Genomic DNA, 121,896 nt, shown 5'->3' on the forward strand with positions numbered 1-121,896 from the left:
ATTATCCAGAGAATTATTCTAGTTGTACTTGCTATTGAATAGATATGCCATTGAAGCATTTCATGTGGGGTATGGATTATCTGGACAACACCTCAAACTCACTGCTGGGCTAAATTAAGTTCCTGATAAATGATAAGCTAATGATAAAACATTTTATCAGAAGTAAGTTAATCACACAGAGAAATGACAGATGCAATCTATATCATAAAAGTTTTATTTGACAAATAGTATTTCTAAAGGAATCACCCAGTCAACAATGCCACTGTGCATGCAAAATCAGTCTGTCTATAGCTTGTGGAAACTCACTTCTTGGTACAGCCAAACCTTTTTATAGGTTTGTGTCTGCCATCTTTTGAGAAGACCTTACACCATAACTTGTCATGTTCATTTCTGTGGCTTTATAATATTTGGCACTTTCCAAGTCTTGAAACATACATAGTGTCAACAAATTCATTTCTTCATTTAGGGAAAAAAAGAAGTTGCCCAGATATTGCTGGTGAGCAGTGCTCTGTTTTCAGTTTTTCAGTGTCCTTGTATTCCTACTTTACTTTGGGAGCTAAGACACGTAGGTTTAATCTCAAGATCATTCTTAACCCTGTATCTCTTGGTTCCCCATTGCTTATGAGTGAAGATTAAAAGCTGCTTTTTATCTGAACCTCTTGTTTAAAGTAAATAGTATTGTGATATTCCATGGACACATTGAGTACAATGGAGCCATGTCTGACTCAGCAACTTGAGTTTAAAGTCAGCACTTAGGGTGAAATCCATGCCTAGGAGAAATTATACTTAGAAATCCATTAAGTTGGACATAAAGTACAGTGTAAATAGATTTATGTACAACTCTCTGCATTAAAATATGTATGTGAAAAAATTCTTATCTTTAAACTAGAATCTGCACATACTGCAAGATGGTCTCACTGAAAGAGGTTCCCAGGAACTGATACCCATTTTAGTCACAGTTAATTTGTGTCTCCCTATTCATGACTCTCCTGGTTGTATTCAGTGTATGGGAGGACAAGCCAACTCAATCAGACTACTTCAATTCTTATTTCACTCCTTCTGTTTGTGTCCCCAAGTGTGTACCAAATGGTGAAGCTTCTGTATAACTTTGGTTAGTTCTATATCCACAGAGGGACAAGATGAGTCAAAAGATGTTTCACTGATAAGATGCTGCAGAGAATCAGTTTAAATTACTTTTTGACACATCAGAACATTTACTGAGTACCTAATGGACTGAATGTGTCTCCCTCCAAATTCATCTATTGAAATCCAAATCCCCATTGTGATGGTTTTTCAAGGTGGGACTTTTGGGAAATAATTAGGTTTGGAGGAATTCATGAGGGTGATGCCCTCATGAAGGGATTAGTGCCTTAGAAGAAAAAGAAGAGGGGAGTTTTCTTCTCTCCACATACAGAGCACACACCAAGAAAAGACCCATGTAAGCACACAGTAAGTGTGCCATCCACAGACCAGGAAGCAGTTTTCACCAGCACCTTTATCTTAGATTTCTTGACCTTCAGAGGTGTGAGAAATAAATCTTGTTTCAGCCACCCGATCTGTGACATTTTGTTACGGCACTCTGAGCTGACTAAAATAAGTTACTATCTGCTTGGTCTACCATTTTTTAAACCAGGAAAAGAATGTTGTTGCCTACATGTGAATGTAAACACGATACAGAGTTGGGATGGCATTACAAATCAGTGAAGAAGAAATGACTAGAAAATAAATAATCTGGAGGCATTCTGTTATAAATATAGGAAAAAATTAAATCCATACCTTTCAAATACACAAAAGGTCAATTTCATGTAGGTTAAATATCTAATTATGTAAAGCAAATGTTAATATGTTAAAAAAATAAAATGGAGGATAATTTTTTACAAACTAAAAATTGGTAAGGGTTTCTTTAATTAGATAAAAATTACAAGCTTTGAATAAAAGAGTTTATATATTGGTCTATATTAAAACTTAAAAAAAATTCCTGTTTAACAAAAATACTATAAACAATCAAGTCACAAACTGAGAATAGATATGTGCAATGTGTATCAACAACACAGAATCAGTATTTCAAATTTATGCAGAGTTCTTACAAATTAGCCTTAAAAAAAAGGGATAATAACTAGTAGGAAGATGGGCAGAGGATTCAAGCAGGTAATTCCAGAAGTGAACAGATTGGACTGACCAATAAATAATTGACAAGATTCTCAACTTCACTAGACATTGATGGAATGTATGTGAAATGACAAGAAAATGTTTCATACTTATCAGATTATTAAAACATTTAAAATTTTTAATATACCAAATGTTGGTAAAGTTGTCTAGAAAAGGAAATTCTTAGGTCCTATTGTCTGTATAGCTTGCTAAATCCAATTTGCAGAACATTTGTGTAGTATCTAGTATGTAAAATTTTACACATTTTCAGCCAACCAGTTCTAGCTATGATTCAATAAAAACTCCCAAGTATATGAGCAAAGAAACATGTGCAGACTTAACTGTGGAGTTATTTACATTTTAAAAAGTTAAATGCAGTATATATGCTTATTAGAAGGTTTTTCTTTTATTCTGTATGTATGTATGTATTTTTTATTCATTCATTTATTTGGATTATGTAGTCTGCATATTTCGTAAGACCAATAACATTATTTCATGATTGTTAAGTACAACCAACACTGCTGGTCCTATTTAAATTACAAGAAAAAAAATCACTCCACACCAACCCAGTATTTTGCAAAACCAGTAAACAGGCAATATAGATGACCACAATAGGGAGTGGTCATGGGGGTTCTACCCTGGAGGTATGGCTGGGATGCCAGAAATTGCTGAGGAGAGAGAAAGAAAAAGGTGATTCCAGATAGGAGGGGCTTGATTGGCTTTGTGCCATACTTATATGGTAAAGCCCAATAGTAGAGCTAAAGTGATTTAATCAGAACTACATGTATCAGTATTATAAATTTCAAATGCATTATCAGGAGAAAAGAAAGCATGTGGCATGGTAAAATAAAAATTGGTACTTACTCTGTGCTAGGCATATTGTATGTTACGTTTATATGAAGTTTAAAAGGCAAAATGTTGCTACATATCATTTAGGGAAAATATTTTTATAAAAAAATCAGATATACATGCGAATGATAAGCTCAAAATTGAGGAGGTACGCACGTGGGATAGGGTTGGTGGGGCTGGGGGAGAGATGTGTGATTGGGCAATAGTTCATGGGAAAGCTTCAGCTAGATCTGTAAAAACTAGTCCTAAAAAAAAAAAAATACAAAAAAACAAAAAAACATTGAAGCAAGGAGTGAAGCTATGATGTGTTAAGGATATGAATATACATTTCTTACTTTTTTCCCCTAGATTACTTTTGGTATATTTGGAATATTCCAAATGTTTAGAAATTTAAAAATTGCCACTGCATTTAGTTTTGCAATATATTAACTTAGCAGCTCTATGAAATGTATGATTACAGATATCTCAAGTGGTAACAATGAATAATTTAAAAATTTCACCCAGAATTTACATCCATAAACTCTGTAGTAGCCACATAGTTTGTTCAGGATTTTTATATTGATCAGCTTACTTTTAATGTAATCAATTATTAATGCTAGAGGAAAACATCTCTGGGAAGGCTAAATAAAATGAAAGGACTCAGATCATTTTTGGATTCACTGCATATTTACACTGTTACATGTTTACAGTAAAAAAATTAAGCTACACAATAGAAGCATTAAGAAATACGCTTAAAACTTCCTTTTCAACAAAATGCACTATAAACAAATCGATTTTAAAAATCAATAAAGCTGAAGACATTATCTCCATTTTCTTGAATTTGGTGAAGAAAATCCTGCTTCATATGAATTTCCAAATTTAAAATGGAATAAAGAACTAATGGAGACTGTACAAAAAATTAATATGTATGTACATATTTTACTTTTCTGTTATTTTTCTGTGGTTACATTTAGGTACCATCTTATGCAAAAAAGAAAAAAAAGAAATATGTAGAATGAAAAACAAAGATTTTTCAAATGAGAGAACTCACAACTTTATTATCAAATAAATATTCACTCAAGCAATAGTTCGTTTACTGAGGATCTGCTTTGTGCCAGGTATAGATCAAAATGCTGAGAAAGGAACAGTGAACAAAATAAAATAGACAAGATCCTGCCTTTATAGACTTTATATAGGGGAAGGGAGGAACTTACTTTCTTATAATCTAGTGCCCATATAGTAGGATTACTTTCTAAAAGGTATTTGTGAGTCTTTGTGGCCTTTGGAAGAAAAGGGAAGTCCACTGAGGGACTCTTTGATAACTTTAATATAAGTTAAAATTTTTAGAAAGAAAACACTAACTGGCTTTTCATATTATATAAATAAAAATGTTTATAGTAATTTTACTGGGAACAGCAGCCTCAAGAGTTTCAAATGTAGAAGAAAAATGGTGGTGTCTACTTTTCAGCTGTGCTGAAACTGCCTGTTTACTGTTTTTCTTTGCGAGGTCTATTGAGCTTTTTACTTAATTGATGGGTTTTTATCTTAATTCCAAAAGAGCAGATTATTAATGTGCTTATTCAGTATGGAATCGAAATAAAACTTAAAGCACTCTTTTATTTAAGCGATGGTTTACCTTTTTATTAAAACCTACCTGTGTCAGGCCTGGCCCTGGGATCTGTGTATTTAGAAGTGCATAACTGTGCCTCCAGGGAGTCTAGGTTCTAGAAGAGCCATCTGCCAAGGCCAGTTGTCATGTAATGGGGTAGGTTCTCTTAAAGAGATGTAGACACAGTTCTGAGTAAGCAATTCCTTTTTACCTAGAATTAGAGAAGTTAGAAGATTTTTTTTGGCAGTGGGCGGCGAACTTCAAAAATAAGTAGGTTTTTGCCATATGATGAAGTGTGAGGCAGGCATCTCAAGTAGCTGTTAACAACCTATGGTTTATATCAGTCACCCAATATATCTGTTGCCTGTATGTGCTGTAACTTCTGCATGCCTTTCATTCATTTGGTCACTCATTTATCTATTAATTTATGGATCATTAGAATTATTGTATTTATTACATACCCTGTGTTAGCATTTTGCTAAGCAATGCTAGAAAGAGTAAGCAAGGCAGATGCTGTACTTACCTTCATTTTAGATGTCAGCATCAATGGCTAGACTTACACATAACTGTTTCAATCCAGAGGCTACTGAATTGCAAAATATTTGAGTTATTATATTTGAATGGGTAACATGACTTGGTTTGAACAAAAGTACTTAGTCCTATTTTAAAGTGTTATGCTAGGTGAAATAAGTCATACAGAGAAAGACAGATACCATATGTTTTCACTCTTATGTGGATCCTGAGAAACTTAACAGAAGACCATGGGGGAGGGGAAGAAAAAAAAAAAAAAGGTTAGAGAGGGAGGGAGCCAAAACATAAGAGACTCTTAAAAACTGAGAACAAACTGAGGGTTGATGGGGGGTGGGAGGGAGGGGAAGGTAGGTGATGGGTATTGAGGAGGGCACCTGTTGGGATGAGCACTGGGTGTTGTATGGAAACCAATTTGACAATAAATTTCATATTAAAAAAAATAAAGTGGTCGGGAGCACTTGGAGGTTATTTAAGTCATTGGATCATGATATATATAAAACCTGGTTAGAAAAATAAAGCAAAATTCTTTTGGAGCTTGATTTACATACTTGTTTCCACACCATCTAAATAATTCTCTTTAACTACAATTTTGGATGAGCATAACACTATAAAAAACACTTTTATATATAGTATCTTGTTTGATCCCAAGAGCATTCCTGTGAATCATGAATATACACTCCATGACTTTCCTAAAACACAGCAATAGTATGTGGTAGAATCTCACATTCATTGCACCATGCCCTAATGCACCTTGAGAAAGCTCTGGAATTCCTGGATGCCTCCCAGACTTTTTTTTTTTTTTTTATTTTTAATTTTTTTGTTGTTCTGATAAATGTTTTTATTATTTTAAAACAACCTTTTCTTATTTGGCTTTTCTTTAACTAGAAGGCAAAGGTTTTCTTTCTTTTTTTTCAGTAATATAAGTAAAACAGTGGAATAATGTCACTATCAAAATAAAAAGGTTATGCAGGGCACCTGGGTGGCTCGGTTGAGCATCTAACTCTTGATTTTGGTTCATGTCATGATCCCGGGGTCATAGGATTAAGTACTGTGTTAGGCTCTGAGCTGAGTATGGAGCCTGCTTTAAGATTCTCTTTCTTTGCCTGTCTTTAACTCTCCCCTGCTTGCACTTGCTCACTCTTTCTCTCTCTTTCTCTCTCTCTCTCTCTCTCTCTCAAAAAAAAAAAAAAATTATGCCTCCTAAATAAGTTAGATTTAGGCAATTCTAAGTGTAGCCTTTTTTTGGGGGGGGGTGGGGGGTGGGTGGCCCTGGACACATAGCTTCAATAAATAAGATGTAGTAACAAATGTAAAATTATATTTTTAAAAATTGATATTTCACTTCACCATATGATATGAACAGGTTTTGAAAATGAAAACAAACTTGGGATTTTAAAGACTTACAAAACTATAATCAATCAGTGGTGTGAATGAAGCATTCTTCTTGACGAATCCCCCCTTTTAGGATATGTGCTTTTGCTAAAATGCCTGGACTTAAGACATGTCAATGCAAAGCATAAGTGAAGAATTTAGAGAAACTTACTTTCACCAGTGGAAGAGATGAGGAATGGAGATTAAGGAAGCAAGGAAGTCTTTGACAAAGTTAGGCAGAGCTAGGGAGGGGCTTAATGTAGGTTGAGGGTGATGGGCTTTTAAGAAAGGTCTGAGGTTTCCCTTTCTCCGCATCTTTGCCAACATCTCTTGTTTCCTGCGTTGTTAATGTCAGCTATTCTGACAGGTGTGAGGTGGTATCTCATCATGGTTTTGATTTGTATTTCCCTGATGATGAGCGATGTTGAGCATTTTTTTCATGTGTCTTTTAGCCATCTGTCTTCTTTAGAAAAATGTCTCCTCATGGCTGCTGCCCATTTCTTTGCTGGATGATGTGTTTTTTGGGTGTTGAGTTTGATAAGTTCTTTATAGATTTTGGATACTAACCCTTTATCAGATATGCTATTTGCAAATATCTTCTCCCATCCCTTCAGTTGCCTTTTGGTTTTGTTCATTATGTCCTTTGCTGTGCAGCAGGCTTTGATCTTGATGAACTTTGATGAGTGGAAACAAAACATTATCAAGAACTGTGAGGAAGGGTCAGCCATTACTTATTAAACTGTGTTCTTGCAAGACCCAGTGCTTGGTCTCATTAACTAGTAGAGGGAGTTCTCAGGAATCTTGAGGTTTGGAAGAACATGATTGCATTGTATAGGGAGATATGATAAGCTAGGAGGTAGGAAAGAGACCCTGACAGGTGGGGTAGAAACTTGAGATTCAGAACTGTTACTGTTAATGTCAGATTATGGGCAACCTTGTGAGGCTTATTAGGGCAAAAATAAACTTTTTAGCTTTTTAATAAGAATTACTATAAAGGAAAAAATAACTGACCGTAAACTGAGACCCAAGCGTAACTCTTGGTGTGCTATCCTCTTATCAGAACATAGATTGCAGAGAGGGGAGAGCAATGAAGCTACTCTTGTCAACTTCAAAATGCCACAGAGCTGGCAATCAGTGATAGTGCCATGTATCAATATTTTAAGAAAACCATCTTAACTGTTTTACCAGTATAATCCCAGGATTTTCACTTTAAGGCAGTGTTAATTCTTTGCCCTAGCAGGAGATCACACAAAGCGTTTATTTCTTCTTGATTTAAAAACAGTTGATTTTTTTTTCAGGTAGATTTAGTTGAACATGTACTAAGTGAAAAAACAATATCTGGTCTGTCAATCCTAGAATTCTCCACACCGTAACCACTAGAGGCTGCTGTTTCAGTGCACCAACTAAGGCAATCAATCTTGAGTAGCAAAATAATCCAGGGCAAAATGAATTAGTAAAAGATTTCTGGGACTAAGTTATTATTTTTTTTTATTGCTGTATAATTTGTACCCGATGAAATGTACCATTGAGTACCCTCTTTATGAGTTTTTTTTTTTTCCCTTGAATTCCATGAAACCATATGTTGCTGGTCTTCCTTCTACATCTCTGATCTTCCTTCTACATCTCTGTTGTTACTCCTATGTCATCTGCCTGGTAATTTCTTCTCTTTTCAGGTTGTATGTTCTCTTTGTATTATGTTGGCCTTCAGTTAGCATTTGTATGCTTATCACTGCTTCCACATATCTAGACTCTTTCTCCCATCTGCCTCATTTGTACATATCCAATAAGCAATGGGACATTTTCACTTAGTGCTCCTATAAGAACTTTACATTTATCATGTGTACAACTGAACTTAATTGTCTTTTGCTACAAATATGCTTTTAATTATGTTTTCATTATTTTCACTAGTACAAGCTATTCACAACAATTCAAGCAATTGAGCACCTTCATGTGACTAGAGATGTGCCAAACATTACAGATTGGGTGACCCTGCTTTTAAGGAACTAATAGATTAGCCATATATTCAAGACAAGCATGCACATCATTCTGGAGTTTTGTTTTTTCCTCATTGCACCCATCCCAAATCTCCCCAAAATGCTACCTCCCTCCAAATCATCATGGACCCTTTATTCTTCCTCTGGAATTTCCTGGTGCTGTGCTTTTCTTCAATCACTATGTTGTAAAAATCTTTTTCCTTTATTTCCAGGATTCCTGTGCAGATAGTAGTGTTATAATAGATTCAGACTCTGTACTTTGGCCATAGAGGTAAGGAAAATATGAATTCTGATTGGAGGATCTTAGACTTTACTCATCAACCATGTATTGCTTTTTTACTAGGCATAAAGTAAATCTAATAAAGTAGCAGAACACAAATATAATTGAACAATAAAGTAGACAACTCATTATGGGAAAATCTTCTAAAATAATGCCTATTTTTAATCCTTAGATTTTCCTTTTATCAGTTAATTCTCTGCTAATCTTCTAAATAGATTACTGTTTGAATACTCACTTCTGATTCACCTTGAATCCTGTCTCAGGCTTAGATTCTCCTGAGACTATTATTTTCTTGGTTTTAGGCTATTTTGGCAGAGACATTTTCTGGGCTGCCTTTTCCAGCTGCTATTGTCTTATCTCTGTCTTTCTGTCATGGTGCCTGCCTGCCCACAGGCCTAAATTGCTACACTTGAAAATCTGTTCACCCTATTTAGTTTAAATTAAAGGGATTGCTTTATTTATTGCTTTTCAAGCCCACTGCATCACAAAAATCTTAGTTAAAAGAAGGTTTGAGGACATCTAGTTAAATTTTCCAATCAGCACTGGAAATGCTCTGAGCTCTGAGTTGCTATCTTTCTGCTCGCATGGCAAAAGAGGCAAAAATAGCTGAATGATACAGCTGAGAAACATGTGTACATCACCTAGCTATAAAAGGCACTCAGAATAAGCCTTATGTTTTCTCTGGCATTCTCTTTCTCTCTTTGTTCATTTCTGTTTCTCATCTCATATCACTGTGGGCAGTGATATGCCCAGAGCATCCATCCATGCATTTTCATGGAAAGGATAGAATTTTCACTCTTTCCCATTGGAGAGAAGACATCTGTCTCATCCCTGAATTCTACTCCTCATAATTCTTTCCCTGTTGAAAGAGGAATGGATAATACTGCTACAGAACCATTCAGTGGTCTCTCTGAAGATACTTTCATTGGTTTCCTGTCTCTTGCCTTCACTCGTCTTGGTAACAAAGTACCTAAAGGTAGACTTGATTCAGCCTCATGTCTGTCTTCTAGCAGCCTTTAGATCCACTCCTCCACAAAAGAATACCAGGATTCTGGGTTTGAGGGTAAAGAAAAAGGATCAAGTTCAATTTAAATGCTCCAAGGATTCTCAAATCCAGCTTTACAAGTAATGAAGTTCCTGTTTTGGCAATGGGGCACTCTCTCTCCATTACTCATTGTTTCACTAGTTTGGGATTTCATAAGCAAGTCAGCAAATGGGAGAGAAAGAGAGAAAGAGAGAAGCAATTAATCAAGGTAAACATCCCTACATGCAACATCCAATCAAACACATTAACCAATTCCCAGTTTGGAGCCATGGATGACCTGTCGTCAATGGTTTATATTGATTTAGTATGCATTTACCTGAGCCATAACTCTATGACAAGCATTGTGCTAGGCACCAGAGTTTCAACAGTGAACACAGGAATACATTCCTTAGTTTCATGGGACTTACACATTTACAATCTAAAAGGAAATACAAATATAAAGCTTATTCCATATTACTTAAACGTCCAGACCTGAAATCAAATTCTGATTGTATAAAGTATTAACTGTGATAAAATACCTTTGGTTGGTTATTTTCTTAACTATTTATTATAATAGGTAGCCATGGGTATTTTGTAAGTATCATTTCCTATTAGAGAGTCAGACAAGAAGTCGTAAGAAGAGAACTGGATTAGGACTCAAAAGACATGAGTGTTGGTGCACTTGGCTAGTTGGTAGAGTGTGGGACTCTTGATCTCAGGGTCATAAGGTTGAACCTCATGTTGGGTGTAGAAATCATTTAAAAATAAAATCTTTAAAAAAATCCTTAAAAAAATATTTGAGTGCCAATTCAGGCCCATGAACTACTTGTCTTTGCCTCTGCAAAAGTCATTAATTTTTCTGAAGCTCTCTTCCTTTGCATTGTAGAGAAATTCACAGTATTCTGCTGAAAATTACAGGAGATTGTGAAGTTAAGAACGAAACTGTGGTATACCCTAGGTGTGTAGTAATTGTCAGCTCCAGCTTGTTGTACTGTTTAGGCATCTCCATTCTTACACAACTAGCCCTGGGACTTTTCAGGAGGTAGCATTCAGCATAGAGATGTGATGCTTTGAAGTTTTATTATTTATTTTATTTTATTTTATTTTATTTTTATTGTATTAAAAAAAAATTAATGTTTATTTATTTTTGAGAGACAGAGAGAGACAGAGCTTAAAGAGGAGAGGGAGGTACAAAATCCAAAGCAGGCTCTAGGCTCCAAGCTGTCAGCAGAGAGCCTGACGGGGGGCTTGAACTTAGAAATTGTGAGGTCATGACCTGAACCAAAGTTGGTCACCCAACTGACTGAGCCACCTGGGCACCCCAGATGTTTTTTTAATTTTTAAATTTTTAATGTCTTTATATAAATTGCCACTAGAGAGGAAAATGAAACCATTCTTCCAGAGAGAAATGGATCTCATGACATCTTCTACTTGTATCCATATGCCTGACCATGTTTCCACATACACAGCTTCTACGGTTGAAAATATAAGCTTTCCCTAGATTATTTGGGTACTTTGCAAACTGTAATTTATATTTAAACTAAATATACCAAGTCTTTGTAGAATGTGGGGACTATAATTTCATAACCAAACTATTTGATATTCTAAATAAGAGAAGATATTTCTAACATGCAAATTGCTGGCATTTGCCAATATATTTGCAAAATACCAGGGTAGCCAGAGGGAATTTGTCTATAAATGTTCCACATGCTGTTCAAGTAATGAATTCCTTGTTTTAAGCAAGTCTAAAACATAGTTAGTTTCTAGTTCTAGGATCCCAACGTTTTGCCTATCTGTTTTAACAAATACTTCTTGATCCCCAATGTGGAAAGAGGAAAGAATCTATTTCAGTTGGAATTAATCATGATGTTTACCCAATTCATAATTCCAAAAACCTATTGAGAAGCCTAAACTTTTGGATATAATAGAACATTATCCTAAGGTGTTTCATAGATTAAGTTATAAAGATATATATTTGTTCAGATCATCCCTAGAACTCTTAAAATCATACTCACTGAGAATATATTCCAGACCTTGTTGTAGGGTCTGTAACATAATTTAGTCCTTCCAAAAATCATATGTGTATAAAATAGCAAGCTCTTTCTGCCCACCATATCTTGTTGTTAGGTATTTACGGTAATGGACCCCTGAGGTAAGTCAGTCCTAGAGGGCGGTTTAAGTGTAAAATTTCAATTTACCGAAACTATATATTATTATAATGGTCTCTTCTCTCCACTTTCCAGATGCTCACTGATATATTCTGAGAATTCTGTCAGTGCCCACTATGTGCCAGGGAGACAAAGAGTCCGCTTGAGACAGAGGTAAGTAATACTCTGTGTGATCTTCAGCATTCATCATTCTTGTTCAAATTATTGGATGAACAAATATTCCAACAACACATCATATAGTATTAGTAAAAATAAGGAGACTGTATCTTTTGTTGTTTTAAATCACATTTTTGTTGATTTCAGAGGGTTACTTTAGGAAAATTTCTTATAGTGAAGAATATTTACAATGCAGCAATTACTTCCTCCTTTCTTCAACATCCTCTTCATCTGTCAAATGCAAGCAATAGTAAATTTATTCTGAAACCTCCAAAATCATGTGGAATGACCCCATTTTTTTCTGATTATCTGTTTTTGTCTTCCTTTTCTTCATCTGTCCATCACACATTTATCCACTTACCACTTATCCATACATAAATACATGTAATACATACATAGGTTTATTTACAAATGTCCCTGACTTAAAACAGTTAAACTTGGGATTTTTCAACTTTATGGTGGTGTGAAAGTAAATGTGTTTAGTAGAACCAGAATTTGAATTTTTGACCTTTTCCTAGCCTAGTGATATACAACAGGATCCTCTCTCCTAATGCTGGACAGTGGCAATGAGCCACAGTTCCATCAGCCCTGCAGTCACTAGGGTAAACAACTGATGTACTTAGAACTATTATATACCCCCAGAACATTATTTTCACTTTCAGTACAAGCAGTCAATAAATTACATGAGATATTCAACACTTTATTATAATATAGGTTTGTTAGATGATTTTTCCCAACTGTAGGCTAAAAAGAACATGTTTAAGGTAGCATAGGCTAAGCTATGGTGTTTCATAAGTTAAGTGTATTAAATGCATTTTCACCTTAGGGCATTTTCATCTTACGATGGGTTTATTGAGATGTAACCCCATTGTAAGTCAAGGAAGATCTGTATTTTCTTATTTGCATAAGCAAGGTCTGAAATGTATGAACAATATTAGTAATTTTTTAAATAGAGGGGTTTTCTTTTTACTTTTTTGTATTTTTGTGATTATGATTTTTTCCTTTAGTATTTTTACAAAATAAGTTTTTTGAAAAATACATAAAAATAAAGCTATTATTTAAAAAAAAGTAACGGTTCCAAAGTACATAGATGAACACTTCACAGATAAAAAAAAAATCAATTTAAGGGCTCCATGCTAAAAATCAACTTAAGAGCCCACGCTGATAGCACGGAGCCTGCTTGTGATCCTCTCTCTCCCTCCCTCTCTCCCCTTCCCCACTCATTCTCTCTCTTTCTCTTTCTCAGAATAAATAAATAATCTTAAAAAATCAACTTAAAATGATTTTGAATCATTTAAAACTTTTAAAATTTAAAACTTTTTTGAATTAATGAAATGTATAGAATATGCATTTCAGATATAAGAAAAAAAAATTCTCAAGACCTGAATGGATTACAAACCAGACTACATATAGATAGCATGTGTACAATAAGAACAAATAAATGCAAAATATACAGTATAACTCATCCCAAGTAACACTACAGCTTTAGAATTTCTGTGTTGAGACACTATATGTTATAATGAGAAAGTATGTACCTAGTGGATCAAAATGAGGTTTTAATAAGTTATCAAAACTAATCCAGTACTCTATTAATGAGCAAGGCTTTTGCTTAAGAAAGAAATCCTAAATAATTCCAGACGACATTTTCCTCACTCAGAGCAACACATTATATAGATGTCAAAATGGTTATTATCAAGTAGAAAGATGTCTACATATTTGTTCTTAATAATTTCTACTATTTATTGAGCATTTACTATTAGGCACAATGGCTCACTCTTCATAAGAACTTTTTCAGGTAATCTGTTCATCAACTGTTGCCATTTTCACTGGAGGAAAACAAGTTTTAAAAGTTGCAAGAAATTGATTCAAGTTTATACAAACTTGAAAATTGAAGAAGAGTGGTCTGAAGCCAGTGTTTGTCCTGTCTCTAATCTATTCCTGTTTCAAAAAATTATAATACCATCCTAAGGATATGTGTTGGTTACATTTTATGTGTCAACTTGCCTAGGCTATAGTGCTCAGTTGTTTGGTCAAACAAGAGTCTAGATGTTGTCAAGATATTTTGTACATTTGATTGACATCTACAGTCATTTGTCTTTAAGTAAACAGATTACCTTTTAGAATGTGAGTGGGCCTCATTCAATCAGTCAAAGGCCATAGGAACAAAAACTGAGGTTTCCAGAGAAAAAATCGTGTTTTAAGATTGTAACAGAAATCCTCACTGAATATCTTGCCAGCCAGCCCTACAGCCTTCAAATTCAAGACTATAATAGCAACTTCTCTCTGAGTATCTAGCCTGTTGGCTTGCCCTATGTATTTTAGACTTGCCAGCTCCCGCAATTGAATGAGCCAATTCCTTAAACTTTATAGTGTACACACACACACAAACACACACACACACCCTATTTGTTCTGTTTCTCTGGGAACCCCTAACTGTCATAGAGTCTATACAGTATCTTTTTATTAGGATAGCTTACTTTAACTTCCTCAAGGTATTATTTTACTAATTATTATTTATTTATTGATTTATTACAAAATTAATTATAACGTTACTTTTACTTTATGTTATAATGTTATAACATATGTTATAATTAAATGTTATAATTACTTTTATAATAAGTACATATAATCACTTGTAATTAACAAATAGAAGTATAAGAAACCTTACTCTCCCTCATCCAAAATATAAATATCCTGTTTATTTTGGGTGTATAGTTGAAGCTAGCTTCTGAACAGTTTTTCACTTCTATTTTGTTGCTAACTGACTTGTGTTACATATTATTTACATTGGAAATTGTTAAGACTGGGGCCAATAGAAATGTTTCTTACCCGTCCCCAAAACCTGTAGAATACTATACTACACTTGGAGCTATTTGATTTCAGAATAAGCTAATCTACTTATAATCTACTTCAACATTTTCCAAACTTCACTATTTGAACACTACTTTATATTTTTTCTATAACTGTTGCCACTATACTCTCATTTACTTAATATTTTTAAGTCATTTCACATTTTATGCACATAAACTTATTTAAACAGTAAACTTTATATCCTATCATAAGTGAAAATTTAAAATGATTTCCATAAATAAAAGGTAATGATGAAAATGAATATGAAGGTAACAAAACAACAAACAGGTACACCTTGTTTTGTTGTGCTTTGTAGAATATAGTGTTTTTTACAAATGGAAGCTTTGTGGCAACACTGTATCAAGCAAGTATATTGGTGCCATTTTTCTAACAGCATTTACTCACTTCATATTTCTGTGTCACATTTTGGTAATTCTTGCAATATTTCAAACTGTTTTCATTATTATTATGGTCTGTTCTGTGTTCATTGATATGACTTGCTGAAAGCTCAGATGATTATCAGCATTTTTAGCAGTATTTTTAAATTAAGGTATGTACATTACTTTTTAGACCTAATGCTTTGGCACACTTAACGGACGACCATATAGAGTAAACATAAGTTTTATATGCACTAAGAAATCAAAATATTTATTTGTCTCACTTTATTGCAATATTTGCTTTCTTGCAGTAGTCTAGAACCGAACCGTAGTAACTCTGAAGTATGCCTGTAATTATGTCCTAGTGAATTATAATTATCCCTTAAATACTCTGAGTCTGAGGCCTGCATTCTTCCAGTTAAAAATATTATGAATTATTGGAGTCATGCTAGCCCTGAATGGAATTTTTCTCTCCTTGGGACCTAGGAAGAGTGAAGAATAACTTCGTTATATAGTTAAAGTTCTTAATGCTACCAACTAAAATTATCTCATATTGTCTTCCCCATTGCTGACTTTCACTTGAACATACTTGATAAGTGGCTACCTATTCTAAGAACTTGATATTCCCAGAGTCAAAGGTTTCATGAGACATCACATTCCCTTTTACTAAGTTAGTTGTGAGAACACTTCTGCTAGTGAACTAACATCTTTTCCTTTATCTATCAGTCTTAGATCAGCCATCTGTATCCAGAGCAAAGAGACTAATCTCTTATTCATAAAAGATTTTTTTTCTTCATTATCACCTCCATTTTCTACCTTATAATTTCTCACATGCCGTGATGTCCCTCTTACTGAACTCATATGCACATGTACCACAGCATTCAAAATGGGTAAGAGGGCAGCTTCCTTGGCAAAGAGAAATTCTTTCAGGAGGTAAAAGTTAAAGAAGTTTCGTTGTTGTTGTTGTTGTTGTTGTTGTTGTTGTTGTTACTTTCCCCTAGAAGAGATACCATGTTTACTGTTTCATAGCATTATTTTTAAGGTTTTAATTTTAAGAAGATGCAAAATAATAAACACAAAAAGGTAAAAAATACATACTTATGCTACAAGTAAAGGTAAGATAGGCCAGCAGGTGATATGATGGTATTTGTTACTCTGGAGTAGACATATCTTTGCTGTGGTGAGTAAATTAGGCAAGATTTAGTGTTTAATCCTTGCCACATTGCCTAGTATAGAAAACATGCTCAGTAAATTATGCTCTAAAACACTCATCAAATGAGTTTTTTTTAAATTTTTTTTAACGTTTATTTATTTTTGAGACAGAGAGAGGCAGAGCATGAACGGGGAGGGGCAGAGAGAAAGGGAGACACAGAATCTGAAACAGGCTCCAGGCTCTGAGCGTTCAGCACAGAGCCCGACGTGGGGCTCGAACTCACGGACCGTGAGATGATGACCCGAGCCGAAGTCGGACACTTAACCGACCGAGCCACCCAGGCGCCCCTAAATGAGTTTTGTTTTATTTAATGAAGAATTTTACAATTTCCTTGTGTGAGATACTCTTAAATTTATCCTGTTAAACCCAAAGTCTAAGGTAAGTCATATATAGTTTTTTACTGTAGAAAACATGGCAACAGTGGACAGGTTTTTTCATGGATATAAGAAAAAAAAATTCACTGTGGAATCATTAGTCAAGAATTCTTGTAGTCTTATTAAGAAAGGAAGGGAAGAATGAAGGAACAGCCTTAATATTAGTGGACACTAGGGAGTTGATACAGACGAACTTGAATATCTATTTGAAGATAATTACTGAAACAAATCTCTAAGGTACAATTTGTTTATGTTTTCAAATGCCCTTGTCAAAATATGTAACTAACATAATTAGAATTATGGTGATGATTTTTAGATACAACACCAAAGGTGCAGTACAAAAAAGAAATAATTGATGAGCTAGACTTCATTAAAAAACAAAAACAAGGACACCTTGGTGGCTCAGTGGGTTAAGCTTCTGACTTTGCTCAGGTCATGATGTGGTTTGTGGGTTCAGCCCCATGTTGGGCTCTGTGCGACAGCTCAGAGCCTGGAGTCTGCTTTGGATTCTGTGTTTCCCTCTCTCTCTGCCCCTCCCCCACTCACGCTCTGTCTCTTCTCTCTCTCTCTCAAAAATAAACTTAAAAGAAACAAAAACAATAACACCAAACTTCTGCTCTGCAAAAGACAATGTCAAGGAAGGAGAAGCCACTTATTAACAGGAGAGAATGTTTGCAAAAGACACAAAAAGGTCCTCCTATCATATGTCATCAGGGAAATGCAAATTAAAACAATAGTGAGATACTACTATACATCTGTTACAATGGCCAAAATCCAGAACACTGAAAACACAAAATGCTGATTAAGATGTGGAGCAATAAGAATTTTCATTCAGTGCTGGTGGGAATAAAAATATCCTTCAGTAGGTGAATATGTAAGCTGTGGTTAATCTAGACAATGGAATATAATTCAGTGCTAAAAAGAAATAAACTATCAAGCCATGAAAAGACATGGAAGAACCTAAAATGCATATTACTAAATTACTAAATGAAAGAAGCCAATCTGAAAGGCTACACATTTTATGATATTCTGGAAAGTTTAAAATAGTCAAAAGAGACACTGAAATGATCAGTGGGTGCCAAGGGTGAGGGTGGGGAGAGGGATGAACAATTGGAGCACAGAGATTTTTAGGGCAGTGGATATACTCTTTATGACCCTATAATGATGATGCATGTCAGTGTATATTTCTTCAAACCTAAAGAAATTACAACACCCAAGTGAACTGTAATGTGGACGTGGAGGTGACAATGATATGGTATGGGTTCATCAGTTCCAACAATTGTACTACCCTATGAGAGGTTATTAATGGAGGATGCTGTGCCTTTGTGGAGGCAGATGTCAAAAGGATAATAAATTTTTCTCTCAATTTTTCTGTGAACCTAAGAATGCTCTAAATTTTTTTTCTTTAAAAAAATATAAGGGACCCTTACAAGTTGAGTTACAACCTAATATTTTTGTCTTGGTTTCACGCTAATTATTTGGGTCAAATAAAAACTTGGTTTGTTGATCTATTTGTACCTCGTGAATACAGCAGTACTGACTTGAAGCAAAGTGTTTTGTGCTGGAATAGAGGATGTTAATCACTTACTCTGTGATCCCTTTGGGTCCTACAAGTGTGAAATCAACAAAAGGAGTCTTGAAAAGTGCAGTTGGTAGATGTAGCTTAAACAAGGCCTCTTACAACTCTTTTTGAGTTGAAGATGTCCAGGGCCCCAGGGAGCTCTCTGTACCACTCTATACAGGCACAAATAGTGACTAGCTGTGCTTTAAGACAGTCTCTAACACAGACCACTTTACTTCCCATTGGACAGGGGGCTCTTTCAATTGGACATGAGACCTCTTGTCTTAGTTTTAGTTAGTAACATTTCTAATGTCATGAAACCCCTCTTTTTTTTTTTTTTAATTTTTTTTTTCAACGTTTATTTATTTTTGGGACAGAGAGAGACAGAGCATGAACGGGGAAGGGGCAGAGAGAGAGGGAGACACAGAATCGGAAACAGGCTCCAGGCTCTGAGCCATCAGCCCAGAGCCCGACGCGGGGCTCGAACTCACGGACCGCGAGATCGTGACCTGGCTGAAGTCGGACGCTTAACCGACTGCGCCACCCAGGCGCCCCGAAACCCCTCTTGTTTAATACCTATGCTCATGCACTATCACCCTGTCTTTGAAATGAAATACAAACCCTGACCATAATAATTTACATAGTGTTTATCTGTGATGCAGACATACAGGGAAAAAGTAGTGTTCTTAATAGCAAGGCTGGTTTCTTTCAAGGATACAAATTTTCCTTGATCAATGCCAAAGATTTTTCTAAAGGGTTTCTTATTTCTGTGACACCTTTAAAGAATCTTAGTAGGGCTTCACACGGGGGAGGTCAGCAGCAAATTTTGAAGGTTTTGATGTCTAGGTGCAAATAGTATAACACAAGTGTTTTAAGGTGGGAAACTAATTAGGACAGGACAAAGTTCCTAATATAGTAGTTTATCATGGGTGATCACAGCAAAGTAAGAGCCTTGAAGTGAATTTGACAAATGAGCTGTTTGCCCACATGAGCAGTCTAATGTCCCAATAGGAAGTCTATTTGCCCAGGTGAGCGAAGTGTTTGTTCAAGTATATTGGTTTATAGGAATTTACAGAAGCAAACAAGGAAGGTATCTCTTGATTTACAATCTTATCTTTCTGGGCAAGATTGCCCTGGAACAAATAGTTATGCTGATGGAGGTCTCCTCATTTCTCAGGTTTGTTTGGTTAACCTGAACTAAACTATGTAGATGCAGGTGGCCCCAGTTCTGTTACCTCTGCAATTTCTTCTCTGTCACTGCTCCCCATTCCAACAAAACATTTCTGCTGTTGGGCAGTGACTTTTTTTGTTTTTTAGTAACAAGTTTCTTATCTTCTCTTACAGTTTACTTATGTGTCAAGCATTAGGTACACTTAGATTGTGTCTTCTTAGAGGATAGGGATAATGATTATTATTATTTTTTTGATCTACACCTTTTAGATCAAAGTTCAACCTAATTCACAGAAGATTCTTCAAAAGTTTCCTATTGTATTTAAACTTGGTTACTTTTTTACTTCCTTATCAGTCCTTATCTTATGGTTGTCTCATATTCTTAAGCTAGGCTTTCGTTCATACAACAAATGCTTCTTGAGCATCTGTTTTATGCCAAATATTAGGTGAAGTCAGATTTTTTTTCAACCTTGAATTCCATTTGAAATGTGCTAAAAGCTTTACAAATAAAATACTAAGAAACTTTAAGTAAAAACAAAAACAAAAACAACTGATAGCCAGATCAGCACTCCGGGTTTCTGATTTATTTAATCCTGGGGCATGGCCCAGACACCAGGATTTTAAAAGTCTCTCCAGGTTATTTTAATTCGTAGCCAAGAGTAAGTACCATGTGATGAAAAACACACATGTGGGTTCAGGGAACTTGATGGAGGAAGAAACACATCACACAGATATTCACAGTTATAACTTTGAATAAAATTGTGGTAAGTGAGACGAAAGAAAACTTCAGAGTGCTATGAGAGCTTATAACATGGCTACCTGACTTGTTAGGGAAGTCAGAAGAGGATGCCCTGGAACAGAGACGTGTAGGGTAGACTTGAGGATGAGCTGGAATTAACTGGAAGACAAAGAAAAGGAAGGAACAACATGCTTTGAGACTGAAAAGATCTTATGAGTTAAAGGATCACTATGAGTGAATACAGAGCTGGTTGTAGTATAATGATCATGATAAGATAAATCTTTCAGGGGATTGCAGTGCAGTGAATGATTTTTGACTTTATTCTAAGAGAAATGGGAAGCTGAAGGTGGATAGTTGATTCAGAATATACTTTATAAAACTCCCATAATCAATGAACGATATTAAGTGGTAGGTTTCATTGAGGGGAGATGGAACAGGAGGGGCTATGGAGCTAGAATTTGAAGATTGGAGGCTATTGCGGACTATGTGGAAACTGCCAGATTTGGGTAGGAGTGGCAGAAGTGGTTATTGAGACAAATGGAAAGATTTGAGCTATTCTTTGGTGATGTAATCATTAGGACTTTTCAATGTCTTGGATATGGCTTTTGTTAATATTTGTGTTGATAATGTGAACACCACTAATTCTAGCACTCCTTTCTATAATTACATCATTTTAATTTAGTCAAAAAAATTTTGAGTCCAGCATACTAAGGCATGTTGAGCTAGGTATTTAGAAGTTCTTGAGGGGTGCCTGGGTGTCTCAGTCCGTTAAGCCTCCATCACTTGATTTCAGCTCAGGTCATGATCTTGCCCTTTGTGAGTTCAAGCCCTGCGCTGGGCTCTGTGCTGACAGTATGGAGCCTGCTTAGGATTCTTTATCTCTCTTTCTCTGTCTCTGTCTCGAAATAAATAAATGAACTTAAAAAAATTAAAACAAAAAGTTCTTGAGCATTCCATATATTCCAAGCACTGGGTGAGTAAGTCAGGACAATTTTTTAGATGTATTGGGAAAAAAAGGAGCTTGAGAAATTAAAACTCCTTATAAATATCTGATAAAATTCTAAACTGTTCTTTTTAAAGCAAGCCAGTATCAAGAAAGTTGTCTCTTTTGGTACATTCATATATTCAAAGTGAGCTCACCAGTGTGAGCTAGATTGCTTAGGTGCATAAGTGGCCTAGCACAAGAGATTTTAAAATAATAAAGATCATTTTGCTACAAATTAATCTCCTTAGTTGAATAATAAGAATGAAAAGGTCATTCTTCCATTTGGAGTAAATACAAAATTTGATCTTTACCTTGCTACATTAATGTTCATAGGTCTGTAGTAAACAAGGTAATAATTACAAAAAAAAATTAAAACTTAGCATAGAAACAATAGAAACAATTTAGACTCACTCTGGACTCCCATGAAAAATTCATTATTTGTATGTTTAAGTATGTGTACTTAATACTGGAACATCATATACATTTCCTGAAGCAGATTTTAAGACAGTATTTAGAAATGTTGTGAAGGTTGTCAAAGCTACACTGTTGCCTAGTACCTACTGCTCTTATGCCTTTTTATGAATTCCTACTCAAACATTTCATTAACTGTATGGTGGCCCAAGATTTCTATAGCATGTGAAGATGCTTTGTTTTCTAAGACAAACTCTAGTTTGATTTGCAATTGCTATCGAAATCTGACTCCGAGTCAGATTTGTAATTGCTAACTCAGAATCTAGATGCAGGCAGTAACTATAATGATAGATATGTGCCATTATATATTTGTGAAAAGTCACAAAAATATATAATAACAGTGAACTCTAATGCAAACTATGGACTTTGGGTGATAATGATGCGTCACTGTTGGCCCATCAGTCATAACATATGTACCATTCTGGTGGGGGATAGTAGGGGTGGCCGTGGGGGTGATAGGTTGGGTATACAGAAAATCTCTATACTCTCTGCTCAGTTTTGTCATGAACCTAAAACTTCTCTAAAAAGTAAAATCTATTAAAAATGCAGGAAATATTCAAATTCAAGTGCTCTATTGAAAAGAACAAACTGTATACAATGTATGTTCCCTAACTTGATAATAAATTATATTAACAAAAAAAAAGAAAAGAAAAATTTGCTTAATGAAGCAGAAGTCAAGACTAGAAAACACATAACAGAATGCAGGTATCCCAATCAAGAAGTTACAGGCTAACCTTGGTGTTATTTTATGGTATTGAAGCCTCATATAAATCTGTGTGATAATGGTGCTCCTAGCCTATCTCTAGTTGTTTATTTTTTGTCTTTGCACTGGATTTGTATCTCAAACTCTGCAAATTTATAAAAAAGATGAGTCTTGCCATTTGCAACATGGATGGGCTAGAGAGTATAACAGTAAGCGAAATAAGCTAGTCGCAAAAAGACAAATACCATATGATTTAAATGCAGAACTTAAGAAACAAAACAAACAAGGAAAAAAGAGCGAAACAAATAAACAGACTCTTAACTATAGAGAAAAAACTGATGGTTACCAGAAGGGAGGTGAGTGGTGGGAATGTGTGAAATAGGTGAAGGAGATTAAGAGCACACTTTTGATCAGAACTGAGTAATGTATAGAATTGTTGAATCACTGTATTGGACACCTTTCATGCTGTTACAGAACCAGACTGGAACGCTGGTGGAAAAACCAAGCGGCACTCGGAGATCTTGGTGGATTGGAGATTTATTTAACACCTGTGGGCTCAGAGGAGACCATTTCTCCAAATATCTGGGCCCCGAATGAAGGGGGGGAGGGTAATTTATAGTTGTCAGCTTCCATATCTGTGGCAGGTTTTCGTGCACGCAGCAAACAGGGCAAGAAGAACCTGGAGGAGGGGTCTCTAAGCTAGAGACCAGAGCTTGTTTTAGTCCTCTACTAAAACATCTTTGGTACAGTACTTTATTCATTTTTCCAACATTCCCCCCTTTGATGCCTTTAAAAAAACCTTTTAGTAGGCATCACCTTTCAATTTTACAGGTTGGTACTCTCGGAGGGCTAATATATGTGCTGTAGTTTGGTGAGCAACAGTGTTTTCAATACAACGTACCAGGGTATTTAGTATACAGGGGCCAATGGTCACAAGTAAAATTATGGAAAGGAGGGGCCCTGCCAGGTCAGGGAGCCAGGATGCCCAGTCTGTGAGATCCCATCCTTTCCATTGACTGATATTTTCCTGTTGTCTACGTTGAATTCTTTCCTTGAGTTCCTTAACCTTAGTCCTGACTATTCCTGGTTGGTTTACAAAATAGTAACATTCCTCCCCCAGAAAGATACAAGTCCCTCCTTTTTCTGAAGTGAGGAGGTTGAGAGCTTGCCTATTTTGGAGGGACACTGCTGCCAGGGAGTTTATTTGGCTTTGTCAGGTTAACAGGGAGTCTGCCATCCATTCCATGTCCTAGTTTGTTGGTGCAGTCTCTATTAGCCCAACAGCAAGAAGTGAGATCAGGGCTATGACACCAGTAAGGGGTAAGGGCTGGCAGAGTTGCATCTGAACCTCTGACCGAAGTTGATTCTTCATGTTGATTCCTCAAGCTTCTGCCATGCCTAGGCCAGCCAACTTCCAGGTTCTGGCTGGAGCAGGTCTGGAGATCTCAGGGGCTACTGTGTTTTTGAGGGTCAGTTTAAGTGGTTGATTGGATCTGGGTCACTTCGCCAGGTTGAGGGTTCCTCTGAGTTGGCCTTCTTAACTCTGGAGTGATGGACCCATAGGGTGATACCTGAAACTGAGTCCTCTATTTGGTTGTATATCTGTAAAGTCTACCTCTAAGTCTTCAAAAGGGGTGGGTTTCTGGTAACTGTCAGATTAGGTTTAGAGAAGACATGGTTTGCATATACAGAGATCCATCCTATTTTCCAGTTGTTTAAATAACCATATGCCCATGGGGTCTTAATATTATCCCCACAGAATAACAAGCACAGAAGATTGTCTATACATGAAATACTGTGACAATTTTTCTGAAGTTTGCCTCAAGTTGTCTAGTTGAGGTAAACAACAAACATTTAAAGACAATCATAACTAGAATTTAACATCCATCATGGTGGATTGTTGAAACATAGTTTTTTTTTCCTCTAAAAACCCCCCTTTCTTGAGATAGCCAAATTGAGACCAGTGCATTTGTAGAACAAGTCCAGTGTTAATAAACCTTGCCTAATTTACATAAGCTCAGCAAGAATCCTGATTGATCATGAGGATCTTTTAAAGTTTGCTTTGCTGGAACCTTTTATAAGGGATCTCCGGGTTGAACTTATAGTAGCCTTTCCAGGCCAGAAGCCAAGCCAAATACTTGCCATCAGACAGGCCTGCAATACCTGTAGAATTGGGCAAATTCCTCTTCATGAGGTCCCCAAGATATCCTGAGGTTCCTGCACCTGCCAGGAAGTGACCTTGTTTACTCACCTGGTGAGGCTGCTGGGAACTCTGTAAGCAAGACATCGGGCCAACATTTCCAAGGGGCTTTATGACTCCACATTTTATAAAGCCAACCCTAGTTCCTTAAAGCTGTCTGGTCATATCTGAGTCTATGAATATCACTCTCACATATGACATTCCAGTCAAAGCCTTGGTATAATAACCAGTATTTCCAACAGGTGACCTGTTACAAGATGAACAGATTCTTATTGAACTTATGCAAACAATTATAATTGCCATGAAAGAAAGAATACTCACTGAGAGTTTTGGAATTTCAAGGGAGTTATGTAGAGAAAAAAGATAAGTGCTTCAGTTTACAAATGAATACTTTATGACATTTCTGTATATCATAGATGTCTTAAGAGAGTTTCCTTAATTTGGAAGAGCAAACATTAGAGAGCCAGCAATAGTTTCCATAAGAATCACAAAACTATAATCTTCCTCGGTTCATTTAATCCCATGTTCCTAATTCTTGTTCAATTTGAATGCAGCTTTTTAGTACCAGAAATTCTTACCCATTTTAGTATTAATTTTAAAGATGTCGAATACCTGTATTTGTCCCCAAAGTCCTTTTTATAAATCTTCTTGAAGAAGAAACATGTTTTGTGAGAGAATAAGAACAATTATAAATGACAAAATCTCACAAATAGACATTGTTAAAGATCTGATGAAAGTTCATTATGATGCAATTGACAAAGAAATTCAGTTATTTCTGTGACACATAACACTTCAAGTAATCAGAATACTAAGTGATGACCTTATACCAAAACATTAAAACTTTAGGAATTGCATATATATTTGGGCAGTTACAGCATTTACCTTTGCAGTACAACCTAAGGTTTACCACTGTACAACAATGCTTTTCTAAGTAACTTAGCATCCCAAATAAAAGGGCCTAATTGGTCAAAAAGACTTCATTTACCATTTAAATCCTGGGAAGTTTGTTAAAACCTGAGGAAGTTATAAGTACATCCTAAATAGGATTACAGATCATTACAAATCTTAAAACTTTATTTATTCAACCAAGGTGGCAATGAAAAATCCTAAAGGTGAATGTATAGTATTATATAGTTGTTACCAAAACCTAGCTCCTTTAACATTGAGAAGTTTTAACTAAGTAATCAAAGACCTGATAAAGATGAAACCTAAGACTTTGGTTTTCCCAGAAGACAAACCTTTGTTTGCATTGTTTTATCAAGAGCAGATCAACAGTCCAAGAAAACTTTGTCATTTGAGCGGGAAAAGCAGAATTTCAACCTTATACCAGTGTACTTTAAAATTCCATTCATCTCAACCTTAGTCCGTCCTGAGCACACATAAAATTCCTTTCCAAGATTTCCCTTCATGAACCTTTTACAACTTTACTTTGCCTTCAAACTTTGTCCCAAAGCCATTTCTCTCTAAATAACCAGTCTCATTTAGTATAAAATTACTTTCTTCTACCCTCAACAAAAATGTATTTCCATTCCTTCTATCCTTCTATCTTTCTTACATACCTCCTATTTTCCTACATACAGGGTTGCTTTCCTTAATTTCCATCAGTCTTAAGTACACTTAACAGAATTTTAACTCTTAGGAAACCTTAGTCTCCAATTGAGGACCTAGTGACCAACTGAGAGGTGTTTACACCAGAATTTTTTAGATGGTAAATTCATGAACCAATTAAGTACAAATCATGTTTTCCAGTAGGTCCATATTGCCTTAATTTCTCTGCAATAAGAAGTTAAAAACACAAACTTATGTTCAGTAATCAAAGCTTTAGCAATTTATTCTATTTGGAAAAGACCTAGATGTCCAAGGGGGTGTACTTTACTCCTTGACCTTGAGGATGGGAGGAGGAGCCAATGGTGCCTGAGGCACTGAGGAAGGTAGAGGAACCAGTTATATAGACCACACCCAAGTTGGTGCAGAAACAGTAGGGGGAAGGGAAGGCAGAATAGGCAAGGTGCCAGGAGAAGGCAGAGAAGGAAAACCTAATTCAAAACCTTAACTCAGACAGAAGAACAGACACCATGTTTTTTTCCTGCAAAGTGGAAATACGGAGTCCACATTATGCCAGAGAAGACCGGTAATTTCCCCAAAACAGATGAGTTTCAGCAACTGCTTGGGAGCATACCTTAAAGTCCCCATCCTGAGGTAGACTAACCACAGTTGGCTCCAATTATAGCTGTTAACCTGGGAAATGAGGGGAGAATCCCTCACATCTATTAGGCAGAGGAACAGGGAGAGATAGTGTCCCCTTCAGTCTGATTCTATCTCGGCCAGACCAATAAGGTCCCCTTCTCGAGGTTCCTCCTGATATCAGCTGGGTTTCTGGGACTTGCCCTGGTTGGGATATTTATTCTTTTAATGTCCTTTTTCCTTGCAGTAGGCTCATTGACCCCTTGCTAAGGAGGTTCTGGGCCTCCCCCCTTTTGGTGGCTAGATCTTCCCTGTCCTTTTGTCATGGCTCTCTTTTACCTCTGGAGCAAACAGGGTATAAGCCTTGCATCTCATAATAATCATTGGGGTTATCCCCTTGCTGCTGGTCGTATTCATGGAGAGCCTCTTGGTATGGGCGGATGTGGACCGGCATCTGGAGAGTACCTGCGTCTGGCCGAGGGTGCAATCTGGCTGCTGGTTCTTGTGGGGGAGGGTTCTCCGGGTCCAAGAGGGGAGGAGAGATGGCAGTGGTGTTGGCAGTAGTGGTGGAGGAGAAACAGACGGGGGAGCAGTTTCAAGCTCAGGGGCAGGGGTGAGGGAGCTCCGTGAGTCATAAAGTGGTAGAAAGAAGGGATCTTCCTCTGGGTCTGCTGCAAACACTAGGGGAGCGGTGGGTTGCTTCTTTGGCTCCCTGGGTGAGTCTCTGGATAAAGTGGCTAAAACCTTTGCCTGGCTCTGCTTGCTATGGATGAATTGCACCCAAGTCAGTGGATTTTGGGCAATTTCAAGCCAGGAGTCGATGTATGAAAATTGATCAGGGTGACCTGGGTCTCTGGAGACAACATGCCAGATGCAGCAGACCATTGGGACATCCACGGTTCCCTCAGCTCTCCTACACCAAAAGTGGGTCATTCTGACTCACATAGGGTCTTTAACGTGCTGGGGGTTATCTTAATTCCATAGTCTCCCCCAAAACCCTTCTTTGAGACCCCATAATGTTCCCATGAGGCAGAGTTGCAAAGACAGACAGAAGGATAGGGATGCCCCCTCTCGTGAGGAGACCAGTCAGATGCCCATCTGGCCGTGTCCCAAAGGAATATTGGTGATGCTTAGCCGTAGCAGTCTCAGCTTTGTGACTTACGATTGGAAACTATTCCAATGCCACAATAGACTGTGTGCCATTCACCTTGGAATCACAGACGGGCCCACTCAGACTCTGTAGGCTTTTGGGGACCTGTAGGCCTGACTAGATTGTGCCCTAGCCTTACTGGTTCCGATGTCAGGTCCAGGTCCTCACCTGCCAAGTCTTCTCGAGTCCAGCAGGAACAGTGGAGCAGGGCTGGCCCAAGGTAACCGAGAGGGAGACTTCCAAAATTCAGTCAGGGCACACCTTCTCCCTTGCGATTCCTTGTTCTGTCACTGCCTTGCAATTCTCCCAAGCTGGTGGCAACAATGGGCCAGCGTAGTTGGGTTTCCCAGTCAGGGAACCAAATATGTTACGGAACTAGGCTGGAATGCTGGTGGAAAAATAAAGTGCTCGGAGATATTGGTGAGTCTGAGATTTATTTAACACTGGGGGGCTCAGAGGAGACCGTTTCTCCAAAGATCTGAGCCCCGAATGAAGGGTGGGAGGGTAATTTATAGTTGTCAGCTTCCATATCTGTGGCGGGTTTTCGCGTTTGTGAAACAGGGCAAGAAGAACCCGGAGGAGGGGTCTCCAAGCTACAGACCAGACCTTGTTTTAGTCCCATCAGCCATCTTTGGGACAGTACTTTATTCATTTCTCCAACAATACTGGAATTAAAATTTAAAAGCTTAAAAAAAATAATGCTCAACTGAAAAGAAATCCATAGTTCTTTTAACCCCTTCAGTGATACATTATGTAGTAGAACTATGTTATGTTCATGGAGAGTTTGATATCGGGTGTGTGTGTGGCATATGCATGTGTACATGCATGCACATGTGTGCATATGTTTGTGTGTATGGTATGTGTATGCATGTATGTGTGTGTATGTGTAAGACAGAGAGATTTTGAAAAAAATTAAGAGAGAATGGACTCAGAATTCAGAGAGTTTCATTTCAAATCATACCTCTGCTATTTTCTACTCTGCTTCCTCAAGCAAAATTAGTTCACTTCACTTAGACACTTCTCTTACATATAAGATTGTGATAATAACATGACCTGTAGGGGTTGTGTTGAGGAATTAGTGATAAGTGCTTTTATTTGACTAAGCACAGTGGGTGGTGCAGAATCAGTGTCATTCACTGTGTGACTTTTGATAAGCCCCCTAACTACTTGGGGTCTCCATTTCTACATCTGAAAAGAAGGTCATTGTATGAAATTATGGTTTGATCCCTTTCAGATGTAAAATGTCATGATTCTTTTCATTGCTAACTGGACCTTCAGGGAAACAATCCCGTGACCTACTTTCTCATTAATATCATTTGGTGAACAACAGGACTAAATATTCTACTAGGCTGGAAAAATCAAAACATCATTATTTTACAGTTAGGTTTTCATTCTCCTTCTGAAAGTCTGGCAGATATTGGAATACTTGGAATATAGAGAAGGCAATTTCTGTTACATTTCCTGTGTGGTAGTAGGAGAGCTTATTTTACTCTCAGATAATTGTGCAGGTATAGCTTCCCAAATCCCAAAACCAGACATGGTCCAAGACTTGGACTTCTGGATTAAATTCAGTATGCTCAGTTAAATTTGAATTTCAGATAAACAACACATCATTTTTTAGTACAAATACTTTCCACATAGTGCATGGGATATAAATTAAATTTATAATTTGCTTATCTGAAATGAAAATATAACTAGGAATTCTTATTTTTATTTGCTAAATCTGACAGCCTTATAACAAGAAAATTCACATGACTATTTTATTAAACTTCTGCCAGAAGTAAAAAATTTACAACTACCCTCAAATCTGTCCCCTTCTCAGTATCCCTACTATGCCTCCTGGTTGAGACTTTTTGGATTGAATGTTTGTACTCCACTCCCATTCATGTGTTGAAGCAATATCTGCCCCCACAGTTGTGATGGTATTTAGAGATGGGGCCTTTTAGAGATAATTAGGGTTAGATTAGGTCATGAAGTTGGGCTCTTCAGATGAAATTAGTACTTTAGAAAAAGAGTCCAAAGAGCTAGCTCTCTCTCTTTCCTGTTTGTGAAGCTCCAAGAAAGGAGGTTATCTGCAAAACAGAAGGAGGGTACTCACCAGGAACTTAATCAACTGGCATACTGATCTTGGACTTCCAGCTTTCAGAACCATGAAAAATAAATGTTGTTGAAGCCACACAGTTATGGTATTTTGTTATAGCAGCCTGAGCAGACTAAAGCTCACAGTATCATCTCTGAGGCTAAAATAGCCAGTGGCTTCCTAATCTCTTTGCTTTCATTTTGTCTTCTGTTTGCTTTGATGGAAGTTTCTAATAAAAAAATGCTAAGAGGATGAATTTTTTCACACCTCAGTAAAGTCATAGTTTTTGCGGTTTTGTATCCTCCAGTTCTTCATTGTCCTCCAAATTCATTAACATAGCATAAAGGCAGTAAATGGTTATAGGAGACAATCACATTTTGCAGTTTTATAAGATAGTCTCTGAAATGACAAGGTTTTTTTCCAGGGTCTGCCACTTCCTACCTCTGGGGACTCTTTAATTCTTCTGAGCCTCAGTTTCCTTATTTGTAAAATAAAAACAACTGATACTGTCTGACATATATTCCTGTTACAGTGGTTGAATACATGAAATACATTGGTAGGTTGGAAATACTGAACACAGGGCTTGATAGAGAGTGAAGTGTTAGAAAATATTAGCTGTGATGTCATTTTCTTGATGCCCCTGCCTTTTCTCCCACCACATTACTGTACTCTCCAAGTTTATCTGTCATCTTATCTCCACTCCTGGAACAATTATACTTCTGCTATTCCTCTCATCCTTTTCACATGTTCTTCTTTCTGTCTGACATGCTCCTTCTTGTAGAATTCACTTTTCTAGGCTGGTAAAATATCATTTATTTGGGAGATCTTTCCTTGACCTTAATGAATATTAGTCTCTGTCTAGAAGTACACTACTCAAAATGTCTTATTGATCTCTAAAATCATACATGAGAGGAATAATTTGTTAAGTCTTTCCTCTAAAATGCTCATTCTGGCAAATCATCAGCAAGGTATAGCATCCTCATTTGAGTTCCTTAGGAACAGAGCTAGAGGCAGCCAGAGGCTGAGATTTGGGTGCATTATTACTATTGAGGAAGTGCTTTCCAGGAAGTGAGGAGTGAAGGAAGCAGGACAGGGAAGAAGTAAATCCAAAAAATTATGTGGACTCAAAGTGTGGGTTTAGTGTGATACTGTGGGAGTGAGGGGGTATACTGGGACATAATTTGTACCAGAGTTGTCCCTCCATCTGGTAAGAGGCTAGCTTGTTGTGTGCGACCATCACAGGCCGCCTCAATAGGTGAGGATCAGGAAATGGGACTTGTATAATCTCTCAAGGAGTGTCTCCCTTTCTTGGCCAGGGGTGATTTTCCAAAGAAGTTCACAGAATTACCTGCAGGTCATCTGGAGGATGAGTACACTGGTCTGAAAAGAGGATGTGGGCAAGGCACCAGACATCTACTAGAGTCTTTTAACTGGAGAGAACTTAAGACCCTCCAATTTAATACCTTTATTTTACTACCAAAGAAATGAAAAACTAGAAAATGATTTGTCTAGGTCCATTGTATATTAAATCTGAGCTGGGACTAGAATTTGGGTCCTCTGTTTTCTAAATCAGAGTTCTTTCCACTACAAAAAAAGAACATTTATTTCTACAGTATTTTCTATTAATGAACGGGATTTCATATCCACTTACTTATTGCCATACTTTTACCCAGACTCTAGGTCCCCAAGGCATGCTAGCTGACCTATTTGAAAGGTACAACCTTTGATCAAGGCAAGGAAACTAACCTGCCTGCCTTGAATGAGTCAAGTTCACAATGCTCATGGAGGATAGTTTCAACTTGTTGTTATTCCAAGGTTAATACCAACCAGGTTAATGAGGTCAAAATTGCATTTGTTGGGTCAGAGAATGAAGTGGTGTTTAGATGAAAAGAAAATTGTTAAAACTGACAAAGAGAGCTAGTGATAATGAGATGCTTAATGGTGTGATAGAGGAGAGAGACAGCTGTAACACTCTCCTAATGGAAGTTCAACTGATTTTTGCTGAACTTTCTCTTAATTCCTTTGCTCTTGCATAATGTATGATTTATCACAACTAAAACTGAGCAAGTGGATAAGTCAGGATTTTGAGATATGCCTTCAGACAGTCTTTAATCAGTTTCAAGGTTTTGTGATGTATAAGCTCCCTTTCCTCTTGAAAATAAACTTAGGTAGTACTTATAAGCAAGTACTGAGGAAATGTATTTGTGGAAAATATAGTGGAAAATGACCAATCCTGATTGTGATTATTAGGTTCATTGAAAAAAATTACTTTTCTAAATTATTGCATTGGTGGGCAGAAATATCCAAAGCCAAACAATATAATATTTATTGGGAATTAATTTGTCTTACAGTGTCTCCTTTCTTCATAAAATGGCACAACCTGTCACTTATTTCCATTCATTACCACCTCAGTCTTATAAATTTATTCTTCTGTGTGCTTTCTAGAAAGCCAGCATCTTAATGCATTTAAGTACTCCAGAATTAAAGGTAGGCTATATTCATGGCTCTGCCACATTGCTGCTTAATAGCTCTTTGACCTTATAGCAGGTACTTACCTTCTCTGACCCTCAATTTCCATTTTTACAATGAACATATATATATTCTGCACCTTGGTATTGTAGTGAGGACTAAATGGGTTGTTCACATACAGTTCTTTGTACATAGTAAATTTGCATTATCATGCAAGAACATAATTGTTAGTATTGGTTTAAATGTGAAATATAAAATAATACTAGTATTAGGAAAAATGGGTAAATTCTACTATAATCTTGGAGGGGGAAAATTGTCTAACCGTGACCCAAAATCAAAAATAAGAAAAAGGAGGGGCACCTGGGTTGCTTAGTTGGTTAGGCATCTGACTCTTCATCTCAGCCCAGGTCTTGGTCTCAGGTTGTGAGTTCAAGTTCTGTGTAGGATTCTGTGCTGAGCATGTAGCCCACTTAAACAAAACAACACCGACAAAAACAACAACAAAACAAAAACAACAAGAAGAGACAAGTTGAACTTAAAACAAACAAACTGGGGTGCCTGGGTGGCTCAGTCAGTTAAGCATCTGACTGGGTCTGATGATCTGGCTCGGTCAGATGAAAGCATCTGATAATTTCAGCTGTGGTCATGGTCTCACACTTCATGAGTTCGAGCCCCTTGTAAGGCTCTTTGCTGACAATGCAGAGCCTGCTTGGGATTCTTTCTCTTTCCCTCTCTCTCTCCTTCTCTCTCTGCCCCTCTCTTCCTTATACTCTCTTTCTCTCTCTCTCTAAAAATAAATAAATAAGCTCAAAAACAAACAAAACAAGCCAGCCTTTGCTTTGCTTAGCAATAATCAGCATAACTAAAGTTAAAACAAACAAACACCAATATCCCTGATGAGTATGGATGCACAAATTCTCAATAAGATACTAGCAAATCAAATTCAACAGCATATAAAAAGAACTATTCACCATGATCAAGTGGGATTCATTCCTGGGCTGCAGGGCTGGTTCAATATTCACAAATCAATCAATGTGATACATTACATTAATAAAAGAAAAGATAAGAACCTGATATGATCCTGTCAATCGATGCAGAAAAAGCATTTGACAAAATTCAGCATCCTTAATAAAAACCCTCGAGAAAGTTGGGATAGAAGGAACATACTTAAACATCCTAAAAGCCATTTATGAAAAGCCCACAGCTAACATCATCCTCAATGGGGAAAAACTGAGAGCTTTTTCCCTGAGATCAGGAACACGACAGGGATGTCCACTCTTACCGCTGTTGTTTAACATAGTGTTGGAAGTTCTAGCATCAACAATCAGACAGCAAAAGGAAATCAAAAGCATCGAAATTGGCAAAGATGAAGTCAAGCTTTCACTTTTTGCAGATGACATGATATTATACATGGAAAACCCGACAGACTCCACTAAAAGTCTGCTAGAACTGATACATGAATTCAGCAAAGTCGCAGGATACAAAATCAATGTACAGAAATCAGTTGCATTCTTACACACTAACAATGAAGCAACAGAAAGACAAAGAAACTGATCCCATTTACAATTGCACCAAGAAGCATAAAATACCTAGGGATAAATCTAACCAAAGATGTACAAGATCTGTATGCTGAAAACTATAGAAAGCTTATGAAGGTAATTGAAGGAGATACAAAGAAATGGAAAAACATTCCGTGCCCATGGATTGGAAGGATAAATATTGTTAAAATGTCAGTACTACCCAAACCAATCTAAACATTCAATGCAATCCCAATCAAAATTGTACCAACATTCTTCTCGAAGCTAGAACAAGCAATCCTAAAGTTTGTATGGAACCACAAAAGACCCCGAATAGTCAAAGTAATTTTGAGGAAGAAGACCAAAGCAGGAGGCATCACTGTCCCAGACTTTAGCCTCTACTACAAAGCTGTACTCATCAAGACAGCATGGTATTGGCACAAAAAGAGACACATAGACCAATGGAATAGAATAGAAACCCCAGAATTAGACCCACAAAAGTATGGCCAACTAATCCTTGACAAAGCAGCAAAGAATATCCAATGGAAAAAAGACAGTCTCTTTAACAAATGGTGCCAGGAGAGCTGGACCACAACATGCAGAAGAATGAAACTAGACCACTTTCTTATACCATTCACAAAAATAAACTCAAAATGGATAAAGGACCTGAATGTGAGACAGGAAACCATCAAAACCCTAGAGGAGAAAGCAGGAAAAAACCTCTCTGACCTCAGCCGCAGCAGTTTCTTACTTGACACATCCTCAAAGGCAAGGGAGTTAAAAGCAAAAATGAACTATTGGGACCTCATGGAGATAAAAAGCTTCTGCACTGTAAAGGAAACAGTCAACAAAACTAAAAGGCAATCAATGGAAAGGGAAAAGATATTTGCAAATGACATATTGGAACAAGGGCTAGTATCCAAAATCTATAAAGAACTCACCAAACTCCACACCCAAAAAACAAATAATGCAGTGAAGAAATGGGCAGAAGACATGAATAGACACTTTTCCAAAGAAGACATCCACATGGCCAACAGACACATGAAAAGATGCTCAACGTCACTCGTCATCAGGGACATGCAAATCAAAACCACACTGAGATATTCCCTCACATCAGTCAGAGTGGCTAAAATGAACAAATTAGGAGACTATAGATGCTGGCGAGGATGTGGAGAAATGGGAACTCTCTTGCACTGTTGGTGGGAATGCAAATTGGTGCAACCACTCTGGAAAGCAATGTGGAGGTTCCTCAAAAAATTAAAAATAGATCTACCCTATGACCCAGCAATAGCACTGCTAGGAATTGACCCAAGGGATACAGGAATGCTGATGCATAGGGGCACTTGTACCCCAATGTTTATAGCAGCACTTTCAACAATAGCCAAATTATGGAAAGAGCCTAAATGTCCATCCACTGATGAATGGATAAAGAAATTGTGGTTTATATACACAATGGAATACTACGTGGCAATGAGAAAGAATGAAATATGGCCTTTTGTAGGAACGTCGATGGAACTGGAGAGTGTTATGCTAAGTGAAATAAGCCATACAGAGAAAGACAGATACCATATGTTTCACTCCTGTGTGTATTCTGAGAAACTTAACAGAAGACCAGGGGGGAGGGGAAGGAGAAAAAAAAACGTTAGAGGGAGGAAGCCAAACCATAAGAGACTCTTAAAAACTGAAAATAAACTGAGGGTTGTTGGGGGGTGGGAGGGAGGGTAGGGTGGGTGATGGGTATTGAGGAGGGTACCTGTTGGGATGAGCACTGGGTGTTGTATGGAAACCAATTTGACAATAAATTTCATATTAAAAAAACAAACAAACAAATGAAAAACTGTCAAACTAGAAAAAAATTGAGTTCTGCTGAGGGAATACCTCTAGGTAGGCACATGCTTCACTTCCCTCTACTTCAGGCTTCTTCCTAACATCTGCATGATTCCCTCTTTCTTGTTCTGTCTACCTAGAACAGTCCTGTACATTATATCCTTCTCTTTCTAGAAGATACTTGTATCCACCCCTGCTTTTTCTCTTTCTAAACCTCACCAGAATGCATCCCCCAGCTCCCCAAAAAAGAAAAACCTAAATGGGAGGTATGTATTTTATAAATAGCATACACTTTGTCCTTGGCTGAGTAAATTTCCAAGAATATGACCACTCTGTGTTAGAACCTATTATCAGGGGTTGTGTGTCTTTCTTCTCATCCTGAGAATATTTACAGAGAAGTAAGAAAATGGTTAGAGGAAACGGGAGATAGATCCTAAGAATCCTCCTCCTTCCAGAAGTGGAATTTCCTGAAATGAAAGAGTAGTGAGTTCCCTGGGTAGATTCTAGCAACTATCTCCTTAATCTCAGTTGCTCATGGGTTGTCTTTCTGACTCACAGGATAATAAAAATTGGGCGCTCAGCTTAAATACTGATCAGATAGCATTTGTATCTATCCCATTTTAACTTTTTTTTTAAGTTGACCTCCCCATTTAACACTTGCATTTACATTCATATTCCAGCATGACTATCCTGTGAAGTAATCATGTGCTGGCTATTTCCAAGAACTAGTACCTACCCTTCACCCAGTCATGTGGGATTTTGTTTGCCCAAACACCAAAGATGGACAGTGGTTTTAAATCAGTTAGGTACATTCTCCATGTCACATGGCAAGAAAGTAGAAAGATTGGAATTTAAATAAAAATTTCTTGACTCCCTAAAGGAAGCTCTTTCTACAAAGTTGAATCTTAAATATAATGTTACTCTTTTGTCAAGGAATTTGTTGATTCTAGGTTTGTGTTTGAGTGGGAAAAAGATGGAAATACTCTCACCAGACTGAACCTACCTTCAGATTCCTTTTATCTTGCTGCCACCCTCTCCTTTTCTCTGGCTTGATTCAAAGACAGGGCCATTGATATCTCTGGAGTTGCTTCTAAATGGATATAAAATTACACTGTAAGTGAGATCTTGAGTTCAATTATCTTAGTCTTTTCCATTTCAGTCTGTGCTTTGGATGCCTATCAAAAACTTCCCAACCTGGCTGTATGTAATTACGTTTTATATTCAAGTATTGAACTTTCTATCAATTCAATTGATTTTGTAGAACCAAATCCATAGATCATTCCCAATGAGAGAAAAGTGGTCTGACTGGTATCAGGGTCACTTCCTTTGCTCTTATCCTTAGTGTTATGAAATAATTTAAAGAGAAATGTAAATGAAGCTCAGAGGAAAACATGGAACGTTTCAGCAGAACATCTCTACTTAAAGCATTAATTGTAATGAAGCTTTGACTCAATTCTACTATAGCTTAGATGTGGGAGTTTGCTAATAGGATATATTCAGTAGAGGAATTCACAGAACTCACAGGTGGTTAACATAGTATATGGTTCTTAACCTCCTTGGTGACTCATGGGCCCATGGACCACAAATTAAGAACCAGTTCTAGGAGATCAGTCATGGAGAGATCATAAATGTCCTGTGAAGTTTGTTTATTACCTCCTTGAAATTATTTGAAAATTGCATACATGTGTATAGTCAGTATTTGGGGGGATAAGGTCCAAGGATTTTATCAGTTTCTTGACCTCGAAGCAAGTATCACAGATCAAATAGTTTCCTTAAACTCACAGTTTTATGAAAAATAGTATTTTAGATTTTGCAGTTTACAGTTTATTATTTACAAAATAAATAAAGAGATATATTTATTTACCTCAGTGTTCAAAGAACCCTTTTCAGACACCATATGCATATTGTTTTGGAGTGGGACAAATTATGAGTAGTAGAGGAAAGCCATGCAACACATGGCTACTTAGAGGTTTTCTTGAGACTGAAATGTTTGTTACTATGCTTAGGCTTCCCAAAATAGAAAACCAGACTCAAAGTAGTTTTAAAAATGTAGAGAATTCGTTCATACAACTGAAAAGTACAGGGATAAGGTTTCACTGAGGTATAACGTTATCCAAAAGTTTATTTTGTGATTAGGGCTTTAGCTCAGCCACAATTAGTGGATCAGCTTTGTCCTCAAGCTGGCTTCTGTGTATGGACACAAATGGACATGGCAGGTCTATGTATCATGTTGTGTCAGCACAGTGAAGAGAAAGAGACCTCTTGATTGTAGCATTCCTTGGATAGTCCCAAGACTGTCTCTTTTGGGCTAGCTCATTAGTTCACATCCCAACTACAGAACTCACTCATTATGGACAGAGGTACCAAATATGCTCATTGTTTTAGCTTAGTCATTGACTGTTCTGGAGGAGCTGAGAGTAGAGTCATCCTCCCTGGGGCCTCCTGGACATCAAAATGGAAAACTGGCGGTCTTAGAAGAGGAAGGGAAATGTATGAATGGTAGAGAAGCAGGAAGGTGATCATGACACTGAGACCATAGGCACATGGAAGAGACAAAGGCGTTGACAACAAGAACAAGGAAAAAAATCTGGTGACATAAGTCGTAACAAGGCTATTTAAAATGAAGATGCAGAGGCTGAGAGTATTGGAATAGTAGCCAAAATGCATGCAGCTGGTCAGTGGAGGATCTGGGGCTCAAACCCAGAACTTCTAACTCCAAATCTATTGTACTCTCTACCATATACTGTTACTTTTACAGAGAACCTTTGAGTAATAATTTGCGAAGCCACTTTGGCTGTACCCCTGGCAATAAGGTGTGGAGTAATGTATTGTATAGACCAATGGCAGCTGCTAATTTTAGTTTCAGTTCCAAATCCAGAGAGTTCGGGGAGTGGCATGATTTTCACTTGCAGGGCACAGTAATGCTTTGCACTTCTCAGAGGCTTTTCAGCTGAGACTGTCAAAGGTCTCTGTAGAGATGAATCATCTCCTACTCGGTAATTGAGGAGCCAGAGGCAAAGGGTGGTGAATTAGCCAAGCCACCCCTCGAGCTACCCAGATGGCCTTGGTCTCCAATGAACGGTTTATGGTTGTTTTCTACTATAAATAAGTACACGCACTCAGGAGCCTTGAGAGTCCAAAGACCAAGGGTGACCCAGAGAACCTGTGATTAACTTTTCCCTGGCTGGAGAGAGAAAATGGAAAAATTAAGTAGGAAAGTATATCTTTGCTAACATGAAAGTGCCATGACTCAAGACAGCAGATTGAATTCTGCTCCTGGCTCAGGAAGAACATGACCTTGGGCATATTACTATTCCCCTCACTTTAAAATGAGGTGGCTGGGTAGACCACCAGGGAGGCCCATTTTAGCTTTAATAACCTCTGTTCTTCATTTTGGATCTCTTTTCCTATCTCAGCAGCTGGGGTATGGAACAAAATATCATTCAAAGCAAAGCAGACAGTGCTTAGATCAGTGCTGCTCATACCTAATGTGAAAATGGATCATTCAGAAATCTTGTAAAAATGCAGACTCTGATTGATCAGGGTGCAGGGGGAGCCCAAGAATCTGCATTCCTAAGAAACTTCTGGTTGATACCACTGTGGCCCATTCTCAGCCCATATTTTGTACACTAGGAATAAAAAGGCTTTAGAGTTTAGTATGCTTACAGCATATCCATCCAGAGAAGAAAACAGAAGATGAGAAAGGGGATAGAAGAAGTGGTGACTATCAACACAAAATTAAAGCATGTATAAGTCAAATAAGAGTTTGAGACCTACAGATGAAAAAACAAAACTATACTTTGATAAAAGTATTAATCCAAACCAAAAAACTCCATTGGAAGAAGTTAAATGAATTATTAATGTCTTCAGGGTTGCTTGTAGTGATAGCTGATGAGGAGAACTGCATTTGGTTCTCTCTTCTTTAATTGGCATGATACTGAGAAATATGAAATAGGTTTTATTTTTTTTATTTTTAAAAAATTTTTTCAATGTTTATTTTTGAGACAGAGAGAGACAGAGCATGAATGGGGGAGGGTCAGAGAGAGAGGGAGACACAGAATCTGAAGAAGGCTCCAGGCTCCGAGCTGTCAGCAAAGAGCCTGACACGGGGCTCGAACTTACAGACTGTGAGATCGTGACCTGAGCCGAAGTCGGAAGCTCAACCGACTGAGCTACCCAGGTGCCCCTGAAATAGGTTTTAAAGGCTGCCTGCACTGAGCAGATGAGGGCATTCCCTATTATAGAGGTTTTATTTTATTTCTTAAGTGGCCTGGGGTTGTACTGCCAGGTAGACATGTATGGAAACTCCTACCAGGATCTCTAATTCCTGGTCCAGGATGATTCCTATTACATGGCACTGTTCCACAAGCCGAGTCATTTCCTCTATGCCCTACATTCTTTTTTTCTTTTTGTGTTAATGGAATTATTATATCCCTGCAATGAAATGCAAATCATTTTTTTTAAGTAATGACCCTGGTGATCTTGAAGCTTTTTATGTGGACACCCTTCATTTATCTTTCACTGTAATTTCACTAATGAGCAGAAAAGGATCTGGACAAAAATTTGTGTGAAAATACCCAACATAAGATCTCGCAGTGACTCATTTCACAAGCTATCTTTTATTTCTCCTATTCTTGCTTCCTGGGTCATTGATGATCTCACAATGAGCCTAGTTGCAGGCCTTGCTTCATATGCTCCCTCTTGCATGTCTTTCAATAATAATAATTAGAGCTTCAAATAAATGCATATCCTAGAATGAATGGACTGTCCTTTATTCACCAAACCAAATGTAATTCAAGATTCTCAATTTTTTCATCACCATTTTTATTCTGCACATCCTCTTTGTTCTCTGCAGTGCTTTATCGACCCCTGTCAGGTTGAAAAGAAGCAGATAAGACAGGCAGCCAATCAGGATTTGGGAAGCATGTGCTGTGTGAATGCCACCTGGCTCTGAAGGAGCAGTAGGCTGCAAGCCTGGGCATTGCTTTCTCCCTGGTTTCAGTAGATTGCACAAGTACATTAGGTTATGTATTTACTGATAATAATATCACACTCACGCCCTTAATTTAGAAGGACACTGGGAAGAACATCATTCTGTTGGCCATTTTCGGGTATCCTGGTTACCTATTTCAAGTAAGTTTGATTCCAGGAGAATATTTTTGGTTATTAAAACCATAACATTTATAAGTCATAGGAAGATGGTTGGTAGTTCTCAAATACAACTCAACTCCTTAAGCATACACATGTTACTAAATCCAGTCCCTAAAAATAAAAGTATTACCTCATTTAGTATTCTTGGTGAAAGTATAAAGCAGTTACTAATCATTCATCATCATATAATAATAGCAATATTAATTATTATTATTGTTAGTATTATCAGCAGCAACAACAGCATCCCTTGTCTATAGGTGAAAAATTTATAGCCTGAGGAAGAGTAAGTAACACATCAAAAAGTCAGGCACTTATTGGTTCTAAAGCCAGTATTGAAACTCAGCTCCAGAAATTTTGCTCTTAACTCCTATAGTTGGGCTTCCCTGGCTAAAGCCTAGTATTGCTTGTTCTGTTAAACGTTCTTCCTCATTAGAGGGACTCCCTGAGAACAGAGGTCCTGACTATCCTATTCCTGTAGTGATACCAGCACTTAGAATTGTGCTTACCACATAGCAAGGACTTAATGACTAACTGGAGAGACTGAGTTAAGAGGGTGAGATGAAGAGGAGGAGAAGGAAGGGGAAGAAGAAGAAACCAAACAAGAAAACATGTGAAGCCTTGAAAGACTTCACTGTTTTCTGTTTAATCTGCATCTCTCAGGAAGCCACTGAAGGAAGGGCAGAAAGAGGACATGATAATGATGTTTGAGGAAAATTAAATCAACCTGGCAATACCGTAGGTAAAACTTTCTGCAATATTGGGTTTAATGCAAAATAGTATTTTTATAAAATATTCATTTAAAATCTGTCACACTCAGTCAGTTGAGCGTCTGACTTGGGCTCAGGTCATGATCTCGCGGTCCGTGAGTTTGAGCCCTGCATGGGGCTCTGTGCTGACAGCTCAGAGCCTGGAGCCTGCTTCAGATTCTGTCTCCTTCTCTCTGTGCCCCTCCCTGCTTGCCTTTCTCTCTCTCTCTCTCTCTCTCTCTCTCTCTCTCTTTCTCTAACATAAATAAACCTCAAAAAAAAAATAAAATCTGTCACAAAAATTGGGAAGATACCTCAAAATGCTTTATGTGGTATAAATATATTTATAAGTAGTATAAATATATTTGCAGATATATGTATATACACACACACAGATAGATATATATAGATTATATACATATATATACAGATATATATGTATATATATGCATATATATATATATTATATATATATATAATATATATATATCTCACCAAGAAATTTTGATTAATTGATATTTTAGAAGGGCAGATGAATCAGTTTATGTCATCAGTAGTTGTAGTTGTTCTTTTAAAAATATAATTAAGGGGCACCTGGGTGGCTCAGTTGGTTAAAGCATCCTATTTCAGCTCAGGTCATGAGCTCACTGGTTGTTAGCTCGAGCATCGCGTCGCGCTCTGTGCTGACAGCTCAGAGCCTGGAGCCTGCTTCGGGTTCTGTGTCTCCCTCTCTGTCCCCTCTCCCCTGCTCATGCTCTGTCTCTCTCTCTCTCTCAAAAATAAAATAAACATTAAAAAATTTAAAAATAAAGATGGTAACTAAATAAAGTTATTTTATGTGACATAAAAGTACTTTTATTATTTGATTATAATGGTTTATACAAATGCTTTTTTTTAACTTATTTTCTCTCCCTCTCTTAGTAAATTTTAGTGTCAATATAAAAGATGCTGAAGAAAATATACCATTTGACAATACATATTGTATTTCATTAAGTTATAATTGCTTCTCACCTCCCTGTTCCTCTTCCCCTTTACCTCTAAAATTCCAATAACCAGTGTTGGCATAAAGATTTGGATTTATCATCACCTAAAGCAAAGTGCAGTGAGATTGCTTACAATGATCCAGGAGCTTGGAAAAAGGAAAGGGGGAGAAGCATGCATATTTATATATTAAACCCTTCCCTTCTTTATGCCATTAAAATGTAATCTTTTATGTTTGTAAATTCACCAGAGAGGGTGATATTAACTTAGCTCCTCTCCCTGGGAATGTGATATCCAGCTGTGTTTTCATGATGAACTTCCATCACAGTAAACACTCCAGATGCCCTAAAGGTTTAGATGTAATGGGATTTGATCCATATCAATTTTTCATAATGTATTCCATGTTGAATTTTTAATCCTTCCCTCTTCAAAAACATTGGGATGTACTCCACCCTATATGGCTCCCTTCTGAGCCACTCTTTTGATAATTATAGAAAAAATTACTCATCATGTTTTCATTAACATAAATCTATCTCTGTTTTCATTACCACAACCAAGTGAAATTTGTCAGCAGTAAGAATATAGGTAAATAGAAACTTTTAAAGTCCTCCCAAAACCATATGCATTGTAATTTTGAGTTAAAGCCACATACAAAGTCAGTTTGTGATAATTTGATATAAAAAATAAAGAACTAGATTTAGCTGGAGAGCTTGAACTCAAAAGACACCTAGTCCTGCTAACTCAGAATGAATATAATAGTCTGTATTTTTGTTCAATTTAACCTTTCATTGTTCAACAAATATTCATTGTTCCAAGTGCTGGGAACCTAGAAGTGAACAAGAAAAAAAAAAAAAAAAAGACAACTGTGCCTGCATAGAACTTATGTTAATATTTGATATTATCTAAGAAGGGTGTGTGTGCATATAGATGGTCAGTAATGTTTGCACTCACTCTGCACATGCACACACACACAAATCCATTTGATATAAAAATCTCCTTTGTATCTTCAGAGGATATTTAAAGTATAATTCATAGTAGAAATATGGTTTCCAGAATTAACTCCAGAAAATATATTTTTGTCCCTCATATTTGTCAGGCAGAAAAGCAATAGGTTTATAAGAAAGGGAATGAAAAGGAAGTTTTGATAAAATTGTATAAGTGAACATAATTTGAGGAAAACTTATTTGGAGGCTTTATTAGTTTTTTTATTAGTGCTACAACAAATTACCACAAATTTAGGGCTTGAAACAAGATAAATCTAGTAACTTAACATTTCTGGAGGTCAGATGTTTTAAAATCAAGGTGTTGGCAAGGCTGTGTTCCTCCTAGGGACTGTAGGGGAAAATCTATTTCTTTGCCTTTCCAGCTTCTAGAGGCTGTCTGCTTTCCTTCGCTTGTGATCTCTCCCTCATATAACACCAGTCCTACTTCTGTCATTATCTTTTGTGACCCTGCCCGAGAAGCTAGGCTAATTTCTATATTTTAAGATCTTTAACATAATAATGTGTACAAAGTCCCTTTTGCCATAAAATAATATACAGATTTGTGGGTGAGGATACAGACATCTTTTGGGACCCATCATTCAACCTGGTACAGAGTCTGATGCATTCTATGAAATATTCAGGTTCTGACTTGAATATTTGTTCCTATGGTGCAAGTTTCTGGGGTCATAGATGCCACCTCTGAATCCTCAGGCTCCCTGGGTGTTATATATCACCTTTTAAACCACCTTCTGTTTGCATTGCTGCAGATAACATGACAATCAGAATTTCCTTGTTTCATCATTAGCAGGAATGCCATAACATTCATCAGTTAAAATCAACAGATGCCTGCTATTCCTTTAAATTTACCATTAGGAGTTGTATCTCTATAAACACACACATGCACATGCACACATTTTATGTTCTTAAATTTTTTTTCTATATAGTCCTTTCTGGTAGTGCTCTCAAATGAAATTTCTTAGGTTGCTTAGCTATGGCTATCTTTTAGAGTTAGAATTGTCAGTAATATAGGAATTAGTTGTATTTTATTTTGTATGTCACATTAACTTGTTACACACATTCATGTGTTTTCTTCTTTTATCTGAATTATTCCTTTAGCATCACTCATCTGAGACAATGCAATGCATATAGAGTTACATAATGACAGCGTTAAGTGCTTTTTGTAAAGAACTTAAAGATTCTGAATTGTGAAGTTAATTAAATAAATGGCCCTTTCTCTTGACAGCCCTAAATTATGATGGAAATGACTGAGAAAAATGATGCTATATAGTTTTTCCTATCCAACTTACATATCATGTTTATTGACATTCAATTTTAAATACTGAGAACAGTTTTCAGACTGGAAAAAGTAGTTTTGAAAAACATATAGATTTGTTAAGGTCAGGACAAGATGGTATAGAACCATGTCTTCCAGCTCATCCCCTAAATTAAAGAAAAAATAGGTGCAACTAAATATAATTATCAACCCTGAATGCAGCACAAGGGACAACCATCAAAGACCTCTGAAATGTGGTAAGAAGGTAAACTAAAATTAGGGACCTTAGGACTAGAGAATAAACACAGCTGCAGAGTATTTTATGACCCCCATTCAACACGAAGAAGGGTACTTAGATTGAATGTTTCCTGACACCCAAACCAGGAACAGAAAGTAGCCCAGATAGCCCTATCCCCCATTCAAACTGAGCCAGAACCCCATGGAAAATACAGAACTTGCAGGATTGGAAAGAGGATCAATTTGGAGCTCCACTAACAATAAGCCAGAGAAACACTCTCCTTTTCATCAGACCCGAGGTGAGACTTACTCTTCCAAAGAGAGATGCTAAAGCTGCTGTTGGGATTATGAGGAAGATGGCGGCGTAGGAGGACGCTGGGCTCACCGCGCGTCCTGCTGATCACTTAGATTCCACCTACACCTGCCTAAATAACCCAGAAAACCGCCAGAGGATTAGCAGAACGGACTCACCGGACCCAAGTGCAGACGAGAGGCCCACGGAAGAGGGTAGGAAGGGCGGCGAGGCGGTGCGCGCTCCACGAACTGGCGGGAGGGAGCCGGGGCGGAGGGGCGGCTCGCCGGCCAAGCAGAGCCCCCGAGTCCGGCTGGCAAAAGCGGAGGGGCCTGACGGACTGTGTTCCAACAGCAAGCGCGACTTAGCGTCTGGGAGGTCATAAGTTAACAGCTCTGCTCGGAAAGCGGGAAGGCTGGAGGACAAAGGGAGGGTGAGCTGCGGAGCCCCCGGACGACAGAGCTCAGTTTGGCGGGGAACAAAGGCGCTCGCCAGCGCCATCTCCCCCGCCCATCCCCCAGCCAAAATCCCAAAGGGAACCGGTTCCGGCCAGGGAAATTGCTCGCTCCGCGCAAACACCCAACTCTGTGCTTCTGCGGAGCCAAACCTCCGGCAGCGGATCTGACTCCCTCCGGCTGCCACAGGGCCCCTCCTGAAGTGGATCACCTAAGGAGAAGCGAGCTAAGCCTGCCCCCCCCCCCCGCCGCCGTGCACCTTGCCTTCCCACCCCAGCTAATACGCCAGATCCCCAGCATCACAAGCCTGGCAGTGTGCAAGTAGCCCAGACGGGCCACGCCACCCCACAGTGAATCCCGCCCCTAGGAGAGGGGAAGAGAAGGCACACACCAGTCTGACTGTGGCCCCAGCGGTGGGCTGGGGGCAGACATCAGGACGGACTGCGGCCCCGCCCACCAACTCCAGTTATACACCACAGCACAGGGGAAGTGCCCTGCAGGTCCTCACCACACCAGGGACTATCCAAAATGACCAAGCGGAAGAATTCCCCTCAGAAGGATCTCCAGGAAATAACAACAGCTAATGAGCTGATCAAAAAGGATTTAAATAATATAACAGAAAGTGAATTTAGAATAATAGTCATAAAATTAATCGCTGGGCTGGAAAACAGTATACAGGACAGCAGAGAATCTCTTGCTACAGAGATCAAGGGACTAAGAAACAGTCACGAGGAGCTGAAAAATGCTTTAAAGGAAATGCAAAACAAAATGCAAACCACCACAGCTCGGATGGAAGAGGCAGAGGAGAGAATAGGTGAACTAGAAGATAAAGTTATGGAAAAAGAGGAAGCTGAGAAAAAGAGAGATAAAAAAATCCAGGAGTATGAGGGGAAAATTAGAGAACTAAGTGATACACTAAAAAGAAATAATATACGCATAATTGGTATCCCAGAGGAGGAAGAGAGAGGGAAAGGTGCTGAAGGGGTACTTGAAGAAATTATAGCTGAGAACTTCCCTGAACTGGGGAAGGAAAAAGGCATTGAAATCCAAGAGGCACAGAGAACTCCCTTCAGACGTAACTTGAATCGATCTTCTGCACGACATATCATAGTGAAACTGGCAAAATACAAGGATAAAGAGAAAATTCTGAAAGCAGCAAGGGGTAAACGTGCCCTCACATATAAAGGGAGACCTATAAGACTCGTGACTGATCTCTCTTTTGAAACTTGGCAGGCCAGAAAGAATTGGCACGAGATTTTCAGGGTGCTAGACAGCAAAAATATGCAGCCGAGAATCCTTTATCCAGCAAGTCTGTCATTTAGAATAGAAGGAGAGATAAAGGTCTTCCCAAACAAACAAAAACTGAAGGAATTTGTCACCACTAAACCAGCCCTACAAGAGATCCTAAGGGGGACCCTGTGAGACAAAGTACCAGAGACATCACTACAAGCATAAAACATACAGACATCACAATGACTCTAAACCCGTATCTTTCTATAATAACACTGAATGTAAATGGATTAAATGCGCCAACCAAAAGACACAGGGTATCAGAATGGATAAAAAAACAAGACCCATCTATTTGCTGTCTACAAGAGACTCATTTTAGACCTGAGGACACCTTTAGATTGAGAGTGAGGGGATGGAGAACTATTTATCATGCTACTGGAAGCCAAAAGAAAGCTGGAGTAGCCATACTTATATCAGACAAACTAGACTTTAAATTAAAGGCTGTAACAAGAGATGAAGAAGGACATTATATAATAGTTACAGGGTCTATCCATCAGGAAGAGCTAACAATTATAAATGTCTATGTGCCGAATACCGGAGCCCCCAAATATATAAAACAATTACTCATAAACAGAAGCAACCTTATTGATAAGAATGTGGTAATTGCTGGGGACTTTAACACCCCACTTACAGAAATGGATAGATCATCTAGACACACGGTCAATAAAGAAACAAGGGCCCTGAATGAGACATTGCATCAGATGGACTTGACAGATATATTTAGAACTCTGCATCCCAAAGCAACAGAATATACTTTCTTCTCGAGTGCACATGGAACATTCTCCAAGATAGATCATATACTGGGTCATAAAACAGCCCTTCATAAGTTTACAAGAATTGAAATTATACCATGCATACTTTCAGACCACAATGCTATGAAGCTTGAAATCAACCACAGGAAAAAGTCTGGAAAACCTCCAAAAGCATGGAGGTTAAAGAACACCCTACTAACGAATGAGTGGGTCAACCAGGCAATTAGAGAAGAAATCAAAAAATATATGGAAACAAACGAAAATGAAAATACAACAATCCAAACGCTTTGGGACGCAGCGAAGGCAGTCCTGAGAGGAAAATACATTGCAATCCAGGCCTATCTCAAGAAACAAGAAAAATCCCAAATACAAAATCTAACAGCACACCTAAAGGAAATAGAAGCAGAACAGCAAAGGCAGCCTAAACCCAGCAGAAGAAGAGAAATAATAAAGATCAGAGCAGAAATAAACAATATAGAATCTAAAAAAACTGTAGAGCAGATCAACGAAACCAAGAGTTGGTTTTTTGAAAAAATAAACAAAATTGACAAACCTCTAGCCAGGCTTCTCAAAAAGAAAAGGGAGATGACCCAAATAGATAAAATCATGAATGAAAATGGAATTATTACAACCAATCCCTCAGAGATACAAACAATTATCAGGGAATACTATGAAAAATTATATGCCAACAAATTGGACAACCTGGAAGAAATGGACACATTCCTGAACACCCACACTCTTCCAAAACTCAATCAGGAGGAAATAGAAAGCTTGAACAGACCCATAACCAGCGAAGAAATTGAATCGGTTATCAAAAATCTCCCAACAAATAAGAGTCCAGGACCAGATGGCTTCCCAGGGGAGTTCTACCAGACATTTAAAGCAGAGATAATACCTATCCTTCTCAAGCTATTCCAAGAAATAGAAAGGGAAGGAAAACTTCCAGACTCCTTCTATGAAGCCAGTATTACTTTGATTCCTAAACCAGACAGAGACCCAGTAAAAAAAGAGAACTACAGGCCAATATCCCTGATGAATATGGATGCAAAAATTCTCAATAAGATACTAGCAAATCGAATTCAACAGCATATAAAAAGAATTATTCACCATGATCAAGTGGGATTCATTCCTGGGATGCAGGGCTGGTTCAACATTCGCAAATCAATCAACGTGATACATCACATTAACAAAAAAAAAAGAGAAGAACCATATGATCCTGTAAATCGATGCAGAAAAGGCCTTTGACAAAATCCAGCACCCTTTCTTAATAAAAACCCTTGAGAAAGTCGGGATAGAAGGAACATATTTAAAGATCATAAAAGCCATTTATGAAAAGCCCACAGCTAACATCATCCTCAACGGGGAAAAACTGAGAGCTTTTTCCCTGAGATCAGGAACACGACAGGGATGCCCACTCTCACCGCTGTTGTTTAACATAGTGCTGGAAGTTCTAGCATCAGCAATCAGACAACAAAAGGAAATCAAAGGCATCAAAATTGGCAAAGATGAAGTCAAGCTTTCGCTTTTTGCAGATGACATGATATTATACATGGAAAATCCGATAGACTCCACCAAAAGTCTGCTAGAACTGATACATGAATTCAGCAAAGTTGCAGGATACAAAATCAATGTCCAGAAATCAGTTGCATTCTTATACACTAACAATGAAGCAACAGAAAGACAAATAAAGAAACTGATCCCATTCACAATTGCACCAAGAAGCATAAAATACCTAGGAATAAATCTAACCAAAGATGTAAAGGATCTGTATGCTGAAAACTATAGAAAGCTTATGAAGGTAATTGAAGAAGACTTAAAGAAATGGAAAGACATTCCCTGCTCATGGATTGGAAAAATAAATATTGTCAAAATGTCAATACTACCCAAAGCTATCTACACATTCAATGCAATCCCAATCAAAATTGCACCAGCATTCTTCTCGAAATTAGAACAAGCAATCCTAAAATTCATATGGAACCACAAAAGGCCCCGAATAGCCAAAGGAATTTTGAAGAAGAAGACCAAAGCAGGAGGCATCACAATCCCAGACTTTAGCCTCTACTACAAAGCTGTCATCATCAAGACAGCATGGTATTGGCACAAAAACAGACACACAGACCAATGGAATAGAATAGAAACCCCAGAACTAGACCCACAAACGTACGGCCAACTCATCTTTGACAAAGCAGGAAAGAACATCCAATGGAAAAAAGACAGCCTCTTTAACAAATGGTGCTGGGAGAACTGGACAGCAACATGCAGAAGGTTGAAACTAGACCACTTTCTCACACCATTTACAAAAATAAACTCAAAATGGATAAAGGACCTAAATGTGAGACAGGAAACCATCAAAACCTTAGAGGAGAAAGCAGGAAAAGACCTCTCTGACCTCAGCCGTAGCAATCTCTTACTCGACACATCCCCAAAAGCAAGGGAATTAAAAGCAAAAGTGAATTACTGGGACCTTATGAAGATAAAAAGCTTCTGCACAGCAAAGGAAACAACCAACAAAACTAAAAGGCAACCAACGGAATGGGAAAAGATATTTGCAAATGACATATCAGACAAAGGGCTAGTATCTAAAATCTATAAAGAGCTCACCAAACTCCACACCCGAAAAACAAATAACCCAGTGAAGAAATGGGCAGAAAACATGAATAGACACTTCTCTAAAGAAGACATCCAGATGGCCAACAGGCACATGAAAAGATGTTCAGCGTCGCTCCTTATCAGGGAAATACAAATCAAAACCACACTCAGGTATCACCTCACGCCAGTCAGAGTGGGCAAAATGAACAAATCAGGAGACTATAGATGTTGGAGAGGATGTGGAGAAACGGGAACCCTCTTGCACTGTTGGTGGGAATGCAAATTGGTGCAGCCGCTCTGGAAAGCAGTGTGGAGGTTCCTCAGAAAATTAAAAATAGACCTACCCTATGACCCAGCAATAGCACTGCTAGGAATTTATCCAAGGGATACAGGAGTACTGATGCATAGGGGCACTTGTACCCCAATGTTCATAGCAGCACTCTCAACAATAGCCAAATTATGGAAAGAGCCTAAATGTCCATCAACTGATGAATGGATAAAGAAATTGTGGTATATATACACAATGGAGTACTATGTGGCAATGAGAAAAAATGAAATATGGCCTTTTGTAGCAACGTGGATGGAACTGGAGAGTGTAATGCTAAGTGAAATAAGCCATACAGAGAAAGACAGATACCACATGGTTTCACTCTTATGTGGATCCTGAGAAACTTAACAGGAACCCATGGGGGAGGGGAAGGAAAAAAAAAAAAAAGAGGTTAGAGTGGGAGAGAGCCAAAGCATAAGAGACTCTTAAAAACTGAGAACAAACTGAGGGTTGATGGGGGGTGGGAGGGAGGGGAGGGTGGGTGATGGGTATTGAGGAGGGCACCTTTTGGGATGAGCACTGGGTGTTGTATGGAAACCAATTTGTCAATAAATTTCATATATATATAAAAAAAAGCTGCTGTTGGCATTTGAAAGAGAAACATAAGAGATTTTACTCGGAGAGGGACCAACATGGCAGAGAAGTAGGGGTATCTGTACTTCCTGCATCTCTCAAACAAAGAAGGGCTAAAGCCAAAGGACTTTGAACCCCAAGAGTCTGGAAGGAAAAGAGAAAGAGTCTATCAGGGAGAAACTGGGACAACCTTAAGGGGCGTAGGGTTACTTCAAGGAACAAATCAAAGCACACCTGGTGGAGGGTCCAAAACATCACTAGGAGTAGGGAAGTAAAATAACCAAAGTCACAACAACAGAGAGCAAGTAACACTCTCCAAAAAACACCTCCTGAAGGTGCAGGCCTTAGACAGTGTATGATCCCCCCTTTAATATAGCAGTGCTAGCAGTTTCAGAGTATACAACAAGTTTTTAAAACTCATAAAGGACAGAAAACTAGCCAAAATGACAAATGGAAGAATTCTGCTCAAAAGAAATTCCAGGAAGAAGTGACAGCTAAAATATTGATCAAAACAGATATAGGCAACATAACTGAACAAGAATTTAGAATAATAGTCACAAAATTAATCACTGGGCTTGAAAAAAGCATAGAAGACAGCAGATAATCAATTGCTACAGAGATCAAGGGGCTAAAAAATAGTCATGATGAATTAAAAAATTCTATAAATGACGTGCAACATAAAATGGAGGTGGCCACAGTGCAGATTGAAGAAGCAGAAGGGAGAGTAGGTGAATTAAAAGATAAAGTAATGGAAAAAGAGGAAGCTGAGAAAAATAAAGATAAAAAAATTCCAGGATCACGAGGGGAGAATTAGCGAACTAAGTAATTCAATCAAATGGAACAATGTCTGTATCATAGAAATTCCAGAAGAAGAGAGAGAGAAACGGGCTGAAGGTGTACTTGAACAAATCATAGCTGAGAACTTCCTCAATGTGGGGAAGGAAACAGGCATTGAAATCGAAGAGGCAGAGAGAACTCCTGCAGACATAACTTGAATTGATCTTATGCACAACATATCATAGTGAAACTGGCAAATACAAGGATAAGCAGAGAATTCTGAAAGCAACTAGGGATAAACAAGCATTAACACACAAAGGTAGACACATAAGGGTAGTACAGACCTATCTACGGAAACTTGGCAGGCCAGAAAGGAATGGCAGGAAATCTTTGATGTGATGAACAGGAAAAGTATGCAGCCAAGAATCCTTCATCCAACAAGCCTGTCATTCAGAATAGAAGGAGAGAGAAAGGTTTTCCCAAACAAAGAAAAACCGAAGGAATTCATCACCACTAAACCACCCCTACGAGAGATCCTAAGGGGGAGTCTGTGAGTGAAACATTGCAAGGACCGCAAAGGACCAGAGACATCACTATAAGCATGAAACCTACAGACATCACAATGACTCTAAACCCTTATCTTTCAGTAATAACACTGAATGTAATGGACTAAACGCTCCAATCAGAGGATGTAGGGTATCAGAATGGATTAAAAAAAAACAAGACCCATCTATTTGCTGTCTATAAGAGACTCATTTTAGACCTGAGGACACCTTCAGATTGAAAGTGAGGGGATGGAGAACTATCTATCATGCTACTGGAAGTTAAAAGAAAGCTGGACAAACTTAAATCAGACAAACTAGACTTTAAAAACTGTAACAAGAAATGAAGAAGGGAATTATATAATAATTACAGGGTCTATTCATCATGAAGAGCTAACAATTATAAATGTCTATGCACCGAATTCGGGGCACCCAAATATATAAAACAATCACAAACATAAGCAGTCTTATTGATACGAATGTGGTGATTGCAGGGGACTTTAATACTCCACGTACAACAATGGACAGATCATCTAGACAGAGAATCTGCAAAGAAACAATGGCCCTGAACTATACATTGGACCAGATGAACTTGACAGATATATTTAGAACTCTACATCCCAAAGCAGCAGAATATACCTTCTTCTTGAGTACACACAGAACATTCTTCAAGATAGATCACATACGGGGCCACAAAACAGCCCTCAATAAATATAAAAGAATTGAGATCATACCATGCACACTTTCAGATCACAGTGCTATGAAACTTGAAATCAACCACAGAAAAAGTCTGGAAAACCTCCAAAAGCATGGAGGTTAAAGAAAATCCTGCTAAGGAATGAACAGGTCAACCAAGCAATTAGAGAAGAAATTAAAAAAAAATACGGAAACATACAGAAATGAAAATACAACAATCCAGACCCTTTGAGATGCAGCAAAGGCAGTCTTAAGAGGAAAATACATTGCAATCCAAGCCTATCTCAAAAAACAAGAAAAATCCAAAATGCAAAATCTAACAGTACATGTAAAGGAACTAGAAGCAGAACAGCAAAGACACCCCAAACCCAGCAGAAGAAGAGACATAATAATGATCAGAGCACTAATAAACAACATAGAATCCAAAAACAAAACAAAACAAAACAGTAGAACAGATCAATGAGACCAAGAATTGTTTTTTTTGAAAAAATAAACAAAATTGATAAACCTCTAGCCAGGCTTCTTGAAAAGAAAAGAGAGAGGACCCACACAGATAAAATCATGAATTAAAATTGATTTATTACAACAAATCCCTCAGAAATACAAGCAATTATCAGGGAATCCTATGAAAAATTATATGCCGACAAACTGGACAACCTCAAAGAAATGGACATATTCCTAAACCCACACAGTACCAAAACTCAAATGGGAAGAAATAGAAAAATTGAACATTCAGACCCATAACTAATGAAGAAATTGAATCAGTTATCAAAAATTTCCCCAAAAATAAGAGTCTTGGCCAGACCAGATGGCTTCCCTGGGGAATTCTACCAGACATTTAAAGCAGAGTTAATACCTATCCTTCTCATGCTGTTCCAAGAAATAGAAATGGAAGGAAAACTCCGGGACTTATTCTTTGAATCCAGCATTACTTTGATTCCCAAACCAGACAGAGGCCCGGCAAAAAAAGAGAGCTACAGGCCAATATCCTGGATGAATATGCATGCAAAAATTCTGAACAAGATACTAGCAAATCGAATTCAACATCATATAAAAAGAATTATTCACCATGATCAGTGGGATTCATTCCTGGGCTGCAGGGCTGGTTCAGTATTCACAAATAAATCAATGTGATTCATCACATTAATAAAAGAAAAGATAAAAACCATATGATCCTGTCAATAGATGCAGGAAAAGCATTTGACAAAATGCAGCATCTTTCTTAATAAAAACCCCCAAGAAAGTCAGTACAGAAGGAACATACTTAAACATCATGAAAGCCATTTATGAAAAGCCCACAGCTAATATCATCCTCAATGGGGAAAAACTGAGAGCTTTTCCTGTGAGATCAGGAACACGACAGGGATGTCCACTCTCACTTCTGTTGCTTAACATAGTGTTGGAAGTCCTAGCATCAGTAATCAGACAAGAAAAGGAAATCAAAAGCATCAAAATTGGCAAAGATGAAGTCAGACTTTCACTTTTTGCAGACAACCTGATACTCTACATGGAAAACCTGACAGACTCCATCAAAAGTCTGCCAGAATTGATACATGATTTCAACAAGTCACAGGGTACAAAATCAATGTACAGAAATCAGTTGCATTTGTGTGCACCAATACTGAAGCAACAGAAAGAGAAATAAAGAAACTGATCCTATTCACAGTTGCACCAAGAACCATAAAATACCTAGGAATAAACCTAACCAAAGATGTAAAAAATCTGTATGCTATAGAAAGCTTATGAAGGAAATGGAAGAAGACACAAAGAAATGGAAAACATTCCATGCTCATGGATTGGAAGAATAATTATTGTTGAAATGTCAATACTACCCAAAGTAATCTACACATTCAATGCAATCCCAATCAAAATTGCACCAACATTCTTCTCGAAGCTAGAACAAACAATCCTAAAATTTGTATGGAACCACAGAAGACCCCAAATAGCCAAGGTAATATTGAAGAAGAAAACCAAAGCGGGAGACATCACAATCCCAGACTTTAGCCTCTACTACAAAGCTTTCATCATCAAGACAGTATGGTATTGGCACAAAAATAGACACTTAGACCAATGGAATAGAATAGAGAACCCAGAATTGGACTTGCAAGTGTATGGCCAAGTAATCTTTGACAAAGCAGGAAAGAATATCCAGTGGAAAAAAGACAGTCTCTTTAACAAATGGTGCTGTGAGAGCCAGACTGCAACATGCAGAAGAATGAAACTAGACCACTTTCTTACACTATTCACAAATATAAACTTAAAATGGATGAAAGACCTGAATGTGAGATAGGAAACCATCATAACCCTAGAGGAGAAATCAGAAAAAAACCTCTCTGACCTCAACCACAGCAATTTCTTACTTTACACATCCCCAAAGGCAAGGGAATTAAAAGCAAAAATGAACTACTGGGACCTAATGAAGATAAAAAGCTTCTGCACTGCACAGGAAACAATCAACAAAACTAAAAGGCAACTGATGGAATGGGAAAAGATATTTACAAATGACATATCAGACAAAGGGCTAGTATCCAAAATCTATAAAGAACTCGCCAAACTCCTCACCTGAAAAACAAATAATGCAGTGAAGAAATGGGCAGAAGACATGAATAGACACTTTTCCAAAGAAGACATCCACATGGCCAACAGACACATGAAAAGATGCTAAACGTCACTCATCATCAGGGAAATACAAATCAAAACCACACTCAGATACCACCTCACGCCGGTCAGAGTGACTAAAATGAACATATCAGGAGACTATAGATGCTGTCGAGGATGTGGAGAAATAGGCACTCTCTTGCACTGTTGGTGGGAATGCAAATGGTGCAGCCGCTCTGGAAAACAGTGTGGAGGTTCCTCACAAAATAAAAAATAGATCTACCCTATGACTCAGAAATAGCACTGCTAGGAATTGACCCAAGAGATACAGGAGTGCTGATGCATAGGGCCACTTGTACCCCAATGTTTATAGCAGCACTTTCAACAATAGCCAAATTATGGAAACAGCCTAAATGTCCTCAACTGACAAATGGATAAAGAAATTGTGGTTTATATATACAATGGGATATAACTTGGCAATAAGAAAGAATGAAGTCTGGCCATTTTGCAGCAACGTGGATGGAACTGGAGGGTATTATGCTAAGTGAAATAAGTCAGTCAGAGAATGACAGATACCATATGTTTTCACTCATATGTGGATCTTGAGAAACTTAACAGAAGACCATGGGGGAGAGGAAGGGGGAAAAAAGTTACAGAGAAGGATGGAGGCAAACCCTGAGACTCTTGGATATTGAGAACAAAATGAGGGTTGATGGGGGGTGGAGGAGAGCAGAAAGTGGGTGATGGGCATTGGAGGAGGGCACCTGTTGGGATGAGCACTGGGTGTTGCATGGAAACCAATTTGACAATAAATTATATTAAAGAAAATAGAAATATTGAAAGAGAGACATAACCAGCTCACTAGTTAGAAGAGCCTTCTTGTTACCATGGGCCTGAGATACCTTCTTCCAGTGACATCAGAGCATCACACCACCTGTTCTAGGAAGCTCTCTCCAGATCCCTGCAGTCAGGGGGTCCTTGCTATATAGCAAATCCCAAAAGAATGCCCCCTGCAGGCCTAAGAATGCCTACCTGTCCTGGGAAACACCAGTGCAGGCAGATAGACTGAAAGGAGAGACCTAGCCATGGAAGGTGTCCTGACCTTCAAGGTCTTCTTTTCTATCCACAACAGAGACACTGGAGCATTTGGAGGTAGAGAAGCACAGCTAGAGTGATCCAACCACAAATGGGTATCTGGCCACGGAACATCTCCCTGCTAGATCTGGCAATTCTTTCTTCACTAAGGGGATACCCAATTCTCCCACCTGAGTAATTCTCCTAAATTCCTCCTCAGGCAGCACCATTAAGAGCCAGTGGGACCCCTAGGGGCACCAGACCAAAATAACAATAAAAGTAAAATAGTAACACCACAATGGCTATGAAAATTAAACTATTAAGGAACTCCAGTCCTCAAAATAGACTAGGATTAGCATGTTACAGTGAGACAGGGTGACTGCCTGCTCAAATGAAACATTTAAATAGGCTCCAGCATCTCCTAACCCAATAGACATTGTGTCTAGGATACAACTGAAAATTATCCATCATACTAGGAACCAAGAAAATGAAAACTTGAATGAGAAAAATACAGTCAAATGACAGATGTCATCATTGAGATGAATCAGATGTTAAAATTATCTGATGAGAACTTTAAAGTAGCTGTCATAAAAATCCTCAGCAATCAATTACAAAGTCTCTGGAAACAAATGAAAAAAAGAAAAGAAAATTTTCATGTAAAATACAGAAGTTGTTTTAAAAAAAAGGAAAACGGGGGCGCCTGGGTGGCGCAGTCGGTTAAGCGTCCGACTTCAGCCAGGTCACGATCTCGCGGTCCGTGAGTTTGAGCCCCGCGTCAGGCTCTGGGCTGATGGCTCAGAGCCTGGAGCCTGTTTCCGATTCTGTGTCTCCCTCTCTCTCTGCCCCTACCCCGTTCATGCTCTGTCTCTCTCTGTCCCAAAAATAAATAAAAACGTTAAAAAAAAAATTAAAAAAAAAAAAAGGAAAACAATACAATGCTAGAAATAAATAATTCAATGGGCAGGTTCAATAGTAGAGTGGATATAATAAGGGTTAGAATCAGTGAACCTGAAGATAAATCAATATGGTTCACCCCTTGAAAAATAGAAAGAGATGAAGAAGCAAAAGCAGAGAAGAAGGAAGAGGAAGAAGAATAAAAGGAGAAGGATGAGAAGAGTTAATCAGTATAACCCACCATATTGACATACCACATTGAAGAAGAAAAATTACATGATCCTATTTGTTGGCACAGAAAAAGAAATTGACAAAATTCCACACCCCATTCATGTTAAGGAGACAAGCAAGTCAAAGGTAGAGGGGAATTACCTCAACTAATTCCCTATAACAAATTACTTACAGCTCATATCATATTTAATGGTAAAAGGCTGAATGTTTTCCCCTTAAGATTGGGAATGAGGCTAGCATGTTCACTATCACCATTCTTACTCAATATAGTACTGGAGTCTTTAGGTATTATGGTGAGGCATACAGATAAAAAAGGAATATATAAAAATGTCCCTGGTTGTAAATGACATAACTGTTTACATAGAAGATCCCAAATAATCTACGAAAAAAAAACCCATCCCACACCTCCTATAATTAATATGTGAGTTCAGCAAGGTTTCAGGATATAAGATCAACACATTAAAGGAATCATTTCTATATACTAACAGTGAATGTGCAGAAACTGAAATAAAAGGAAATACCATTTACAGCCACTCAAAGATAAGAAAATAGGTACACCCTAAAACAGGTTCAGGTTCTGTTTGTTGGTTTTTACAAAATGTTGCTAAAAGAAATTAAAGAAGACCTAAACAAATGGAGAAACACTCTCTGTTTAAGGATTGGAAGATTCAACATAGTAAAGACAACAGTTATTCCCAAGTTTAGGTACAGGCTTAATGCAATCCCAACAAGTTTTGTTTTGTTTTGTTTTGTTTTGTTTTGTTTTGTTTTGTTTTGTGTTTTGTTTTGTGTTTTGTTTTGTTTTGTTTTGTTTTGTTTTGTTTTGTTTTTACAGGCATAGAGAAGCTTGTTCTAAAACGTATATGGAAAGGTAAAATTCCTAGAATACCTAAAACAGTCTTAGCAAAGAAGAAAGTGGGAGAAATCACTTTACCTGATATGTAGGGTTATTACATAACTACAATATTCAAGGCAGTTTGCTATTGGCAGAGGGATTGATGTATAGATCAATATAAGAGAATAGAGAATCCAGAAATAGCTCCACACAAATATGCCCAACTGATTTTTTACACAAGTGCAAAAGCAAATCAATGGAGGATAAATGAGTTTTTAAACAAATGGTGTTAGTGTAATTAGACATCCATAGACAAAATAATAATCCTCAAGTGTCACATCTTATACAAAAGTTAAAAAATGGATTGTGTACTTAAATATAAAACATAAAATACAAACCTTTTTAGAAAAAATATAGGAGAAAATATTCAGGATTTGAATTCAGGCAAAAAGTTCATGGTCTTGGTAATAAAATTATAATCCATCAAAGGAAAAATTCACACATATGACTCGATAAAAATTAAAAGCTTTTGTGCTATGAAGATTCATATGAAGAGGATGAAAAAACAAGCTACAGACAAGGGGAATATATTTGTAAAACTCATATTTGAAAGAGAACTAGTATCTAGAATGTGTAAAAAACCCTTAAAACTCAACGTTAAGACACAACAAAACCACTACAACAGAACAGTCTAATTAAAAAAAAATATTCAGACATTTCACTGAAGAGAACATATAGGGGCCAAATAAGAAAATAAAAAAATTGTCAATACCACTAGCCATCAAATAAATGCATACTAAAACATTAATGAAATATCAGTACAGACCTAAGGAGATAGCTAATTTTTTTTTTTTTAGATGACAATAATGTTGGCAAGAATGCAAGGAAACTGGATCACTCTATATTGCTAGTGGGAAAGCAAAATGGTACAGCCATTTTGGAAAACAGTTTGTAAGTTTGTTACAAAAATAAACATATAACCATACAATCCAATAATTGTACTCTTGGCATTTATCATAGAGAAGTAAAAACTTGCCTTCACACCAAAGCTTATACACAAATATTCACAGCAGTTTAATTTTTAATAGCCTCAAAGTGGAAACAGCCCAGATGTCCTTCAGCATGTGAGTGGTTTAAAACAGTATGGTACAGGGGCGCCTGGGTGGCTCAGTCGGTTAGGTGTCCGACTTCGGCTCAGGTCATGATCTCACAGTCCATGAGTTCAAGCCCCACGTCGGGCTCTGTACTGACAGCTCAGAGCCTGGAGCCTGCTTCACATTCTGTGTCTCCCTCTCTCTCTGCCCCTTCCCTGCTCATGCTCTGTCTCTCTCTGTCTCAAAAATAAATAAACATTAAAAAAAATGTATGGTACGTACATTCCATGCAGTACTACTCAGCAGTGAGCAAGTGAGTTGTTTAACAACGTAGATGATTCTCCGGGGAATTACACTGAATGGAAAAGGCCAATCCCAGAAGGTTGGAAAAGTATGGTTTTATTTATTTAAGATTTTTGAAATGACAAATTTTTTTTAAATGGGTAGAAAATGAGTAGTTTCCAGGAGTTGAAAATATTGGGGGGAGGGTGAATAAGGAGGGTAGTATTCTACATACAAGATATTTGGTGGTGATGGAACTCTTCATTGTCTTGACATTGGTTGTGGATAGACCTTCGTTAGTGATGAAGTTGTATAGAGTTAAACATATACATGACGATAAGTAGAACTGTGGAAATCTGAATAAGATTGGTGAGTTATATTAATGTCAATAATCTGGTTGTAATATTATAGTATGGTTTTGCAAAATGTTATCATTGGGGAACATCAGGTTTAGTAGGCATAAAAATGTCCCCTGCCCATATCTGTGTCCTAATCCTGGAACCTGAATATGTCCCCTGAATGACAAAAGGGACTTTGCTTATGTGATTAAGGCTGTAGGAGAGGGATATTTTGCTGAATTAATTACCTAGGCCCAATGTAATCACAGTGGTCCTTATAAGGGAAAGAAGGAGATGGAAGAAGCAGAGATTAGAGTGATGTAATTACTGTCTGGGGGTCCCTAAGCTAAGGAATGTGTACAGTCTCTAGAAGCTAGAAAAAGCAAACAGATTGTGCCCCAGAGTCTTCAGGAGGAATGCAGTTATACCATTATTTTGTTTTTTATCCCAGTGAATCTTCTTTTAGACTTCTGACCCCCAGAATGATCAGGTAATGTTTGTGCTGTCTTTAAGCCACTAAGTATGTGGTCATTTGTTACAAGAGCAATAGGAAATTCATATACTGGGTGCAGTGCATATATTCTCATGTTATTCCTCTGTACTATTCCTTATAACTTCATGTAAATCTATAATTATCTGAGTACAATTTTCAGTGAAGATAGTATGAATCGGATCCCTCTATTTTGAGCAATGCCACTTTGAGTTGTCTTCAACTTATAAGGTTGGTTGTCATAAAACCAGGACAAAAAGATAATGAAGAGGCAGAAAAGAAATTTCTCCTGTTTTTTGATAAGATTTATAATATTTAAGCTTTTTTTGGGGGGGATATGTATTATTGGCAGTTGAATAGCTCCCTTTCTATAACACTTCCTGCCTTCTTCCGTCCAGTACAATAATTATGTTGATAAAATAAGGGTTTTGGGGTTCAAATGCCTCTGTTCATACTTCAGCATCACCCAAAGGCTGTGACTCCTTGGACGAATTCCAGGTTTGTTCATTGTAAATTGGAAATGATAGGAGTATCTCTTTCAAAGGACAGTTTTAAGCAGATATTTCTCGGAATATGATTGTGGTATGTTGGTGGCCAGTTCTGTGTATTTTCCTAAATTCTCCACCAAGAGTCCACAACCACTCTTCTCCCTCTATGTCCTTATCCTCCAAAAGGTAACCATTTCTGTAGTAGAAGGCTCTGAAGTGGCTTTCAGTGATACTCTCTCCTAATATCCATGCCTTTTTTTGTAGTCCACTCCACCAGAGTGTATGTCAGAGTTACTAAATTTTGTTGAATAGAATATAGCAAAATAGCAGGATGTCACTTGAAATATTACAAAACAAACAAACAACAACAAAAAAAACCCCTGGTGGCTTAAAACTTCGGTGCCCTCTCTCTGGATTTTCTCACCTGCTTGGTCTGGTAATTCAGGCTTCCATGATATGAGCTGCTGAGACATGCATCTAAGGGCAGTCTTCAGCCAGAAGCCAGCATGCACCTGAAGCCCTCAGTCCAAAAGTCCATAGGGAACTGAATCCTGCCAAAAATGACATAAGTGAGCTTGGAAGGAGACCTTTTGCAGTGGAACATTAGGATGAGGTGATTGCCATGGCCACCTCCTTGACTGCAGCCTTGCAAATGATCCTGAGCCAAAAGACCCAGCTGAACCACATCAGGATTGCTGATGTACACAAACTATAAGATAATACTTATTGTTGTTTTAGGTTTCAACAATTTGGGGTAATTTGTTATGCAGCAATAGATAGCTAATACAATCTCCATCTCTGTATTATTCACAGGCGTTAAAAAAACAAATAATGACAAAACCAGTTATTTTCCTCATGGAGTAGAGAGAAGAGTAGCAGTCTGAATGAGTCACTTCTTGTCCTATGCAGAAGCTGGAGGTTTCAGAAGTCTACATAAGCATTTATGGTAAGTAGCATGAATATGTGAACAAATGCCTGACAAAACTGCTGAAAGTGTTGTTTTTATTTTAAGAAACTCTTATTAACCCTTATTAAGTCTATTTTTGGTGGGTGTTTATTAAGAGTAACACAATAAAATATTTGAGGCAAGTTTGATGATTGGGAAGGATTGAAGGATAACTAAGAACTGGCACATATTTACAGATCTGCCCAGAACAAGCCTTTTTATTCCAGCTTTCTTCACATTCTCAACTCTTTTTTTTAAACTTAAGAAATTATAGATATTTTCAAAAGGATAAGTTACTTTTCCTTCTGTATGGTAGTGGTATGTGTATTGGGTGTGGGGTATGGTATGTTCATGAAGCAAGAACATTGGCTGCTTCGTGTGTAAAATGCATGCTGAAGTTAAATATGAGAGAGATTAAAATGTGCATTTTTTCATCTCCTTTGCTGTGTAACAAGATTTGTCACTGAAATACATAATGGCATTTGCTATAGGTATGTTCTCCTTTATCATGGGGGGAGAAAACAAGGTGATGTTTTTAGATGTCTAAACTACGGTAATTCTGATAGACCATTATTTTCTACCTAGGATCCCACAGACCGAAGTCTGATAGCTGGACAGGAACTCACTTCATTCACAGTTCATAGTGGTATCTACCTCCTTCAGGAAAAAAAAAAATTTACAAAAAGAAAAAGAAGGTTATTCACCCAAGATCCTTCTTTCTTTATTTGTTTTCTTTATGTTGTTAATATATCACTGATACCACTCAACAAGATGTTTTCTGAAAATAATAATGTCTACCAGTGCAGCAAACACTGATTGCCCTGACTACAAATACAAAGATGAAGATTTTGAAATAGGCTTAAATGTTAACCATAATTTGAGTTAACATCCAAATGTGGCTCTATGCCAATGGCAAGAAATATACAATCAATCAAAGACATCCATTGGATGGAAAATAAGCTGATTTCGTCCTTCATCTGTTCTCAGTATTTTTTCCTGATAGCCCGGTCAGGTCCCCAGCCTCTCACTGATTCCATGCTTGGGGTAGTGCATCTGTAGCCTTATGTTAGTGGATGCCGTCATGAAATTTTGTGGCTGAAAGAAGAGTGTCTGAGGGGAGACAGGCTATTCCTTAGTATTCGTAAGACTGTCCCAAAGACCTGCATATGAACAATGTGAATCAGCAAACTGGGCAATTGCTAAGTGAATTTAGTAATAAAAGATCTCTGTAAAATACCTCCTATGGCTGAGGCTTGGAATTGACATTCTGTCTTTTCTGGCACCATTGGCCAAACCAGATCCATAGGTAGAAGACAGTCTGAGCAATGAATCTGGATAACAGAAGCTGAAACCTCTTTTCTTCCTATTTGATGGTTGGGTTTATAGGAATTTTAAATAGTTCTACAGCTATCAGCTATTCACCACTTACTTACAGGAACCATAGGGAAAGAAAAAGAAAATTAACAGTAGTAGCCAAAATGACATTTGAAATTATCTACCAGTTTTATTTACACCGTGTCACAAATAAGTGAGAGTGCTTCTTCAAGTTCCCAAATTTGATAGCAGCCTAATAGGGTAGAGAACATTTTTTAAATTGCCTAATTAATTTACTTTCAGTGCATAGTCTGTATACAGGAGAATCTGAGGCCTTGTTTGAACAACATTCTTATTAAGTGTGTTACATCACACAAATAAAATGGTGTGCTGATGATATAAAATTTAGTGCAACCTAAAGCTAAACTTTGTGTAGACATTTTGTCAATAAAGTTAAGCTAATGAAAATGAAGACAGATCCAATGTAAGTTAATTGAAAATTATAAAAACAATTTTAGTTTCTTCTAATTTATTGTTACTATTATCAGATTTACTTTAATGATGAAATTGTATATAAAGTGTTTAGAGAATAAAGTGAGCTTAGTGACATGTATTATGAGGCAGTATAAGATTTTTTTTCCATTTACACCAAAGGACTGGTGAATGGTATCCAATTTTATAGCCCCTACAAAATATTTTATAAATTGACTTTTGTCACCATCTTAATACCATATTAACATGATGTAATTATGTTAATCCCCTAATACCACATTAGTATATAATGTATGAGACACTTCCTGTCATTATCACAGATCTACAAGTTAATCTTAGAACCATCCATTTCTCCCTTTCCAGCCAGCCAGGACACAGTGTAGGCCCCATTGAAATGAATGAATGGACATTCATTATCATGACCATTCTAGATCATCAGAGCAGGAGAAAAGAGAGGGAAATGTTATTCCATTTCCTTCTCAATTCTCTTCTTCAAATCTCATTTTATAAATTTGAATAAGCACGCCTCTGAAGGCCAGGCAGTTATGCTGAAACGTGTTATTCCCAGATTACTTTCTGTGTGTGCAAAGGCATAGATATTCTATTTCCTATGTGTTTTCTTACGTACTCCTCTTTAAATATGAAGCACCCATCTTCAACATTCTCAGATGGCCAGGTTCTATCTGCCCATCATTTAAAGCAAAAACACCTGCAATACCCTCCCAAGGTGGGTGTAACTGTTTTCTAAATTTTCTAATTTTTTTTGTGTTGTATTGGTTAAATTTTGTAAAAATAATACTGCATAGCAAACTTCTCCAATACTCAGTAAATTAAAACAATAATCATGTATTATTGCTAATGTGTTTATGGGTAGGTTGGGCTTCAGATGGTGTAGGTAGCATTTCTTTTATTGCAAGTCTACAGGTCAGCACATGTGACTGTCCTCTTTCCCCTTCTGGGACTATAGGATTAACTATTGTGTGTATTCCTTGTGATGATGACTAAGTTGGCACCCAAATGTGGTTCTAAATGTGGCATAAAAGGCCAAGTAGAAACATAAAAGACCTCTTAAAGCCTTTTCTCAGAATTGTCACACTGTGTTTTCTGCCCATATATCTTTGGCCAAAGTTGGTCATAGACCAAGTGCAAAGTGAAGAGCCCAAAGTCACATGGCTCCAAGACTATGATGAGGTAATGGCAAGGCTGTGGATTCAGGAACAAGTGACATTTTAATATATAATATAACCTATCACTTGCCTCTCTTAAGCAATATCACTGATTATATGTTATGATAGTTATCTGAATGCCTATTTTTCTCTGCTATGATAGTACCTAATTTCATTGATTATTTTATTTGCATGGTGTGTGCTCTCCATACCAAAGAAATATAAAAGAAAGAATGACTTTATTCTCTCTACACATAAACTCATATAACCTGTTGTTTCTACAAAGACAGTAATGGGAGAGCTTAAACTTTTTGCACAGAGTTGCTGTTCAGTCTCACTTCACGGAATCATTGTGTACAACTCAGTAGAATTAAAATGTAAGCAATTGTTGGGGCGCCTGGGTGGCACAGTCGGTTAAGCGTCCGACTTCAGCTCAGGTCACGATCTCGCGGTCCGTGAGTTCAAGCCCCGCGTCGGGCCCTGGGCTGATGGCCCAGAGCCTGGAGCCTGCTTCCGATTCTGTGTCTTCCTCTCTCTCTGCCCCTCCCCCGTTCATGCTCTGTCTCTCTCTGTCTCAAAAATAAATAAACATTAAAAAAAAAAATGTAAGCAATTGTAACAAATGTAATAAATATTTATTTTCTTTCTTTTAAGTTTATTTATTTTGAGAATGAGAGAGCAAGACAGACAAATGGACAGAGTAAGCGTGAGTGAGGAGGGGCAGAGGGGGAGGAAAAGAGAGAATCCCAAGCAGACTTCGCATTGCCAGTGTAGAGCTGGATGCAGGGCTTGAACCCACGAACCATGAGATCATGACTTAAGCCAAAATCAAGAGTCAGAGGCTTAACTGACTGAGCCACCCAGGCAATCCTAAATATGTATTTTCTGAGTTAATAAAGTTACACCATAAAGCTTGTTAAAATTTTTTAATTTAGTTATGACTAATGTCTACCTCGTATGGATACTTTAGCTCAGTTACTGTATACTTATGAATTTTGGTGGTGGACAGTGGAAGAACAACTAGAAACACTGAACTCGTGTAGAGTAAATGGTTCATGGCCATACTCTGGACTTTATTCTCGTTAACATTTACCTATCTGTTTCCATTTACATACCTCTTAACTTTAAGCTCTCTTTTTCCCTTAATAGGTTGGTCATGGCTCCACGTAAAAATTGATTTATAATTTCATATATATATATATATATATATATATATATATATGATACGTATGTGTGTGTGTGTATATATATTGTATATATATGTACATATATATGTGTATGTATATATATATATATATATATATATATATATATAAATTTTGTTTAATTTATTGTCAAGTTAGGTAACATACAATGTAGTCTTGGCTTCAGGAGAAGATTCCTGTGATTCATCACTTACATACAACGCCCAGTGCTCATCTCAACAAGTGCCCCCCTCAATGTCCATCACCCTCCACCCTCCTCCCCTCCACCCCCCATTCCCATTAACCCTGATTTGCTCCGTGTATTTAAGTCTCTTATGGTTTTCCTCCCTCTCTGTTTGTAACTTATTTTTCCCTCCCTTCCCCTATAGTCTTCTGTTAAGTTTCTCAAATTCCACATATGAGTGAAATTATATGATATCTGTCTTTCTCTGACTGACCTATTTCACTTAGCATAATACCCTCCAGTTCTGTCCACATTGTTGCAAATGTCAAGATTTCATTCTTTTTCATTGCTGAGTAGTATTTCATTACATATATACCACATCTTCTTATCCACTCATCAGTTGATGAATGTTTGGGCTCTTTCCGTAATTTGGCTCTTGTTGATATTGCTGCTATAAACATTGGGGTACATGTGCCCTTACAAATCAGCACTCCAGTGTCCTTTGGATAAATTCCCAGTAGTGACATTGTTGGGTCATAGGGTAATTCTATTTTTAATTTTTTGAGGAAGCTCCAGACTGTTTTCCAGAGTGGCTGCACCTGTTTGCATTCCTACCAACTATGCAAGAGGGTTCCCCTTTCTGCACATCCTTGCCAACATCTGTTGTTTCCTGAATTGTTACTTTTAACCACTCTGACCGGTGGTATCTCAAAGTGGTTTTGATTTGTATTTCCCTGATGATGAGCTATGTTGAGCATTTTTCCATGTGTCTGTTTGCCATCTAGATGTCGTTTTGGAAAAGTGTCTATTCATGTCTTCTGCCCGTTTCTTCACCTCATTATTTGTTTTCCAGGTGTCTAGTTTGGTAAGTTATTTATAGATGTTTTATACTAATCCTTTATCTGATATATATTTGCAAGTATCTTCTCCCATTCTGTCAGTTGCCTTTTAGTTTTGTTGATTGTTTCCTTTGCTGTGCAGAAACTTTTTATCTTGATGAGGTCCCAGTAGTTCATTTTTTGCTTTTATTTCCATTGCCTTCAGAGACCTGTCAAGTAAAAAGTTGCTGCAGTCAAGGTCAAAGAGGTAGTTGCCTGTTTTCTCTTATAGGATTTTGATGGTTTCCTGTCTCACATTTAGGTTTTGCATCCATTTTGAATTTATTGTTGTGTATGATATAAGAAAGTAGTCCAGTTTCATTTTTCTGCATGTTGCTGTCCAGTTCTCCTAGCATCATTTGTTGAAGAGACTATCTTTTTTTCATCAAATTCTCTTTCCTGCTTTGTCAAAGATTAGTTGGCCATATATTTGTGGATCAATTTTTAAAAATATATTTCTTTATTTTGAGAGAAAAAGAGAGAGAAAGACAGTGCAAGCACAAGCAGGAAAGGGTCAGAGAGGGAGAGAAAGAATCCCAAACATCCTCCATGCTGTCAGCACAGAGCCCAACATGGGTCAGTCCCATAAACCACGATCATGACCTGAGCTGAAATCGGGAGTTGGATGCTTAACTTGCTGAGCCACCCACATGCCCCATGATTTATAATTTCTTTACTGGACTCGTAGAGATGTATCTGAGTGAAATCTCCAATTAGATAATCTACAGCTAATCTTCTATGTACTCATCCAACAATAGGAGAAAAATTAAAAAAAAAAAAACGTTATGAATGTTGAGGTCAGGATTTTTTTACTTCATTTTTTTCCAAAAGAAGTCTACATTATCTTTCACTTGTCTAATATTTTATCTTTGGCACACTTAGAAAAGTTGACAAATTTGAGTGGCTATGCTAATGTATTGGAAAGCTTTAAGATGAAAAAAATAAGTAGATAGAATGTTAAATTTAGAGAAAAAACAGGCCATTTGTTCTTTGTACTGGGTGGTTTGCAGTAATGGGAGTAATTTTTTTTTAATATTTTTAATGTTTATTTATTTTTGAGAGAGAGAGAGTGAGCGAGCATGAGTGGGAGAGGGATAGAGAGATACACAGAATCCCAAACAGGCTCCAAGCTTTGAGCTGTTAGTACAGAGCCCGATGCAGGGCTTTAACCCACGAACCATGAGATCATGACCTGAGCTGAAGTAGGACGCTTAACCGACTGAGCCACCCAGGTGCCCGTTATTTTTTAAGTTAATAGGAGGAGATTAAAAATGAAGTTTTGTCCATAAAGTATTTGTTAGTTTAATGAACAAACAATGAATATTATGAGGCCAAATAAAACTTTAACAACACAGAATATCCTAAGCTGTGAATTTTGATTCTTTTTTCAATTTTAGTGTCATAGTGGTGTATATTTATAAATATAGATGTAGATGTATAAGTGCTTAAGAACTGCATAGTGCCTCGATCTTCAAATTCTTTCCTTTTTCTCTCCTGTAAACCTATGTCCCTATTACCCTACTTACCATAAGATCAGACTCAATATGATATTCATTAAGAAAAACTGATTATTAAACTAAAATAAACTTTGTAGCATTTACAGGTATAAATCCTCAAATTAAGTTGCACTGTCTACAAATAGTATACCTGGCCAGTAATATGATCAAAGAGAAAGTTCCACCTGATTTTACTTTCTCCCAAATCAAAAATATAAAAGTTTTTCTTGCTGGATAAGATAATGTTCTCAAATCGTATTTGAGCAAATTCATTTCTGTGGAAATTGGTTTGTGGTATAATATCCTTGATAAAATAAACAGGTTGGGCTTCTACTACTTGGTCCTCAGTCTCATCATTGTCCTGCACACTTCTCTATCAACCATAGGCACCTAAATGGCAAGGACTCTGCCTTACTTATCTTTATATTCCACACATTCAGCAGTGCCTGGTTTATAAAAGAAATGCCAGACAACACCTGATTAAGGAATATGTTCAGTGGTCTCTTGTTACTTTCTCATTCTTTTGACTCTTGTGTATCATTTAATCCTTCTAAGCATTTTAGCAGGCACTCTTAGTTCTTACCTAAAACCTTCCTTTGCTCCCACCTTACTTTTGGCAGAATCTAATTTATGGTTAATTTCTGCCAGACTGTGTGACCAGGAAAGGATCTTTATCAAGTTTAAGTGAATCATAGGTGAAATCTGTTCTCCTTACCATTGATTCGTTTGGGAATAACCATAGACTATGAACATGAACAATGAGCAGTGAAACAAGGTGAGCCATTGAACCTGGGCAGTTGTCAGGGGATGATTGTGTGGGGAAGATTTTCTGTGAATAAAAGGAGGTATAAATGAAACATGCCTGTTGTTCCACTGGGCTTCATGATGTACACATGTTATATCTGGAACTGGGGCATCTGAAAGGCACTCACATGCTAAAGATGGTGGAGCAGAAATTTTGCAGAACTTGAATCTTTGCCACTTGTAAGCTATTTAAATGCAATCTATTGAAGAACTGACCTATGTGTAATTTCTGTAAAATTCCCTATGATTAAACTAATTTAAAGTTGAATTTCCATTTTCTTATAGTCTGATATATAACCATCCACTTGCCCAAACTCTTTATTCTTCAGGTTTATATGATACTGAGATTGACTGCTCTTTCTAATTCTTTAATTGAAGATTTTCTCTGTGTGTTTAATATTTTGTTTGTAGTCTTATTCCAAGATTTTCTTCTTGGTCCCCTTCTCTGCTGGGTGTTCTTGGTGACTTCATCCCACAGCTTTATTTATCAACTGTATTTTGATAACTACTAAATCTCTTCTAAAATTTGACCTCTAAGCTTCAGGGCAAATTTGCTTGAGGTTTTATAGATTTCCTCATATTCCTGAGTTATTTAAGAACTCAAGAATTTAAGATCTTCCCAATCTCATGCTGGTTCTGCTCTTGTCTTAGAGAACAGCTTCCTGAGTAAAATTTGGCAGTCATTTTTGGTACCGTCTTATCTCTGTCTTCACTCTCTTTTAGGTAATGAACCTCTAAACCCTGGTATTTCATCTGAATTGTTTTCTGAATCACTCTCTTCATTTTCATTGCTACTGGTACCATCCAGTAGGTGTTTCAGACTTACCTTGTCTGGGATAGATGTATGAAATAATCTAAGATGAGTTTAGTTTTCTTGCCTTTCAAATTCAACTCTTATTTTCTTTGTACAATCCACAAGGTATTCTGAAGTCTCTCTATAATACAGAGCCTAGATTTGAATTACATTTTATTTTTCCTGCTTGGAATGTGTTTTACATCTGAATCATAAAATACATATTTTCACATCCATATGACTCTTTAATATTTGCTCTTCAGATTCTGCTTACCCTTCATTCTTTCTATTATCTTCTTTTTGAACAAGATAGTACTTGACAGTTTTTCATTTCTACATACCACTCTGAGTGTCCTTTTAACATTTTTCTCACAATAATTGTATTTCACTTAACTGAAGTAACTTTATAAAAGACTACCACAAATGGAAATGCAGTGTCAGAAGCCAAAAAACCAATAACTGTACCAGGTACTGCTCTAAGTATTTATGTAAGTTAACACATTTTATTGTCACAACAGCCCTTGTAACACTGTTATTATAATCCCTGTTTTATAAATTAAGGAAATACGGCACAGAGGAGTGAAATGACTTTTATTTGGTCATAAACCTCATAAGTAGTAGAATTTGCATTTGGGAATAGGCTTCAGAATTTACTGTTTTAAATATTACATTCATTGGTGGCATGTTTCACTATCCCAGTGTGTTTCTCCTTCAGGGTTCTAAGATATTTCATTGTGAACTAAAAGAAATAATTTAGTAACCAGAATTCAGTGTCACTTAATTAAAAAAATATAAATTGAATGCATAGCAATGAACTAATGAAGAGTTTTAAGATAAATTGTATCAGTATAAATAAATAAAAATAACATCTAAATTGAGGAAAAGAGATACGTGCAGGTAATATATAGTTTTAGGAAGTGTTTTAGGAAATTTTAACAGTGTCTCAGGAAGTTTCATACTATGGTGTCACTAGCACCCAGGCACTTAGAACAATAAGTTATTTCCTGCCCCCCTCAGCTGCATGATACAACTCAGTCAAGTAAGAAATATATTTTAGCATCTTTATATCTAAATTTTAAACATCACTGTGAAGTACAAATGAAGTGTTCTTTTAAGCTTATAAAAAGTAATGATCATTACTGAATCTGTTATGTGATGTTAACATGCTACATCTACTGTAAAAATACAAAATTATTTTCCTCCTTGGAGAAGATGCATTCAGAGCCCTGGGTTGTCTTTTATGTAATTTTTAGAAGATTGGGCACTTCTGCTTCTCCCATTCATGATAAGAGAGGTGGTAAGCTGACAGAAACAATTTCTTTTTATTTACTGGCCATTAAAGTTATAAAATACTGCAGACATGAGCCTACCATAAATCAGTTCCCTGCAGATGAATGTGCCTTCGGAGAGTCTTTCTGCCAAGGTTTCTCACCTTGGCCATATCTCTCTGGAGTACTCTTGGTCTGTCTTTGGCAGCCCTTTTGAATTTATTTTGCTTTTAATTCTGAATAATCCTCAATCAGGAGACAAATAAACAGAGGCTCAGGACTTGAGAGTTGAAAGGGACTTTAGAGGTTATACCAGTTAGATCATCTCTATCAGGACTTTTTCCCCTCAAGCAACTGAATACATGACTTAAACTCACTTAAGGAAAAAGGAATTAATGGTCTCTGTAAATTAGTAGTCTGAATATAAGTCAAGCTTCAAGAAAGGCTTGATCTAGTGGCTCAAAATCTCATAAGAACTGTATCACTTCCCATTACTCCACTCTTCATTTACAAAATGTACTTCCTTCTAAGTTTTCATATGGTTCCCATCACAAGGAGATGGAATGCATTGCTTTACCTTAGTGATTCAGAGCCCACCCCTTCATTTGGAAGTACAGCCAATACAACCCAAATGAGAACTCAAATGGCTTTTCTACAAATGGAAATTCACAATGCTAAAAGAGGGAAAGATGGATGTTGGGGAGGAAGTCAAAAGATATCTATGTTATCAACCCCATTATCTTGCAGATGAGAAAGAGAGGTCTCCGAGCTACCAAATGGGAAAAGAAAAGCATCTGTTCTATAAACTAAAGTCACATGACCAGAAGTAAATATTGATTTTATTAAGCTACTGAGATGTCGAAGTTATCCCCTAATAGTAAGGAAATGCAAATTTTGTCCATTTAGTCATCTTTTCAGCATTCATTTTGAGTTTCAGTCATTGAGCTAGGTACTGAGGATGAACATGCTCTCCAGCTGTTACTCATCCAGAACATATACTTTGAATCTTAATCACTTTAGACTCCTGAGTGATTGAGTTTTCTCACTTAGCAAAACAGGGACAATGAGCAATGTATGTAGTGATGAAATAAAACATTCAGTGATTAGTTGGATAGCACATAAAGACAGTTCCAGCTGCATTTCCTCCTGTGTTGGGCACATTACTTGGCACCTACTCCTTGAGGTAGTACAAAGAAGGCTTTTTGTTTGTTTGTTTGTACAGATGAGCAGTAGACTGATAAGCCTTTTCAGATGTTAGGTCACCCTCCCAGGAGATGTTGATCTAGTGTCTGACACTGCCAGATCTTTTGTATGGGACTCATTTACTCCATAATATTTATTGAGGGTCTTTTATATGTCAGGCAGTCCTCTGGATAATTGGAGATATGTATGAACAAAATGGAGATAAATTCCTGCTCTCATTGTATTTATGTTACATTATCATGGCACAGAAAGAAAATAAGCAAATAAGTAAAATACATTTACATTAAATGGTATGAGTGCTGTGGAAATAAGTAAAGTCAGAGACGGGGATAAGATGGGTGGTATGTGATTGATTTTGCCGTGGTTAAAAAGCTAACTGATAGACGTTTTCAGATTAATGCCTGGTTTTATTGTACGGTTCTATAATCGTAGGACATTGTCTCCATTGTTATAGGAATTGAGTACAACGAATTAAGACCTTAAGTATTGGTATGTCTCTAGGTAGCGCTGGTTTTTTTTTTTTTTTTAATTTTTTTTTTTCAACATTTATTTATTTTTGGGACAGAGAGAGACAGAGCATGAACGGGGGAGGGGCAGAGAGAGAGGGAGACACAGAATCGGAAACAGGCTCCAGGCTCTGAGCCATCAGCCCAGAGGGTAGCGCTGGTTTTTAAGAAGATGTATTCATGACCTCTCTCCCTCTTCAAGTCTTTTTAAGATGTCATTATTTCAATATGTGTATGCTGACCAATTATTTAAAATGGTATTACCTGCTTTCATACTCCTCATTCCCCTCCCCTTCTCCAAATTTATTCCATAGTGCTTATTACCTCCTAACATACTATATAACATATATACCTGTTATGTTTCATGGGTATTTTCTGTCTTTTCACATAAGAATTTAAGTTCCACTGGGGCACATGGGTGGCACAGTCGGTTAAGCCTCTGACTTTTGATCTCAGCTCAGGTCATGATATCATGGTTTGTGAGTTCAAGTCCCACATCAAGCTCTGCACTGATGGTGCATAACCTGCTTAGGATTCTGTCTCTCCTTCTCTCTGCCCCTCCCCTACTTGTGCTTGCTTGCTCTCTCAAAATAAATAAATAAACTTAAAAAAAATTAAAAAAAAAGAATTTAAGTTCCACAAGATAGGGATAGTATGTCCCTTTTTATTGCTGTATCCCTGTACCTAGAACAGGTACAGTAACAATAAATACTTGTGGAAGGAAGACCAAGAGAAACAGAGGCCATGGAGTATGGTAGTTAGAGTGCATGTTTTGGAGATTCACTTTCTTGGTTCAAGCATGCCCTGAGTCAATACAACCTCTTTAAGCCTTAGTTTATTGACACTATGAAATGAAAGTCAGTAATATTATTGTCTTGAAAAAAAAATCTTTGTAGGAATGACGCAAAATAAATATGTAAAGCTTTAAACCTGTTTCTTACCCAAAATAAATAATACATGTGGCTGTTGCTCTTGATCATATTGTGCTAATGTTATTGTTTCATGATTTGACAGATATCTGTTGGATACCTAATAATGTTCTAGGCACAGTGCTAGGCAAATGCTGAGATCAGAAAATTGTGAGATTCTCTCCTCTGGCCCTGTAGTGCTGGAGCTCACCCCATTCCAGAGTTCTGTTTCCAGTCATAGAATCTTTTGGTTATGAATTTCATCTGGTTATGAATCTCAAGACTTCAAAGAATTTGCTAAATACACAGGTCCATGGGGATGGAGAAGCTCACTTGGGTATTATAGCTCAGGTTCAGAATGGAGAAGGCTCAAAATGTGTTTTCAACAGTTTTGAGATGATCTGTTTAAAAAAACAAAAACAAAAAAACAGTTGCTCTTTAAAATGAAATTTTAGGAAACCAAGACCTACCCTGCAATATACCTACTAATTGTTTTAAAAATTATTTCAGAAAGATGTATTTTTACTGTGACCAAGAACTTCTAGATCTTGATGCTAATTATTAGAAGCAGGCAATCAGTCTTTAAGAAGATAAGTAGTAGTAATAGGGTGAAGTTTATAAGAAGGTTTGGAGTAGGGAGAAGTTTGGAGTAGGGAGAATCTTTCAAGTAATATTTGATAAAAGATCATCTCATGGGTAGTTAAGAGTTTCCAATGTTGGGGATTTTTGAACAAAGGGGAAAAAGAGAAAGAGGGAGGCAAACCAAGAAACAGACTCTAAACTGTAGACAACATACTGATGGTTACCAGAGAAGTGGGTGAGGGTATTGTGAAATAGGTGATGGGGAATGTACTTGTTGTGATGAGCACTGGGTGTTGTATGGAAGTATTGAATCACTATATAGCATACCTGCAACTAATATTATACTGTGTTAAGTAATTAAATTTAAATAAAAACTTATAAAAATCTCTGGTTCATTTGAAAATTTGCAAAGAATTTGAAAACAAACCTTTGTGTTATGCCAAATGGGAATCTTTTCATGCTTAGGCACTTTGGCTCTAGGTCTGCAGAACATTCTGGGTCTTTCTAGAAACTGCTAAGATCCAGAGAAATGAGCGGTATAGTCTTTACTTTTCATATCTTGGACCTGGCACAATGCAGCCTTGGGGCAAAATACACCACAGTCAAGTTAGACGTTTTGGCCTCAACTTGGGCATCTTCTGAAATTCTGTATCAAAAGAGACTCAACTGGATATTTCTACTTAATTAAAGCTTTTATCTAGGAAAACTATGTGGAAGGAAATGTCAGCTCGTAATTCTTTTTTTAAAATTATTTTAAGGATAAGTTACCTTTGCATCTTTGTATCTGTGTGTGTACGTATGTGTATGTTATGTATATACCTATAGATATAGATATGAGGATGAGTTATTACATAATGAGGGAAGGTAGAAATTGGGCAGTTGGCTTTTTCAGAGGCAGGAAAGAGGTAATTTATTGATAGGGCAGGTACCTACGAACAGACAAAAAAAAATGAATATGGGAATTATTTCTCCACACAAAAAGAATCGCAGCTTTACAAAGAAAGAAGATGATGCAGGTGATGAAGAAATTAGGGAAGTTGACTTCTAAAGCAGTTACAGAACCAAGAGAAATCCCATAATTGAGATAAAGAAGAATCTACGGAACAAAAATCTGGCTAACATTTAGAAGATTAAAAAAATTCCAGGAAGATAACGAAAAATCTAATTATCATCATTGTGTTAGAAGGATTTAATAATGATAAAGAAACTTGATGCCAGTTTGGAAAATGCCACTTACTCTGGGAGGTTATTATGCTGTGGAGATCCAGCTATAATGTTGTGCTGTATATCCAGAGATGAAATTACAGACCCACCATCTGTTTTACTGGTGATGGGGATTAATTTGGACATTTTAGTTTGTACCAATGCTACACATTTGCAAGGCAAGAGCCACTGGCTTCTGTCTGTTTCTATGGCCCATGCCAAGTTATACGTGAGAACAGAACTCATTTGCACTAGCTGGTTTTACCAGTAAGGGATAATGCACCATGTGATAAAGATGATGGCTTCTTAGCAAGGGGTTAGCAATTAATGATACGTGATAGGTCTTGAGCTATAAAGGCATTAAATTTGAGAAGCAGCTAAGTGTCTAGACAGAAAATTGAAAATACTGACTTCTGGCGTTTCATTTGCTATGTGGGTTTCAACCAATGGTTCTCAACTAACAGGGCACTTTCATCCCATTTAGAATATTTGGCAATGTGTGTAGATATTTTGATTTTCACAGCTTGGAGGAGATACATGCTACTGTGATATAGTATGTAGAGGCCATGAGTGCTGCTTAACATCTTAGAAAACACAAATTAGCCCTTCATACAGCAAAGAATTATCTGGCCAAAAAGTATCGGTAGTGTCAAGGTCAAGAACCCTAGTTCAGACTAATATTTTACTTTTTCTGAGTCTTTCCCCTGCCGCTTTCTTGGTAATAGGATAATTTCTTACAGGTTAATGTAAAGAATTAATGAGATGACATATATACAAATGCTTGAAAAGTGGTAGATGTTTACTGAATTTTGAATATGAACATTTAAGATTGTCTAATTTTTTTAAATGTTTATTTTTGAGAGAGAGAGAGAGCACAAGCAGGGGGTGGGGCAGAGAGAGAGGGTGACAGAGGATCCAAAGAGGCCTTCGCAATGATAGCAGTGAACCCGGCGTGGGGCTCAAACCCATGAACTATGAGATCATGACCTGAGCCGAAGTCAGATGCTCAATCAACTGAACCACCCAGGTGCCCCCAAAACTGTCTAATATAAATTCATTCTAAAACTTATAAAGTAGGTTAGGCTAGGATTTTGAGTGTAGAAAATGGGTTTCACATTGTAAGTGACCCTGAACTGCACCATTGGGGACAGGAGAAGTACATAAGATATTTATTTTATGTGTCTTATATAATTATAATTATGTAATTATTTCCTATCCTGTACAGGATTTTTAAAAAAAAAATTTTTTTATAACATTTATTTATTTTTGAGACAGAGAGAGACAGAGCATGAATGGGGGAGGGTCAGAGAGAGAGGGAGACACAGAATCTGAAACAGGCTCCAGGCTCTGAGCTGTCAGCACAGAGCCCGACGCGGGGCTCGAACTCACGGACCGCGAGATCATGACCCGAGCCGAAGTCGGTCGCTTAACCGACTGAGCCACCCAGGCGCCCCTGTACAGGATTTTTTATAAGAACTGTGCATCCCTCTCCTATCATACTCCAAAATATTTTTTATCATATGTGAATGGACAATTTAATATGAATAGAATTATATAGTTTGAGAATATCATGTTTTTTTTAATAAGCGAACAAATGTTCGCAGGAGGATATGATATTTCCTAAAAGACCAAGGCAGCACTATTTTTCAAAATCTTTTAACATCTCACATTAAAGTAAGTTATTTAAAAATAGTTTGGGAAACGCTGAAGTGAAGGAAAGAAGACGAGAAAGAAGAAGTGAGTGGTAAAAGGGGAGAGGGAGGGCAAGAGAGAAATTGAGAGGATAGAAAATATATATATTTGTGTCACCAGACAAATGATCAGTATTAAATAAAACCCTGGAACAGAAATCATTGAGGTATAAACACACGTCATCAAGATGTCAATAGACTCCCTTTGGAATAGGAAATAATGACAAGGTTAGAGAGTCAGTCATTTGATCAGGAAGAACTGATGGGACAGATACTGAAGTTGTCCTCACCTTAACTATGTTGTGCTATTGGAATTAAACACAGTCCTGAGAATTGGATTTGGAAACATGTTTATAGTCAGGGAAAGTTACTCATCACAGCTATAATATTCATTTTCTGTGACTCATGTGCACATTCAGCCATGCTGTTCTTTTTGGTCATAATGTGACGTCTTAAAGTCTTTTCTCAAGTGTGAGTCAGAGAAATCTGAAGGAGTTGGAATAGAGAAGGAACCCTCACACTCTGTTTAGTGGTTCTTCAACTTGGCTCCACATTGAACTCACCTGGGGATAATTACACAGTACAGAAGCCAGTTTCTCTGCCCCACCACCACCATCAGAGATTCTAATTTAGTGACTCTGGCTGCCTACTAGGCATCAGAGGTTTTCTATCACCCCTAGTGATTCTGGGGGCAGTGACCTAGTCAGTGTCTAACCTAGAATGCATTAAAATTAAAAAGCAAAAACAGAAGACTTTGTCTTTGTAAAGCATGTTAAGAAGCTATAGGGACATCATTGACAAACTGGATTGGAATACCTCCTGAATAAAGGGAGCAATAATGAAAACAATGCACTAATGGCTGATATTTACTAAATACCTACTCCTTTTCAACTTTGTCATTGTCCTTTACTTCCATGAATCCATTTAAGACCTCAAACCACTCTGAAGCAGGTGTTGAAATGCTCAGTGAGGGGATACTTCTGGACAGAGAAGTTAGCTGACTTGGCAGTGTCATTCAGTAAGAAACACAGTATTCTTCTAGATTCTGAGCTAAAAAGCAAGCAAACACAAAACACTAAAACTAAGCTCTTGGATTCACCAGAACCTGACCTTGACAGAAAAGTCTAGTTCTTGATTCTGGGTGCACACTAGAATCTCCTGGTGAGCTTTAAAAAACTTCATTCTAATTTTTAAAGTGGTAGAAATATTCTATATGATATTTTAGTGATGGATACTTCACACTGTGCATTTGTCAAAACCCACAAAATTATACAGCTCAAACACTGAAACTTACTATATGCAAACTTAAAGTGTCGATTAAGAGATCAGAGAATCCCAAGATAGAATGCTGACTGTAAACAAAGAATCTAACTATGTAATAAATACATAACCTTACTGAATAAGGTGGAGGGAAAAGGTGTTGCACTAAGTAACTTTAGAATTGAGTAGAGACTAAGGACTAAAGGTAATATAAACTCTCCAGAAACACTGTACTCTAGTTGGTAAAGTTAGTGTCTACAGAGGCACAGGTTCATAATCCTGAAGCTGCTATACACATATAGATAGAGTTGAATTGAACCATTAAGTAAATAGATGGTGAATAATTGAAGCTAGGTTTCTCATTACTGGAGGGAAGGTTTTAGATAAGGAAGGGCAGAAGGCTAGAATCATCCATGGGGTAATGGGTTAGAGCTGGTGACATCAGCATGAACTCATATTTAGTTTATTATAGATACATGCTTATTTATGGGTTAGTAATGCACACATGTAATTTCTAACTCTATTCTTTGACAGAGTTAGAAGCAACAGTACCTCAGAAGCAGTGGGCACACCATACTCCCAGATACTGGCTTCTAATATCATGCTCCAATAAAAGGAACCAAGCAGGGCTTCTTGGAGAAATGGATTACTGTAAGGCAGGGGCAGAGAATATGCAGATAAGTCTAGAGCTCAGAAAACATAATGATAGGGATATGTAAAGGGGATAAGAGGAGCCACATAAAAGAGCTCTCAATAGTCTATTTTGCAACAGTTGGAATTACAAAATAAATAATATAATATTGGAATATAACCCAAAGTATAAACTAAATACCCATGAGTCAATACTAATATAAATAATATATAATATAATATAAATAATTAAATAAATGACTACATGAATAAATGAATAAGTAAGTACATACATAAATAAAAACACTCAAGTCTCCTGAGCAGAAGAATTCCAAGTAATTTATGTCATCATTCCACTTTCCAGAAGGATATAACATAACTACCTTCTCTGTAAGTGTATATAATGACTTCCTTCTGAAGAATGTAGTAACAAAGGTGGAAGGAGTTGTACTTTTACAATGAGAAGCCTGATAAATAGCTATTTTAGCCAAATTATCAAGGTCGTTTTCAACAGTAATATCGTGTTGATGACATGTACTCTCAATGTGATATGATAAGAATGGTACTTTATCTCTGTTTTTTTTTTCCTCAAAAGCCCCTAACTTCAGTTCATTCTTGAAAAAAAAAATCAGGCAGATCTCAGTTGTTAAATGTTCTACAAAATTCCTGATCAGTATTCCTCAAAACTGTCAAAGTCATAAAACCCAGGAAAGTCTGAGAAATTGTCATGGCCAAGAGAAGCCTAAGGAAACATGAGGACTAAATGTGATGTGCCATGGCTGGGATCCTGGAACAGAAAAAAGGGCATTAGGTAAAAACTAAGACAAGCTGACTCAAGTATGGGCTTTATTTTTTTCTCTTAATGTTTGTTTGTTTGTTTGTTTGTTTGTTTGTTTTTGGGAGGGAGTGCATACCTGAGAGAGACAGCCCATGCATGCACAGACGGGGAGAGCCAGAAAGAGAGGGAGAGAGAATGCCAAGCAGGCTCTGGAACTGTTAGTGTGGAGCCCAATGCAGGGCTCTTTCCCCTCAAACTGTGAGATCATGACCTGAGCTGAAATCAGGATCCAGATGCTTAACTGATTGAGCCACCCAGGCGCCCTTCAAGTATGGCCTTTAATTAATAACCACGCATCACTTTTGGTATAATCATTATAACAAATGTATCATATTAGTGTTAAATGATAATAATAGGAGAAATTGGGTGTGGGGTATAGGGCGACTCTAAATTATCTTTGAAATTTTTCAGTTATCTTTTGCAAATGTGCAACGATTCCACAGGTAAAAGTTATGTAAACAAAACAAAATATGTCTTAGTACACCTCTAGAGACTCAGATTTAATTTGCCGGGATGGAGTTTGAGCACATGTATGTTTTAAAAGAGCATCAGGTGATTCTAATAAGCATCAAATAAGCATTAAAATCCATCAAAAATTTAAAAATCCATCAAATTAGACAGTAACATGGCACAACTTTTCCTTTCCAACAGGTCCTAAAATTAGCCTTTTCAGTTCAGGGATCTGCCCTCTTCCCTACAGATTTTTTCACAAGTGATCAGTAAAATCATCTCTTTTGAGTGCTTTGAGAAAACTCCAATATTTCTAAATTTAGTAGTATGTCCTGATGTCACTTAACAAAAAAATCATGTAGCCTTTTAAATTAGAAAAAAAAAAAAAAAGACTTAAAATTTATTAACTGAGGTCATGGTCCAGGAAGATGACACATTCCCAAAATTATGGTGCCTCAAAAGTGGCAAAAGAATGACCAGCTGTTTTAGTATATATGTTACATGTGGCAGATTTATTTTTTTCTGTGCACAAGTTTGGTTTTGAAATCACAGCAGATCAGTATAATAAACATCACTTATTTTTTTTTCTTTCTTTTTTTTTTTTTACGTTTTTATTTATTTATTTATTTATTTTTGGGACAGAGAGAGACAGAGCATGAACCGGGGGAGGGGCAGAGAGAGAGGGAGACACAGAATCTGAAACAGGCTCCAGGCTCCGAGCCATCAGCCCAGAGCCCGACTCGGGGCTCGAACTCAAGGACCGCAAGATCGTGACCTGGCTGAAGTCGGATGCTTAACCGACTGCGCCACCCAGGCGCCCCAAAACATCACTTAAAGGGACACAATCATAACCCTTTGAGATTATCCAGTCTAGTGGTTTTCCTCTGTGCCACATATTTCTTTGGAAGCTTCCTTGGTGTTTCGGTGGGGTGAGTTCCAACCTCCGCTCTGTCTCGGTCAGACCAGCTCTAATGTAACTGGTGTTTTCTACGTAGTGTCCGATTTTAAAAAAAGACTTCTGATGCCAAAAGAAAAAAAATAATAATTCACCAAACTAGTCCAGGTACTTGCAGGTAAGTTATGTAAGACCCAAAACTGTCAAGGGCACATAGTTCTGATGCCCAGTTATGTCTCCAGTATACATGAAATTATGTGTAACCTTAATTTCAACTTGAACGTCAATGATGGCAACAAACCAGACTTTGTAAGGTCTTGTATGTATGTATTTCTGATAACCAGGTGAGCTCAGTTCGTGAGCTCAAAAATAGTCAAGCATTAGGGGCACTTGGGTGGCCCAGTCAGTTGAGTATCTGACTCTTGATTTCAGCTCAGGTCATGATCCCCTGGTTGTGATATTGAGCCCTGAATCTGGACCCATGCACAGCGTGGAAACTGCTTGAGATATTCTCATTCTCTCTCTCTCTCTCTCTCTCTCTCTCTCTCTCTCTCTTTCTGGCCCTCACCCCAACTCATGTTCTCTCTCCCCCTCTCTCTAAAATAAAAAACAAAATTAAAAAAAATCAAGCAGTAATAATAAATAATGTTATTTATGACCTTTTATCTTCCTTCTAAGGTATCAGGTGATGTAGGTGTTCCTTTTAAAGGGAAGGTTCCATCATATTTGTTTGTTTGTTTGTTTTTAATTTTTTATTTGAGAGAGAGAGAGGGAACATGAGTGGGAGAGAGGGGAAGAAGGAGGGGGGGGGAAGAGAGAGAGAATCCCACGCAGGCTCCACGTTCAGTGTGGAACCCAATGTGGGGCTTGATACCACAATGCCAAGATCGTAACCTGAGCCAAAATCAAGAGTTGGACGCTCAACTAACTCAGCTACCCAGGTGCCCCACCTTCCATTATTATTTGTTCAGCTGTAGATACCTGTTTCAGTTGGATCTTGAGCCCAGATGAAGTAAGACATACCTGTCTATGTGTGACTCCTGCATATCTGACTTTGCTGATTCCCCCAGTAAAACATGGCTTAAAGTCTTCCCAGGCACTACTGGGAACTCCCAAGCCACTATTGGTGGGGAGTGCTGAGCTCAGGTTCTGTTCTCTCTAAGGGAAAGTTTTTGTAGCACCAATGGTTTTTAAGACACTTAGACTAGACCTAGGCCAGTTGGCTCCAAAACTGTCAGAATACATTGCAGGAAACTCTGGGCAAATGGCATCCTAGTAATATTACCTATTCAGCACAATAAAGTTTGAAGCTAATCAACTCCAACAAGATGATTCAACAGTTTACACTTAACTGTCACCTTGGCTTAACTTTCAACAAACATACCATTGCACAAAGAGCTTTGGCCTCTCTAGTGGGTACACTTCAAAAAGCTTTAGTGCTTGGGAAACTCAACTGCACAAACACAGGCATGCTTTTTATTAATACTAGTTTCTGAATATGGCTCAAGAAAGCAAATACCACTGTTATTTTCTCTTAAAAGCCTGTAATAAGGTAGAACTAGCAGATAGGATATGGCCCCTAGGTGACTTAACTGTATAACTCTTTTGAAAGTTCTCAAGACTAAATTACCCTTAGTGTTTGACTCAGCATTTTACAAGCTAATACAAGAACATCTATTTAGCCTTTATTAAACACCCTGGAGAGAATGTTATCCTGTTTCTGGAAATTTTTAAAAGAATTTAAAGTGTTTTGAAAGAAAAATACTGTGTTCTGTAAGTACACTTTGTTGAAAATCTTATTTAATTTTATTCAAGGTGAATTGTGTTTTAACTTAGAAGTAAAAATTAGTGAATGGAGAGAAACACCAGCGTTTCATTGATTAGAAAACGTGTACCCATGTGTGTAAGTTTTCTGGATAACTGAACCTTATGTCCTTATGCATTACTTCTTTTTAACACAAGTCATTTTGTAAGGATCATTGCATATTTTATTACACAAAGTGTATTGATCACAGTTATACCATTAATATGTGGAAGGAGTGGATGTTTTGGTTTGACTTTCACTTCTGTAACTTGCTAGCTCTGTGACTTTGGACACATTACCTCCTCCTAGCCTTAGAGTCATCATGTAAAAAAGGGTAATAATTATTATACATATCTTACAGAGTTGTTTTGAGAACCAGAATAAAATAATCCATGCAAATCCTTAGTGACTTGCATATAGTGAAAAGGTATGTAGTATAAAAGAAAGATGTAGTAAATATTGGATATTGTTGTTGTTGCTATTTTTTATGGTGATGATATAATACACAGCTCATTTCTGTTTTTACCTGTCTGCCAGACTGTCAGCTATTGCTTTTATTGCATTTTCACCATTTCCCTCCTCCACCTCATATTCCTTCCCCAAATCCTTCTTTTATCTATTTTTAATTTGCCATGGACTGGAAAACTAGGTAAGAAAGTTTATACAGTATAGTAAGCTACCAAAGAGTTAATAGGCTATAAAGTAATAGAGTTAAACCTTTGGCTTTAGCATGGGAATTCAGAGCAAGATTTGGATGTTAGTCAATTTTTTTATTTCAGAGTGTGGGGATCTGTTATATGGAAGTTTCTAGAAATCTGATAAATTGTTAAATATGTTTAAATTATACACATATGACTAAATTCTACATGCTTTCTAATATACATAGCTCACTTATTTTAGTAATATAAAACAGCTTGTCATTTTCTTCTAGTATATAATAATTACTTAATTACAGTTTTTAAAAATGTTTATTTATTTTTGAGAGAGAGAGAGAGAGAGAGAGAGAGAGATGGTGCTAGCAGGGGAGGGGCAGAAAGAGGGAGACACAGAATCTGAAACAGGCTCCAGGCTCTGAGCTGTCAGCACAGAACCTGATGCAGGGCTGAAACCCATGAGATCATGACCTGAGCTGAAGTTGGATGCTTAACCAACTTAGCCACCCAGGCACCCCACTTAATTATATTTTTAAGACAATTGTATTATACATTTACATAAAATTACACCTAAGTGTTCAGCATTGAACATTTTTAGATATTTGAGTAATTACAAATAGTTTATTTTTCGTATCAATCAATATTCCAACAACTTTTAAAATGACTTGACAAAAGAGAGGGAAGACCTCTCACTAATTTCACCATTCAGACACATGTATTATTTCTAATTTTGTGCATTCTCCTTTAGCTCTTAATCATAAACACATAAATTCATATCATCATGATAAAAGAACATAAATTTATAAGGACTAAGAATATCATGTTTTAATTATCAGGTCGCAAAATTTTAACCTGGGCATAATAGATCTGAAAGTACAGGATTCTCATCAATCATGAACATTTAACCAGCAAAGAAACCAAGATATTCCCTTCACAGTAGATGTGTTAGTCAATTTCAGAGAACAAAGTAAGAAAGATATATATTAATTTACAGATGATTATGATGATGGTAAGTATTTCAAATGAAAGCATGTTCAGAGTCTTTTTCTCTCCAATCATCTCGTCTATGCTTATGCATATTTTAATCACATACTGACACCTATTTTTGATAAAAGACCAGGAAATCATTTTTCTTGAAGGTTATCAGCATCAAACAGTGTTTAACCGGATGATGAAATAAATTAAGATTCTGGAAAGTGATTATAGTCAGCACATATACACACATGGATTGAAACACTAAAATTTTAAATTATATAAAGATTTTATTTTTTATTAAAAAATTTTTAAAAAATCTTTATTTTTGAGAGAGAGACAGAGACAGACAGAATGTGAGTTGGAGAGGAACAGAGAGAGAGAGAATCGGAAGCAGGCTCCAGGTTCCAAGCTAGCAGCACAAAGCCCTCTGTGGGGCTTGAACTCATGAACTGTGAGGTTATGACCTGCTGAGCAACCCAGGTGCCCCAAGATTTTTTTAATCTAATGGAATTTTTCCATGGCTTGCTGAAAACTTTTTCCCCCCAGTAGTCATGGTTTATTGTCACTGAGTTGGGAATGGGTTTGGCTTGAGTGATCACGTTAATAACATCCTTTCTGAAATACTAAATATTCTAGAAGGACAAGATCCTAAGCTAGAAATTCTCATATATGTATAAAGTGGAAAGAGATTGGGGCATACTCCTATCTTAGTGTTACAAATATGTGTTTGTGAGAACAGGCAATGGAGGAAGTCTCATTTCTCTTCAGATCTTGAAGCTTTCTTGATAGTTTGTGGTAATTAAATGAAAAAAGAGTATGATATGGGGCGCCTGGGTGGCGCAGTCGGTTAAGCGTCCGACTTCAGCCAGGTCACGATCTCGCGGTCCGTGAGTTCGAGCCCCGCATCAGGCTCTGGGCTGATGGCTCAGAGCCTGGAGCCTGTTTCCGATTCTGTGTCTCCCTCTCTCTCTGCCCCTCCCCCGTTCATGCTCTGTCTCTCTCTGTCCCAAAAATAAATAAAAACGTTGAAAGAAAAAAAAAATTAAAAAAAAAAAGAGTATGATAACTTTATATAAAAACTATGAAAGATTTAGAAGAGTTGTTAAGTAAAGATTGCATCATATTACAGTTGGCTGTGTTTAAAATACATACTCAACATTTTTACACATTATATCATCTATACTTGGAATATCATTTGTTCTTGATTTAAATATATCTGTACATTTAACAGTTGATATTTAGGTGGTAAGTATGGATCACCAGTGAGATCTGTAATTATATAAATTGTGAATGTCCCCACCATTAGTGTTAAAAGTTTCAGGGTAGCACTTTGTATACCCTGACTCTTAGTGACCACAGAGGGTTTGGGACTGAGAAGTGCTTGTTTGTACTAGAAGTCTTAATCACACTTTTCCCCTGGCCTCTCCTTCCAGTTTCTGCCTTCTTCCCTTTTCCCACTTGTCCTCCATCTGTCTGACTCTGGCTAGACTGCATTGTCTTGACCATCTTGATTCCTGACTGGGTCTTCAGTTAGTAGTTTTACTTTTCTGTTTCTGACTCTGAATTATTACCAAGTTACCCAGTCATCACCATTCAAAGAGAACAACTGCAGCCCCTGTCTTTAGCAAATTTCTTCTTTAAATTGTTGACATCAATCTATTTTCTTCTTTGGATAATAAATGCCATAACATTCACTTGTATCCCTGAAGGTCACATCAGTGATTTGTTAGTCCAGTTGAAAACGACTCTCTAGTTCACCATGATAAATCCATTAAGCAGGCCAATTTCAGGTCACAAGTTTCCGGTAAAGTGAGTTCACGCTGAACATATAATTAGTTCTAAATTGTTCAAACTCCTGAGCCATGCATAAATATAAAATAGCTGCTTTTCACAGCTCCCAGTCCTCTACCTTTCTATATTGGAATTGATGGCCTCCATACAAGCTACAAATGAAATGTCCAGTTCTTGGTAACATGTGTTATTTGAACCTTGTCCTAAGAAAGACTCCATTAAGCATTATCATTGGCTTGGCACTTACAACGGCTAATTTGATTCCCTTTTCCAGGTTATTTTCAGAATAACCAGGTATTTGCAGAATAATCATCTGGTCTCATCTTTGACGTGGGGTTTACTAAAGGGAGCCAACTACAAGGTTCCTTCCCGCTTACATTTTATTTTAGAAATTGTGGTTGGCAGTGATGCCATCAGCACACCTATCTCATGATTTCTTTCCATCCTCTGGACTTAATGCAGATTCTACTGGATTTTACTCTGTTGTCACTATTGAGCCATTAGTTTTATTTTCTGACTTCTCTGCCTACCACATCCCTGCATTCTTCATATTAAGAGCCATTTTAGAATCATTTATCGTATATATGATTTAGTGAGTGCCAAGATAGAGGCTCATCCAGTCATAGAAAGGGCACTGCAAGACATGACTGAAATGGAGAATAATGAGAAGGTCATTTGACCTGGCTCATTCAGGCTTAGAGACCAGTAAGTATGTGGAGCACAGTTAGAGGAGAATGCAGGAGTGTAAAATAATCAGGTGAAAATCTGACATCAAAAAGGTCTGGGGGCACCTGGATGGCCCAGTTGGTTAAGCATCTGACTCTTGATCTCAGCTCAGGTCATGATCTCTTGGTTCGTGAGATCAAGCCCCAAGTTGGATTCTACGCCGACAGTGCAGAGCTGACTTGGGATTCCCCCCATCCCTCTCTCTCTCAAAATAAATAAATAAACCTGGGGGAAAAAAAGGTCTGACATAAATTATTAAAAGCAGAACATGGAGATTGTATTTGGAGGGTAGACTTTTGTATTTCGATTGAGCAACAAAACTTTGAAGGAGAAAATAGTCTCTCAGAATACAGTGTCAAGATAGGATCTTAGGTATGAAGTAAAGTAAGGAAGTGTCATGTGGGAATTGGTTGAAAAAATGATCACAGTTGTTTCTGTCTCTCTGTATACATGCTTGTCTCCTCAAGAAGTAGAGTTCTATCTCTGTCTTTTGTAGCTGGTCTGGCTTTGTGGGTTGGGACCTGCTTTGGGCAATAGAATATGTCTGATGTGACAGGGGGAGTTTTAAGCCTAAGCATTGGAAGACCTTGCATGTTTCCTCTTAATTTCTTGGATCTCTGCATGCTGTCAGGTGAATAAGCTAGAGGGTGAGAGACCATGTGGAACAAGGGAAGCTGTGCCTATTGATGTTGTCATAGACCAGCCAATCTTCGGCTGACCTGTAAGCTGATAATATACCCATCAGTGAATCTAACCAAGAGTAGAAGAACCACCTATTCCAAATCGCCAACCTGCAAAATTATATGCTTAATTAATAAATGGTGCTTTTTCATATACTTAATAAATGGCCAGTAAATCACTTAATATAAGGATGGCTTGATAATACACAGGTAACTAACCACTGAAACTACATTTACTAAAACGGGTTTTATAGAGTTTGGATTTCATGTAAAAAGAAAAGATACATTCAACATCACTATGTGACAAAATTAGTATTGACCAACAATGATACTAGTCCAGAAGTTTGTTTATTTTTGCATAGCATGGGAGTTGTTCTAAATTTAGAATGGGCTTAAGTAAGAGCCATAGATCTAAATTCTAAAGTGTGGAAGCAAATATAGAGATTGTTACTGGAGGAAATATTTTGAAAATACCAAGTCAATTAAACTACCTTCATTTATTAAACACTATTAAAAAGGAAGGTGGCCTAAAAGAAGTTAAATAGTGAAATTTTTTCCCCAAAATTTTAAAATTAATTAAAGATCTTGCTGATCAAAAATTCTTAGAAAACAAAAGAGTGAGTTTTGGCAAGGATGTGGAGAAATTGGAATACTTGTACACTGTTGTTGGGAGTTTAAGTGGTGCAGCCAGTATGGAAAGCAGTATGGAGATTCATCAGAGGAGTAAAAATGGAATTACCACATGATCTAGCAATCCCACTTCTGGGTATATAACCAAAAGAATTGATACCAGCATCTTAAAGAGATATCTGCCCTCCCAGTTCATTGCATTATTATTGACAATAGCCAAGATATGGAAATGACCTAAATGTCCATTGACAGATGAATGGATAAATAAAATGGGACATAAACATATAGTGGAATATTATTTAGCCTTAAAAGAAGGGAATTCTGCTATACACAATGACATGGATGAACCAGGAGAACATTGTGCTGAATAAGCCAGTCACAGAAAGACAAATATAGCATGATTCTGCTTATATTAGATATCTGAGATAGTCAAGCTTATAGAAACAGAACAGGATGGTGGTTGTCAGAGATTGAGGAGAGGGGGAAATGGGGAGTTGCTCTTCAATGGATATATAGTTTCATTTATGCAAGATGAATAAGGTCTAGAGATCTCCTGTACAACATTATGACACTTAACAGTACTGCATTGTGCACTTAAAAATTTGTCAAGAGGATAAAGCTCATATTAAATGTTCTTACCACAATAAAAAAATTACAAAAGATCAATAGGAACTAATATGATTTGCAGATTATTTTTTCCATATAAGCATAGATACATGAGATTTAACAGTTGGAACTACTTCATTAAATTTAGAAGAGAAAGGAGTCATAGAGATTATATAGTGCAGTTCTGTCATTTTTTTATTTTTTAAAAAAAAAATTTTTTTTTCAACATTTATTTATTTTTGGGACAGAGAGAGACAGAGCATGAACGGGGGAGGGGCAGAGAGAGAGGGAGACACAGAATCGGAAACAGGCTCCAGGCTCTGAGCAGTCAGCACAGAGCCTGACGCGGGGCTCGAACTCACGGACCGCGAGATCGTGACCTGGCTGAAGTCGGACGCTTAACCGACTGCGCCACCCAGGCGCCCCAGTTCTGTCATTTTTTAATTGTTATCAAGGGTCCTTGTTAGGTCCTATAAATAGTAAATGACAGAATATACTGTAGCATTCATTGATTTCTTCTCATCTGGTGCTTTGCCTATATAATCGAATGAATTCTTTCAAAAGTTATATTGTATAAAATATTTATCTCCAGGGCCAAACTGAAAACAGATGTGGGTTTAATTTTATAAAAACTGTCTACCTTGACTTTTTGTTTTCATTCTTCCTTAAGCACTATTATTATTGCTATTCTGGTAGCATATTCCATTGCTAAGACACTGTTTCCCTGCAATAAATTTAAGAGCCAAAGGATCTAGTAACTACTAGTGTGGTAGGAAAGCCACACTTAGATTGATCTTGGGTAGAAAAAAATTAGGTAGAAATGTCATCAGACTTTTTGTTTTCAACCTAAAGAAGAGAAAGCTGATGGAGTCATTTAATAATGTTCCTCCAAATCACAGAGTTTCTGCATAAGCATTGGTGACCAAGTTTTGCTCTTTTTTGTGTGGACATAAACACAGTGTTAAGCACAAAGAGCCTAGAAAAGAACAGAAGTATGAGACTTATTCACTGTTCTCTGGTAGCTTGTAAGTCAGTTACTGGCAGCATGAAGACATACACACAGGAAAAATGTGCTATTGTCATCAGTTCAGGCTGTTATAAAAGAATATCATAGACAATAAACATTTATTTCTCACTGTTGCAGGGGCTGTGATGTCAAAGATCAAAGTGCCGGCAGATTTGGTGTCTGGTGAAGGCCTGCCTCCTGATTTGCAGGTGGCCACAAACAATGGAGAGCAGAGAGGAAGCAACCTCTCTTGCCTCCTTTTTAGGGTACTAATCCCATTCATAGAAGTTCCACTCAAGACCTAATCATATCCCAATGACCCCACCTCCTAAATGGGAGAGGAGGGTTGCTATTTCAACGTGTGAATTTTGAGGGAGACTCCTATAACAGCTACGCCATACAGCTTTATGTATGGTACATCTAAAATACTTTATACAGACAAAAAATGCCATAGACAACATGAGATTGATGTAGTCTAGAGGCGCTTAGGAAATGCTTTTTAAAAATGTGAGATTTGAGGGGCGCCTGGGTGGCGCAGTCGGTTAAGCGTCCGACTTCAGCCAGGTCACGATCTCGCGGTCCGTGAGTTCAAGCCCCGCGTCGGGCTCTGGGCTGATGGCTCAGAGCCTGGAGCCTGTTTCCGATTCTGTGTCTCCCTCTCTCTCTGCCCCTCCCCCGTTCATGCTCTGTCTCTCTCTGTCCCAAAAATAAATAAACATTGAAAAAAAAATTTAAAAAAAATGTGAGATTTGAGCTTGAAGGAAGGATGGAGAGGAACTCTAAGGAAGAAGAACCAGAATGAAATTCCAGGAGAAGGGAAAAATAAATGCAAAAATTTTAGTTTGTCACTGCTGAAAATTTAGTGAGGTAATCTGGAGATCTATGTGATTAGAGCAGTATAAAAAGAAATAAAGTCAAATTAGCTAGAATAGACAAGATTAATGGGACTATTTCTATGCTAGCATGAAGAAATTAGAATATTATTCTGTAAGCAAATCTAATTGGACCAAATGGGCCCTGTAAACCAAATTAATCCAGTCCTTGGCAGACCACCATCTTCTCACCACCTCTTTTCATCAATAACTGTGGAAGACTATAGCAGTTGATTTTTCCATTCTCATCAAATCTTATCAATCGAAATATATTGACTCAGTCAGAGGGTCAGGGCTCCAAGGATAACTGGCATTTTGACTAGCTTCCCATTTCCCACAGTGGACCATGATACTTGCTGAGAAAGAGAGTATTCCCCGATTTCTAAAAGGTCCCTGGTGAAATTCCCTTAACTTGGATAGGCTCTTAGCTTTGTCAGCCTAGGGAAGCAGAAATCTCACTTTCGACTTTCCAGGTATTTCATTGGCTCTTCCAGATATTTCACTGACCTGTCATTTCTTTTTTAAACTCTAGTTTTGCTTTAAACTGTAGCATTGCATTTGGTACAAAGGAGATGCGTACTGTTAAATGAATGAGTAAATGAATGGACTTTGGTGATGATGCTTTACTAAGAGTAGCTGTTAGTAGTAACAGTGTTCTAATATGAGCTTCTTGAGGCAGGCATGATGTCTGATTTTACTCCTGCATTTTTCCCGGACACTTAGCATACCGCTGCATAAATGGTGGGAACTTAATCTGATACTTGTTGAATTGAATTGGTTCAGTGACCATAGGATGTTAAAATTGGAAAGCAAATAAAATTCTGCCCTTTCCCTTATTGAGCTTTAAGAATAATGTGACACACAGCAGCATCATTATATATTTAAATTAAGTAAACACTTATTAAATAAGTGCTGATGAAATTTGGTTTATAATGGGTATTTATTTCCTGACCTTCTTTATCTTAGCTCTTTGGAACTCTTCATTAATTCATAAAGCTACAGGAACAACTTACTGGGGGAAAAATGCAGGTTTTATTGTGGTAAAGACAAAGAAGTGTTCTGTTGATTGTTGGTTTTCCTTGAACGTCTCTTCCCTTTGTGCTCTGCACTTCTTATTGCTCTCTCTAGACTCATGATTCAAATGTTCTAGATGATTTAGGCTACCTAGTGACTCTCAGTTTCTGAGACTGCTTAGGGGCAGCTGAGCCATCTTGTCACATTATGTCTTCATTATGTCCCATAAACTATAGGTGCCAGCCTACAAGTAACAACTCAAAGCTAGGTTCACTGTGCACTTGGCAGTTAATGCTCACTCTTGATCTCAGAAGAGCAGTCAAATTATACAAACAAAGCCTTCCCTGATAGTGCTGTGTGGCTACTGCAATGATATACAATTATTACATTGCTCGTTTTGTGTTAGACTTTCTTGGAAGCCACATCATAAGTAATATCTTCTAGTGGGGGCAGTATCATGTCACAGTTAAAAATGGCAACTCAAGAGTTAGACCATCATTAAAAATTGCTTCTAAAATATATTAGTTATGTGACCTTGAGCCGGTTGTTCAAATTTTCAGTTTCTTCATCTCTAGGATGGGTACAGTAATAATTGTTGTAAACACTAAATGAAGTGATTGGCATATATTACAGCTACTCCATAAATGACAGCTAGTCCTGTTTTTTTAATCTAATCTTTAATTAGAATTAATATGACTTAGAAATCAAAGAGGCCCAGATTGGAATCCTGCTGCTACTTTCAAACTTTATGATCATTTTTGCACTGATGGCAAAGGCAAAGGTGAACAGAGGATGATTTGTATAATGTTACCAGCTCTGATTTAGACATATATATATATATATATATTACACGGAGCTATCAGGGTGAATATTTTAGGCCACTGGATGTATGAGTAAATGTATTTACATTTAGCATCCATTCATTCGGGTTGCTAACTGATTATTTAATAGTTTGAATATAACACCAAGACACGAGTATCAAATTATTTGTTATTGTTTCTGTTGATGTATGGATTTAAACAGACATTCAAGAAACTTCAGAGGAAGAATAAGGTTACTGTGAGATACCCATAGATGAAAAGCTTTAGAAACTGCCAATTCTGTGAATCAGCTATTCTCATTTTTCTCTTGGAACACATGTGGATCCTTTCCATGGAGTTTCTCTATCATCTTGACACACTACCTTTGTGTCACAGCTTCCTTATAATTTTTCTTTCTTTTCTGTTTTTTTTTTTTCTTAGTTTTCAGGAGTTTATTTTCTGTTCTCCCTTCTCCTTTTATGCATTTATGTTACTATTAATTGTTCCTATTACTTTGTGTTTCCTAGTTCAAATTCCTAAGGAATGATCAGATTACCCTACCTCATTTCTTTTAGATACTGACTGATTTATAGATAGCAGATCTTTTGTTAACTACTCACCTGAGCTCTATAGCTGAGGCCAAGGAATGGACTGTGACACAAGGTATAAAACATGGCTCAGATATGACAAGGGTAAGCAGAACAGTTTCCCTTAAAATCTGTGTGGCTCAAAAAAAAAAAAAAAAAATTAAAAAAAAAAAAAAAAAAAGGGGGCGCCTGGGTGGCTCAGTCAGTTAAGTGGCCGACTTCGGCCCAGGTCATGATCTCGCGGTCCGTGAGTTCGAGCCCCGCGTCGGGCTCTGTGCTGACAGCTCAGAGCCTGGAGCCTGTTTCAGATTCTGTGTCTCCCTCTCTCTGACCCTCCCCTGTTCATGCTTTGTCTCTCTCTGTCTCAAAAATAAATAAACGCTAAAAAAAAAAAAAAAAAAAAAAAAAAAAAAAAATTTAAAAATCTGTGTGGCTCAAGCAAGCATGATGACTCCTGTAGATTGGTAATAACATCAAGGCATGCCATGACTTACTTTTGTTTGACATTTTAGTCAAACTGCTTGTTGGAGCAGTTCTGTTGAAGACAATGACTTCTGATTCTTTTTAAGGCTTGGATATTAGAATCTAAAATAAATTGAATCAGGCATAGTATAAATGGTGCGAAGGAAACTTTTAAAGAGGATTTTGGGGGCCCCTGGGTGGCTCATTCAGTTGAATGCCAACAGGTCATGGTCTCATGGTTCGTGGGTTCAAGCCCTGCATTGGGCTCTGTGCTGACAGCTCAGAGCCTGGAGCCTGCTTTGGATCCTGTGTCTCCCTCTCTCTCTGCCCCTCCCCACTTGTGCTCTGTCTCTTTATCTCTCAAAAATAAAATAAACATTAAAAAAATTAAATATAAATAAATAAATAAATAAATAAAATAAAATAAAGAGGATTTTGGCCACTTCTTTAAAAAAACTGTTATATTTAATTAAAAGGAAACATTAGTCTAAGAATGGGCCTTTTAAGCCAAAATGGTATAATGTCAGTATTGTTCATGGTACGGTAAATAAAACAAAATAGAATGAACACACAAAAGATTATTAGGATACACCATCAGATACTACAATTTTTACCGCACATATTTATTTACTGATCATTAAAGAACATTTTCAGCTGTCCAGAAAGATTTAGCTGCATTTTATTTTAGCATGTCTGGAGGATTACTTTTCTTTAACCATGGGCAAGAAATGCTGCTAGAGTCATATGCTAATGTACCACAGGATAATCAGTAGTTAGAAATATTTAATAATGAATACTAATAAAAGAAATTTTGTTTGAGCTGTGGAAGAATGAGAATCAATTATTTCATTTCTGTATAATTCCTTGGGCAAGGCATGCTAATTTGTTAACAAATTTACCCCTATCTTTTTTAGCTTTAAATAAACATTAGTCACCAAAGTAGGTTTTGGGGAATCATCAGAATACTAAACATCCCTGCTTGACTTCTCCAAATTCAGCAAAGCCCCCAAGAAAGGCTCATATTGTTTGTTAATAAATGAATAAATAGTTGGGGTGCCTGGGATTTCAGTAGGTTAAGCATCTGACTTTGGCTCAGGTCATGATCTCATGGTTTGTGACTTTGAGTCCCACACTGGGCTGTATGCTGACAGCTCAGAGCCTGGAGCCTGCTTTGGATTCTGTCTCCCTCTCTGTCTGCCCCTCCCCCGCTCATGCTCTGTCTCTCAAAAATAAACACATGGTAAAAAAAATAATAATAAATGAATAAATAGCTCCATGTTTTTCAAATCTGAACTTAACCATGTATCGATTTCTTGCATGTTTAAAAACTACAGCTGGGGCGCCTGGGTGGCGCAGTCGGTTAAGCGTCCGACTTCAGCCAGGTCACGATCTCGCGGTCCGTGAGTTCGAGCCCCGCGTCGGGCTCTGGGCTGATGGCTCGGAGCCTGGAGCCTGTTTCCGATTCTGTGTCTCCCTCTCTCTCTGCCCCTCCCCCGTTCATGCTCTGTCTCTCTCTGTCCCCAAAATAAATAAACGTTGAAAAAAAAAATTAAAAAAAAAAAAAAAACTACAGCTAAAGCCTAATGCTCCTAAAGCAGATGGAAGAAAATAGTCGGTTCTGTTCGCTATGTCAAATTGTATAGGTCTTGGCCATCAATGATCCTGTTTTAAAGGTTTTTTTTTTCCTTCTTAGAATTTAATTTTCACTTATTCTAATTACAGTACTAATTACTTCATAACATCAGTATTTAAGATGAGCTTCCTTAGTGTGAGGGACTGACGTGAGTTTTGTCAGACTCAGCAGACAGCCTTGGAAAACAGCACACTTCAGTAGAATCGCTTTTCCCATTTAGATCATAGCTGACTGTAGGTAACACTCGATTGGTTAGTAATTTTTGTGCTCCACACACTGATCTACAGAAACGTAGGTTTTCTTATACATGTTAATTTAAAAAAATATTAAAATTAAAAACAAAATGCCTTCAGCTAGTCTGTTTGTACATCTTAAAAACAAAGCTTTATGTACTTTTATTTCACCATAAGTCACTTGCCTTCATTCATATGCACTTGACACTTTGCCTGTTTAACTTTTTGAAAACATTATTTTAATACTGTTTTTGTTACCCAAACAAAAAATAATATATAAATCATTCTTACTCTTTATATATCTGCTGTTGAAATAGGAGATATTTAAGTGCTTTCAAATGTTTTAAGCAAAGAAATCATCTGGCCTGTGCCATAAGGATCACATGAGATTGCTGTGTGTTAATAGTCTAGGGCATAGCATGGGTATCGTTCAGTGGAGTTACGGAAGACTGGAAGCATGAAATACAACCAAGAGGCTTTTTCAGACATGATTTATTTGCGGTTTGGAATAGAGTGAAGACACATGAATCGGGAAGAAATGAATCCTTTTAGAATCCTCTAAGTCTCTCTGTAGAAAATTTAGCATCATTTGCTGATGGGTTGCATGACCAAAGGACGTGTAAAGACTGCTGTATTTCCAAGATTCCAGGGTAGGAAAAAATCTCAACCAGTACCCACTTACCACTTAGCGGTAAATGCGTGGTGTGTGTGTGTCTGTGTGTTTTTGTCTGTGTGTGTGTTTTATAAGATGTGATAACTGATGAAAAATAGCACTCTAGATATATCTTAGTTCTGTCCTATTTAGATTCTGGTGTTTCGCAATCAAAAGAGAGTCATACTCCTGTGAGATCCTTTCCCTTGAGTGTGAGCAGACCTGTGACTCACTTGCTTCTAACCCCACACATATATATGTATGCTGCATCTGAGCACCGCAGAGTGAGAGGTAAGGTAAGTGTCCTCCCTTGCTGATTCTGAAGAAGTGAGTTGCTGTGCTGTGAAAGGAACTGTGAGTGCCCTCGAAGAACGGAGAGCGGCCTCCAGCCCATACACAGCAAGAACACAGAGGCCTCAGTTCCATACATACAAGGAACTGAATTCCACCACCAACCACATGAGCCTGGAAGAAGACCCAGAGAAGGAGTGCAGCCCAACTGACACTCTATTTGTTGCCTTGTGAAACCCTGAGCAGAGGATTCAGCTCAGCTATGCTTGGACTTCTGGCTCATGGAAACTGTGAGATAATGCCTGAGTGTTGCTTTAAGCCTCTAAATTTGTGAAATGTGTTAAGTAGCAATGGAAAGGAATATAGATGGGTAAGAAAAAAGATGAGTATGTTCTAGATGTGTAGAGCCACACGCACTAAGATGCAGAGATCAAAATAAGATTGGTATATCCTTCATCTACTCGTAGACTGAACGAGCATTTCCTCAGTGCTCACTGCGTGCTACAGCCCTATCAGGAAATGAATAGGGGAACTGAAGTTAAGAGATTCAATGACTTGCCCAAGGTGACAAGGAGAAATGTGTAAGAATATAAGAATTCTGTGGGGGAAAATGAAAGCATGTCCATGTAGCATCACGACTAGTAGGGTCTCTGAGCACTTACTTTCCATCTTCGGGTATATCTTGTTTTGAGTTATTTCCTTTGCACTGTAGTTGAAATTTTGCATGCAATCAGCCTCAAAGCACTCATTTTCCCTAGTGTCCAGGGAAGCATTAGGATAATTAAACAATAAATAACTGGGATTATCTCTGTGAAATATTTAGAGTTTTCTAAAACAAACTTACATTATTTGTTTACTAAGTTTCCCAGACAGTAGAATAGAATGCTGACAATTGAAAAAATAAATCGATCCTGAAGAAAAAGTAGAAATAGGAGCTACTGTTTCAAAACAGTAGAAACTGTTTTGATCTTAGAACTGGAAAGCTTAAGTCCATGAAATATTAAGAACTTTGAACTTTGGTCTGACTAAATTGGAAGGTGTTAAATTGTTTGCCTTTCTGGGAATTCTTAGAAACCTCCCTAAATTAGAACTGCTGCTTGTGCTGCTTTGTTAACTGGTAGTTTTTGAAAAAAAAAATTTTTTTTTTGGCCTGTTGTGCAATAACAGGAAAAAAGTCTTTTGTTTAACTCGATATTTTGGACAAATGAAGTATTTGTAAATAAAATAAAATTCTTTCTGAAATGGGTACCCCTGTGCTCTGCCCAGATGTCCTTGGATCTCTTTCTCTCTTTAGGTGCATCCCTCTCCTGCCTTAGGGCTTTGGAATCCTTTACCCACATGCTGCCTAGTTTATTTCCCACCTACCCCCAGCTTCAGCAGTGGCCCTTAGTCAACTAATAACTGAAACCCAACCACTTTGTCTGGAGCTGGATAACTGAATTTAGTTAAAGCTCCTAAGATCTCTTGCTGGAATAGACTTAGAAACTCCAGAGACATTGTCTGAAACCCCCTCTTTATTGGCTTTCTTCCCTTTCCTGTTCCTCTTCTCCCCACAGTCCCTTACTGATATCCTGTGGGAGCACTTAATAAATAAATCACTTTCACCCAAATCAAACCCTGATCTCAGGGTCTCCTAGGGGACTCTGCCTAAGACAGGTACCTTCTTAAGTGTTTGCTGAAGTAACAAATTAAGTCATCAATTCAAAATTGCCTAAGGATTAGGTACAAAAAGAGATATTTTAAAATAGGTAGTTGACTTGAATTTTTGTCATTTTAATAGCATTTTTTTTCTGGATAATAAAAGTAGTCACATCAGTGTTGAGTTAGAAATAAGATTAAGTAAACTAAATTATCCATAGCAGTTATTCATATGTTGGTCAATTCCCCCCTCCCAACTGCAATCAAGACTAAATCTTTGAGTGTGTTTACTAATTTTCTTAAACAAAATTGTGATTCTAATCAGCATACAGGATTACACCCTGCTTTGTTATACAAAGATGGTTTAGTCATTTAACATGTTATAAAATAAATAGCAGCCCTTTTCATGTTTTAAATTATGAAGAAAAGGAAGGGAAAGAAAAGGAAAGGAGGATGGAAGGAAGGGAAGGAAGAAAAATAAAAAAAAGTAAACAATGAAAAGAATGAAGAAGGCATAATTAAAATAGTAATTTCTCCTTTCCATTTTTACTTCCTAAATGTAAACACCGTTAAAAGTTTGGTGAAGATCATTCTAGATTTTATATGCATATACAAAACACAATCACAAATATATATATATATATGTATATATATATATATATACATATATATATATGTGTGTATATATATATATATATATATAATGGGTTTTTGTATTGTCACCTTTTATGAAACTATTTTATACTACATGTACATTTCTACAGTTTACTTCCTTTAATCTGGGAACATGTTACTGAACTTTGTCCACATTAGACCATGGAAATCTACCATAGTTTTACTCAGTAATAGGTAACTGCTATTTTTCCTGTTAAACAGTACTTCACTTCTTATCCTTGTGCATATCTGTATGCATTTGTAGAGACATTTGTTCCATGTGACAAAAACCTAATAATGTATGTACCTACTGATTACTAGTAGGAAATATTTATTCATTTATATTAGTTTTTTATTTTTATTTTTTGTTTAAATTCATGTTAGTGAACATATACTATAGTCTTGGCTTCAACGGTAGAACCCAGTGATTCATCTCTTACATATAATACCCAGTACTCATCCTGAAAAGTGCCCTCCTTAATGCCCATCACCCACTTAACCCATCCCTCCCCCATCTCCCCTCCAGCAATCCTCAGTTTTTTCTCTATTTAGGAGTCTCATACAGTTTGCCTTCCCCTCTGTTTTTGTCTTATTTTTCCTTCCCTTACCCTATGTTTGTGTTGAGTTTCTTAATTTCCACATGAGTGAAATTGTACAATATCTGTCTTGCTCTGACTGACTTATTTTGCTTAGCATAACACCCTCTAGTTCTGTCCGTTGTTGCAAATGGCAAGATTTCATTATTTTTCATTGCTGACTAGTATTCCAGTGTGTGTGTGTGTGTGTGTGTGTGTGTGTGTGTACATGTGCCACATCTTCTTTATCCATTCATCAGTCGATGGACATTTGGACTCTTTCCATAATTTGGCTATTGTTGATAGTGCTGCTATAAACATTGGGATACATGTGCCCCTAAGAAACAGCATTATTATATTCTTTGGATAAATTCTCAGTAGTGTAATTACTGGGTCATATGGTAGCTGTATTTTTAATTTTTTGAAGAACCTTCATACTGTTTTCCAGAGTGATTGCAGTGGTTTGCATTCCCACCAACAGTGCAAAAGTGTTCCCCATCACAAAACACAAAAGTTCTCCACATCCTCGCCAACATGTGTTGTTTCCTGAGTTGTTAATTTTAGCCATTCTGACAGTTGTGAGGTGGTATCTCATTGTGGTTTTGATTTGTATTTCCCTGATGATGAGTGATATTGAGCATCTTTTCATGTATCTCTTAGCCATTTGGATCAACAAAACCAAAAGGCAACCAATGGAATGGGAGAAGATATTTGCAAATGACATATCAGATAAAGGGTTAGTATCCAAAATCTATAAACAACTTACCAAACTCAACACCCAAAAACCAATAATCTAAGGAATAAATGGGCAGAAGACTTGAAGAGATAGTTTTCCAAAGAAGACATCCAGATGGCTAACAGTAAGAAATATTTAAATCAGCATGTAATTCAGTGCATTTAGGAAAAAAAGTCTCTTTTGAGTGTAAATCCCTAGTTTCTCACAAATACCTCCCTCCCTAACATCGTCCCTTCTTTCTCAAAGTATTGTCTTGGTGTAAGTGAATGGGGCAGTTTATGTATCCTCAATTAAAATGTTAACTATTATAACCAAATTGTCCTACAACAAATTACACTAATAATACTCTATCTAATAGTTTTTATCTGAGTACATCAGTCTTTATATTTGTAAATAATTTTCTGATTCATCTGTGAGTTTAAAGTTATTTATAGTGTCATTTGCCATATAGGAATTTAATTTTTGTTTCTTAAAAATTATGTTTTAATTAAATTGAATATTAATTGTTCAATTAAAATGAAAATTATTTAATTCTTTTATAGCTTGTGGCTTTTATTTTATTCTTGAGGAAGTATGCTTTCTCCAAATAATATGTGTATGTGTGTGTGTGTTTGTATATATGTATTTTTTTCAGTATTTAAAAAAAATTTTTTTTTACTGTTTTTATTTATTTTTGAGGCAGAAAGAGACAGAGCATGAGTGGGGGAGGGGCAGAGACAGAGGGAGACACGGAATTGGAAGCGGGCTCCAGGCTCTGAGCTGTCAGCACAGAGCCCGACGCGGGGCTCGAACTCACGGAGTGTGAGATCATGACCTGAGCTGAAGTTGGATCTCAACCGACTGAGCCACCCAGGCATCCCTTTTTTCAGTATTTTAAAATGTATTTTCTGTCATAAATTCCATTTGGAAGGTGTGTCTGTGGGGGAGGGGGATGCCAGGTAGTCATCTAACATTTTTTTCCACACAAGATGATAACCTCTTATAGATACTCCTACTACTGAATGGTTCATCCTCCACTTACTGATTTGGAATTCTATATTTTCATATAAGAATTTGTATATATGTGGAAATTCATATATATATGTATGTCTATTCCAGACTCTACTCTGTTGTCCTGATATCTCATGTCTACTTCAGCACTGTACTGATGTAATTGTTGCAGCTTTATAGTGTGTTCCCATATGTGGCAGAGCAAGATCTCAGTCTTATTCTTTCATTTCAAGATTATTATAACTAACCTCCCCCATTTATCTTTCTTTCCTGCCTCTCTTGTTTTATGTAGCCTCAGACCTCTTGGCAAAATCCACATTTTCTAGCTTGATAATCTGATTCTAAAGTCAATGTATTTGGAGGTGTTTTGTAAATTCTAGGAGACATGCAGATGTAAACAGTGCACAGCTCATGGGTAGTAGCATTTCTCAGATAATTCTTATTCATCTTAGCTATGGAGAGAAAAATGCAACTTTTGTCTGTGTTCTGTAACTATTTGTATTTGCCTCCTCCAACCTGATCTACAAGTTATTAATACAAATTTATTCAAGGTATTTGGAAATTGTTTAGATTATTTGAACATAATCCCTTACTCTGTCTCAAAGACTGCTCTACCCCAAATATCCCTGCTTCCTTCCTAAAGAAGATGTCTGGGTACAGGAGAGGGATTGCTTATGCTTCCTCTTGCCACTGTTCTGTTGCCCTGGCCTCCAGCGTAATGTCCTTTGTCCATTTTGGAACTGTCAGCCCTGTTGGCATTTAGGACTATAGCCATCATCCTTTCTCTGGGTATAGACAGGGCCCTGTGATACTTTCTGCCTACCTCAGAAACATGTGAGCTCTTGCTGGTGCTATCCATGCCCTGATTGTCTAACTGTCAATCCCAGTTGGTCTGCAGTCCTGGGAACAGAACCCCTAATCTGCTCAACATCCCACCTGTTCACCTGCTCTAGATATACCTTTGCCATATCAGATCTGAGGGCCATCCGGGAACCTAACTCTCTACAGCCTTCTTTTTTTTATGTGCCTGTCCTCCACATGGTTGTGGGAGCACTGTACAAGGCAGTCCCCTTCCAGATTAATAGGGCAATCATTCCTATCATTCATGATTTCCTGAACTATCAGATGCATTTTCCCATCTGGGACACCTGATCTATTCCCTTCATGAACAACTCTGCCCTGACCTTCTCCTTTGCATCACCTAAGTGGACAGCAGAAGTTGTTTTCCCTACATTTCCCGTCCATCTTCTTGACTCTGGTCTAAATCCATCTGACTTTATGTGGGATAGAAGTATCTCCTTGCATTTTATGTTTTCTATGTAATGGCATTCTTTGGAGAAAACCATTGACTACTGTGAGGATGATACCTTTTGTAGTTCAGCAACTAAGAGGTCTTGATCTCTACACAATGAATACAGTGAGGATGGTACCTTCTGTAGTCAAGCAATTTGGAAGGTCTTGGTCTCTACACAGTGGGTGAATTTTGCAGTGAGTCTGACTAGGTCAGTCACGTGAAATGAAAAGACAGAAAATAATGTAGCAGATCTGTTATGAGGACGGTAACATTTTTCAAGGCTGTTGTCCTACTGAATTTTGACTGTCAGCGATAGTGTCTCCTTTTGGCATTTCTTCTATAGTAAATTCTATCAGACAGATAGATACCTAGAAATTCTGGCAATAAGATGAAAACCAGGTACTGTAAAAGTGTAAGAAAAATTAAACAATTTTTAAACATTACCCTCATTCATAACAGAGCATGTAAGACAGTATTAGTATGAGAAGGAGAACATTAGTCTCAAAGTCATTGTCACCTACAGCCTCAGGTTTTGTGTATAGAAGATGGTATAATATTACGGTTTCTAACTGTTCATGAGATTTTGAGATGGGCCTGAAAAGCACCATGTAAACTATAGTCTGTACCATTAATCCATGTTTCTCATCACCTCCCCCTCCCTTTACATTTCATCTCAGAAACTGATTTTATCCTCAAATTAAAGACAACAGTTAAATTAAAATCAGTTCATATTTTTGCAGCTTCTAGAGGTTAAAGTGTGGCAGGAAAAAAGAGAAATTAACAGTTTGGGGGAAGTTAACAGACATTATGCTTATATTTTAGCTTGGTTAACATTCAGAAGACTTATCTCCATTTTACAGATAAGGAAACTGAGGCACAGGGGAGTCTGTAAATTGTTCCAGCTTACCAACCAGCAAGTAGCAAAGACAGAGCTGAAATCCAGCCATGACAAACTGCAAAGGTATTCTTCTTTCCAAGGCACTTTTTACTACCAAGGGAGTATGTTTCAAAAAATTTTTAAAAAGTGCCTTTGTGCTTGTTAAAGAGTTATGTGAGTAAGTCAGAGGTCTTTGTGGGATAAATGTCATGCTGCTATGTGATTCATTGTCAGTAGTTTTTTGGCAATTTGAATTCCTCTGGGTTTTGCCATAATAATTTCAAGGTTAGGTGTAAGAGTAAGCCAGTAAGTCAGACTGTGTTTTATAAGAATAAATATCTGTTGTTCTCTAAACCCTGTTTTACTGCTGCCAATCACCCCATCTTGTCATCTCTTTCCCCTCAAATATACACAATGCCATCATTTAAATTTCATCATATCCATGTTCTCACTTTAGTTTTTATTTAACCTTGGCTTAGATCTTAGTTATTTCCAGGGAAAAAGTGGCACACATTTTAGGAATACCTAGATAGATTTAGGAATGATGTATGGTGTGTTCAACCTCATTTAATATTCCACTTTACTTGGTATTTAATTCCCCTGTCACTTCCAAATACTTTGGGTGACTAGGACTATGCAATTTGTGTGTTCATTCCACATTTTATATTGATCCTTCTGACCTTATGTATCATGCTTCATGTTTTTATTGCATCTTATCAGACTGGATCTTATCATCAGATGTTTCACTTTCTCCCATAACTAAGATTTACTGTGTCCAAAGGCTCTCAAATTTTAGAAGCTATTTCATTTTAATTTTGTGTCATTGTTTTGAAATTAGCTCCATAATGTATATGTAATTTTGACTTGCCTCAAATTGAAATTTATTATTAATTTCCTTTTGAAATTGGGGACAGTTTATGTGACACCAGGTAAATGGTTACTTGAACAGTGAATTGGAACATCTTATTTGTGTCCTAAAAGCAAAACCATTGCTATAAAAAAAAATTGTAGGTACCAAAGGTCATAATGTTTTCATATTATCTGGGGTCATGTTCCTTATGTACAATAGAGACTCTATTTTTAAAGTTTTTTTTTTTTCTGTTTTTGAGAGAGTAAAAGAGAGAGAAAGAATCCCAAGCAGGCTCCACACTGTCAGTGTAGAGACTGAAGCAGGGCTTGAACTCTAACCACGAGATCATGACCTGAAGCAAAATCAGAGTCATGCACCTAACAGACTGAGCCACCCACACACCCCATGAGATTCTATTTTTATCTGAATTAATTTTTAACAGTTCTTTCATTGGCCTCTGAACTACCCTGAACCAGATCATGGCTGTTCCAAAGTTGAGCAGCTGCTGAAATAAGACTACTTATAAATTTAACAGATATATTTATAGGTCTATTTTAAGGTCCTAGTGAAAATAATTTCCACTGAAGGTTTTGCTCTTAGCTAGTCTCAGGAGCCCTAAGAGTCACCTGCTTTAAAAACAATGACAGGCTTTAAAAATAGATAAATCAAGAGGAGATATAGTCATGTTCAGAATGAACCCTTTGAGTTCAGAATGACCTCAGAATCTCATTTCTAGGAATTTAACTCAAGGGAATAATCAGACATTCAATGATGTATTAAGTATATTTCTTTTTTATAGTAGCAAAAACATGAGAAACAAAGTATCCATTAATAAGAAATTGATAAATATGGATTTTCTATAGTAAGCTCCACAGTCCTTAAAAATTATGAGTTTGATGACAAGAAGTGACATGGGAAAATTTGCACAAACTGACGTTAAAAAATAAAACAACATGGGGCACCTGGGTGGCTCAGTCGGTTAAGCCTCCGACTTCGGCTCAGGTCATGATCTCATGGTCTGTGAGTTTGAGCCCCGCATCGGGCTCTGTGCTGACCGCTCAGAGCCTGGAGCCTGTTTCAAATTCTGTGTCCACTCTCTCTCTGACCCTCCCCCGTTCATGCTCTGTCTCTCTCTGTCTCAAAAATAAATAAACGTTAAAAAAATAAAATAAAACAACAAAGTAAAATATGGAAAACTATTAACATTATGTACAGATATGATGTCAATGAAAACATCACTTTTATATACATATAAAAAGAGATTAAAGAGTTCACCTTAAAATTATAGTAGTGTGGTAGACAGATTGGTAGAATTAGGGGCAACTTTTATTTACTTATTATAAATTTTGGCAGAAAGAATCTGTAATTTTTTTAGCATTAGAAGCATACTGTACACTTTCCAAAAAACAAGGATGATTCTATCAGAATGAGTTCAATTCTTGGTTTAAAATATGTATTATTTTTGAGTATACATGGAACTTTCTCCAGAATAGATCACATACTGGGTCACAAATTGGGCCTTGACAAGTACAAAAGGATTGAGATCATACCATGCATATTTTCATAGCACGATGCTATGAAACTTGAAGTCAACCACAAGAAGAAATTTGGAAAGACCACAAATACATGGAGGTTGAAGAACATTCTACTAAAGAATGAATGGGTTACCTGCTTCCTTAGTGTAGTAGGCAGCACATCGGTCTCATCATAACCTGAAGAATGAATGGGTTAACCAGGAAATTAAAGAAGAAATTAAAAAAATATATGGAAGCAAATGAAAATGAAAACACAACAGTCCAAGCCATTTGGGATGCAGAAAAAGCAGTCCTAACAGGGAAGATATATCAATAAAGGCCTACATCAAGAAGCAAGAAAAGTCTCAACTACACAACCTAAGCTTACGCCTAGAGGAGCTAGAAAAGGAACAGAAAATAAAGCCTAAAGGCAACAGAAGAAGGGAATTAATAAATATTAGAGCAGAAATAAATGGTATGGAAAAAGCAAAACAGTATAACGGATCAATGGATAGGAGGAAGAATTAACAAAATCGATAAACTTCTAGCCAGACTTATCAAAAAGAAAAGAGAAAGAACCCAAATAAATAAAATCATGAATGAAAGAAGAGAGATCACAACCAACACCACAGAAATACTAACAATTATAAGAGAATATTATGAAAAATTATATGCCAACAAACTGGGCTATCTGGAAGAAATAGATTAATTCCAAGAAAAATGTAAACTACCAAAACTGAAACAGGAAGAAATTGAAAATTTTAACAGACCCATAACCAGAAAAAAACCTGAATCAATAATCAAAAATCTCCCAACAAACAAAAGTCCAGGGCCACATGGCTTCCCAGGGGAATTTTACCAAACATTTAAAGAAGAGTTAATACCTATTCTCAAACTGTTCCAAAAATAGAAATGAAAGGAAAATGTTCAAACTCCTTCTATGAGGCCAGCATTGCCTTGATTCCAAAACCAGAAAAAGACCCCACTGAAAAAAAATTTCAGGCCAATATCCCTGATGAACATGGGTGCAAAAATTCTCAACAAGATACTGGCAAATTGAATCCAACAGTGCCTTAAAGGAATTATTCACCACTATCAAGTGGGTTTTATTCCTGGGCTATAGGGGATATTCACAATCAATGTGATATACCACTTTAATAAAAGAAAGGATAAGAACCATATGATCCTGTCAATAGATGCAGAAAAAGCATTTGGCAAATTACAGCATACATTCTTGATAAAAACCCTCAACAAAGTAGGGCTAAATGGAACATACTTCAACATCATAAGGCTATATGTGAAAGACCCACAGCTAATATCATCCTCAATGGGGAAAAACTGAGAGCTTTTCCTCTAAGGTCAGGAACCAGACCAGGATGTCCAATCCCACCATTGTTACTTAATACAGTACCAGAAGTCTTAGCCTCAGCAGTCAGACTACAAAGAGAAATAAAAGGCATCTAGACCAACAAGGAAAAGGTCAAACTTTAACTATTCATAGATGACATGATATCTATGTAGAAAACCTGAAAGACTACACCAAAAAATTGCTACAACTGATACATGAATTCAGCAGGCTTGCAGGATACAAAATCAACATACAGAAATCTGTTGCTTTTCTATACACCCGTAATGAAGCAGCAGAAAGAGAAATCAAGGAATAGATCCCATTTACAATTACACCAAAAACCATAAGATGCTAGGAATAAACCTAACCAAAGAGGTAAAAGATCTATACTCTGAAAACCATGGAATACTGATGAGAGAAATTGAAGATGACACAAAGAAATTGAAAAACATTTCATGCTCATGGATTGGAAGACCAAATATTGTTAAAATGTTTGTACTACCCAAAGCAGTTTACACTTTTATTGCAATCCCTGTCAAAGAATTTTTCATAGAGCCAGAGCAAACGATCCTAAAATTTGTTTGGAATGACAAAAGACCCCAAATAGCCAAAGCAATCTTGAAAAAGAAAAATAAAGCTGGAGACACCATGGTTCAGACTTAAAGCTATATTACAAAGCTGTAGGCATCAAGACAATATGCTACTGGCACAAAAACAGACAACTTAGATCAGTGAAACAGAATAGAAAACCCAGAAATGGACCCACAACTATATGGTCAACTAATCTTCAACAAAGCAGGAAAGAATATCCAATGGAAAAAAAGACAGTCTCTTCAAAAAATGGTGTTGGGAAAACTGGACATTGACATGCAAAGAAAAACTGAACCACTTTTTTTTAAATGTTTATTTTTGAGAGAGAGACACACACAGAGTGTGAGCAGGGGAGGCACAGAGACAAAGGGGAGCACGCAGAATCTGAAGCAGACTCCAAGCTCTGAGCTGTCAGAGCCTAACGCAGGGCTCGAATTCATGGAACTGTGAGATCATGACCTGAGCCAAAGTCAGATGCTTAACCTACTGAGCCACCCAGTTGCCCCAAACTGGACCACTTTCTTGGACCATACACAAAAGTAAATTCAAAATGGATGACATACCTAAATGTGAGACAAGAGTCCATTAAAATTCTAGAGGAGAGCACAGGCAGTAACCTTGTTGACTTTGGCTGTAGCACATCTTAATAGCACATCTCTTTAGGCAAGGGAAACAAAAGCAAAAATGAACTATCGGGACTTCATCAAGATAAAAAGCTTCTGCATCACTAAGGAAACAATCAACAAAACCGAAAGGCAACAGATGGAATGGGAGAAGATATTTGCAAATGGCATATCTGATAAAGGGTTAGTATCCAAAATCTATACAGAACTTACAAAATTCAACACCCCCCCCCAGAATAATAAATAATCCATTGCAGAAATGGGCAGAAGTTGTGGATAGACGTTTTTCCAAAGAAGACATCCAGATGGCTAACAGACACTTGAAAAGATGCTCAGCATCGCTCAGCATCAGGGAAATACAGATCAAAACCATAATAAGATACCACCTCACATCTGTCTGAATGGCTAAAATTGAGACTACAAGAAACAACAGATGTTAGCGAGGATGTGGAGAAAGGGAAACCTTGCACTTTTGGTGGGAATGCAAACTGGTGTAGCCATTCTGGAAAACAGTATGGAGATTCCTCAGAAAAACTAAAAATAGAACTATCCTATGACTCAGCAATTGTATTACTCAGTATTTACCCAAAGGATACAAAAATACAGATTCAAAATGTAGATGTTTATAGCAGAATTATCAACAATAGCCAAACTATGGAAAGAGCCCAAATGTCCATCGACTGATGAATGGATAAAGAATGGATAAGTATATATCCATATACTTATGTAAATGTATACACACACACACACACAATGTAATATTGCTCAGCCATCAAAAAGAATGAAATCTTGCCTTTTACAATGATGTGGATGAAGCTAAAATATATTATGCTAAGTGAAATAAGTCAGCCAGAGAGAGACAAATACCATATGATTTCACTTATACGTGGAATTTAAGAAACAAAACAGATGAACATAGAGGAAGGGGTAAAAAGAGAGGGAGGGAAACCATGAGAGACTCTTAACTAGAGAACAAACTGCAGTTGATGCAGTGGAGTTGGGTTTGAGACGGGCTAAATGGGCGATGGTATATTAGGAGGGCACTTGTTGGGAGGTGCACCTGGTTATATGTAAGTTAAGAATCACTAAATTCTACTCCTGAAACCAGTGTTACATTGTATGTTAACTAACTAGAATTTAAACAAAAACTTTAAAATAAAGGCAGGAAACAAAGGCTAAGAGAATACCAAAAGGTTGTTACATTATACCTTTGTTGTTTACTCAAAGTAATGCTTGTTTCATCCTCTGTGAGATTCCTTTACCACACACACATATCCTTTCTCCCCCTGCCCCCAACTCTGTCTCTCTCTCTGTCTCTCTGTCTCTCTGTCTCTGTCTCTCTCTCTCTCTCTCTCTCTCTCTCTGTCTCTCTCTCTCTCTCTCTCTCTCTGGTCTGAATCTCTCTTTGCCTAAGTAGAATCATATTTTGCTCACCATAATAGTCATTTGTGTCTGGGAGGGAATTTGGGACTTTTTAAAAATCATTCTGTGGGTTCATAGATAAAGTGGTCATGACATTCAACATTAGTCCATTTAAGGCGGCTCCACTAGGCAGGTTCTTCTCTGTTCCTTGGTACCATTATTTAAACTGTAAACTGACAGTGTTTGTGAACCCAGAATTCTCCCAGAAGCCTGGAAAGGTTTATTCCTCATTGCATTTGTTGCATAAAGGGGAATTTATGTGTGTAAGAGAAGTATGCACCATTCCTGATGCAACTTCCTTGAGTAAATTCGTAAGTTGTAAGCTGTTAATACTGTTTTCAGATCCAGTCTTCCATACCTCTATAGCCACATGGTCCTTCCCCTGTGCCCATTGGCACTCACAATCTGTCATTGACAAACTTGCCTGTTTTGCCAGTTACATTTACTCCAACTGAAATCTGCTGTCCCTGGGTCTCTCTCCTTTCTCCATAGTCCTCTACAGTGGAGCCTGTTTGTCCACCTGATGTTTCACAGCACAGGATCTAGAAGTGGGATGAATATCCAACTTGCCTCCAACTGATGGCTGGACCATGTGCCACCCTCTCAAAGCCATTGCTGGTTCTTTTTTGTTTTTTTGTTTTTCTGTTGTTGTTTTGTTGTTGGTGGTGGTGGTTAAGGGCAGTAATCTGTCTACGGTACCTGCTCCACCAGCAAAATGTTTCATCAGAGGTTTTATCAGTTGCTTCTCATACTTTTCTTGCCCCTTTCCTTTCCAGTACAGATTTCATGGTCTTTCAGATAAACATTTGTTTGTACACACCCACAGTTCCCTTGTACCCCTCTTTCTCTGTTGTATTCACTCAGCAAGATTTCAACCCTCACTGCTTCTAGATTTCTGCTTGTGCTGCTAAACATCTGAGGGAGCGAATGACTTGGCTGATTGATGCCATTTACATTTCTACCCACAGATCTCAACTGGGTCTTTAGCTAACATTTTTCTGATGGTCTCCTGCTCTCTCAGAGGACAATTTTGTATCTTCCTTCTCCTTCTCTGACTCATTTTTATAGAGAAATAGTCATTTTATTCCATCTTCTTTGTCCCTTCTTCCACTTCTTCCTCACCATCCCTTTCCCAGATCTGCTCCTGAACCTGTCTCCCCTCCTGTTATAATGAATGGATTTTGCTTTGTCCCCAAGTACAGCCAACATTAATACATTGTTCCAGTCCATTGTGCTTATTCACAGAAAGCTTTAGACTCTCATTCTTTATTCCTTTTTCACTCCCATCAACATAGAATCATACAAAACTACCTCTCATATTTAAAAATAAATCCCATCTTAAACCCTGAAACTTCTTTCAACTGTTACCCCTTTTCTTTGTTTTGATTTGTAATAAAACTGTTTGAAAATGTTTTCTATACCTGCTATGTATGCTCATCTCTCCCCTTTTATTTTTCAGCGCCCTCCAGCTGAAACTACTTTTGACAAGGCTAATAAATTAGTTTTTTAAAGGGAAGTCTTTCTGATGGTCTTCAGGAACAATGTTTTTTTTTCCCCCCTCATTATTGAAAAGAGAGAGTCAAGGTATTAAAAATTAATATTTTCCTTGACCTACTGAATGCAAAATAAATATGGGTACTTGATGCTGATTCATTGTATGCTTTGAGTTTGGTGGTAACAATCCAGAGAGGACCACAGTGTTACAATGTAAAAGTCACTAGAATTTAAAGTTTTCTATCAATTACAATTTGTAGGCCACAATATTTTTTTGTCATTGTTTTTGTTTTTTGAGAGAGAGAGACAGAAAGAGAGCATGCACAAGCAAGGGAGGGTCAGAGGGAAAGGGCAGAGAGAGAATCTTAAGAAGCAAATCTCCATGTTGGGCCCCATGGGGCCCGACCAGGGGCTCCATCTCAAGACCATGAGATCATGACTTGAGCTGAAATCAACAGTCCAAGAGTCAGACGCTCAAGATATTGAGACACCTAGGTGCCCCTTATAGGCAGGAATTTCTAAGTTTCAGTTTTATTTATAAGTTGTAAAATCTATTTCCTGATTTCTGGATTGTTTCATTTTTAATTTTAGTGATATTCCATTTTTTGGAAGTTATATATTGGCAAATAAGATGCTTTACTTAAATTTTATCCAGATTAGAAGATTTTATAAGCTGAGAGATGTTTCTTGAATCATGAAATTATAAGTGTACACAACCTTTAGACATAACATTATGATTTTTAGTCTTTTTAGTTTTCACTAAATCTTACAAATATAATTTTAATATTTTGATGAGTATTAATATATAATTTATTATTTCAGTTCTTTCGGTATGAGCTCCTCATCCCCCAACCCTCTCGTAGTCAGGTTCAGTGCACCCACTGGATTTGGGCACTTTGACTATTTTCAGTGGATGATGTAATCCAGTATGACCCTTATCCATCTTTAAATAACTGTCTGTTTTAAAAAGTTTGTAGGAATTAGTAGTGCTGAAGAAATATCCTGAAGCAATGTGTGTGTGTACACACATTTGTATAAATAACTTATTTCCCAGTTGATTTTAGTGTTTTGTTGTGTATTTTTCTATTGATGGTTGTTCAGCAATTTTTAATGTTCATGTTAAGATTACTTATTTGTGAATGACACCTTTGAGTTTTTAGGTACCTGAAATGCTATTGGGGTACCTGAGTGGCTCAGTTGATTAACCATCCGATTTCGAATCAGGTCATGATCTCACTGTTTGTGAGTTCGAGGCCTGTGTTGGGCTCTGTGCTGACAGCTCAGAGCCTGGAGCCTCCTTCAGATTCTTTTTTTTCCCTTCTCTCTCTGCCCCTCCCCCGTTCATGTTCTCTCGCTCTCTCTCTCTCTCTCTCTCTCTCTGAAAAATAAACATTAAAATTTTTTTGAAATACCAACTGCTGTGGTATTTCAGTACACTTTTATTTCATCATTTATAACTTCTTTATTTATATTTTGAATTCTATGATTTTGAAACTAAGCCATCTTTAACTGCCAACTTAAGTTTTGACCAAAACAACCTGGGTGTAGAACTCATGTAATTTAGTTGCAATTTAAGTGTGTGTGAAAATTCTTGGAAACTTGTGTGTGTTACATTTGAAACTATTTTCTATTGTGCATTATCATAGAAGCTTTATACAGCTTTGATTGATTTTCAGTTGATTATAATAATTAAATACTTAATGTTTTTCATTGCTAACATTTGGAGAATGAAAGCTTTTTTGAAGTCAGTTCTTTTGTTCCTCTACCACGATTTCCACATATATTTTAATTTGCTTTTGTTTACTGCACTAGGTCTATCTTGAATTTTCCTATATCCCCCAAATTTCCCACAGCCCTAGTTACTTTGACTGGTTATTAATATACAGATATTGATCTATGTGTTAGATATGTATATTACATAATTTCCTATGAGCACTATATGTAAGTTAGGTAACACAGACTCCTAACAAATTTATGGCAGAACAGAAAAATTACATTTTTGTTGTTTGTTTTTGACAGTGTGAGCATCTGTTGATATTTTTAATTTATTTGAATTTTACCAAGTGCCTTTATATTCTTATATCTTTTTTTTTTCTAGCAGACTCATCTCTTTTTTGTGTAGTCATCTTTGTCTGTGTTATATATACATTGTCACATATGACACAAAGTCATACTGTAACATAAAACATACTACAAGATAAATAACACAAAATACTTAAAATTTGAGAAACAATTTTCTACTACACAATTGAACTTTGCTTAAGCTAGATGAAATAATGTCACTCATGAATAATTCATATACCTTTAGTTTTTAAATTTTAGGAAAAATAATCATGTATGTAAAAATCCATAAACAAAATACACATGGGAATCATCTAATAACTAAACTACATAGTCTTTTAAATATTTTGTCTGCCCTAATGACTAGAAATTATTTTTGTAATACATATACCCAGATGATTTACATTAAGCTGTTAATGTAATTACCATGTATATGGTAAACATGGTGCTTTTAAGCAGTGACTGTAGCAATGTAAATTAGTAAAATATTTGTCGTAAGCAATTAAGAAAACTATATCAAATCCTTAAACTTTGGTTTATCAATTTTATTTCTGGCAACATATATATATTTTCCATGTGGAAAAAGTTAAACAATAAGTTGACCTCCATTTTGTGGTTATGTTGTAGAACATTATCTCCCAGCTTCAAAAGTAGGCACGGGACCAAGTTACGTGAATCATAAAACTTTACTTTTACTGATTATGCCAGCTGGCCTAAGAGATGTACACCTGACCCAAGACAAAGGCCAAAATAGGTTTCCATATCAAAATAAGCACAAGAAATTTCTGTTTTGAGCATTGAGCTCTTAAGATGGGAGCCTGTAGTTCTGACCACATGGAAATCATGGGAATAGGAAGTCTAAGAGGCAAATTCAAAACATAGCAAGAAGCAGTGTGAGAAAAATTCAGGGGGAAGAGAAAATAACAAAAAACAAAGACAGCAAATCTGATGGTGTTTTGTCACTGAATCAGTTTCACTCTGTTCTTTCTGTGGTATAGTACATTAACCAATATATTCTCACTTTTATAAAAACCAATTCCAATTGGATTCATGTTTTCTTAACAACTAGAAAACCCTGACTGATGCAAGCTTTATAAGGACCATAGTTATCATACAACTACTTATACTACAACATTAAATACAGAAATCAAAAATGTCTTATCTAGAACATTATTGTAGATGGCATAAAAGAAACAATAAAAAATATATACTTATACCTAAAAAGAAGAAAACATATCAAAATATGAAAAATAGCTGTCTTTGAGTGGTGAGGTTAAAGGGAATATTTTTTTTGAGATTTTTAAAATTTGTCTTGTCTTATATTTTAAAGACTATTTTAAACTTAGTTGAAAAATGAACTCATGTGTAGAAACAATATGAAACTTTTTAAATTATAGTGTTTAGTTCAATAAAGCTATTTCCTAAAGCAGTGATACAGAAGAGAATTACCTGGAGGTCACAGACAAATGGGCTCCCTCCCCATCCTGCCAAGTCAGAAATGCTAGAAATGGGGCCCAAGCATTCATACGCTTTCCCAGTTTCCAGAGTGACAATGTCTGGGACTAGAACAGAGGTGGTATAAGGTAAAGGTTGGGAGTGTGGGGTTGGGTATTTGACAAACCTGGATTTGAACTTTGGTTCTGCCATTACTAACTGTAACTATACAGCTTTGAATAAGTTATTTGTTTCCTGTAAGCTGTGACTTTTTTTAATCTCTAAAATGAGGTTATTTTCATTGTGAGAGTGGATGAAACAATGTTTGTATGGCATGTAATATGATAATTAGACACTGTTAGCACTGAAAATAATAAAATCTTATTTAAAAACATGAAATAACATAAATAAAAATTTTAAATGAAATAAAAAAAATAAACCCCACCACCATTATTATTAGTCTCCTGTTAGCCTAGCATGATGATAATGCAAGTCAACAGGAAAAAAAAATTAAATTGCCGGAAGTTAATTTATGTAAAAATTTCAGATTTAGTGTGGGGGAAATTTTCTATCATCTTCTCTCCAGGGCATACTTCCAAATAGCTTTATTCTCTGTCAAAAATAACTTCCATGCTTTTTTCTTCTTTTTAATTTTATTAGAAAAGGAATTGAATTTTAAGAATCACTAGTGCTGTACTAGTTTCAAAAATAAAAGCAAACAAACAAAAGTCACCTCCAGTGTTCTTTAAGAGGAAAAAAGCAGAGGGACATTACTAAGGTTGAATTACCAGAGACATTTACTTGCATCCCAGGTGGTTGGTTCAGGCTTGATCCCCATGAAAGCCAATGGCAAAACTGAGTTCATGGAACTACAAGGAAATTTCTAGATGAGGCCAGGTAGTTCAACTCACAATCTGAATGCCAGCCAGTCCTTTAACTGGCAGTAAAATTAAAATAATAGGCAAACAAACATTTGTGAAGTCATCATAGGGAAATCTAAACTAGGGTTTTGTATCCTGGAGCTTTTACAGGTGACACATCAATAAAGTCCATTAATACGTGGTATGAAAAAAAAACTAGAAGATACATATTACAACCATTTAAATATAAGATGCTTGAATATATTTCTTTTTAAAAAAAAAAAAAACATTTATTTACTCCTCCACTTCTATTTTATTATTCTTCCTCAGGAAGAAATAACACAGTTTTGATAATTATTTTATTTTATTTTTTTTTTCAACGTTTATTTATTTTTGGGACAGAGAGAGACAGAGCATGAACGGGGGAGGGGCAGAGAGAGAGGGAGACACAGAATCGGAAACAGGCTCCAGGCTCTGAGCCGTCAGCCCAGAGCCTGACGCGGGGCTCGAACTCACAGACTGCGAGATCATGACCTGGCTGAAGTCAGACGCTTAACTGACTGCGCCATCCAGGCGCCCCTTGATAATTATTTTAAATGTATTTTACACAGATAAACAAACGGTATGATAATATATTTCTGGCTGTTATTTCAACGATGGATTGGGGGGGTGAAATTAGACTCAAGGACATTAATTTGAAAGTTATTAATGTATTTTTGATAGAATAGTCATTGCATGGGTGTGTTTGCAAATCTTTCTCCACTGAAATTATGTTTTATGCAAGCCAAATGAAATACATGCAGGGCAGAGGGCACTATGTAATTAAATGATTGATTTATTTGTATTAATTAGTTATTCTTAGTTCATTGGGGCAGGGATAAGGGATATGTGTCAGTTGTGTTCATTTGTTGGTTTTGTTTTTTTCCTACTGCTCTGCTATCAGCAGCGAAGGTACTCAGTGATATGTGTTGGGCATTTGACATAGAACATCAATAAGATAATGTATAGGGTGGCAGAATGAGGATACCTCTATTCTTTTTTATCTGGAACAACTCTGAAAACAAAAGACACTAACAAAAAACAAACTAATAGATACCTGAACACTTCAAATCACAAAAATCATAAATGGTTAGGAAGGAGTGCCATGGGAAGAAAGTATCTGATGGGGTGCCAGGAGAGGATCACTCTTGGAGCAGAATGCAGCAAAAGTTAAAAAGATACAGAGGGGCCCAAATAGCAATACTTTGTAACAAGTGATTGAAATGCACAGGTTGCTACTAAGACTCATCTAATTAAAAGTAAGCAATATTGTAAAAGGAATATCTGTATAAAGATATTATAAGGAGCAGGCGTAGGTTGTGGGGGAGGTTAGAGAAAAGGAGGAATGGATCTAGAAAAGCAAAAGGCAAAAAGAGAACATACTTCAGAAAAATGTTGCCATTGGGATGGCAAAATCCCATGAGTTGCAAAATATTGCAACCAAAGTTATTGCTATGAACCCAGAAAAATTTAAAGAAACAATCCTAGATTAAAAGTAAGTTGATGCATAGATGATTTCTAGGAAGAAATTATAATTATGCCCAACAGAAACAGATGAAAACTGAGTTGGCAGAGCTCAGGAAATAAGTGAAAAATAAAACTATCTCAGAAATTAAGACACTATCTGAAAGCAAAACAAAATCAAACTAATGAGACTTCAGGGACTTTTTAAAACACAATACAAATATAGAAGACAAGACACGCTAAAGAAAGTAAACACATAGAGTAGAAACTGATAATGGATTTAATAAGGAAAAAAAAAAGATACCAAAAACAGATAAAGGAGTGTCAGTATACATTTTGTATCCTTGAATAAAAACCTCCTATCAAGGTGGAAACTGAAAACATATTCTAAAATACCATTTAAGAACACAATCTAGAAGTAAAGATTGGAAAACACATGATGACTAAAGAAAAACGAGTTTAAGGTATGTTTAAAATTGAAATACAACCTAGTAAAGTTATGACTTTTAAAGATAAGTATATAATTCTTTGAGCATTCTGGCAAAAGTCAGATAATTTATAAGGGAAAAATATCAGGCTATCCTTAAAGTTCCCAACAATATACATCATTAAAAAACAGTGTTTGGATAAATGCACAATCATCCAGGAAATAAAGTTGAGCAAAACGTTATATCTAGACAAATTGTTTCAATAGAAAGGCAAGAGTAGATACTTGCAGGTACTATGAGAATTTATTTCCTATAAATCTACCCTGAAAAGACTGTTAAAGGATTAAACCTCAGCTGAACATCAACTGAATAGAGATATGTAGCAAAAATAAACAAAAGAAAACAAAAAACCAGAAGTGAGCATAAAAATGAAATTAACTTTAAAACTAAGTAAAGAATAACCCTTTGAATCAGTTTCAGTATATAATGTGAATAGAATGACAACAAAGAAACAACGTGACTGGTAAAAGTTCGGACGGAAATTAGACAGTTATGTAAGAATATTGATTTTTTCATCTTTTATAATCAGAAGTTTAAAAGTATCATTTAGCAGATTCTCTTCTATTGACCACCTGAGTCTTGCTGTAAGAAGCAACCACCTCTCCTTTTTCTTTCCACCATCTGCTTGGCAGCTCCAAAGCAGCAACCAGATTGGCAACGCCTCCTGGGAGCTCTGTTGCCTGGAACACGGATGGCATCCAGCCCAAGGGTCAGTTGCCAATTGACAAGACCACTGGGGGAGATGACTCCTTCAACACCTTATTCAGTGAGACAGGTGCTAGCAATCATGTGCTCAGTGCAGTGTTTGTAGACCTGGAACCCACAGCTATTGATGAAGTTTGCACTGCCACTTACTGCCAGCTTTTCCACCCTGAGCAGCTCATCACAGGTGACGAAGATGCTGCCGGCAACTGTGTCCAAGAGTGCTACACCATTGGCGAGGAGATCACTGACCTTGTCTGGGACTGAATTTGGAAACTAGCTGACCAGTGCACAGGTCTTCAGGGCTTCTTGGTTTTCCACAGCTTTAGAGGGGGCGCTGGTTCAAGGTTCACCTCCTTGCTGATGGAATCTTTCTTTGTTGAGAAGAAGTCCAAGCTGGAGTTCTCCATTTACCCAGCGCTCCCCCACCCCCAGATTTCCACAGCTGTTGTTGAGCCCTATTACTCTGTCCTCACTACCCACACCACCCTGAAGCACTCTGTGGCTTCATGGTAGACAACAAGGTCATCTAGGACATCTGTTATAGAAACCTCAGTATTGAATGCCTAACCTATACTAACCGAATTAGGTTGATAGGTCAAATTGTGTTCTCCATCACTGCTTCCCTCAGATTTGATGGAGCCCTGAATGCTGATCAGACAGGATTCCAGACCACCCTGGTACCCTATCACTATATCCATTCCCTCTGGCCACATATGCTCCTGTCATCTCTGCTGAGAAAGCCTACCATGAACAGTTTTCTGTACCATGAAAAGCCTACCAGTACATGCTTTGACTCAGCCAACCAGATGGCAAAATTTGACTCTTGCCATGGTAAATACATGGCTTGCTGCCTGTTGTACCATGGCAGTGTGGTTCCCAGAGATGTCAGTGCTGCCACTGTCACCATCAAGACCATGCATACCATCCAGTTTGTAGGCTTGTGCTCCACTGGCTTCAAAGTCAGCATTAAATGACAGCCTCCCACTGTGGTACTTAGAGACCTGACCAAAGGTCTGGAGAGTGAGCTGTGTGCATGCTGGGCAAAGCCATAGCCATTGCTGAGGCCTGGGCTCACCTGGACCACAGATTTGGCCTGATGTATGCTAAATGTGCCTTTGTTCATTGGTATGTGGTTGAGAGCATGGAGGAAGGAGTTTTTTGAGGCTCATGAAGACATGGCTGCCATTGACAAAGGATTCTGAAGAGGTTGATGTGGATTCTGTTGAAAGAGAGAGTGAAGAGGAAGAGGAATACTAAGGTTAAAAATGTCAGCAAGGTACTGCTTTTGCTGGGAAGTTTATTCTGTTTTGAATGTTGAAAAGTTGTGCTTTGATCATTTAATTTGTGTATAGCAGTGTATACTCTCATATACGATTACTGACATGTGCTTTAAAACACAGCACTTTGTTACAGACCCAAATTGTCCATTTCTCTAATGGGTTTATAGCTGGTAACACTTGGTATTTGAGTATAGTTCAAGGCATAGAGTAAGCATTAGAAGAACTAATGATTATAGCAATACCTACTAAACTGGTGTTGGAAAAAAGGAATTGGATATATCAATCCATCATTGTTTCTAGTGTCTACAAAATAGGAGATCAAGTGTACAAAATAATGTTTTAGATATAAAATAAAACATTAAAATGACCCAAAAGAGAAAAGAAAATTTCCAAAACATAGTACGCTACCCAAGTCACGCACAACAAAGCAAAGAAATACACAGAACACAGAAAAAGCAATAAAAGAGGAAACATATCATAAAATATGATGCTGGAATGAATATAAATAATATATTATAATATAAATGGGACACACTTATTGAAAGGAAAGAGTCTCAGGCTGTATTACAAAGCACAAGCAAAACAGTACTGTATGTATGTGATAAATCCAAAGCAGAAAGATTAAAAATAAAAGGACTGTAACAGCATACTGAGGCCACACATATAATACAATATTTATGCTCTTAATACAGACAAATATAAATCACAACATTGAAAAGCATTGCATAATAAAGATGATGTAGGTTGAACTGTGTTCCTATGGAAGACGTTAAAGTCCTAATCCCTGTACCTGTGAATGTGACCTTACTCATGGGAAATAAGGTCTTTTAAATGTAATCAGGTTAGGATGAGGTCCTACGGGATTAGGATGAGCTCTAATCCCAT

General features: G+C 37.2%; 1 pseudogene; it reads left to right on the forward strand.

Moving 5' to 3' along the window:
• Nucleotides 1-28,233: 28,233 nt before the first annotated feature.
• On the forward strand, nucleotides 28,234-120,667 carry LOC115501306 (annotated as a pseudogene).
• Nucleotides 120,668-121,896: the final 1,229 nt, after the last annotated feature.

This window comes from Lynx canadensis, chromosome A2 (genome assembly GCF_007474595.2).
Source record: "Lynx canadensis isolate LIC74 chromosome A2, mLynCan4.pri.v2, whole genome shotgun sequence".
Lineage (NCBI taxonomy): Eukaryota > Metazoa > Chordata > Mammalia > Carnivora > Felidae > Lynx > Lynx canadensis.